We start from the raw sequence: 130,201 nt of genomic DNA on the forward strand, positions 1-130,201 counted from the left end.
TCTGAAAAATATATTTAATGCTGGAGAAAGAGAAGACAATATGAGTTGTGGCTCAACTTCCATGGCTTGAAAAGGGGTTGACAGGGACTTCCTCTGAAGGAGCAAATGGAGAAAATCAGTCTCCAGGTGGAAGTTCAGTGAGCGAAGCCATCTTGTAGAAACTTCAGGGGCTTGCACTAGAGCTGCTTCTATTGGCAAGCTCACTGAATATGGGACAGAGGTCATTTCCAGATCATCCATTTTAGGAAAGAGGGAGCTTTTCAATGACAAGGACCACACTGGCTATTCAGTTTGCTCACAACCTCAGAGACAGCTAATGTGAAGGGCTGAAGGTCAACTTAAAGTCAAATGATAGAAGTCAAATGATAGAGTTTTTCCATATGAAAGCAAATGATGCCCACACTTAAGACCTGCACATGATTTGATTCTAACTTGGCTTCAATAGATCCATGAGGAGCTCAAAACCTTAACCTAATAATTTCAGAATGCCTTTTTTAAAAGTAAAAAGCCTATTTATTTATTTTTGCCATCTGTCTCTTTCAGTTATGTTTTTTTATTATTGTTCAGTAGTTGTGCAAAGGAGATACCATCCAACAAATCAGTTTATAAGTACAATGCATCTTGGTCAACATCACTTCTTTCATCATTTTCCCTCATGCCTTCCAACCCAACTCCTCCTCTCTATTTTCCTACTTTCGCAGAATATGTGTTGAATTTTGTGACTGTATTCCCCCTTCCTGCTCCCATTGATAAGAAAAATCTCAGTTCCAGGCTAGCTTGAGAAAAAAATGTTTGTAAGACTCCTTCTCAATTGAAAAAAAAAGAGGCATGGGTGGATAAATAGAATATACTCCAGGCTGATCAAGGAAAAAAAATGAGACCCTATGTCAAAAATAACCAGTACAAAAAGTTGTGGCTCAAGTGGTAGAGTGTCTGCCCAACAAGGATGAAACTCCGAGTTCAAACTTCAGTACTTACAAATAAACTAAAAGCAAACCCCAATGGCCCCATCTTTTTTTAGGCATCTGTGTCCTATGATTTGTACTACACATATTTCTCAAAGAACACTGGGACATTTAGAGGTAGCTGGAACTTCAGAATCTTCCTGAATATGGTACTCTAGGAAATATGGCTAAACTATCAACACGTTGCCCTAATAGTCAGTCTTTATTTTCTGTAGTCTTTGTTTTTCACCATCCTGTCACATTGTAACATGGTAAGATCTTCAGAAGGTCACTGAAAAACTCTAGGTGGGCTCCTGAGTATGACATGGATATGGGTTACTGCTGTGTTCATGGAGATTGCTGGAAATGCAGTAGAGCATCAGAGGCTGGCCTGGGCATGGGCCTAGGAGAGGAAGGACAGCTGGGTGAGTACAGGAAGCAGAACAGTGGTGAAAAGTAGATGACGTCAAAATTTTAGATATAGGGAACTTGAAATAGAGAAGAACAATGGCAAAGAGAAAAATTCAATTTGGTATTGTTATGTTAACTTGCTAGTTTCAGCAAGAAACTCATTTGCACACAGCTTTCAAAACAGCTGGAAATCTGCTCAAACAGAGGAGGAGACCCCTGGGATGAGAAGTGTACTTGGAGGCCATCTACCAGGTAGGTGTGAGATCCCCAGGTGGGTGAGGCTGTGGAGGAGAGAGCTGGGTTGGAGAGAGTGGACACAGTGCCCTCACGGAGTCATAAAGGAGTCCCACAGGTGAAGGATAGGTGGAGGACAGTAATCGGCAAATGAAACTGGAAACTTTCTTACAAGATACATGGTCACAGCAGCATATAAAATGGAAAACTCAAGTTACATCTTCAGTTGGACACAGAGTGATTAAAAGGGCAAAATCGGTAGAGGAGAGAGTTCTAGCCAATCGCTCACTGGATTTGGCCACCTTGGAGGTCATTGGTTATCATAGAATGGAAGACTTAAATCTTTCCCTATTTCCCTTTCAGACAAGCTTCTCCCACCTTAACTATTTCCAAACTAATTCAATGACTCATTCCACCCACCACACCAGGCAAGTTCTGGTCCTTATCCTCTGTGCCACGGCTTAGCAAGAAGCATGCCCCTCTGTTCTGTCACACAAGCTGAGAAGCTAACAGTTGCCCTCACCACTTCTCCTTTTCTCTCATGTCACTTTTATCAGAAAGTCCTGATTATTTCTTACGTACCTTTTTTCTAGTTCTGCTGTCACCACCTTAGTGCAAGATACTTTCATTTATTCTAAGGCAATAACTTTCTTAGTGATTTTGTGATTTTGCTGTTTCAAACACTGCCCTCAAGTTCTCTGTTGCTTTTCCAATTGACTTAATGAGATCTGGAGTCCATTCGCTTGAACCTGGATGAATTTGGTATTGCATTGGCTAAAGAAGTACCATATATTACTCGGGCTTGAACTCTAGGCCGGAGAGTTGTCTCTTCGCTTTTCTACCTACCCAAGGCTGACACTCTTATCACTTGAGCCACAGGTTCACTTTTGGCTCCTTGGTGGCTAGATGGAGATAAGAATCTCTTGAATTTTTCTTCCCAAGTTGGCTTTGACACATGATTCTCAGATGTCAGTCTCCTACATTGATAGGATTACAGTTATAAACTCCTGGCACTCAGCTAGAGGAACATTGTTGTTTGTTCTTACTTTTCTAGGAATAGGGGGATTGAAGACTGGAACATGCTTGTCCTTAAGGGGGAAGAGTCTAATGGAGAAAGTAGAGATGCAATGGTAGGTGGTATAAGATTCTGAGATGAGAGAAGGGTAGGTTGGAAGAAATATTATTCATTAATCTGAGAAGAAAAGAGAGAATAAGCAAAGACAAGCAGATAATGAGTTGAAAACTGCAATGATGTGTGTATTTTTGTTATCTCAGTAGAAAAGGATACATCATATGAGTAGGGGTGTGACTGGGGGCTCAAGTAGAGTGGCAGAAAAGTGATGTTGGATTGGGGCAGGGATTTGATAGGCAGAGCATTGGGGGAGGAAGAGAATTGAGACTCAGGCTGGTTAGGAAGGCAGGAGAGGCAATCAAGACTACCTTTGTGATCAGGACTGACTAAAAGAGAGACTGCAGTGTCCAGAAGAGAGAAGTACAAGCAGGGAAGCATGCTGAAGAGCAGCTGAGGGCTTATGGGGGGTTCAGGGAAACTAACCCCAAGCTTAGGGAAGGATCAACCTACCTTTCTGCTTTAGTTCTGCACAGGGGATCTGCCACACAGAGTCTAGGATACCAAGTGCCTGTGCCAGCTGACACTGGTTCCAGGAGCAAGAGGACTAAGCCTACCAATTAACCAGTGTGAGTGAGTGAGGGATCCTCAGGTTTGATGAACAGAAAAAGTTTACCTTCAAAGCTTTCTTGAAAATAATGTTACAGCTTGAAAGTCAGAAACCTCCTTAGCTCATGCTTTGGGTATGTATCTAACAGGCCTCTTATCTCCCTGGAAATTAAATGCATATAGAGTTAGGGAGAGTTACAAAGCAAAGGTTTGTGGAATCTTCCTCCTTACAGATAGTCCCAGATGACTCTGATGAATGGGGTCTCAGAATTTCATAACTGCTCTAGCAACCCATTCCATTCATACCTCTCTTATCTAGAAATTGGGCAAGAAGACCAATGTGTACCCTACAGCTATTCATACTAGAATGTGAATATGACAAGATTCTGTTTAGACTGTAGTGTTGTGTCACATTTCAGTGGGGACACCACCTGAACACAAAGGAATGCTAGACATTTTGGGGACTGCCAGTATGTCTTTCAAGATCCTCTCAAATCACGTCTCATGAGAAAGAAAGGCATTTGAGAAACAACCAATGTCCTATATGTTAGGGATAAGTATTTCTCCCTCTCTTTCTGTGTCTATACTGGGGCTTGAATTCAGGGCCTCGATGCTAACCATTAGCTCATTTGCTCAAGGCTGTCTCTCTACCATTTGAAACACAACTCAACTTACAGCTTAAAATATTTTTTTAGTTTTTAAATTTTTATTGTAAAAATGCTGTACAGAGGGATTACAGTTACATGAGTAAGGTAATGAATACATTTCTTATTGAGCATTGTTACCCCCACCTTTATTTTTTTCCTACTATCTCTTCCCTTCCTCCCCACTCCAAACCTTGAAGTTGTAAAGTTCATTTCCAACATAGTGTCTTGTGAGTATCATTGTCACAATGGGTCATCTTGTGTCCTTGTTTATCCAATTTATCCAAATTGGATAAATGTGTAACAGGATGCAGGGCACCAAAATAAAATACAGTGTCAACAAGGGATATATCATAGGGGGAAGAACATACAAAAGAAACAAAAATTCACATAGTATATTAAAAAATAACAACAAAGAAAGACCTCTTGTGTCCATATCTTGAGGTTCATTTTGTTTGGCATCATCTTATATGGTCATATGTGTATACCTTTTGAGCTTTTCTGCTCATCTGATAAGATTATCCTAGACATATACTAATCATTGCAAATAAGGGAAGGCATGGGACCTATATTTCTTTGGGTCTGACTTACTTCACTTAATAAGATTTTTTCCCAAGTCTTTCCATTTCCTAAAAAATGGGGTGGTGTTATTCTTTCAGATGGAAGCATAGAATTCCGTTGTGTGAACCATTCATCTACTGAGGGGCATTTGGGTTAGTTCCATATCTTAACTATGGTGAATAATGCTGTGATAAACATAGCTATGCTGGTAGCTTTAGTATGGCCTTGTTTGTGATCATTTAGGTAAATGCACAAAAGTGGGATTGCTGGATCATAGGGAAGTTCTATGTGGAGTCTTTTGAAGAACTTCCAAACTGCTTTCCAGAGTGGCTGAACAAGTTTACACTCCCACCAACAATGCAGTAAGGTTCCCTTCTGTCCACATCCCCTCTAGCATCTGTTGTTATTAGAGTTCTTGATTATAGCCATTCTAACTGGTGTGAGGTGGATAGGGAAGTTCTATGTGGAGTCTTTTGAAGAACTTCCAAACTGCTTTCCAGAGTGGCTGAACAAGTTTACACTCCCACCAACAATGCAGTAAGGTTCCCTTCTGTCCACATCCCCTCTAGCATCTGTTGTTATTAGAGTTCTTGATTATAGCCATTCTAACTGGTGTGAGGTGGAATCTCAATGTTGCTTTTATTTGCATTTCTTTTATGGCTAGGGAGGTTGAGCATTTCTTCATGTGTCTATTGGCCATCCTTCTTTCCTCTTCAGAGAAGTCTTTAGCCCACCTATGAATGGAGTGGTTGTTACTTTGAGGATTTGTTTTTGGGAGATTAATTTTTTGAGTTCTAAGTATGTTTTACATTTGAGACCCTTGTCCGTTGTATGTTTAGTGAGATTTCTATTGATCTTGCTAGCTATGTCCTTTGCCATGCAGAAGCTCTACAGTTTCATGCAATCCCATTTGTCCAACCTTTATTTGATTTGTTGTTATTTGGGTCTTTATTAAGAAAATTTTGGCCTGTGCTAAGGAGCCCTAGAGTTTCTTTTATTTCTTCCTGTAATGTTTTCAGGGTGTCTGCTTTGACTCTGAGGTCTTTGATCCATTTGGAGTTGATTCTGGTGCAGGGTGATATATAAGGATCTAACTTTAGTTTTCTACAGGTGTTTAACAAATTTTGCCAGCACCATTTACTGAAGAGGCTGTCTTTCTTCCATTCTAGTTTTTGGCTCCCTTATCGAAGATTAGGTGGCTATAGGTCTGTGGGTTCATATATGTGTCTTCAGTTCTATTTCAGTTTCATGGACTTTTCTGTCTGGGCTGGCTTTAAACCTCAATCCTCAGAGTAGCGAGGATTACAAGCGGAGCCACCAGTGTCTGTCTTTGAAATATTTTCTTGAACACCAAGAGTTTATATTGGTTAATGCTTCCCTATTACTCCCACTACTTAAAATACCAACTATATTTGTTTAGAATTCTTTGAACATTCTCGTCAGTGATCTAGGAACCACTTCTTATGACTCTTTAAGTCTGTAATTTTAAAAGGTGCTTTCTAAAGGATCTCATTAATTTCTCTCACCTGCTCCATGAGTACTATCGTTGTTTTTATTTGCAGATCTAGGTTCAGAAATTTTGGTTTGCTATAGTGAATGGTAGAGTCAAGGTCATGAATTCAAGTTGTCTCGCTTTAGTATTAAATCTTTCAGTTACTTCCTACTTTCTTTGGATTTCATCACTCAACTTATGAAGCCTTCTTCACACCAGCCTTCATCTGTCTGGTGTGTAGGCTGCTACTTCTTAACCATAAGGCATTTTCTGCTTCTTAGAAGATCATAGTTTCAAAATTTGTAACTATGTAGCTAAATCTGTAACAGGTATGTGCATTCATGGTGAGAATGAACATTTTGTCTTCATCAGAAAGATAGCGCACTCGGGGGTTGTGCCAGCAAGTTTCATCAGCTTTAAAAAGAATGAGACAGAAACTAGAAGGAATAGTGGGTAGAGAGGGAACCCTTAAGACAAGCCTGAAAGGAAGAGAAGAAAAAAATGCACCAAGCGAGCATTAGGAGAGGAGAAAGGAAGGGAGAATGAGGTAAGATGATTCTTAGATAGCAAGTATAGTTTGGAAGCCCCAGAACTATAATGGCTTCATTACTTCTTAAGAGAGAGTAGTTACCAAGGATGTGTTATATGGGAAGTGGATGTTGTCACCATGACAAAGAAGTGACACCCTTGCATGACACCATCAGAAAGCTGGCTCCTGTCTATGGATGGCGTGAGCTTCTTTTGTAGGATACATTGTCACAGTAGATCCTGTTGCTGAAACCTATTGAGCATATACTCAGCAGAACAGGTATGCAAACTCCCCACATCTACTGCAAACACTCCTTAGTAGGACCAGTAGGGACTGAGTGAAAGGAACAAAGGGATCAGGGGTAGTACAGCTTCACTGTAAATACTGGTGAATTTGTTCATCTCTGTATCTAAGTGGTAAGAACTGGGCACTGAGCCAAACCTTCTGTCCACAGTAGCTCTGTCGGATGACTTTTTCCTTTCTGCAATATTTTTGTGATCTTGAAGTAGTTGTACAAGGGTGTTGCCATTCATGGAAGCAGTTTATGAATGATCCAGTGCGTCTTGATCAATGTCACTCCTTTCAATATACTCGCCCCTCCCAACCTACCCCTTCCTTTACTTATCTTAATTTTAGGTTATGTATTGAACCTTTGCCATTTCACAAAGACGTTTGTGTACGTAATGCATCTTGATCTGTGTCCTCACTGCAACATCTTCACCCCACTTCGAAACACCCCTTCCCTCGTCTTTCTCAATCCTGTGGTGTATATAATGAATTCTTGCCTGCATCTTCCTCTTTACCCCCTTCCTTCTTCAACCCCTCTCCCTGTGGCCCCAACCTTCCCCTCTTCTAAGTACCCATATTTTATCAGATGACTTTGACGTGCTCCTTCTGGGAGCACTGAGGAGCAGTTTTAGGGGCAACCCTTTACCATGTATGGCTATGTTTTCATTTTAAAATCAATAGTCAATCTGTCAAAGCTAGAAATCCAATTTTCTGAACATCAGATTAAAGATAATGGTATGTGGCCCGAATGCAGAGGCTGACACATGCTACCCCAGAGTAAAGATTGGGAGGCCCTGAAGTTTTAACATAGTTCAGGAGAAAAGGTGAGTGAGACCTCCTCTCGACTAAGGATTGAATGATAGGGTCTGAAAAGATTCTTCTGTTACATAATGGCTGTTCCTAAGGTTTGTCGAATGGGGAATGAGAAGTCATGAAGAAACAGAAGAGAAAATAGAAGATTCAGAAACAGTGTTAGTTAGGAAATAGTGTTAGTTAGGAAGTGGCACAGTGGCTCAAATGGTAGAGCGTTAGCCTTGAGCAATGGCCCAGGCCTAGAGTTCAAGCCCCATGACTGACCAAAAAAAAAAAAAAAAAAAAAAGAATCCACAGAAATAGTTTTAATTGTCCATCAGCGATTGGCTTAACCTTTCTCTTGACCTAGCACAGGTAACTGGGGAGGAGGATGTGTACATTTCCTGGGCAAACCACATGACATATAGTTTGTCTCAATCAGCATCTCTCAGTCACTGTACCTATGTGATGACTTTCCCATTACTCAGGGCTGAATAAAAAGGAGACTGAGAAATAGAGTGGTTTTTAACACCATGTCAGCTCATTGGTCTCTGGTGTAAGAGATACGAAATAACAAGTGCTCTGGGAGGGGAGATGATGGATCTACTTTATGTAGTTTCTCACAATGCTGGCTCTTTCTACCTGTTGTCCTGCTATTGGGTTGGGGTGGGATGATGTTCATCCTCACTTTGGTTGAAGCCAGCTTGCCAGCTTCCTCCCAGAGGAGAATTTACACTGTTTCTGCCAGGCTTGCAATAGAATTACTGGTTGTGTGTAGTATAGAAGTTAGCCACGAACCTGGCATTTCTTTTATAGGCAGTATACAAGTTTCTATAGAAATATTCAAACTTTTATTCTATTTTAAGTTAGGAAAATGGTTTAGTATTGGAGACAGCAAAACACTGCATCACACAATAATATACATTCCAAAAGTGTTTGACTGTTTCAAGTACATGGTTATGTCCACAATGAGGACAAAAGAATCAGAAAAAAAGCAACTTTGATCTAAACAGCAAAAACACAAACCCCCAAAGTTTAACTAATATGTTTAAAGAAACTGATTACTTCTAAATCTAATTAGCTTATTGTGTAACTGCACAATACAGAATAAAAAGTGAAACTTACTGCTGTATTTTAAGACAAAATTCTTTTTTATATGTTTTTATTGTAAAACTACTGTACAGAGGGGTTAGAGTTACATGAGTAAGATAATGAGTACATTTCCTATTGAGCATTGTTACCTCCTTCTTTGCTTTCCCCTACCATCCCTTTCCTCCCCACCTCTCCAAATCCTCCACACATAGTGTCTTGTACATCTCATTGTTACAATGGGTCAACCTGTATCCTTATTTCAGCATTTTGTTATTTCCCTTCCCCTTCCCAAAATAGGAAAATATATATACAAGATTCAGGGCACCAACATCAAATACAATGAAAACAGGGTTTATACCATGGTGGAGGAACATACAAGAGAAACAAAAAAAAACACATAGTCCATTTTAAATACAATAAAAACAATAGCAAAACAGAAAAAAAAGCACTTGTGACCCTATCTTGAGGCTCATTTAGCAACATCTTATATGGTCACTTGTACATAGCTTTTGACCTTTTCTGCTTGTCCTAGACATATACTAGTTATTGCAAATAAGGTAAACTATGGGAACTATGTTTTTAAGAAAAAATTCTAATGCTAGATATAAACAAAGGAAAAAAAAGAAATCAAACCAAGTTTTAATTCTCAAAATAACTTTCTTTCAATTAACCAGAAATTAAAATTGAAATCAGTTATTGTTAGGTGGCCCACAAGTGGTAAGCAATGGAAATCTACATTTTTTTAAATCTGTAGTATAAAAGGTTCCACTGATAAAAAAATGCATAAGTACAATCAGTTGCAGAAATAAGAAAGGCTGCATTTTTTTTTGCTCAAATTCTATTAAACAACAAAATCCAAATGAATCAATAAAACAGAAAATTCTCAAATCATCTTACAGTTTCCACTAGGTTAATTAACTTTGGCTTTTCTCAGACAATATTTAAAGACTGCTTTGTAGTTTTTTTGTAATTCTAAACAAAATGATATTATTAACCTACAAACAACAATTTTCACAGTATAAAAACACAAATACAGTTTTTGTATGACATTATTCAGAAAGTTACTGAAACTGCAGTTTTTTTGTGAAATTTGTGGCATTTAATGTTTTAATTAAGTTTTTTATTCTAAAAATACCGTATAAAGGGTTTACAATTACATGAGCAAGGTAATGAATACATTTCTTATCAAGCATTGTTGTCTCCTCCATTGTTTCCCCTTACCATCCCTTCTTCCCCCAGCGGTCCCCCCTGCCCCCCCCACCTCCCTGCAATGCCAAAGTTGTAAAGTTCATTTTTCGACATAACATCTTGTATATCTCAATATTGCAATGGGTCCACCCGTATCCCTATTTAAACAATTTTTTTTTCCCTTCCCCTCCCCAAATTATACCAACATCAAATAGAGTGAAAGCAGGGGTTATACCATGGGCAAGGGACTTACAAAGCAACACAAAAATCACCTTATAAATACCTTAGGAACAATAGCAAGAAAGAAAAAAACAGTTGTGTCCTTATCTTGGGGCTCATTTCACCTAACATCAACTTGTCTGACCGTTTCTGCTTATTTCAGACATATACTAGTTATTGCAAATAAGGGAAACCATGGGACCTATGTTTCTTTGGGCCTGGCTTACTTCACTTAATATAATTTTTTTCCAAGTCTTTCCATTTCCTAACATATGGGGCAATGTCATTCTTTCTGATGGAGGCATAGAATTCCATTGTGTATATATACCACATTTTCTTGATCCATTCATCTACTGAGGGGCATCTGGGTTGGTTCTATATCTTAGCTATGGTAAATAATGCTGCAATAAATATCGTTGTGCTGGTAGCTTTAACATGGTCTTGTTTGTGATCATTTGGGTAAATTCTCAAAAGTGGGATTGCTGGGTCATAGGGGAACTCTATGTGGAGTATTTTGAGGAACTTCCATACTACTTTCCAAAGTGGTTGAATAAATTTACACTCCACCAACAGTGTAGTAAGGTTCCCTTCTGTCCACATCCCCTCCAGCATCTGTTGTTATTAGAGTTCTTGATTATAGCCATTCTAACTTGGATGAGGTGGTATCTCAGTGTTGTTTTGATTTGCATTTCTTTTATGGCTAGGGAGGTTGAGCATTTCTTCATGTGTCTATTGGCCATTCTTCTTTCCTCTTCAGAGAAGTTTCTCTTTAAGTCTTTAGCCCACTTATTTATTGGGCAGTTGTTTCTTTGGAGATTTGTTGTTGGAGGATTTAATTTTTTTAGTTCCAGGTATATTTTAGATATGAGACCCTTGTCTGTTGTATGGCTAGTGAAGATCTTCTCCCAATCCGTAGGCTTTCTATTGATCTTGCTAGCTATGCCCTTTGCCACGCATAAGCTCTGCAACTTCATGCAATCCCATTTGTCCAACCTTTCTTTGATTTGTTGTGTTTCTGGGTCTCTTTTAAGAAAATTTTGGCCTGGGCTGAGGAGGTGGCTCAATGGTAGAGTGCTTGCTTTGCATGCATGAGGCCCTGGGTTCGATTCCTCAGCACCACATAAGCAGAAAAAGCCAGAAGTGGCGCTGTGGCTCCAGTGGTAGAGTGCTAGCCTTGAGCTGAAGAGCTGAGGGACAGCGCCCAGGCCCAGAGCTCAAGCCCCATGACTGGCAAAAAAAAAAAAAAAAGAAAATTTTGGCCTGTGCCAAGGAGACCTAGGATTTCTCCTATTCCATCCTGTAATGTTTTCAGAGTGTCTGCTTTGACTTCGAGGTCTTTGATCCATTTGGAGTTGATTCTGGTGCAGGGTGATATATAAGGATCTAGCTTTAGTTTTCTACAAGTGATTAACCAATTTTGCCCCACCATTTACCGAAGAGGCTATTCTATTTTTTTAGCTTTTTTATTGAAGATTAGATGGCTATAGGTCTGTAGGTTCATTTCTGGGTTTTCAATTCTATTCTATTGGTCCTCAGATCTCTTCTTGTGCCATTACCAAGCTGTTTTGATTACTATGGCTTTGTAAAGTAGAGTTTGAAATTTGGTATTGATATTCCTCCAGCAGTGTTCTTTCTGTTAAGGATCATTTTTCCTATTCAGGGTCTTTTATTGTGCCATATGAATTTTTGGATTGCCTCTTCTATTTCATTGAAGAATGAGGTTGGAATATTGATAGGTATCACATTGAATTTGTAGGTAGCTTTGGGGAGTATTGCCATTTTTACGATGTTTATCCTTCCAATCTAGAAGCATGGGAGGTTTTTTCCACTTTCTAAGTTCTGTTTTGATTTCCTTTCTCAGGTTTTTAAAGTTTATTTTTTGTGGGGCTATTACAAATGGAGTTGCTTTCCTGATTTCAGTTGCGCTCTTCTCATTGTTGGCATACAGAAAAGCCATTGATTTTTTAGGGTTAATTTTATACCCTGCTACTTTGCCAAAGTTTTGAATCAGCTCAAGTAATTTGGGAGTGGAGTCCATGGGATTCTTTAAATACGAGATCATGTCATTTGCTTAGAGGGAGAGTTTTAGTTTGGATCCCCTTTATGTTTGCATTTTGTCTTATTGCTGTAGCTAGGCATTCTAATACTAAATTGAAGAGAAGTGGAGAGAGTAGACATCCTTGTCTCTTTCCTGAGTTAAGAAGGAATGGCTTTAATTTTTCACCATTAAGTATAATGCTGCCTGTAGGTTTGTCATATACAGTCTTTATTGTATTGAGCAATATTCCATGGCTTCTACAGTTTTTAGGATTTTATTTTTGTTTTCAAATTTACACTTAAGATAATAAAAACAGAAATAGTAAAATGATTCCAGATTAGCACAAGCCAAAGAACTATAACCCCTATGGTGAAAGAAAGAGGACCTTGTTATGACTTGGAGGACTGCCATTTTACCACAACTCTCTCCTGTAGTTTAAAAATGACTACTTCACCCTTGATTTTTTAAAAAAGCAGTTTCACTGTGTTTTGTCTTCTGGCACAGGCCCTTTGCACCCTTGAAGCCTTTTCTTTTTGATATTAAAGATACAAGGACAATTTGTCTCTGAGGAGGGCTATTTTTCTAACAATGAAACATGCAAAAACCAAACAAAATAATTAGAACAAAACCATTTCCACCCTATATATACTGTACTATCTTGGTTGCCTACAAAATTCAGATGCTGAAGTAGAAGTGCCCACCCTGAACCTGTCAGCTGTACTTAGGTTTTCTCTCAGGGAGATGCAGATGAGTTAAGAAGGGAGTTTGCTTCAGTGAAAAATATGAGAAAAGAGTTTTTGAGATCTATGTAATTGATAAATGGCTACATTCAATTGCTAATTTTGTGTTTCTGTGGATGTTATCTACATACTACCATCTAGTACGTATATAAGAGACACATGTGAGATCATTGTTGTTTGAGTGCTGCAGGAAGTACAAAATAGTCCTCAGTAGTCAACATGTGTGAGGATAGCACAAATCATTAGAATCATTAGAAGTACATTGCTATAGGAAAGAAACTTTTTATTTTTTCATCATTAGAGGCTAATCCTTTTCATCCCAAGGCTATCACATCCACACTTATTAAACCAAACAGGGTCTGGCTTACTTCACTTAATATAATTTTTTCCATTTCCCAACAAATGGGATGGTGCCATTCTTTCTGATGGAGGTATAGAATTCCATTGTGTGTGTGTGTGTGTGTGTGTGTGTGTGTGTGTGTGTGTGTGTGTGTGTGTGTGTGTGTGTGTGTATCACATTTTCTTGATCCATTAATCTACTGAGGGGCATTTGGGTTGGTTCCATATCTTAGCTATGGTAAATAATGCTGCAATGAACATAGTCATGCTGGTAGCTCTAGTATGGTCTTGTTTGTGATCATTTGGGTAAATTCTCAAAAGTGGGATTGCTGGGTCATAGGGGAACTCTATGTGGAGTCTTTTGAGGAACCTCTTACTGCTTTCCAAAGTGGCTGAACAGCTTTACACTCCCACCATCCCTGGTTTCCTTTATTTGCAATAATCTTACCATGTAAGCAGAAAAGGTCAAAAGCTATGTACATATGACCATATAAGATGATGTTAAGCAAAATGAACCCCAAGATATGGACCCAAGTTGTTTTTTCTTTGTTGCTGTTGTTTTTAATGTACTATGTGATTTTTTTTTGTTTCTTTTGTATGTTCTTCCCCCAATGGTATAACCCTTGTTGTCACTGTATTTGATTCCAGTGCCCTGCATCTTATATAATTTGGGGGAGGTGAAGGGAAATAACAAAAAACAAACAAACAAAATACCAAACATGGTGGGTGAGTAGGAAAAGAGATCTGAGACCAAGATGCCTCCAGGACCTGCTCTCAGGAAAGCCAGCGTTGCTGTTATGGCTGTAGATATCCCCGTAAGGTTTGTCAACTGTTCACACAAAATCAGAGTCATGTGACACTTTAAAAAGTGGCTAAGAATTTGGCCAGTAACTGTGGTGAAGAATCAAGCTCTATTTATATGGCCAGTCCCTACATATACTCAATTAAACTAGAAAACTCAAAAGACAAGGAAAGGACCAAGAAAGAGCTTCTCATTCCAGACACCATATGACACCATTTTATTCAGTTGTACTCTTTGGGGTCAGAATCCACATCCCAATGGCTGACTGAACATTTAGTAGTATTTAGTAAAAAAATAAAATTTCTCAAAAAGACTATTGCCTACTATAGAAGTCATTTACCTACAAGGTATATGAAAAATACCACTAAACAGAATATCAGAAAGCTACCTACTGCCCCACAGGGTTTGTCCAGTAAACTGTTTTTAATTTAAACTTGAGTAGAGCATAGAATATCAGGAATTCAAATTCCAGCAGCACACTAGGAAGTTAAAAAAAAAAAGATCAGAAATAAAAAAGTTGGATAGGGGGAAAAAAAAACTTAGAGTGTTTTCCTCTCTTCAAATTCATCTTTTGGAATTGTTTTGTTTTGTCCTTTCCTTTCTGAATTTCAATTAAAGGGCAAAACAGTAATAAACTTATAAGTGTGGGGAAAAATCCAAGTTAGTAAAACCCTAAATAAACCAAAGTATAGACAGTATAAAAAGTTACCAACATTCCAGATAGCTCTGGGTAGAAAGGGTTAAAGTTCACAACTTTCTCATTCCATGTATTATGAAGAAAATACATTGTGAGGTTGTCTTCACAGCATTGATGTGCGTGGTAAAAAAGTGAGACATGGACACTTATACAATGTCTTACCAAAAGCATCATAGAGAAGTAACAATAACAATTTCAGGCAACAAGACCACAGAATAGCAAGTTCACAAACTTTTAACCTTTTTAAAAAATATTAGGCATTTATACAAAATTCATAACAAAATATCCATGTTATCAAATTATTTCTCATAAGAAACACATTGAAGCGGTAGGAAGGAAGTACTTTGGAATTTGGCACTATATATTTTCACTTTTTTTCTTTGAAAGAAAGGAAAAAAATCACATTTTGATGAACACAAACACATCTAAATAGTACACAAAAAATGATATCAATGCTTCACAAGCCAACACAAAACTTATTCTGGAATAGGTTTTTGGTTTTTTTCCTCACATAAAATTATTTTTGAGTTGAGTGCCAGTGGCTCACGCCTGTAATCCTAGCTACTCAGGAGGCTGAGATCTGAGGATCATGGTTCAAAGCCAGCCCAGGCAGGAAAGGCTGTGAGACTCTTTTCTCCAATAAACCACTAGAAAACCGGAAGTGGTGCTATGGTTCAAGTGGTAGAGTGCTCTCCTTGAGCTGAAGAGCTGAGGGACAGCGCCCAGGCCCAGAGTTCAAGCCCCATGACTGACAAAAAATAATTATTTTTGAGCAATCAACTTTTTTTGCAATTCTTTATTGTTTTAAGTAAACCAATTCTAAGCTTGTCTTATCGACAAAGGCCATTAAGAACGTACATCTCATGAGGAAACCACAACTTAATTCACTTAGAATCACCAACATAACACAGGTTTCCTTTCTCTTATACACTGAAAGAGCATAAAGCAGTATAGGTAATTTTATGTGTATTAAATGATAGATTGTCTAACTGTGAGTCAGTTTAGCAAAAGGTGACACAAATAGGTAGCATTTACCCCCAAACAGGATAAATATTTTTCTTATGCTAATCTTATACTAATCTACAATAAGTGGTTCTCTCTCTATATGATATATATAACTTATATATATAAGATATATACATATCTTCTAATATAGTTGTAAGATATGTGTATCTTATATGTATATGTATATCTTATACATATCTTACAAGATATGTATGTATCTTATATATAAAATATGTATATCATATATATATATCTTAATGAGAAAGTGAACCACCTAAAATGGCCTTATTAAAAAACTTGCACTGCCTGAAGAATGTAAAAACTATTACAGCCCTCTAGAGACTTAAAATCAGTTTTTTTTTTCTCAAACTGTTTTTGGAAGTAGTCTGTTAGAAACCAATATGCGTCCCTGGACACATATTGCTATGGTTACCAGTGACCAGGAAGAATGCCAGAACTTTTATTCTTTTATTTAAACTTTTGATTCTTGCATGGTGTTAGTATTAGGTTTAATTACAGAGGCAGAACTTATCTTTGAGTTAGCAGAGTGTGGATTTTACACACTAGGATTGGAGTGGGCATGGAGAAGTGATTTCATCTTTAAATAAATGTTTCTTTAATATTTTGACATAAATAAATCTAGTTATATTTTCATATTAGCTATTCATTCTTCATTCTATTCTATCATTTTCTTATTTCTCCTATGGAGGAAGTTTGCATATTTACTAAGTTAACCAGTATGATCTATGCTCCAATAGTTAGTTGAAGATAATATCTTTAAAACTGTAAAGAAAACTAGCAGGTATGAAGGCTTTACTATTTGTGGACCTTGCTACCTTGTCACACTGTTATTTTATTCATACCAATCAAAATTTCTTGATATACCCTTTTAATTGGTGTGGATTATATAGAATTTAGGGGATTTCCCAAACGATTAGACTGTGTTCTCTTAGGTGGTCTTGTAATAGTGGTCCTGGAAGAGTAATGGATTAAATGAAAAGCCAATTGTATTGAATGAAGATCTCTGCTTATGTCTGAGTCTGCCTTTGAGTTTGTCATCAACCATCTACTATTTACAAGCTGATATTCTGATAGCTGTGTGGTATTGGACATATCCTACCCTATTGGCAGGTTTTGGGACTTGGGTGTGGATATTCTTTCAATTGTCCTTTGTTCAGAATTTCTAATTTTTCATTCTCTCAGTTAGGTGACTTTTGTCCTGAATTTTAGACCCATGCTGACTGATACCATCCACTCTACCAAGAAGCTTATCTGATGGTACTTTAGTTGACTTTTGAAAAATACAATATTGCCTTCTGGCAGACTTTTTGGAACAATGTTCAAAGTCGGCTTGTTTTTCATAATTGGGCGTTTGCATGGCGTGTGCTAGGAGCTGTACTGAGAGGCTTAGGCTCCCAGTGAATGGCACTAGGTTGAAGGGGTGTTGGGGATGGAGACCCAGGATTTCTTTGATTTCACCCCACAGCCAACTAGACAGCCCAGGGGAAAAAACTCATTAACTCAGAAGCTGAATATAAAAATATATCCCATTTTCACCAATTTGGTAGATTAAAAATATAGTGATTTTTAAAACAGAAGTTCATGAGTGTGTGTGTGTGTGTGTGTGTGTGTGTGTGTGTGTGTGTGTGTGTGTGTGTGTGTGTGTGTGTGTGTGTGTGTGTGTGTGTGTATGTTATGTGTATGTGCTAGTACTGGGGCTTGAACTCAGGACCTCACACTCTGGCTTGGTCTCTTTGCTGAAGGCTTCACTCTATCTTTTGAGCCACAGTTCCATTTCTGGCTTTTTGGTGGTTAGTTGGAGATAAGAATCTCAGGGACTTTTCTGCTCAAGTTGGCCTCGAACCTCCTCAAATCTCAGCCTCTTGAGTAGCTAGGATTAAGGTATAAGCCTCTAGCATTTGGCTTTTTTTTACATTTATTTATTAGTCATTTTTCCTTTTCTTTGGTAAATTATAGATTTATTGTTTAAGTCCTTTCTAAATTGACTGGAAAGTTATTCTAATATTGAGGAGATTACCCTCACATACCCTGCGCTTTCATATGTGTTCTAATTTGTCCAAGGATTTATTTGAAATATAGGGGGAAATAGTTACTCTTCTTCAGAGTCTTAGAATTGGGGAATAATTCTATAGCTAAGATTGTATTGGCATACAAATTTAAGAATATTTTGTGTTAACTCAGCTACAGAATAAATGCAGTGTGTGTGTGTGTGTGTGTGTGTGTGTGTGTGTGTGTGTGTGTGTGTGTGTGTGGTGGCATAGACCTGTTATCCCAGTGATGAGAGTAAACACAAATAGGAGTATCACAATCCTAGCTCTTCTGGGCATAAAGTAAAAATTTATCTCAAAAATAGCCAACAGAGATAATAAAAAAAAACCAAACATCAGTACAAAAAGTTACTGAGGTGGTTCAGATGGCAAAGTGCTTAGCTAGGATGTACAAGGTCCTGAGTTCCACTCACAGCATTGTAAATAAAGAAAAAAATCTGGGATGACCTTTTCTTTTCAGTATTTTTGACTTTTTTGGGGTGGGGGTCCAGTTGAGGTCCCTGGGCGCTGTCCCTCAGCTCTTCAGCTCAAGGCTAGCGCTCTACCACTTGAGCCACAGTGTCACTTCTGGCTTTTTTCTTTTTTCTTATATTGTGCTGAGGAATCAAACCCAGGGCCTCAGGCATGCAAGGCAAGCACTCTACCACTGAGCCACCTTTCCAGCCCCTCTTTTCAGTAATTTTAACAGCTTGATCCACTGTCCTTTCAGTTTTTTTTTTTTCTGATAAAAAATCTAATATTTCTGACTTGAGTTTTTGATGACACTGTTCAAAAGGAAATGTACTCGTTACCTGACATGTAACTGCAACCGCTCTGTGTATCACCTTTACAATAAAATCTGAAAAAGTTTTCTCCTTATGATTGTAAATTTTTCTTCATCAATATTGTCGGTCGTGGGGGCTGAACTCTGGATTTGGGCGCTGTCCCTCAGCTCTTCAGCTCAAGGCTAGTGCTCTACCACTGGAGCCACAGAACCACTTCTGGTTTTTTTCCACTTATGTGGTACTGAGGAATCGAATTCAGGGCCTCATGCATACGAGGTAAGCACTCTACCACTGAGCCACCTTCCCAGCCCCTATCACTATCACTATTTTTAATGCTTGAGTTCACCGAATTTTTTGACTTAGAGATTTTATCATCTCTACTCAAATTTGTAAGGGGTTGGTCTTTATTTCTTCAAATAACTTTTTTCTGTCCTTTATCTTATTCCTTTCTTTCCTTCAGAAACTTCAATTACAATATTTTAGATGACTTGCATTTCCTCACAACTTACTATGCTCTGGATTCTCTTGTCCTTTTGCTTTTTGTGTTTTACTTTGTGCTCATAGCTACATACATCTTCTAGGTAAATATAGATGTGTGGGTAGATAGATGATAGATAGACAGATGGATAGATAGAATCATCATTAGCCATACATCTATCCATGCAAGCATAAAGATGATCCCTGGGCATAAAGTAAAAACTTATCTCAAAAATAGCCATTCAGTTCCATTCAGTTTACAATTTTTAGAATTCACAGAGGTTCCAAATTGACCACATTCAGTGGGAATCATGTTTTAAATTTGAGGCTTTGACCTATTAGTTGGCCAGTGTCATGCTGTATGTACTTTTGCTGGGGAATGGTGGAAAGCACAGTTCTTAGTTACAAGATCGTGTGAACAAACAAAAATATAGTGAATGTGGTTGAGGAACTCTCATGTTCAGCAGGCTGGTTGTAATAAATGCAATTTTGATTTATTTCAATTAAAAGTAGGTATTCAAGACAACAGCCAATCCAAAGTTAAGGATCATCTGTAATATATACCCAAAATATTTTCTTAGACCTTGGCTTGCCTTGTTTATGGTATGTTTAGATGTAAAAAGATAGTTTACATTTTTCCATTGACTGCTACCTTTATCATTGTGTTTAGAAAGGCAATATTACCCCCATATCATTACAAAATATATCTAATTCCAGTAATTTTCCAGTCTATTGTTTTTATTTTTATATTTAAACCTCGAATCCATTTGGAATTTAACCTTTTCATTGATTTTCCATTTTATATTGTTTATAGTGTCAATAAGCTTAAACTTCTGTAATGCATAGATTAAATCTAAAATATTCTTAACACTGTTTATCTAAGTAGTATTTTCCTCCTAAACTTGATATACTAACTTTTAATCTTGTGATGCTTTTAGTAATGAAGGGGTATGGCTTCCAGATTTTTATTCTGCTCTGTTTTGTTGCCTGTCTCTTCTTATGAATGCTCCGTAGTGTTTTAATTCCTGAAACTTTATTCCACATCTGTAGACCTAAGTGAAAATATCCAGAAGGAGAGATCATCACTCCTGTATACTGTTATAGAAGGAGAGATCATCACTCCTCTAAACTTTTATAGTGTTTTTGAGTTTTGTGACTAGTCTCGAGTTTTCTTTGATCAACTTCCCAGAAAAGCAATTCAAATATTGGACAATATGCAGGCTCCACCTTATAGTCCTTGTGCTCATATCCCAACTGACTAGCAGTATGGATCAGAGTTTTCATTCACTTTCTATTAGCTCAATAATCTTGTCTAAGCTTTGTCATCTTGTCTATACCATGGATTACTAATAGTTCTCATGGGCATGTGACAAATTCATTTTTCCTTTTTGGTTGTTGCTAATGAGTGTCAAACTCAGGATGTTTCAGATGTGAGGCAACCTTGCTACCACTTGAACAATACACCAGCTCCAGTTTTGCTATATTTCTTATTCTCTGAATTAATTTTAGAATTATTTTTATCAAATTCCAAAGAAAATATTTAAAATGCATTATTTACTAGGATCATGATAGTACTTGTTCATTTATTTTTCTATCTCTAAGCAAATTATTTCTATTGCATGTACAATCTAATATTTGTACATGTTTCTATGTACATCATGCAACTAGCAAATACTATTAGAAATAGAAATGACAGGAAATACATGAGCATGTTAGAAGATCTCTGAGTATTAGGGTATGAGAGGTTTTTTGCTTGTCAGTCGTGGGGCTTGAACTCAGGGCCTGGGTACTGTCCCTGAGCTCTTCTGTTCAAGGCTAGTGCTCTACCGCTTTGAGCCACAGCGCCACTTCCAGTTTTCTGGTGGTTATTTGGAGATAAGAGTGTCATGGACTTTCTTGCTCACGCTGGCTTTGAACATCCTCAGACGTCTGCCTCCTGAGTAACTAGGATGCCAGATGCCAGCCATCAGCACCCAGCATAAATAATTGATTTTTAAATGACTGTCACTTGACTGTTCTAATACTTTGTTTTTCATGCATAAGGAATTATCTGTTAGATATTGTGTGAAACGTATTACACAAGTACATTGGCAAATAAACTGTTGTTTTTAAATAGATGTGTCATCAACTATGGAAAGCTGATTTCATGAGAATTGGACAGGATCTTGGAACAAAAGAATTTTAATTGGATGACTAAATTGGTTTCCTGAAAATGCCTGTTCTTTCTGTAACCATCTCTCTTCTCCACAATCCTCTTTCTTTCCTAACTTTAAATTTTCTTGGAATACTTCTAGGTTTCTAGGTTTTAGGAAGACAACCCCATGAAGAAACATATTCAACTTGTATTTGAATAGACATAAAGAATGGGAACATGGCTTGTGGATCAGCCTTGCTTCTCTTGCTATGACAAGATCAGAGGCAGTAAGTATGTTCAGGATACTAGAGAAAAAAAAGCTGCCCACAAAGGAAGCATACCCTACAGATCAGATATTCTTTTTGAGCTGTTACTGGGGTAAAAGGCCAACTGTTGGGGATTTCAGTGTCTAAAGGTGGTACATATAGCAGGAGGAATCTCATCCAAAGGGTTTTGGTGGAGAAGATAAGAGTTAGCCAACAGCTTGACCACAATTGCATGAGGGGCTTACAAGTGTGGAAACCCTCCTTGATTTCACTTTATTTCTTGCCCCTCAGGAACTGTGTGAAGTAGTAAATGTTCGTTGTGTAAGCTGCTGAAGCTCAGAGTCATTTGTTATGTTACAACAGAAAACTAATCATTGCTACTATACAAACCTGTAACTACTCTTCTTATATAGAGTTACAAGGATGTAGAAGATGGGGTACTTTCTAGGATGAAATGACCATGCTCCTACTCACTTTCCTTTGTATCATTGGGATCTCTTTAAAAAGCGCTGGGAATTTCAGCTTTATCCTTTTTCTGCAGGCCCCTGGCATCTGGGGTCAGGGAGCGCTTCTACTGGAGCTCTGAGCTTGCTACTTATCAGTGGGACTTCCGCTCTTAGAGATTGTTAAAAGAACTTCTTGTCTAATCTAATCAGATAACTTGTTTTTCCCTTCTACTTGTTTTTTTTGACATAGTCATCAGATCGTTATCCTCCATCAGAAGGAAGCACATTTATTTTGCATTGGAAAGCAACATTTTATCTTCGTGCCCTCAACATTGGCAGTCAGCTGGGAGTCAATGTGGTGTAGCACTAGTACATGAGAGACCTCATGGAAATAAGTCTCTATGGAGAGTGAGGGGTCATACAGGTGCTGATCTTCAGACAATGAGCAGACATATAGATGTGCCCTATGGTATTTGCTGGCTGAATACAGTAACCTGGGTTAGCAGCTATTTTCTTTCAAGGCTTGAAATATATCCTTCCATGCACTTCTTGCTTTAAGAGTTTTTTTTTGTGGAGAAATCTGCTGTTGTTCTGAGGGATTTGCCTTTCTATTTGACTTAGATCTTCTCTCCTGTAGCTATCAATATTCTTTTCTTGTCCTGTGTACTTAATATGTTAGCTATACTATGATGTGGACAGGTTCTTTTCAGTTTATGATTCTAAAAGTGGCACATATTTCTGGTCTTAATGATTTCACATTCTTCTCAGCAGTTATCCATCCTGTTGGAGGGAGGAGGCTGGGGAAAATCATGTTGTCTGTGAGACCTGAACTCGGCTCTCTCAGTCTCAACCAGTAACGGCTTCCACATAGACAGGATGTAGAGGCTAAGCACTCTACCAAAGATGTCTTGAAGGTCTATTTCTGCAACAATGCTCAGTCCCTAAGACCAGCCCTCATCGGAGAGGCTGAGGCCACTGGACTCTATGGCTGACACTGCCCAAGCACACCATTGCTTAAACTTCTCCACAGAGAATGTCAGACTCTCTCATGACTGTCTCTCATGTGGACATTAGGCTCCTCGAGTTATAATTTTCCTTGTTTTCAGTTCTCATATTAGTTGAGTATCAAGAAAAATAGGCCTCCCTCTTAAGAAGACACTTGGCTATCTATAGCAGTACAAGGTATGATGAGCAACAGGATGTCTTTCTTCTCGAATGTTTGCCTACCAAGCAGAAGTGTTCACTCTCACATCAAATCTTCATGTTGAGTTTGATATTTGTGGAAGGTATGGGTTGATCCTGAAGCTCACTTGTCACTGGACTGCTTGGCTTACCTGGTGGTTGTGGTTTTCAACTTCTTCCTGTCCTCTCTCCTGAGTCTCATGGACCTAGGGTTTGGAACTTTAGACTCTTTCCAATTGTCTTTGTTCCCTTTTCCTTTCACTGTGCTTTTTCCGCTGTCTAGTCACCTCTTTTGAGATTCCCAATGTGTTTCCTCTTTTTCTCTTTCAGAATTTAGTCCTTCCTAACTCTCCTTACTCATGGAGTCTAGCAGAGAAAGCCACTAATCCCTTATCTCCACCTGCTGCACCCTTGGATTCTTCAAGACTTTGGTTATCACAAAAGTTTTAGTTTAACCCCCATGTTGGCAGATTTATGAAATGCTACTTCTTCCCTTTTTGTTTCTATGGTCTTAAGTTCCTTGAGGTGAGGAATGAGTCTCATCCTCTGCACATCTCTAACAGAGTTGGGCACATAGCTGGGCATACAATATTGGGCATTTAGTTTCTTGCTCAGATGTATTTTTTTTCTAGTTCTCTAGAACTGGTACATAAATGATAGATGAGCTTGTAGCAAAGTATGCTTCATATAAAGACTGCCTGGTACAATTCTGGATTTTCATTGTTTATATTTTCATATATTATGTATCATATCCATCCAAAAATTAGGTAAGAAGGTGATTTGGCTCCAATAGTAGAACTGGATTCTTGATACAAATACAAAAGACAAGAAAATGAAGGCTAACCTTTACCCAAGACTTGATTATTACTTCACATAGATTATTACTTGACATATGGTACGTGTTATCAAGTGTTCCATCTTTTCAAATAAGGTTTGAAGGTTTCTTTATTTTCCACATAGTTGTGCTAAACAGAATATGTGATAATGCGAAAACCATTAATACTCATGACTACAAAGGACTCCTTACATAGTATTCAGGTAGTACTGAAAACAATATCCTTTGCACACAGACTGAGAGAAGTTAGAAAAGCCGCCCACACGCACCCAACTGGTAAGAGACAAACCAGATTGTAGCTAACGCTCATGCTCAGTTTTCTATATTGGAGGTCATTGGCAGATGGTACATTTTGATTATTCAAAAGCCACCAACACTTAGAAAAAACTTGCCTAGATTGCTACATTTGATTTACTTAGAATTCTAATATTTGTAACACATTTCCATAAATTCTATTATAGACCTTTAAAACAAGCTTTTGGAGGCATATAGAAAGAGTCCAGTTATAAGGGATTTATATTCTGGTTTTACTGTGTGCAGGCCACTCCTTGCATATGGCAATTCACTTCTCTGAGCCCCCTGTCAGTCTGAGGATTGAATGAGATTCCATAGGCCAAATCAGTGCACACAGAACCTAGCAGAAACTTAAGTACCTGATAGGTGGCAAAAGTACTTAAAGCTGGGCACTGGTAGCTCATGCCTGTAATCCTAAATACTCATCTGAGGATCCCTGTTCAAAGTCAGCTCAGGCACACAAATCTGAGAGATTTTATATCTAATCAATAAGTTTTAAGCCAGAAATGGCAATGTTGCTCAAGTGATAAAGCAGCAGTCTTGAACGAAAAGTCTAAGCAAAAATGTGAGGTTCTAAGTTAAAGTTCTAGTACTCTCTCTCTGTCTCCACTCTCTGTCTCTCTGTCTCTCTGTCTCTCTCTCTCTCACACACACACAAAGAATACTTAAACTCTCTCACAGCAGCACCAAAAGTAACTATAGAAATGTGTGATTGTGCTCTTAAAGACGAAAATGTGGAGACCTTACAGTTAGCTACCTACTCCCTAAAGGCATCAAGGAACCTGGACTGGTATCCAAGGAAGGTAATGTAATTAAGATGAAATATAGCCATCTATGGAGATGAGGTTAAATTTGGAGATGAGCCTCACCAAAGAGCTTCTGAATGCAGGAGAAAGAACATTGTGAAAATTGTAATAATATTTGTCAGTTTTAGCCTATCAGTTACTGAGTTCCTGTTTCTTAACTGATAAGGAAACAGAGAGGTTATTCAGAGAGTGTGGCTGTCATATTTTGCATAAGGTTATTAGAGCAATTGGCTTTTAGGGTTGATAAATTTGACTGGGTGGGAGTTGAAGAAGAAAGGTACCAAGTCCTACTGGCTGATGGTAAGTAGTTTTGGGGTTATTTTTCCAAAAGTATGTTGATTTCAAAGGGAATAAGATCTTCAAATATAAATTGAGGCTAAAAATAACAATTTCTCTCAGTTTTGCTTGAGAAAATAGTATTGTCAAGAAGAAAATCAAGATTGATTAAGATTACTTGAAGTCTTATTTGGTGTAGTATATTGGGAAAAAATCTCACCGATAGAAAAAAGATGGGAACCTTGGAGAAGATATCTAGAATGCTCAAATCCAGAAAAAAAGTCTTTCTGGAATCCACTGAAATCCCAAAGAAGCATCCATGCAGATGATGAAAAAGATGGGGAAATGTAATGAAGCTGTTGACCAGGAGAGAGAGGCCTGTGGAGTGGGAAGTGAGATGCAGACCATCAGTTAAGAATGAACTATAGGAATGTGTGAGAGGTAATTGAGTAGGTGTATAGTTGAGAGGATGTTCAAGAGTGCTGGAGATCCAGTCTGTTTGGATGATTATGGATTGAATCACTGAGTAAATCCTTCATCATTGGTGTGTGCTTTGACTGTTTAGGCCACAACTCTGTTATTTACCCCTCTAAAGACTGTCTAGGCTGGGCGCCGGTGGCTCATGCTAGCTATTCAGGAGGCTGAGATCTGAGGATCATGGTTCAAAGCCAGTCCAGGTAGGAAAGTTCATGAGAGTCTTATCTCTAAATACTACTCAGAAGACTAGAAGTGGTGCTGTGGCTCAAGTGGTAGAGTGCTCTCCTAGAGCTGAAGAGCTGAGGGACAGCGCCTAGGCCCAGAGTTCAGGCCCTATGACTGACAAAAAACAAAAAAAAGACTGTCTAGCTATTTGTATTGAACCAAGCATAACAGAGCTGTCCTCAAAGTCTTAGTCATTGAGGGTCGGTCCCTTTTTCCTCCAGGGATAAAGAATTGGGAAGTGCGTTTCTCTACAGCTGTAGCTGCTGATCCAGAGGCCAACCTGTTGATGTGCTCTAAGGTCTATCCTCAGCATTGTTATCCTATTTTGACTATTCCTTGATAGCATTTGAGACAAGACATTCTAGACTTCACGCAGATCTGCATTTAACCCCTGCTCTTCTACTTGACTCTAGCCTATCTAACTTTTTAAATTCTTTGTCTCTTTACTATTAAACCAACATATTGCTGGGTGCTAGTGACTTGTACTTGAAATTCTAGCTACTCAGGAGGCTGAGACCTCAGGATCTCAGTTTAAAGCCACCTTGGGCAAAAAGTCCATAAAATTCTCATCTCCAATTAACCAGCAAAAAGCTGGAAATGGAACTCTGGCTCAAGTGGTGGGGCGACAGCCTTCAGCAGAAAAGTGAAAGGGAGAGTGCTCAGGCTCTGAGTTCAAGACCTGGTATTAGCACAAAAAAAATAAAAAAACAACAAAAAACATGTTGATACTAGAAACAAAACTCAGTGGTTGGCTTAAGATTAAGTGAATATAAAGTACTTAGTGTTATACTGAACTAACGGTAAACAATGTCAGACATCATCATTGCTGTTATTTTGTCCCTGCCCTGTCCTTTGCCCAGGAGACAAGTTGCTTGGCTGATCATCTGAATACTATAAAACCCCTAGGAGAATGTGGGATGCTCTCTGTTCTTGAATAGGTTGTACATCTGAGAAGCATGATCCTTAACAACTTTCCTACCTGTAAGCCTCTGCATTTGGAGGTGTGGCCCATTGTTTATGTGAATCTGGAGTGTCTTTGCTTTTCTAATTAACTGATGAACTCTAGGAGAATTCTTAATGTATGTATTTCAAATATTTGTCCCATAATTATGAAAGTCTGTATTTCTCTGGTTACTCCTCAACTTTTCACATTTTTCTCTGGGAGTACAGAAGCAAATAACTGCAAAGAAGAGGACCTCAAAGGTTTTGAGAAGGCTTCAGTAGAGGTGATATTGAAATTGTGTGTGAGGGGGGGGAGGAAGGGAGAGAGAGGAAGAGAGAGAGAAAGAGAGAATATATGCAACAGGGCCTTAGTGCAGGATGGAAGGTAAAGCCCTCTAATCTCTTTGTTGGAACAAAATCAGCAACAACCAAGAATCTAAGAGCAAAGGAAAGAACTAGATCATAAATAGGGACTGAGTACTGGACACAGAATGAAGAATGAGGTCATGGTAGGTATATGGGAAAGTGTGGTGAGTCTCCAACTTGTTTGGGACACGTTTGTCTTTAGTCTACTTGTTATGACCTAGCATCACCAATAGTAATCATTCTCTAAAACTGGTATGTGCCAGACTTGGAGCACATATTTTTAATATACCATTCTTAGGATACTTTACAGAAGGTTGGGAAGAAACCAAGATTGGATTGGCTTACTAGTAGTGTATTCCATTATCATAAGTGATATGACTGAGCATGGGCACATGTGTTGTTGGGTTGAGTCTTCAGGTCTGGCTCTGTAACCAAATATGTCTGAGCCCCAGTTGGGAGGGGACAGTGTCCTGATAGAAACACACAGAATGACAATGATGTCCAAATATAATAAGCTGTGCATTCTCTCAACTTATTTCTTTTCTTGAGCAAGGCTATGATAGATTCTGGGTTGTAGCATTTGCAAAGGATTTTCCTTCCTTCCTTCCTCCCTTCCTCCCTTCCTCCCTTCCTTCCTTCCTTCCTTCCTTCCTTCCTTCCTTCCTTCCTTCCTTCTTTCCGTTTTCTCTCTTTCCCTCTTTCTCTCTTTCCCTCTTTCTTTCTTTCTTTCTTTCTTTCTTTCTTTCTTTCTTTCTTTCTTTCTTTCTTTCTTCCTTCCTTCCTTCCTTCCTTCCTTCCTTCCTTCCTTCCTTCCTTTCTTTCTTTCTTTCTTTCTTTCTTTCTTTCTTTCTTTCTTTCTTTCTTTCTTTCTTTCTTTCTTTCTTTTCTTTCTCTCCCTCTCTTTCTTTCCTTCCTTCCTTCTTTCTTTTCTTCTTCCTTCTTTCTTTCCTTCCTTCTTTCTTCTCTTTCCTTCTTCCTTCCTTCCCCTCCCTCCCTCCCCCTCTCTTTCTTTCTTTCTTTCTTTCTTTCTTTCTTTCTTTCTTTCTTTCTTTCTTTCTTTCTTTCTTTCTTTCTTTTCTTTCTTTCCTCTACCACTAGCATCTGGAACTGTCAGTTGCTTTGTTTCTTTGTAAATCTCAGATCATCCCAGATGTAGATGCCAACAGTCACTTCAAAGATGCCACACAAATTATGCATTAAAAGAATTATCTCATAAATGATTCCACATGTAAATTGAATACTCGTTTAAAAATGTGTTCTACATTTAGTTTTCTAAAGGTTGTATTTTCTCACACAAGAGACTTTTTTTTTTGTTTTGTAGCCACACAAAAGACTTTTTTTGTTTTGTTTTTGTCAGTCATGGGGCTTGAACTCTAGGCCTGGGTGCTGTCCCTCAGTTCTTCAGCTCAAGGCGAGTGCTCTACCATTGGAGCCACAGTGCTCATTTTTCTGGTAGTTCGTTGGAGGTAAGACTCTCAGACTTTCTTGCCTGGGCTGGCTTTGAACCATGATCCTCAGATCTCAGCCTCCTGAGTAGCTAGGATTACAGGTGTGAGCCACCAGCGACAGGCCCTCAAGAGACTTTATACTAGGGTTGGCTCCTCCTTTACTAGAAGGAGTGTTTGGGGCAAATTATCAGTAATCATGGGCTTTTGATTTCTCTTGTCCTCATGTAGGTTTATTGACAAACAGATAGATGGTTTGTGTTTCCAATCTGTGATGTAAACCCATGGTCTATTTACCCACCTCTTTTTTTCTACTTCTATTTTTATAATGAAAATATTGTTTTGAAAAATAAATTTTATGGTCAAGGTGATATACAGAGGGGTTTCAATTATATAGGTAAGGTAATGAGTGTATTTCTTGTTGAACATTGTTACCCCTTGCAAGTTGTAAAATTCATTTCTAACATGTTGTCTTGGAAGTATCGCTGTTGCATATTCTTAAATTGGCATTCTTATAAGCAAAAGAATTTAATACAGGAAACATGTATGTGGAGAAAAAAATTAATCTTCAGGCCGTTACAATAGATTATTCTTTGCTTATTAGTCAAAATGTGTTCATTGAGGAACTACTGTGTTCCTTAGATCTGAGGAACAAACAGAAGATATACAAAATGCCTAAGTCAAGTGTTCTGCTTGTCAGATGGTTGCAAGCAACATAGAAAAAACACTGAGCTGGGTAAGGATGATCTGGAACCCATAGTTTGTTGACTGGGGAGAGGACAGCAGCCATCACTGAGAGGGTAGCAAGTTTTAAGGAGGTGAGACAGTGAGCCACACTGATGCCTGATGGAAGAAAAGTCAAAAGTGAAGAAACAGTGGATTCAAAAGCTCTAGGGCGAAAGCTGGGGACCTGTGGCTCATACCTAAATCCTAGTTACTGAGGATTGAAGTTCAAAGCCAGTGAGGCCTGGAAAGCCCTTGAGATCTTACATTTCTACTAAAAAAGCAAGAAGTGGGGCTGTGGCTACGTGGTAGAGCTCTAGCCTTGAGCAGAAGAAGCTCAGGGAGGAACCCAGGCCCTGAGTTCAAGACTCATGACTGACACACACAAAAAATAAAAGTTTAGGTGGCACAAACTTGAGTGGTCAAAGAATGGGAAGAGAAATGTCCATGTGTTATGGACTGAGTGTGGGAGGCATAGAACACATGAGTCACAGGGGTGAGGGACAGCAGACCAGACCTCTATGACAAGTAATTTGACCTTCACTGGGTCAGGTGGTTTAATACAGAAGTAGTTAATAACACTGATACTATTACAGTGCCATGATAGTCCTAACTAATCATTAAGAAAGGTTTAATGTAAGGGAACAAGAACTGTAGTGCACCTTTATCTTCCCGAATACACCCCAAGACTCCTGGTTGATGATTAAAACTGCCACTAAGTACTGAATCACACAAGTACTGTTTTTATTTTTGTGTATGAACTTATCAAAGATAAAGTTTAATTTATCAATTAGGCAGAGTTTAGTAGGTGATTAACAGCGATAACTAAAAATTAAACAATTATAATGCTGTACTGTAATAAAAGTTATAGGAACATAGTCTCTCTTGGGCTAAACAAGGGATGATTCATATCTAGAAAAAACAGTGCAAAGATTCAGTCATGATATTCAGACATTATACAATGTAAAACATATGAATTGTTTCTGGGATTTTCTATTCAATGTCTTTTTGTTTTTTAGAAAACAGGTCTGGAGACAGAGCTTAGTGTAAGAGTGTTTGTCTTACAAGCGCAAGGACTTTAGTTCAAGCCCCAGTACTTCTAAATGAATGAATGAATGAATGATATTTTTAGTCAGTAGTGAAACCTGGGAAAGAAAACTGCCTGATAAAGGGGTTAAGGAAAACAGTAGTGTGTTAATCAATGTTTCTAAAGTGGATTCAAATTACTTAATAATATTTACTAAACAACTATTCTAAGACAAAATTGTTTAAAATAAGCAAACATGATGAGTAAACTCAGCACGCTCTGCCTTCTTATTCACCATACACTAAAAGGTCTCCAGGATTGTCAAGGAATAGGATTTATTCCAACTGTCATCTCTACGGGGCCAAATTCTTTTGTGTATGTGCTGGTCCTGGGACTTGAACTCACAGCCTGGGCACTGTCCCTGAGCTTTTTTGCTCAAGGCTAGCATTCTACCACTTGAAATACAGCTCCACTCTAGGGTTTTCTTGATTATTAATGGGAGATAAGAGTCATGGATTTTCCTTCCTGGACTGGCTTTGAGCCTGGATCCTCAGATCTCAGCCTCCTATGTAACTAGGATTATAGAAATGAGCTACTGGCACCAGGACCAATTAAAATCTCTAGGAGGGACTGTTCTGTAGAATATATTTTGAAAACAGAAATAGTCACAAATATATTTCAGTTGTTTGCTGAGTACCAACATGTAGCTTAGGGTCAATTCTTTCTATGAATGAATACACAGACTTTGATGGACAATTATTTTTCTTCTTTGAGGTTAAGTAAGTGATTACATAAATTTCACAAAATTCACAGTATTGTGGGATAGTGATACTTAGTTAAAGTCACAGACACATTTTAGCCTTCATGAGGTGCATTGTCATTATCATGGTCTATAAAGTTTATGGTTTCTACAAACTTTGACACTACAGATACTTTTTCCAAATTGGGTGATTGATTGATGGGCCAATTTTTAAAAATGTGAATATCGTCAATGAGCATAATACTTAAAAGACAGTTCAAAAGGAAATAAAGATCTGCTAAAAGTAGCCTCTATATTTAAATACACTTGACAAGAGACTGATAAGAATATATGTGGCATGGATTTATGATTTTCAAATATTTATTAACCACTTTCTATGTAAAAGCCCAAATACTTACAAATCTTTTGGCTTTTATTTTGTGTCTTTGTTTTTGTTTAGTTTATTTTAAAAAAAATTTTATTCATTCTATCTATTCAACTATCAAATCTATCATCTATTATTTTTTGTCCAATCTCACTGAATAGCCCAAGCTGACCTGAGAGTTACTGTCCTCCCTCCTCAGCATCCTGAGTGCTGGAATTAGACATGTTCTACCATACTTGGCTCTTTTTTCTTTCCTTTCCTCCTTTCCTTTTGAGAGAACTTTTCTAGAGGACGCGAGTATGGCGCAGTGGCCAAGCACAGGATTTGCACATCTGAGGCCCTAGATGCAATTCCCAACACCACAAAACAAAACAAAAAAGCAAACATCTTTTTCTTTTAAGTCCTTCAAAACAAAACCAAATTTTTTTTACAAGACATCAGTGGGTTGTCCTGCGTCATTGTCTTTTGCCTCATGAAGAAAAATATTGCCTACATCAAGATGCAGGCATTTCTTGAGTCAGAAATTTCTTCATGCCTGCATCAAGATACATAATTTTCCTCTGATGAAAAACCGCTGTGGTTTCCCTCCAGATGGGCAAAAGTTAAAGTGCTCTAGACTCACAGGATCTGGCCTCTAGGGCTTTCTGACTTCAGCTCAGCATCTCCACCATCATTTCTCCTCAGTAGCATGACACGTCTCAGCATTGCGGAATCCCACAGGGTCCGTCCCTCCCCCCTGGGGTCTGCTTCTGCTACTTCTCATTGGCTGATTGGTCCCCTGTTGTGTATCTGGACTGAAGTTATCCTCCTCCACTTGGCCTTGTTCTGTCCCTTTCTTCCTTTTTCTGTTTAAACGTTTTACCCTCTAGAATCTTTTCATAAATATTTTATCCTTATTTCTTTATTGTCTTCTCCTGTAAGGACATGAATGCTATGAGGGCAGGTGCTTTGCTTCTGTTTGATGCATTTCTGTAATCACATGGTCTGAAACCCTGGTTGGTTGGCTTCTAAGAGGCCTTCCCTGGATTCTGGGTTCAACATTTTGCTCTCAACAGCCCAGTTGGAGCCAGGTTCCTGTGGCTCATGCCTGTAATCCTAGTTACTCTGGAGGCTGAGTATCCCTGAGGATCCCAGTTCAAAGCCAGCCTGGGCATAAAAGTCCCCATGAGACTGAGACTCTTATCTCCAATTAGCCACTGAAAAACTGGAAGTGGAGCTGTGGCTCAAAATGGTAGCACACTCACCTTGAGCAAAAGAGCTCAGGACCAGCGCCCAGGCCCTGAATTCAGGACCCACAACGGACAAAAAAAAAAAAAGTCTAGCTGATGCAGAGTTGTGTTTGACTCCGTTGATGTTTAACATGCAAGTATTTACTTTTCAATGAATTACTAGGTCCATTTGATCCTCTAAATAACCTTCATTTTTCTCTCTGAGTAATGAAACTACAGGTTTATACCTGGTACTTTTGCAGTGATTGGCGTTTATTTTCCCTACTCACGAGCATCTTACAACTTTCAGTTGGACTCATTTTAGCTACAAGTGTATGGAGGCAATGAATTTTTGTGTGTAAGTGCCAGTCCTGGGTCTTGAGCTCAGGGCCTGGGTGCTATCCCTGAGCATATTTGATCATTAGCTTCTCTATCATTAGAACCACAATTCCACTTCTGGCTTTTTTGGTGCTTAATGAGATAAGAGTCTTATGGACTTTCCTGTCTGGGCTAGCTTTGAACTTTGATCCTGAGAACTCAGCCTCCTGAGGAGCTAGGATTACAGCCTTCAGCCATTGGCTCCAGACTGAGACAATGGTTCATTTCAGTTTAGGGTTTATAACTGGAGACATGACACTACATAGTCCCAAGAATTGCACAAAATAGCCACCCTCCTTATGATGTTTCTGACTCATGCAATGTTCTATTACTCTCTTAACAGAATAACTATTTGATGTAACTATACTTCAAGTGACAAACATGAATTGACTGGGAGGAGCAGAATGTTGTAGTAGAAGCACTAAGTAGATCTGGATGGCCCTGGATGGCCAAATCTATCTGTCAAATCAATCAGATTATTGAGGAATCATGTGTCTGCTTTCCTTTGTATCTTCCAAAGAAATTACAGATAGCTTACAAATTATCTGGTTCACAGAAATGTCAGTAATGAGAACAAATAAGTATCTCTAGTTTTCAATGACAAAAATGAAGACTAGAAAGGAAGTTAAATTGTTCTTAGATGATCAAAGTAAAAAATTATCTTCTGTGATTTCCAAAGTTACAAACACAGTCTGAAGTCAAAGAACTCAAATCTGATTAGTGTTGTCATTAATACATGTTATATTAATGGTAACAAAGCAACTCATATGATGTTGAGGGCTGCTAAATCTGGAATATACTAGCCAAGCTAGAAGTTAAAAAGAGTTCATGACACAGTCTTGATACAGATTCCAAATGGCAGGGAATTCAGATAGGCTTTCTATATTGAAATTTTGAGGCAAAATTCACTTTTCATAGGAGGTCTGTCAGTTCTTTAAGCCTTTAGGTGATTGGATGAGACTCATGTATGCCATGGAGACAGGGTAGTCTTTTTTTTTTTATCAGTGCCTTTGTGATGTCTCTATTACATACTTCAAACATTATCTTAGTCCTCACCAAAGAAACTAGAACTAAGTCCAACTCCTTGCTCCTAATTTTAAGTAGCAAAATTGAAATAAATGTAGAGGAAAGTTTACCTAAAACTGTTGAGAAGAAAAAGAAAACACCGTAAACAAAATTACTCATAGGACAACTTAATCTTGGAATTTTTTTTTAAGAATCTAAAATGTCTCATTTATTATAAGAAGCTTGACAAGCAAATATTGGCAAGACCTCCAGTAGACACGTCACATAGTGTGACAGATTCCTGAAATGTGTTTGGGTCTCTTGACTTTAATGACATGATCTGTTTATTGTATGGGAGAATATGGGTTTCTAGTCTTTTTTTCCCTAGAAGTACTGGGTTTGAACTTAGAGACTTGCACTTGGTAGGTAGGTGCTGTACTACCTAACCACACCTGAAAACCTTTTTGCTTTCAAGTTTTTCAAATACACTCTTACATTTTCCCCTCCATGGCTGGCTTGGACAGCAACACTCCAATGTATCCTTCCCACATAGCTCAGATGACAGGTATGCACCAGCATGAAGGCTTTTGATTGGTTGAAAAGGGATCTTTTTGTCCAGATCAGCCTTGGATCTCAATACTCCTGATCACAGTCTGAGTAGCAAGGATTACAGGTATGTAACCACCATGTCTGGTTAACTTTCTGTTTTTAAATTTTACTTTGGTTTTGAGAAGTAACTGATGTCAATTGAAGTATTTACTTTAAATGCTCACTTGAATGAGATTTGACAAGTATATTACCATGGAATCAATATCCCAAACAGGACTGAACACACCTCTTTTTCTCAGAATATATCCCTCTCCATTCATGTATATGAAATCCAACAGTATATAAATAATTATATATATATATATATATATATATATATATATATATATATATATATGAATGTATTTTTTCTGTGTCTGGATTCTTTGGCCTGACATAAAGTTTGGAGAGGAGAGGTTATTTTTTATTTTTAAATTAACAATTACAGAACATGCTGTTTTTAGTTTCATTATGTGATTCCTCTCTTTTAAAAAAAATTCTGAGCAGTTTACATTTCCTTTTTTACTCCATTTTCCTGTTGATAGACTTTTGGTTTCTTTATTTGGTGGGGGGGGATTCTTTTCAACATTATTTTTTTGTGTTTTTGGACATGTGATTTAACTCACTTGAGTAAATACTAGGAGCGGAATTATTGCATCATAGTAGAGATGTTCTTTAACTTTCTGTCTCATTTTAGCTTATTAAAATATAATCCGTACCAAAATATGCACATTTTAAGCATAATGTTCAACAACTTTTGCCAATGTACAGCTTATGAAACCATCATGTCTATGAGGATATCATCTTGTATTAATTTTTCTCTGATGTTCCTTATAGATAATTGTCCCATCTCATCTTTCATCTTGTTAATTCATAGCTTTATGAATTTGAAATATTCCATAGATGAGATAATACAGAACCCATTTTTTAGAACTTGACTTCTTTCATTCTCTGTGACATTTCTCATATGAATTCATATTATGTGAATCTTTTCATTTTGCGGATAATAAAGTCTTTTTCTTTTATTGGTGATAATAGAATTCAGGACCTTGTAATTTCTAGGCTGGCACTTTGCCACATGACCCATATCTCCAACCCTTTTGGCTTTAGTTATTTTTGGGATAGATCCTCATATTTTCCCGGAGCTAGACTGGGCAATAATTCTCTTATTTAGGTTTTCTATGTAGCTAGGATGAAGGTACACACCATCACTCCACTTCCAACTATTGGTTGAGATGAGTCTTACTAACTTTTCTCTTGGCATGGTCTTAAATCATGATCTTCTTGATCTCAACTTCAAGAGTAGGTGGGCCTATAGGCTTGACCATGACCAGCTAGTTCTTTCTTTTAGAAATTCCTGAGTAATATTGCGCTGTATAAAGGAAGAATATTTATCGATGTGCATATTGGTAAACTTTGGTATCATTTTCAATATGCAGTCATTCTAAAGGAAGCTGCAACAAACTGGTGCGCATGTTTTTTTGTGTGCACAGTTTCTATTTCTTTTATAATAATCCTTAGGAGAAGAATTTCTAAGTCATATGGTAAATGTTTTATCAGAACCTGGCAAATTGTTTCTGATCAATGTATTATATTACAATACTCCCAGTAGCCCAGTATAAATGTTCTAGTTACTACATCCTTGGTAGTGACAGTACCAATTATTTACATTTTCCTTAATGATTGATAACTTAAAATCTTTTCCACATGCTTCCGACTGATATGTCTTTTTTTCTGAAGGCTCAGTTCATGTTTTTTCTTATTAAAAATATTCAAAACAAATATTTGATCATATGAATGACAATATATAACCTTATCTGAATGATTCATGTTTCAGTAGTAATAGCACAGTTTTAAGAAGACTATAATATGACCTAACATCTATATGAGTAATTTAGCAATTACAGATTTGTGAATTGTATTTCTTTAAAACTCAGTTAGCCTATTGAAATTATGCTGTCTCTTGAAAAGTAGAAGTTCTTAATTTTTATGACATTCAAATTATTCATCTTTCACGATTGGTGATTTTTGTATCTGATTTAAAAATATTTTTCCTGCTCTAAGTTATGAAGACATTCTTATGTGTCATATGATCAATTTTGATTTTGTTTTTTGTTTGATGTGAGGTAGAGATTCTTTTATTTTTAATTTAATTTTACTATTATTAAGGTGTTGTGCAGAGGGGCTACCATTTAATAAGTCAGGTGACCAGTACATTTCTTTTTTTTAATTTGAAAATACTGTACAGATGGGTTACAATTACATGGGCAAGATAATGAGTACATTTCTTATCAAGCATTGTTGCCTCCTCCTTGTTTCCCCTTCCCATCCCTTCCCATCATCCCCCTACTCCCGAATCCTCCCCACCTCCCGCACCAAAGTTGTAAAGTTCGTTTTCAACACAACGACTTGTACATCTCATTGTTGCAATGGGTCCACCTGTATCCCTATTTAAACGATTTGTTTTTTTCCTTTCCCTTCCACAAATTATACTGACATCAAATACAGTGAAAGCAGGGGTTATACCGTGGGGGAGGGACATACAAAGCAACAAAGAAATAATCTTATAAATGTGTTAGAAATAATCCCATGAAAGAAAAAAAAAACATTTGAATGCATATCGTAGGATTCATTTCCCTAACATCAACTTATCTTACCTTTTCTGCTTGACTCAGACATATACTAGATATTGCAAATAAGGGAAACCATGGGACCTATGTTTCTTTGGACCTGGCTTACTTCACTTAATATAATTTTTTCCAAGCCTTTCCATTTCCTAACAAATGGGGCAATGCCATTCTTTCTGATGGAGGCATAGAATTCCATTGTGTATGTATACCACATTTTCTTGATCCATTCATCTACTGAGGGGCATCTGGGTTCGTTCCATATCTTAGCTATAGTAAATAATGCTGCAATAAACATAGTCTTGCTGGTAGCTTTAGTGTGCTCCTGTTTGTGAACATTTGGGTAAATGTCCAAAAGTGGGATTGCTGGGTCATAGGGGAGCTCTATGTGGAGTCTTTTGAGGAACCTCCATACTGCTTTCCAAAGTGGTTGAACAAGTTTACACTCCCACCAACAATGCAGTAAGGTTCCCTTCTGTCCACATCCCCTCCAGCATCTGTTGTTATTAGAGTTCTTGATTTTAGCCATTCTAACTGGGGTGAGGTGGTATCTCAGTGTTGTTTTGATTCACATTTCTTTTATGGCTAGGGAGGTTGAGCATTTCTTCATGTGTCTATTGGCCATCCTTCTTTCCTCTTCAGAGAAGTTTCTCTTTAAGTTTTTAGTCCACTTATTTATTGGGCAGTTGTTTCTTTGAAGATTTGTTGTTGGGGGATTTAATTTTTTGAGTGCCAGGTATATTGTAGATATGAGACACTTGTCTGATGTATGGCTAGTGAAGATCTTCTCCCAGTCCGTGGGCTTTCTATTGATCTTGCTAGCTATGTCCTTTGCCATGCAGAAGCTCTGCAATTTCATGCAATCCCATTTGTCCAACCTTTCTTTGATTTGTTGTGTTACTGGGTCTTTATTAAGAAAATTTCAGACTCTGCCAAGGAGACCTAAGGCTTCTCCTATTCCATCCTGTAATGTTTTCAGAGTGTCTGCTTTGACTCCGAGGTCTTTGATCCATTTGGAGTTGATTCTGGTGCAGGGTGATATATAAGGATCTAGCTTTAGTTTTCTACAAGTGATTAACCAATTTTGCCAGCACCATTTACTGAAAAGGCTGTCTTTCTTTCATTCTATGATTTTAGCTCCCTTATCAAAGATTAGATGGCTATAGATCTGTAGGTTCATTTCTGGGTTTTCAATTCTGTTCCATTGGTCCTGAGGTATGTTCTTGTGCCAGTACCAAGCTGTTTTGATTACTATGGCTTTGTAAAGTAGAGTTTGAAATTTGGTATTGATATTCTTCCAGCACTGTTCTTCCTGTTGAGGATCGTTTTTGCTATTCGGGGTCTTTTATTGTTCCATATGAATTTTTGGATTGCCTCTTCTATTTCCTTCAAGAATAAGGTTGGAATATTGATAGGCATTGCATTGAATTTGTAGATAGCCTTGGGAAGTATTGCCATTTTCACACTATTGATCTTTCCAATCGGGAGCATGGGAGTTTTTTTTGCCACTTTCTAAGTTCTGTTTTTGATTTCCTTTTTCAAGTTCTTAAAGTTTTTATCATAGAGGTCCTTCACTTCTTTGGTTAAGTTAATTCCTAGGTATTTTATTTTTTGTGGGGCTATTACAAATTGAATTGCTGTCCTAATTTCAGCCACACTTTTCTCATTGTTGGCATACAGAAAATCCATTGATTTTTGAGGGTTAATTTTATAACCTGCTACTTTGCCAAAGTTTTTAGATCACCTTGAGTAATTTGGGAGTGGAGTCTGTGGGATTCTTTAAATATAAGATCATGTCATCTCCAAAAAGGGAGAGTTTTACTTCTTCTTTCCCTATTTGGATCCCATTTGTGTTTGCATCTTGTCTTATTGCTGTAGCTAGGCATTCTAATACTAGATTGAAGAGAAGTGGAGAGAGTGGACATCCTTGTCTCATTCCTGAGTTAAGAGGAAATGGCTTTAGTTTTTCACCATTAAGTATAATGCTGGTTATATGTTTGTCATATACAGCCTTTATTGTATTGAGGAATGTTCCATGGATTTCTAATTTTTCTAGAACCTTCATCATAAAGGGGTGTTGGATCTTATCAAATGATTTTTCTACATCTATTGAGACAACCATGTGGTTCTTATCCTTGCTCCTACTGATGTGATGAATTATATTAATTGATTTGCAGATATTGTACCAGCTTTGCATTCCTGAAATGAATCCTATTAGATCGTGATGTATGATTTTTTGGATGAATTGTTGAAGTCGATTGGCCAAAATTTTGTTGAGAAGTTTTGCATCAATGTTCATCAAAGAAATGGGTCTATAGTTCTCTTTCTTTGATGAGTCCCTGCCTGGTTTTGGGATAAAGATTATGATGGTTTCATAGAATGAGTTTGATAGTGAACTTTCTCTTTCAATTGAAGAGTTGGAGGAGTATTTGTGTGAGCTCTGCTTTGAAGGCCTTGTAAAATTCCGCTGTTAAACCATCTGGTCTTGGACTACTCTTAGCTGGGAGGTCTCTTATTGCTGTTTCTATTTCAATGCTTGATATGGGCCTGTTAAGATGGTTTAACTCATCTTGGTTTAGTTTTGGCATGTCAATATTTGCTAGGAAAAGGTCCATTTCTGTCAAGTTCTCAAACTTATTAGCACAAAGTTTTGAGAAGTATTAACTTATAATGTTCTGAATCTCGGTTGTTTCCGTGGCAATGTTTCCATTCTCATCTCTGAGTTTGTTTATTTGGGTGTGTTCTCTTCTTTTTCAGATAAGATTTGTTAAGGGTCTGTCAATTTTGTTAATTTTTTTCGAAGAACCAACTCTTTGTTTTGTTGTTTCTTTCTATGGTTTTTTTGGATTCTAATTCATTTAATTCTGACTTAATTTTAATTATTTATTTTATCTACTGGATTGGGGTTTATCTTGCTGCTCTTTTTCAAGGAGGCTCAGATGTCTCATTAAATTGTTGGTTTCAGATCTCTCCAATCTGTTGATGCAGGAACTCAGAGCTATAAACTTGCCTCTGAGTACTGCCTTTGCTGTGTCCCAGAGGATCTGGTAATTTGTGCGTTCATTTTTGTTGAATATCATGAACATTTGAATTTCTTTTCTAATCTCTTCCATGACCCACTCGTGATTCAGCAGTGTGTTGTTCAGCCTCCATGTGTTACAGGACTTTATTTGGTGACTTTTGGTGTTGAGTTCTAATTTTATTCCCTTGTGGTCTGAGAGAATGCAAGGTATAACTTCAGTGTTTTTGAATTTGGCCAAGTTTGCTTTGTGGCCTAAAATGTGGTCTATTTTAGAAAATGTTCCATGTGCTGCTGAGAAAAACGTGTATTCTGATGTTGCTGGGTGAAATATTTGGTAGATGTCTATTAAATCTAGTTGATCTATGCAGTTGTTTAAATATGCGGTTTCTCTGTTGAGTTTTTGTCGAGTTGATCTATCTAGTGGGGAAAGTGGTGTGTTAAAGTCCCCAATAATTAATGTCTTTGGATCTATGTGGGATTTGAGGGAAATACATTTCTTTTTTGGACAATGTTACTCCTTCCTTTGCTTACCCCCAGTTTCCCCCTCTGATCTCTGCTCACAAGTTACATGGTTGATTTTCCACATAGAGTTATTACTGATACATATAGTCTTCGGAAACTCATATAGGCCCCTTTAGCAAGGATCAGTTTACTGAACACGGTTAGATCTTTATGCTAACACCACACTGTTACTTTAAGTTGTAGGCATAATTTCTCCAACTTTGTTCTGGTTCTCTTAGACAGTGTTTTAGATATTCTGTGGTTTAATTTTACATTTGAATTTTACAATCACCATAGAAACATTCTGCTGCTGAAATCCTCTAGACAAAAGAAGATATACCTAAACCAATGTGAAAGGCATGCCTATCACAGAAAGAGAGTAGGAAATGATTATGTGAGACTTCATATCATGAGCATTTAACCTCAAAGTCTCAGTTATGCCTTGGTCTTTTCACATTTACAAACATGTGAAAATACTGACCATTTCTCACATACCCAACACTCTCATTTTTCTCTGTCAATCCTCAATCCACAGAGATTTCCTTCTGGATTTCCTGGTGTTTATTCTCTTCTTTGTGGAATTGCCTACAACTTTCCATGCAATTTTCAAGGGCAACTTACATAAGAAAAAAAAGAAATGACTTTTCAAAAGAGAGGTTTAAAAATCATAGCAGTATCTGGGTATCAAAGTGGCAACTATAATCTTGGCACTTAGGAGGCCAAGGAAGGAGGAATATGGGTTCGAAACCAGACTGGGTTGTATAGTGAGACACTGTTTCCCAACAAACCAACCAACCAACCAACCAACAAACAAACAAACATGCTGGTTGCTGGTGGTTCATGCCCATAATCTGAGCTGACACAAAGGTGGATGTCTGAAGCCATCCTGGGCAGAAATCTGTGAGACTCCATCTCCAGAATAAGCAGGAAAAATCTGTGGTAGAGCCTTGGCTACAGTGTTATTGTGCCAGGCTAGCAAGCTTGACGCCCTGAGATCAAGCCCTCTTACTAGTCAAAACAAACAGCATAATAGCAATGCTTTGTTCTTGTTTGGCCTTAAACATGTACCAGTTGCTTCTGAATTTTGGCAGAGGTAGGAAGAAGGAGAGAAGGAAGAATCAGGATCTGGAGCAGTTCTGATTGAGTGGTCCTAGAGTGTAGCATAGAATCCAGGAGAGAGCACTTTACCTATGAGCCAGGCTACCAAACACCACATGTTCTATTACTGATGGATGTAGGTACTACATACACTTTTGTTAAGAAAAGAGAAGGATCACAACTTTAGTTCTGTCCTTTGCTTGTCTTGTGAGAATAACTAGCCCATGAAAAATGCAACTAAGTTTACTGTGAGGATGGCAGGCATGGTGTAATCCCAGCAATGTGGGAGGCAAAAATCGGATTTCATTTAAAAGCTAGCCTAGGCAAAGAAAGCGAGCAAGACTTCATCACAACTGACATTTCAAGTGTGATAAGGCACACCTATAATTCTAACTCTGGAGGAGCAATGTGTAAGAGGGTCACGGTTGGGGGCTGGGCAGGGGAAGTGAAGGATGTGAAAAATAATTGAAAAAAATCTGAATATCTGAAAAAAGTTTATCTGAAAAACAAATACATAAAGTCCAATAAGAGTGGCTCAACTGAGAGAGTATCTATGTAATAAGTACAAGATCCTTGCATTCAAATTCCATGCTGCCAAAGAAGAAAGAAATGTTTAATGTCACCAAACATCCTTGGCTTCTGAGATGGGTTAATGGTAAGAACAGGACAAAAGTGGCCAGTTTAGAAATATTAACACATTCACAGCTTCCTTCTGACAATGTCAAGCCAAATGAACAAGCTTTGCATAATATCCTCTATGACACAGTGTATTTAAATACTACAGACCAAAGCAGATGGTAAGGAAATGGTTAGTCAATTTAATTTACTTTTTAGTGGAAATGTCAGAGGAGTAGATTAGAAATTAAACTCCCCTAATCAGGGGAGTAGGGCCAAATTAGGTTAGATTTTATTAGATAACATTTTTATTATTTTTGTAAGCTTTATATTGTGAAAATACTGTACAGAGGAAGGGTAACAGTTACATGAGCAAGGTAATGAATACATTTCTTATCAAGCATTGTTGCCTCCTCCTTTGTTTTTACCCTATCATCCCTTCCTTCCCATCTCCTCAACTACACTCCCCCGCCTCACCTAAATTGTAATGTTCATTTTTCAAGTGTCTTGTACATCTCATTGTTACAATGGGTCCACCTGTAACCCTATTCAAACATTTGTTTTTTTTCTTCCCCTCCCCAAATTATACCGATAGTGAAAACAGGGTTATACCGTGGGGGAGGAACATACAACAAAAAAATCACATGATACCTTATAAATATGTTAGAAACAATAGCAAGAAAGAAAAAAATCTACTTGTGTCCCTATCTTGGGGTTCATTTCACTTAACAGCATCTTATCTGGTCATATGTATATAGCTTTTGACCTTGTCCTAGACATATACTAGTTATTGTAAATAAGGGAAACCATGGGCGCTATGTTCTTTGGGCCTGGCTTACTTCACTTAATACAATTTTGTTTTGCTAAGGGAACTGTTAGAGTCTGAAAAGAGGGTGTTCTCCAGAGAAATGGGGAGAGCTTGTCACACATGTCCCAGTGCTGACTTAGCAGCTCCCTGGGCAAATGAGAGATGTCAAAAATGGCCCCAGATACAATGGGAGGGCAGGATAGGAAGGAGACTGGGAGGGAAGATGCTGTAGGAAATTAGCTAGAAAAGTGGGCCAAGAAATCCTTATGGGCAGCACCCCACTTCTGGTTTTTCATAGCTGACAGCAGTTGATCTGTGATTAATTGTGGTTGGCGCCAATCTGGGCTCAGATTCTGACTCGGACATTCAGCTTTAGCAGCTTACATAATTTCTGTGGCTCAGTGTCATTATCTATACAGTGGGGTTAATGATATCAGTGTCTTATCATTGTGTGATATTGAGAGTGAAGAAGTGATAGAAAGGAGACATTTAAAACTGTATAGGCTGGAGAGGAAGTTCTCAGCAGTTATTGTCCTATTATTGTGCTGCTTTGGAGCTGGTTCTTGCATCTTTCCTGCCCATGGTCATTTAGGATTAATTTGAGTTTATGCATAATAAACTCATAAGATCAATTTTACCATTCACTTTTGTTTTAATGGTGTCCAAAACCTGGGGTTCTAGTTTTCTTTGTCTCTCCTTTGGTGAGAAAATTTTTTCTCTTTCTCTTTCTCCCTTTCTCTCTCTCTCTCTCTTTTCTTTCTTCCCTTCTCTCTTCTTTCTGTTTCTTTTTCACTTTTTCTCTCTTTCTCTTTCATTCTCTCCTTCTCTGTCTGTCTCTGACTCTCTTCTCTCTCTCTCTCTCTCTCTCTCTCTCTCTCTCTCTCTCTCTCTCTCTCTCTCTCTCTCTCTCTCTCTCTCTCTCTCTCTCTCTCTCTCTCTCTCTCTCTCTCTCTCTCTCTCTGTGTGTGTGTGTGTGTGTGTGCTGGTCCTGGGGTTTGAACTCAGGGCCTGGGTGCTATATCTGAAGTATTTTGCTCAAGGCTAGTGCTCTTCTTCTTTATCCACAGCTCCCATTTCTGGCTGTTGGGATGCTTAATTGGAGAAAAGAGTCTGAGAACTTTCTTTCCTGGGCTGGCTTCCAACTCCATCCTTGAATCTCAGCCTCCTTAGTAACTAGGATTACAAGTGTAAGCTGCTGGCACTTGCCTGGAAATTTCTTATTCATAGTCTCCCTCTACTTGTCTGAAGTCATCAGTAGCAATGGTTCATGTCTATAATCATAGCTACTTGGGAGGCTGGCATCTTAGCATTACAATTCAAAGCTGACCCATTCAGGGAAGTCCATGAGACTTGTCTCCAATTAATCATCAAAAATCCAGAAGTGGAGTGTTAACCACTAGATAGTATGTTGGAAATGTACTATACAATTTGTGGGTGGGGATAGGAGGGAAAAAACTGGAAGAGAGGGAGGGAAAGGGTAACATTGTTCAAAAAGAAATACACTCTTTATCTGGCTTATGTAACTGTAATCCCTCTGTACATCATCTTAACAATAACATTAAAAATGCAAATAAATTACACAGAAAACTTCAAGCCAGAAAAAGGAAAAAAAGGCTGATAATCTTAGTGGGATTAAGATCAGGAACTGGCTCTTGGTTTGGTATGAGTAGGCATCACATTCTGCACTACAGACAGAACATTTCCAAGAACTCTTGGTGTCCTGATAACTTCTCCTTCACTTCCTGCATCTTTGTTGAAATTAGCCACACCAAAGAGGCCTTCTTGAGTTCTGTCAGCGAAAAGAGAAGTTGGAGATCATCTGGCAGGATAACCGAAAGGTCCCATGATATCAAGATCATTTGGAGCCAGCAGTGTTCAAATATCAAGGAGCGAGACATCAAGTATTGTTTATTATTCAGTTTGAGTAGAAAAGACAAAAACAGAGGGAAATGATTTAAGTTGTTCCTCTGAAAGGGGTTAGACAATGTCTTACATTTAAATATTTATGTAGCAAGCTCAAGAATTTCTACTACATGATACATGAGTATTTTTTTAATAAGTCATGGATCCCACGTGGGTAGGGTGGCGAATTGGAAGATGACATTGGAGATTTAAAACAGAAGAGGGAGTGTATTTTCCAGTTCCAGTTCCAAGGACCGGCAACAAAGGCAAGAACTATTTTTGGTTCAGTCATTGATTCCAGCCTTATTTTCTCTGTCTTTCCTTGTGGGTAAGCAATCAGTAATTATCTTAGGGTTGGAATAAGAGAAGTATCAGTGACTCATATTTAAGATACATGCTTTCTTGAAGATAGTTATGTATTTGTATTTCTATGTTGGTTTGATCCCTCTTCTATTGGTTTTGGAACAAAGGTTTAGTAAAAGAGTCTTTTATTGAAAAGGAAAAAAAAGATGTAATTATTTACAGACATTCATGAATTCTTAACCTTTGGTGACTCTAGGGATGAAGCTCTGGCAGGGACAGTTTTGATGTGAGGAAAAGTCTCAGAGAAATATTTGGCTAATGCTTTGATTCTCATTTTTTCTTTGCTTCATGGTTTGGTGATTTTTTTTCCTTTGTAGTTTGGTAATGATTTATTTTCATGCATGTTGAAGTGTAAGCTAACATACGTGTGCATGCTGTCTTCAGCCTGTGGTTGTTGCCTTTTCTGGAGTCTGAAATTTTAGGTTTTAAAATTTCAGAAATGAAAGTGCATCTCTCTCTTTCTCTCTCTCTCTCGTACTATTAGTACTTGGGCTTGAACCCAGGGCCTGCGCACTGTATATTAGCTATTTTGTTTAAGGCTAGCACTTTACCACTTGAGCCACAGTGGCTTTGCAGTGGTTAATTGGAAAAAAATGTCTTGAAGTTTTTCCTTCTTAGGCTAGCTTTGATCAGTGGTCCTCAGATTTCAAATCTTCTGAGTAGGTAGGGTTATAGACATGAGCCATCAATTCCTACCCAGATTTTTCATCTTAAGTTAGCTTCTTTGAGAATACAAGACTGGTAACACATAATTGTGAAACAGTGTTTTGTTGTGAGGACTGTATCCCATCTCCAGTCTCAAGTAGGAATAAGGCAGTAGTACATGTCTCAAATCTGCTGCTGTGTATATATGTACATAATAATTAAGTGTTGATTGATTCTCCTGGGTGATCTTGAGTAAGTAAAAAATCACGGCCAAATAAATATTTTGCTTGTGATTTTGTTTGATTTATTTTTCAGGAGAGACACTAACACCATTTCCAGTTTTACGTCTTAGGCAGCAACGTCAGCCTCAGAGAGGAGATCTTCCCTATCAGCGTCAACGGTTCGTTTGACATCTCAGCAACCACTTGCCAACGCTTGTTCTTGATCCATAAAGTATGGGACTTGGGATCTTGACAATTCTAGCGATTCTCGTATGTTTCACCACAGCGGATAAGAATAGTAAGTATTACTTTTCAATTTAAATTCATGAAGTAATTCCTAGAACATTTGCTTTGTTTTCAACTCTTAGCTTCCAGTTAGAAACTGCCAAGTTCCCAAATTGAAACTCTCTGGATTGCCATCTGGATTTTTTTTAACTGAAAGTTTATTGTTTTGTCCTTCATAACAAATCTATTGGAAGGAACTCTCCACAAAAAATGCATATGATAACTTTAAATTTATAATGCATTACAACTTTATATTTACATATTCAAACATATCAAATACATTCTGTGGTCTGTACGTAGGAAATAATAGAGGTGTTTATTGAGTGACAACAAGTTGTTCAGCTAGACTTAGCTACTTTCCCCTTGGAGTAGAATAGGGATTTAGAGTTAAATTAATTTAGTAATCTGTGTACTCTGTGGAACAACTCATAAAATATGTTAATTGTTTATCCTTTCTCAAAGTATCATGATATATTACTCATTTAAAATTTTATTCCTAGGGGGCTGGGAAGGTGGCTCAGTGGTAGAGCGCTTGCCTTGCATGCCTGAGGCCCTGGGTTCAATTCCTCAGCACCACATAAGCAAAAAGAAAAAAGCCAGAAGTGGCGCTGTGGCTCAAGTGGTAGAGCGCTAGCCTTGAGCTGAAGAGCTAAGGGACAGCGCCCAGGCCCAGAGTTCAGGTCCCACAACTGGACCCCCCCCCCAAAAAAATATTCCTAGATGAAAATATCAAAAAGCATACGACTCATGATCTTTCCATATGATAATTTCAGGATTGTATTTGTATTTTGTACTTGCAGGTAAGCTATTCTGGGGTCTGGAAAATGAGGCTTTAATTGTGAAGTGTCCAAAAGATAGAGATTTCCCTGACCCTGTAGACTGGTATTACTTAAAAACAAATGAAAGTATTCCCACACAGAAAAGAAATCGTGTCTTTGCTTCAGAAGATCGTCTTAAGTTTCTGCCTGCCAAAGTGGATGATTCTGGCATTTATTCTTGCACTATCCGAAGGTATTTTTACCATACTCTTCAAACAAACTATCTTCAAAATCAATAACATAGGCATCTGACCATTGAGTTCTATGGTGGGGAAAATTGGGTTAGATCCAAAACCTTAGTGGTAGGCTACAGCAGCTTCTGTGCACAAAACACTTAGCCTGTATAGACATTCTGACCTAATTTGATTTCCTGCCTTTATTTAATACTCATAAAGCATCAGATAAACTACATAGAAAGGGAAACTGGGTATCATTTAGTGCAGAGGTTCTGAGGCCAGGCAGTTTAAAATTCATGGTCTGATTGTCACTAGTTCTAGCAAGTTATTTCTGTACCTTTCAGTTTCTTCATCTGTCTAATACATACCATAACACAATCCATCTCAAAACATTGCTGTAAGAGGTTATAGGCATGTATACACAAACATCACAATGAAAGTGTGGTATATGCAAGGGAAAATTCCAATAGTGTAATTCATTTGAGCAACTAGCTTATAGTCTAACAAAATAGTTACCAGGACTCTGGAAGTTAAGGGTCCAGAGGTGGGGTTGGGAGTGAGATCATGGAGAAGGGAGTAGATGAATGAAGAGAAAGGGTGGGTGACTACAACCATAGTATTTAATGTGCACATGTGGAAAAAGAACTAGGAAAATTGAGGGGATGGCTGGGATTAGAGAAGATGGGAAAGAATGAAGAAAGGGGTGACACTGATCAAGATACATTATATTCATGACCTGACATCTTGAATTGAAATCCCTTCTTACAACTAAAGATAACAGTATTTTTTTAAGAATGCTATGAGAAGAAAATGAAGGGACCCATGACAAATTCTTATCTCCATGAAAAGTACTAGTAAGCATTTAATAAACACTGGTAATCTTTTAGAATTAGAAGCAAGCTTTAGAACAGACATAGTGAATGAAGAATAAGGGTTATGTTTTATCTCAAGGGTAACAAAAATGTATTTGTATCCTGAGATTTTTGAAGAGGCTACAATGCTTGATAAGAAATGTACTCATTATCTTGCCCATGTAATTGTAACCCCTCTGTACAGTGTTTTCACAATAAAAAAAAGAAAAAAAAGAAAAAAAACACCATAAGTTTTCTTGAAAAGAAAAAAAGCAATATAAGTAACTCTTTAATTACCTGCCTTATTTTAATAGTCCTACCTTCAATAAGACTGGCTATGTGAATGTCACCATATATAAAAAGCAACCAGACTGCAACATTCCGGATCACTTGATGTACACAACGGTTTCTGGCTCAGAAAAATATGCCAGAATACACTGTCCTACAATTGACATGTACAATTGGACAGTGCCTATTGAGTGGTTTAAGGTAAGTGGAAATTTGGAAAGAAATAGATAACATTTGTAAAATTGAAAAGTGAAAAATGACTGATGTGGGAATGTAATTTTTTATTTCAGAATTGTAAAGCTCTCCAAGGATCAAGGTACAAGACACACATGTCATCTTTGGTCATTGACAATGCACAACGTGAGGATGAAGGTGATTATACATGTAAATTTGTACACTCTGAGAATGGAGTCAATTATAGTGTGACAGCAACCAGATTATTCACAGTTAAAGGTAAGCCCCTGACCTTTACACAAGAGTGGATTTAAGCAAAGAGGAAGAAGAAATTATTGAGTTTTTATGGCCAAGTTTCCTTCACTCTATTCCCCTCCATCAACTCCCTCCTGATTCCTTCTCCATATTCTGTAGTATTACAGGAATTCCCTGATACATCAAGACCTAAAAACATCCAGGAAGAGATCATATTACTTATTGAAAAGTCATACTCATTTCTTTTGTAACATAAGTATCCAGTGATAAAAGAACCTGAATCCTAATGTCATTTACTTAAAAAAAAAACATAACAGTCTAACCAGAGGTGAGGGATTTGGTTTTAGGATCACTTAGTAATGAACATCCAGGAAGCTAGTCATTTATACAAATGATGCAGTGTTTGTATATCCACACCTATCCTCATTTCTACCTACACCTGTACTCATTCCCAGATGACTTATCATACCTAAAACAATGTAAATTCTCTATAGGTAGTTGTTATACTAAATTGTTTGGGAAACAATGCCAAGAAAAAAAGTCGATGCATATTTATCACATAAGCAATCTTTTCTTAACATTTTTGGTCTACATTTGATTGGATCTGTAACTTTGGGGTCCACAGATACAGAAGGTTTAGTGTGATAAGGGAAACTGTTGGATGCAGATATAGTGGATTCGTTTTCAGTCCTGAAATGATTTTGATATCCTTAATGATGTCAAATACTTATTTCAAATTCTTTCCAAATGTATTTTATGTCTTACAAAAGCCCATTTGGGGGAAGACTTCACCTTCATACCTTATCAGAAACAATTTTTCACACAGTCTCCTTAGCACAGATTGATGCATAAGTGCAGATCAAGTAGAAACTTTCTAAGTGGAGATTTTCTTAGGGTCAAAGCAATACTGGAGACAAGTTTTTGTCCTAAAGTATTCAATTGTTCCAGTTATAAAATAAGCATTACCAAAACATATTTCTCTTCATCCCTCTCACTATTAAGCATCAACCCCTGTAATAGTTCTTAATCACACTACCCCAATAAAAATTACATCAATTAATTTAATGGGTTAATGCGACATTTGTGTTAATGATATAGAAAAGGATTAAAAAGTCAGAGAGCATCATGGTATTACCAGCAAATGTATTACATTAATTTTTTATTTGTGCATATTACTAAATATTATTGTCAAAATTTTGAGAATTATTGTTAGTATATGAAAATATGATTTGGTTGATCACATCATACTCTCTTAATGCTTATATTCTCCTTTATTGTTTTTAATTTAAAGTTAATCAAGGATCTTCTAAGTTTCCAGTAATCAAGGCTCCTCGGCACAATGAAACCAAGGAAGTGGGAATTGGTAAGGAAATGCTTTTTTACTTGGTTCTTCCTCCTGACCCCTGGTCTAGATTCCCCTAGGATGGGGGACCTGGAGGCCTATGGCAAATGGCAGAGTGGGAACACCTGGTTCAAGTACTTGCTAACATTAGGAACTCATCAGAACCACATACAGTCCTTACATTTGCATTGCACTTCGGAATTCAAGGTGCCCTGTGTATACAGCTCACTTTATTGTTATGTCCATCCTCTGGGTAGATGTGTCCACTTTGCTTTGGAGGAAACTTAAGCTCAGAGATGTTCAAGGGCATGCCCGAGTCATGGATATCCAAAGTCATGGATAAGAGAGAGGGGGCTAAAATGAACAAAATGACAGACTTTCTGGCTCTTTCTATTTCTGTCTTTCCGGGTTGCCATTGGAAGCAGGATGTAGTGAGAAGGGCTTCTTCTGTGAAACAAGCTTCCTCATGCTCTTCTTGTGCCTCTGTCCTGGTCCATCTGTAGCCATTCATGCTTCCATACCAACCTCATGTCACATGGTATCACTCTGATGGCAGTGTTTTTCATACCCTGCCCTACTTCTGCCCATGTTGTTTTTCCTCCTCCTCTTTCAAGACTGCACTCAAATAGCACTACTGCCATGTGATTTCTCTCTATCCACCCTTCTCTGCCAGAGCATCACATCCAAGACTCCTTAGTCATCTCAAGTCCAGAACACTATTTTGATGTGTAGAGTGACAGCCATGATCCCTGCAACTTTTTCCTCTCTCCAATGATACATCATTAGCCTTTCTTTGTGCCCCAATCCTCTCTTTATACCATTGTCACCTCCCAGAGGTTCCTCAAACTGTAATATGATGCCCAATTCTTATCAAAGCTCCTCATCAGAACCTAGGATTGGGTAAGGGATAACCCAATGAATGCAAATATGTGGTCAACAAGCAACTCTTCTGATGCTTTTAATTCTACAAGGAAGAAGTCTCAAGTTCAAGGAGTTGGGATGGAGTGCTGGAGAGTACTCTTTTTGAATACTTAGAAGTTTGAGGTGATCACTAAATGGTAGCTGATGGAAAGAGAAAGACAATTCAGTGGGAGGAGAAAGTCATTGAAGGGACCAGTGAAGATTTTCCCTGAAATGAGGGGTAGGTGGGTGGGTGGGGAAAGCTGTGATTCTAACTTAACAGAAATGAAATTGGGGAGGAGGAGACATAGAGTAGACAAAAAGCATGCACCAGATAGATGGAGTGCTACAGGTAAGAAAGGAAAACAGAAAGAATTGCACAACTCCGAAGGCATTCCCTGAACTTTTCTCACACTCAGTGGCGATTAACTGCCACTTGTTGATGAATTTCTTTAACTCTTCATTTAGGAAAGCCAATAAATGTGACCTGCACTGCTTGCTTCGGGAAAGGCAAGCAGACTGTGGCTCTTGTCCTGTGGCAGATCAACCGACGCAAAGTTCAGAGCTTGGGTGAAGCAAGAATTCAAGAGGAGGAAGGGCAAAATGAAAGGTAATTTTATGTGGAAGTTAAACCATTTCTGTCCCTTCCGTCACTTTGCACATGCCAAGAAAACAGTCAAAGTAACACGCTTACTTTCTCAGTTCTAGCAATGACCTAACTTGTCTAAACAAGTTTTTGAAGATAACTAAAGTGAGGGAAGAGGATTTGTCCCGGGAGTATGACTGTGTGGCCTGGAATCTGCATGGCATGAAAAGGCACACCATAAAATTGCAAAGGAAAAAGCCAAGTAAGGAGTGTGTCTGAGACTTTGTTGTGTCACCTGGAAGCTGACCTTTGTTTCTTAGAAGAAAATGGGTTGTGGTTTGGTTCTGGAAAGATTCGTCATCAGGAAGAAAATGGCCTGTGTCATAAAATGTACTTTTCCTCTTCAAGATGGTGTTTGAAATCTGGTCTTTTCAGAATATTATTCTTTGTTAGGAAGCTTCTTGACTCTCTCCCTCTTTTTTCTTCTTTCCCTCTGTTTCCTCCTCCTTCCTTCCATCTCTTCCTCCTCTTCCTCCCCTTCTTCCTCCTTCTCTCTTGTCACCTCTTTCTCCTCTCCCTGCTTCTCCTCCTCTTCTCTTGCCAGCTCCTTCTCCTCTTCTTTTGCCATCTCCTCTTCATCCTTCATCTGCTTCCTCTGTCAATCCTTCTAGTTGCAGGTATCAAGGGAATTTGCGGTCTACATAGGTTTCAAAATATTAATAAACCCATCCAGAAGTTCTTTTGCTTTTTCTTGCTACTAGATCCCAGCAATGCTAACCAATGTTAGAGATGAGCTGCTTACCAGAAGGGCAACTTGACCCTTTGTCCCACCTCCTGATAGGTACGTTTGTGATATTGACACAGGAAAGGGCTTCAGCAGCATTTCCTTCCCAGGCACTTGTCAGTCTCCTTGCCTGGTCTTTGTATTTCCAGGTGATCATATGTTTGTTACATGATGCATTCCGTAAAATAAAAGAGAGAAGAGAAAAAATATAGTCATTTGCACTTACTACTCCTTTGTGGTAGTGTAATTACATATGTAGAAAGTATTTAGTTTTTTTTTGTGTGTGTGTGTTGTTTTGTTTTTTTGGGGTACGGTCGTGGGGCCTGAATTCGGGGCCTGGGCGCTGTCCCTCAGCTCTTCAGCTCAAGGCTAGTGCTCTACCACTTGAGCCACAGCGCCACTTCTGGCTTTTTTCTTTTTGCTTATGTGGTGCTGAGGAATCAAACCCAGAGCCTCATGCATGCAAGGCAAGCACTCTACCACTGAGCCACCTTCCCAGCCTCAAAAGTATTTAGTTTTTATCAACTAGCCAGAAGGACTCTGAGCTTATACTCCTGTGTCAAGTACAGATAAACACCCTAAGACACTGTAGAAGAGAAAGATGAGAGCAGAGGAAATAGATCACCAGTTTCAGAAGATCCTAGATAGTCTTTCTACTGGAGATGGTGCTTGGAATTTTTCTTGTTTATATTTGACCTTAACTCTCTGACCTGTACAGAGGTATGACTCATTTTAATGCTAGTACTGTTATATCCTGTAGGGCATTAGACTTTTCTTTTCTGGTGATGATGTTGTTGCTCTAGGATGGGTGTAGACTACAGGAATACATTGTGGGTAATAGTGGGCATATTGATTTTAGAGAAAATGGAAGTCACACACTGGATGGAATCCACACTCACATGACCTGTGTGTCTTCATCCTTTCCCTGGATGTTGGTTATCATTGATGAATGTTCTATACTTATCTGTGTCCTTGAATTATGTTCACGAGGAGTGATTTTGTACTTTCTAGTCTATTTGTATTTCACCTACTTTTGTTCATGTGAATATTATTGTACTCTGTTTTCACAATTGTATATGTTAAACAAAATTTGTCTGTTACTTCTCAATTTGTCACAATGAATTTCTTTATTTCTAAAATTGCTGCATTTGTTGAATTTAAATAATGAACTTTGATACGTTTGTCTCTAATCATTAAACATTCTCAAATAAACATTTTTGCTTATGATAGTAATAATAATGCAGACATGCATTTATTTCTATGTCCAAGTTCAGCCTAATTATTATACAGTGAAGTCTCTCATTAATTTTCTCAAGACTCACAATATGGAGAATGTTACTGTCTTGTAATTTCATAGATGATAAAACAAAGACAAGCAGTGGTACATCCTGTCAAATACTGCAGTCATAAAGCTAGAATTCAAATGCCTAAAATCACTTACACATTCATTGAATCATTCACATGTAGGTGGACATTGAACTTCAACTGTCTTGAATAAATGTCTTTCCTCTGGCTGAAATCATTCAGCCACCTGCAGAGTTTCAACAGTCCCTTTGAGAAGTACATTTTCTGTATGCATTTGGCTGGACTTTCGATAATTTCCCTGGAAAATGTCAACTAGAAAGTTCAGTCATTTCATTCAGCTCTTTCTCTCACCTTTGGATCACTTTTGCCCTGATTATTCTTGACTTCATAATGTCAGGTCCTCAGAGAGCTGCTGAATTATGTCAAAACAGGAGATTGTAAATACAGACCAGTGATATCAAAGCTGAGAACTCTAAACCTGGAAACAAGATTAAGATTAAAAAGAATCATAGAATTAATTCTTTTTTTTTATTGTGAAAATACTGTATGGAGGGGTTACAATTACATGGGAGAGGTAATGAGTACATGTCTTATCAAGCATTGTTGCCTGCTCCTTTGTTTCCCCTTCCCATCCCTTCCCATCTCCTCTCCCTCCCCCTTCCCCACCCCCCACCCTGTTTTTCTTGTCTGTCATGGAGTTTGAACTCAGGATCTGGGCACTATCTCAGCTCTTTTGCTCAAGACTAGCTCTCTATCACTTTGAGCCACAATGCCACTACTGATTTTCTGGTGATTATTTGGAGATAAGAGACTCGTGGACTTTCTTGGCTTGGCTTATTTTGAACCACAATTCTCAGCTCTTAGCTTCCTGAGTAGCTAGGATGACAAGGCATTTGCTTTTAATGCACCAGCACCTGGCAGGATCAACTCTTATTTGAGTTCTCCTCACATTCATCTTTAAGCAGCACAATTTCTTTCTCTTTCTTTCTTTCTTTCTTTCTTTCTTTCTTTCTTTCTTTCTTTCTTTCTTTCTTTCTTTCTTTCTTTCTTTCTTTCTTTCTTTCTTTCTTTCTTTCTTTCTTTCTTTCTTCCTTTCTTCCTTCCCACTAGGGCTTTGAGCTCAGGGCCTTAGCTTTTTCACTCAAGGCTGGTGCTCTACCACTTAAGCCACAGCTCCACTTTTAGATCTTTTCTGGTTAATTGGAGATAAAAAGTTCCATTGGCCTTCTTTTCCTGCTGGTTTTGAGCCATGAGCTTCAAATCTCAGTCTCCTCCTGAATAGTTTTAGGATTACACATGAGTGCTTGGTTTAACAGCACCATTTTTAAGATAATCTAGCTAATAGGTCAGAAATGGATGTAAATGTGGAACAATAACCAAGATTCTGATGCTCAACTTGTCCATATCTGTTATAAGTCCGTGAGGATGAAAGTCATGGTACATATGCATTTTGTGAAGCGAAGAATACCAGGATGAAGTTCAGTGGCTGTGGACCCATAAACACACTGTAGCTGGTGGTGGGCAAAGGATCCTGCAGAAAAGGAAAGCCACACACTGCTGGAATTTGTCACCCAGCATGACATTATGTCATCATCTCTGGCCTGTGCATTGGTTATCACTAATGAATGTTCTCTACTTACCTATGTTCTAGGATTGTGTTCATCTTACCTGGTATATGGAGGAGTGATTTTGTATATTCTAGTCTATCGGTATTTTATTTGTTTTGTTCACCATCAGGAAATCTAGGTAGGACCTAGATTTTAGCAATTTGACTTCTTCATCTAATGTGCTCAGAGACTTCTACGCTTTTTTGCTTCTTTGCTGCCATACCATCAGCCTCTGATGCAGAAACTAACCTGAATCTACAGATTCATTTTCCTTACGACTCCCCACACACACTAGGCTTGTCCATTCCTTCCTCCTTGTTTTGTAAGTTCATATTCTCCTCATAATGTGCTCCCAAAACACCTCTTTCTACTCAGAAACCTGTGATCTGTTTCCAGAGCAATCTTCTGTTACCATCAAATGAATCTTACATGAAAGACACATTCTTAATGCCCCATTCGAAGTTCTTCAGTTTCTGTGACATTCGGCATAGGTAAAATTCTTTACCAATCATTTCAAGTCTGATCAAACCTAGTCCTCATCCCCTTTGTCATCACATTTTTTTTTTTTTACTAATTCCTCAAATGAGTTAATCCAGTTCCTCAGAAAACACATTCACTTCTACTCATGGCATCCTTTCTGGGAAGTGTGGTGTTATTTTCTTCTCTCCATCCCCCCGAATTCTGCATGTTCTTTAGGGACCTCTTTCCTTTTCTTTCCTTTCCCATCCATCATGGAGAAAGTGCTCTTTAGAAATGCCTACACTAGCTGAAATCTTGCTTCTCTACCCCACCTTGGCTAAGTTTGCATTTGCTTTGCCTTTGAGTGTCTTTTGTAATGCCCAACTTGGTGCCTTGCACAGTGTTGGGAGCTCAATAAATATCAGTTTACTGACTTTTTATTTTCAATTTCTTGGTTTCAATCCTGGGGTTTGAACTCTGGGCCTGGGCACTCTCCTTGAGCTTTTTTTTTTCTTAAAGCTACCACTCTACCACTTGAGCCACAGCTCCACTTCCAACTAGTGGTGGTTAATTGTGATAAGAGTTTCATGAACGTTTCTGCTCAGGCTGGCTTTGCATTGCAATCTTCAGCTTTCTGAGTAGCTAGGGTTATAGGTATGAGTCACGGGCACCTGGCTCAGTTGACTGACTTTTTTTAAAGTGGCCATGAAAATTTCAGATGAGCATCTTGGGTGTGAAACTCTTGTATTCCCCAGGGAGACAAACATGTATGCATTTCTTTTGCCTTGTTATGGTTACAATAATGATTGTTTTTTGTCTTTTCCCTGTCTTTTGATAGTTAATCATCAGAGCATGTACTACATAGTTGCAGGATGTAGTATATTGTTAATGCTTATTAATGTCTTGGTGATAGTCCTGAAAGTGTTCTGGATTGATGTTGTTCTGCTCTGGAGAGACATAGTTAGCCCTTATAAAACTAATAATGGTAAGTAGCAAGTTTCAAGATTTTCCTCAAAAGCAAAAGCATCATAATGGCTATTGGTGATTGGTTATTAATCATAATAGTTATGCTGCCTAATACAGTTTCCATTTTCCATGCTGACATTATCAGTAATTTTTTTAGTCTAATAAGGGTCCATTTTCTACCTTGCTTTATTTCTTCTTTTGGTTCTGAGATTCATCTCAACTGTTCAAACATCCTTTCCAATAGGATTCTAGCTCCTACTAAATCACCAATAACAAAATCTATCCTAAATTAGGGAAAGGTGAAATATTTTGGAAAATGTGTATTGGTAAACGTTTATGGGATAAAAGACATCAACAAAATTGTTCCTCTTTTCTTGCAAACTTGATCTGTAAGGGTACAGGTGCACATAAGGTATGCACATGAAAGAAGATATCCTGTCTGCCAAAAAGTCCTAGTCTTTATTTGGAAGGAAACAAACGTTAGATTTTTCTTCTACAGTCCACTCAATTCGCATCTGTTTGATTTGTGGGAAACTGAGACTGTCTCCTTGTAGTTTTCCATCTCCTTCTATAGAAGGCAGATGCAATCTGAAGTCTGAAAATATTACATGAAAAATCCCATAAATCAGAAAAACATAAAGTTTAAATTGCACTCCACTGTGAATAGTGTGATGAAAATGCATACTGTCTTTCTCTGCCCCCTCCAGAACATGAATCTTTTATGCAGTGTGTTGACACTCTATATGCTATCTGCCCATTAATCAAGAGCTGGCTTAGTTATTAGATAGACTGGTGTAATATCACAGTGCCTATCTTTAAGTTACACTTACCTTATTTCCAAATTGTCCTAAATTATAGAAGTGACACCAGCAACTGTGCTACAGTATATTATAATTGTTCTACTCTATCATTAGTTATTATTGTTAATCAATAATGTGTGTGAACAAAACACTAAACTTAGATACTTACATATAAGAAAAAGCAAAGTATACTTATTTCATCACTCTCCAGGCTTTCAGGTATCCACTGATGGTCTTGGAATATATTCCCTGTAGATAAGTAAGGATTATGGTATGGGGATAAGAAGGAAACCACTATCCATGACTATGCATGCTTAATAATAAATCAATAATCATGTTTGACCATATGGCTTGAACTGCACTGGACAAGCTTTTGTCTCTTTTGTGTAATTCAGGTTGAGACAGTAATGAGAAAGAGAATTTGGAGAATGAGATTCTTATTTCCTGACCATGTTCTGTAGCAGTGGATTGCGATAATCTCCTGATTCTATACTGATTAGAGAATAATATACATTCACTCACCTCCACACAACTTGGTCAGGAAGGCCTATCAGGAATCAAATGAGCCAGATGCTGGTGGTTTATACCTATAATTCTAGTTACTCAGGAGGCTGTGATCTGAGCATGGAGGTTCAAAACCAGTTCAGACGAAATTTCTCATTTCCTATTAACATACAAGAAAGTGGAAGTGGAACTGTGGCTCAAGTAGTAGTGGTAGAACACCACCCTTGTGAGAATGAGAATGTGAGGCTCTGAGTTCCAGCCCCAGTACACACACACACACACACACACACACACACACACACACACACACACACACACACACACACACACACACACACACACACACACACACACACACACACACACACACACAGAGGAACTGAGAATTGTTGGAGCCCAGTAATGAAGTCATGCTTTTTGTTTTTACTTTCAGATGGAAAGCTCTATGATGCTTATGTTATCTATCCACGGAACTACAGAAGCAGTTCAGAGGGGGCCAGTTCTGTGGAATACTTTGTTTACCAGATTCTGCCTGATGTGCTTGAAAATAAATGTGGATACAACTTATGCATTTATGGGAGAGACCTGCTACCTGGAGAAGGTGAGGCTATTAGCACACATTACAGAGAGAAATTCACAAGCACGAAAAGGCTCAGAGCTAGGTGACCTTATCCCAGAATTGGACAGGAATTTTATTAATCTTTTTAGCTGTTTAGACCAGACCTCCTAAATCACACCAAGGGATGTTTATTCTTTATTCTTCTCTTTCCATCATGTCCTAATGATGAGATCTTCACAGTATAGTCAGTGATGTGGCACAGTGGTATCACAGTTAAGAGTGGCAGGATGGAGTCAGCTAATATTGTACCTACGACATTTCCTCTGCTCTTGGATCCTCTTTTATTTTAAATACATTTTTCAATTATAAAAATCCTGTACGAGGGGTAAAGTTACATGAGCAAGGTAATGAGTACATTTAGTATCAAGCATTATTGCCTCTTGGATCCTATTAAATATCTAGATTTGTAAAAGAACTGAAAATTTGAAGAATTTGATTCGGATATTCAGAGGAACTAGCTAAGTGTTTCAGAGAGCTCAGAGACTTTTCCTTATCTTGGTAAAACATTTGCAAACTCATATTCTCATCAGGACAAGTAAAGCTGTGACTTCTGTTTCTTACTATTTTTATTAATTTTTTATAATGAGCATAAGAAATCTAGTTCAATGATAATGATCCTGAGAGGTTAAAAGAGATGAACAAAAATATATTATGATAAAATTAATGAAAAGCAAGTAGAATGTGTTAACTTTAGACAAATGATGTAAAATTAAAAAAAATTAGAGATACAGAGAGATATTGCTTAGTGATTAAAAAACCTCAATCATCCAGTATATTCTTATTCAATTTCACGTACAACTTTATTACAATCCCAGCAATTTTAGCAATAATTTTCTCTTCCATATATATATATATATATATATATATATATATATATATGCATCAAATACTCATCCCTTGTCAACTCTTCTATGATTTCTCAGACAGTGGGAAGGGTTTGGAAAGGTGAATGGAGCCAAGGGCATCACGGGCATATGCCTAATGAAGTCAATGTTTAACATCTTAAACTGATAGTTATAGTTAAAGAGAGAGATTTAAGTGTCTACACATTGGAAGGCATTTGCACAGGTGGAATAGGCCACTTCTGGAATACCAGAATAATTCTAACAGCGTAAAAACATCTCCAAAGACCCCCAAAATATACAGTTGAGATGATGCAATCCAGTCCTTCCCAGAAGGCCCCGCCCACTTCCCCCGATTTTCCCACTGGCTACTCTGGCAGGTGGCATGTCATGGAAGATGGTCATGAATCTGCTTTTCACGTCACAAGTCTGCTTAAGGTCCTGTGGGGACTGCAATCATCAGTGGTTTCACACTTGGTCATATCTGAGCGTAATCTCTTCATATTTTATTTCTTCATATTCCATCAAATTTATTCTAGCTATTCTTGCCCCTTGTAGTGCTGCTCTGTAGGGCTCAGGCTTGGGTTTCTTTCACCAGGCAAAAACACAATCATTCAGAAAGCGTTCCTACTTTCGCTCCTTCAGTGCATATCCTCTGACTTTTCTTCTACCCAGACAGAATAAAAGCTACAGGAACAATACCAAAAGCAACTCTTTCCTTACAGAAAGTTCATGATTGTCTGGTGCGGTATGTTTATTCTCATGTTAGCTATCTTCCATACTCCCTGAAAAATCCACTCTTAGGATGGTTTGACTAACTCCCTTCTTCAGCTGACACTATTTCACATTGACTTTCTTATTTCACACCACATGAGCCACAGCTCTGTAAGATCTTGAGTTGTTCGGTTTGAGGTTTTGCTTGTTAATATTCTTTTTCTCCTTGCCTGAGAACTAGGTGTTTTATGTGTCTGTCTAAGCCCATCCATTGAATCTCCATGGTGTTGAAGCTCTGTAAACACCAACTAGAAAAGGAGATCTGACCTTAGAATTTTTTCTCACCTGGATCAAATCTTCTGCTACAAGAGAGTTTATTGGGGTTTTTTGAAATTTATACTCTCTCATGTGGATCTAAAATGTTAAGGCCTTTTAAAACATGTAACCAAATATCCTTCCAAGTAATAACCGAAGGAGAAAATTTTAATGGATCTAAATTCTAAATCTCTCATGAAGTCATAGAGTAGTTATCTTCATACCCATTTAGCTGGAAGGATTGAAGTGGATATTCTAGTTAGGACTGATCTACCTAGGGCTGATATTCTCATGGTGTAGGAACAATAAGCCAGGAGTCAGTGGCTTATGGCTGTAATCCTAACTACTCACAAAGCTAAGATTGGAGGATCTCAGTTTGAAGCTTGCCTGGGCAGGAAAGTCTGTGATATTCCTATTTCCGGTTAACTAGCAAAAAGCCCAGAGTAGCTTCAAATTAATTTCTACTTTCTGAATCAGTTACTTGAACAGTGTCAGAATCTCACACCAGAGTATAACAATAAGAATTTTTTTTTTTTTGGTTGGTCGTGGGGCCTGAATTCTGGGCCTGGGCACTGTCCCTCAGCTCTTCAGCTCAAGGCTAGCACTCTACCACTTGAGCCACAGTGCCACTTCCAGCTTTTTTCTTTTTGCTTATGTGATGCTGAGGAATCGAACCCAGGACCTCATGCATGCAAGGCAAGCGCTCTACCACTGAGCCACCTTCTCAGCCCAACAATGAGAATTTTTTTAATGCCCAGAATATTTATTTGTTTGTTTGTTGGTTGGTTGGTTGGTTGTGGGGCTTGAACTCTGGGCCTGGGCGCTATCTCTCAGCTCTTCAGTTCAAGGCAAGTGCTATACCACTTGAGCCACAGTGCCACTTACGGTTTTGTGAGTGGTTTATTGGAGATAAGAGTCTCACGGACTTTCCTGCCCAGGCTGGCTTTGAACTGTGATCCTCCGAGCTCAGCCTCCTGAGTAGCTAGGATTACAGGAGTGAGCCACTGATGCCTGGCTTAATGCCCAGAACATTTATGATCCAAACATTAGGCCTAATAAATGATAGGAAATCTCAAACTATTTCTTATATAACTAGATGTAGCGACTACAGTGGAAACCAACATACGGAGAAGCAGGCGGCACATGTTCATCATGACCCCTCATGTCTCACACAGCAAGGAGTTTGCCTATGAGCAGGAGATTGCCTTGCACAGTGCCCTCATCCAGAATGACTCCAAAGTGATTCTTATTGAAATGGAGGCCCTGGGAGAACCAGATGCTCTGCAGACTGGGGGTCTTCAAGAGTCCCTCAAGCGCCTTGTGGAAGTTCAGGGTACCATAAAGTGGAGGGAAGACTACATGGCCAACAAACAGTCCCTGAATTCTAAATTCTGGAAGCATGTGAGGTACCAAATGCCAATGCCAAGCAAAGTCCACAGAAAGACTTTTGGTGTGACTGCCTTGAACGACCACGGTCATTAGTCCTTGCTTGGACATGTGAACGCAGCAGAACTTGAAGAACTGACTTCTCAAAGCTGGAATGCTGCACCATAGCAGGAGACAGTGAAGGCCTTAGGTTCTATCTAATAACTTGCACTTTACTGGCTATCAAAGGCCCAGAAGTGTTCAGCTCCACTTGCCCTTATATCTGCCTCCCTTTGCTTGTTTTATTCCACCTAGCATTTTTAAAAATATTTTTATTGTAAAGATACTGTATAGAGGGGTTACAGTTACATGTGTAAGGTGATGAATACATTTCTTATGGAACATTGTTATCCCCTCCTTTGTTTTTCCCCTACCATCCCTTCCCTCCCCACCTCCCCACCTCTTCCTGCCCTCACCTGAAGTTGTAAAGTTCATTTTTAACAGTGTCTTGTACATCTCATTGTTATAATGGATCAACCTGTATTCCTGTTTCAGCATTTTGTTATTTCCCTTCCCATCTCCAAGTTAGAAAAATGTATATACAAGGGCACCAGAGTCAAATACAGTGAAAACAGGTTATACCATGGGAGATAAACATACAAAAGAAATTTTTAAAAAATGATATAGTATGTTAAAAACAACAGAGACAAAGAAAAAACTTCTTGTGTCCCTATCTTGGGGTTCATTTCACTTAACATCATCTTATATGGTCATATATACATAGCTTTAGAGCTTTTCAGCTCATCGGATAAGATTATCCTATACATATATTAGTTGTTGCAAATAAGGGAAATCATGGGACCTATGTTTCTTGTGGCTTATTTCACTTAATTTTTTCCAAGTCTTCCCATTTTGTAACAAGTTGGGCAGTGTCATTCTTTCTGATGGAGGCAACGAATTCCATTGTGTATATCTCTATCTATCTATCTATCTATCTATCTATCTATCTATCTATCTATCTATCTATCTATCTATCTATCTATCTATCCATCTAGTCTGTCTGTCTGTCTATCTATCGAATCTATCTATCTATCTATCCATCTAGTCTGTCTGTCTGTCTGTCTGTCTGTCTGTCTGTCTATATCACATTTTCTACTGAAGGGCATCTGGGTTGGTTCCATATCTTAGCTATCCACCTAGCATTTTTTAGTATGCTTTTTATTTAATTCTATGTCTTATTTTCTTTCTTCTCATTTATTAGCAATAATCTTCATTGAGATCAAGCTAAAAGTTTTAAAGTTTGATATATCAAAGAACATTCTGTTTTCCATCAACAGAACACTAATAGTAAATCATGTTCCCCATAAGGCAGAATTTATTATATTTTATTTGATAGTTGCTCAGTTTTATTATCTAAGTATTCCCAATTTTATTGGAATGTTTTTACCAAATATCCATTAAAGCCAATGACTCTTTTCAGTTTTAAAATTTCTTTCACATCTCTCCTCTCCTCTCCTTTTCTTTCTTCTCCCCTCCTCTCCTCTCCCCTTTTTTCTTTCTCTTTACCTCTTTCTTTAGCTACTGTAGTTGAAGTTAGGCCCTCAATTTCCTTTTTTTAAAATACTGGTTACTTTTGAGATAGGGTCTTTCTTCCTGCCCAGGCAGCATCTGGACTGTAACCCACATATTTCATAGATGGAATGACAAGCATGTACTGCCCTACGTCCATACACAGCCTCTTTCTGTTGAGATGTAAGATATACTCTTAGGGACGTCCCTCACTGGATTGGCCTAGAGCTATGATTCTCCCAATCTCAGCCTCATATGAAACCAGAAAAACATATGTGTACCACTGTGTCCAACTATATGTTGAAAAGGGGCCACACAAGTGGTATGACTCAGGGTATACTGCAATATTGTTGTCCTCAGCCTCCTAAGTAGCTAGGATTGCCTGGTTCATCTTTCCTTCCTTCCTTCCTTCCTTCCTTCCTTCCTTCCTTCCTTCCTTCCTTCCTTCCTTTCTTCCTTTCTTTCTTTCTTTCTTTCTTTCTTTCTTTCTTTCTTTCTTTCTTTCTTCCTTTCTTTCTTTCTTTCTTTCTCTTTATCTCTCTCTTTCTCTCTCTTTCTTTCTTCTTTCTTTCTTTCTTTCTTTCTTTCTTTCTTTCTTTCTTTCTTTCTTTCTTTCTTTCTTTCTTTCTTTCTTTCTTTCTTTCTTTCTTTCTTTCTTTCTTTCTTTCTTTCTTTCTTTCTTTCTTTCTCTGTAGCACAGGTATTCCTGAAACTTGTGATCCTACTTCCTCAGCACCCTGAGTGCTAGAATTACAAGCATGCACCATCTTGGGGTGGGGGGAGATCGGTTGTCGGGCTTGAACTCTAGGCCTTGGCACTGTCCATCAGCTCTTCAGCTCAAGTCTAGCATTATACCACTTGTGCCACAGAGACACTTTAGACTTTTCTGCTTATGTGGTGCTGAGGAATCGAACCCAGGGCCTCATGCATGTGAGGTAAGCATTCTACCACCTCTACCACTTAGCTACTTTCCTTCCCAGTCCTCTCCTCTTCATATATATATATATATATATATATATATATATATATATATATATATATATTTTTTTTTTTTTTGCCAGTCTTGCAGCTTTGAACTCAGGGCCTGGGCCCTGTCCTTGAGCTTCTTTTGCTCAAAGCTAGCACTCTACCACTTGAGCTATAACACCACTTCCAGCTTTTCCTGTTTATGTGGTACTCTACCACTAAGCCACATTCCCAGCCCATCCTCTTCATATATTTTTTAATCTCTTTAGAAATGTTATTTTCTCATTATAAAAGTAATAGAAACATTGTAGAAGGATAGGAAGAATAAAGGAATACAATAATGAAATAAATCCCATGTCTATCATTTTAAGATTATTTTTGTTAAATTGTCTTCTACTTAAATGAAAAAAATTGTTGTTGGTGGTTTTTTTTTTTTTGTACAGATACTGGGGCTTAAACTCAGGGCCTTGCACTCTTACTTAACTTTTTGCTTAAGGCTGGCATACTACACCTCTACTTCTGGCTCTTTTCTGGTTAATTGGAGGTAAGAGTCTCTCTAATTTGTTTGCTTTGGCTGGCTTCTGGATCCTCAGATGTCAGTGTCCTGAGTAGCTAGGGTTACATCCATGAGCCACCAGCACTAGAATTTACACATGCCATTCATAAAGCTCAACAGCTGAAATCATGTCTTATAGAGTTTTGCTTTTTTCCATTTAACATCACAAAGAAAACATTTGACCAGACATCAACTTTTTTTTTTTTAATTTAACATTTTAAAATCTTCTCAAGGTTGTGCTATTGTGGCTTCAACTGAATGCTTGTAACTACAAATAATTCTGTGCGGACCGTATCAATATGCCTTCATGTTCCAATTCTTAACAAAGTGTCACCATGCATGAGAGAATTCAAATGGTGTCATTACTAAGAAAACAAACTCAGCTAAACAAAATGAATACCAGCAAGCTGATACTTGAGATGTGAGAAGGTGATGTGAAGGAGAGGGGAGTGGATGAACAAAGACAAGAAGGTGAAGAAGCAGTCATGATATTCAGTACATGCCCGATTAAAATAGGAAAATTGAGGAGTTGGGTTGGAAGGGAAGGGGAGAATGATGAAAATGGTGATGTCAATCAAAATTCCTTGTACTTACATACTGATTTGAATGGTAATCCCTTTTTCCTTGTACTTATATACTGATTTGAATGGTAATCCCTTTTTTTAACTACTTAAAGTTAATAAAAATACAAGTTAAAAAACATTTTTTAAAACTTTGAGATTTTATGTTACACTGCTGTGAAATTTGTAGGGCTTTTGAACAAACTGTTTTGGCAAAATGGAGTCATCTGAACATTTGGGGACCCTCTGGCCTGTGCCCTATTGAACACAAACCTCTTTGGGGCCATGGGAACCCCTTGGGGAATCTAGTGCTTAGAAAGTACCCACCTAGGACTGTTGCTGGTATCTTAAAGTTTACTTCTTAATAAATTGCATAATCCCATATTTAACTGGCAAAAAGAACAATGGACTCTTGACCAGAACTATAATCTTGAACTCTTAGAACTGACAGTCATTCATGACTTCTAGAATCTTGGGTAATAAGAAATCATGTTTCTAGAAGGTTGTCCAAACAATCTATAGATAGCCATCTTTCTAATAATCCTCTATTCTTTGTTGTTGTTGTTGGTGGTTATAGGGCTTAAACTGAAGGCCTGGGTGCTACCCCTGAGCTCTTTTGCTCAAAGCTAGCCCTCTACCACTTTGAGCAACAGCAGCATTTCAGTTTTCTGTTTGTTAATTGGTGATATGAGTCTTATGGATTTTCCTGTGACAGTTGGCTTTGAATTCTAATGCTCAGATCGCAGCTTCCTGAATAGCTAGGGTTACAAGCATGAGCCACCAGTACCTGCCTCCATGTATTCTTTGTTTATATTTTTTAGTTATCTTTAAGTAGTTGTACTCAGGGGCTTCAATTAGCCATATCAGTTTCTGAGTATAATGCATTATGATCAATGTCAGTGTTTTCATTGCTCTCCCTACCCTAAGGAACCCTGTATTCTTAATCTGTATCCTTGGCTGTATTTCCAGTTACCATACAGGATACCTTTTACAATTGAGTTCAAAGAATAAAAATTTCATCTGAAGCCGATCTAAAATCCAAAGTTAGCTGACATTTTATAATTTGTATTTTCTAAGTCTGGCTACCTTATTCTGGTAGATTTTTGGTGGTATCACCTTTTTTTTATTTGAATATTGAAGTTGGCTAATAGAAAGGATGCTGTATATCCAATTGACTTGTATCACAGAATTTATATCAGCAAGTCATTCCATTTTTGATCTGACAGCTGTGTGATCATGAGTAAGTTCCTGCTCATCTTTATAAAGCTTAGTTTCCTTAGGTAATATGAAAATAATAATATGAAACATACTGTATTTCTGTGCTAATCATGAAGGAGGAGCAAGGGGTGGAGAGGGAGGAAAAGCAGGAAGCAGGAGAAGGAGACAGAGAAGAAAGAAGAGAAGAAGAAAGCAGAGGAAAAGAATGAGGGAAGGAGGAAGAAGAGGAAGCAAAGAATGAGGGGATGAGGAGGAGGAGGAAGGGGAGGAAGAGGAGGAGGAGAAGAAGAAGAGGAGGAGGAAGAGGAGAAGAGGAGGAAAAATAGAGGAGAAGGAGGAGGAAGTTGAAATTATTGTTGAAATTGTTATTGTGGTTTTGGTAGTAGCAGTGATAGAGTAGAAGTATTTGGACCACAGAAATAATTCAATATATGGCAACAGTTGTAACTATAAAACCACTATATTTCTTCTAATACTGATTGTATTCTGTGACTTTTCTCAATGAAAACCTCTAAAAGAGTAAGAAATGTAATCACTACCTTACTTAGTTAACTATAACCCCTCTGTACATCACTTTGACAATAAAATAAAAAAATAATTAAAAATAAATAATTAAAAATAAACGGAAGTATCTCACACACACAAAAAGACACCTTCTCTTTCCAGTTTCATTATTGGGAATAGATATGCCTTTTCCCTACTCACTGAAGAAATTGTTTTCTTTTTTAAAATTTATGGACATAGGAAATTGCTTTTGTTTCCCTTTGTACAGTAGCTATTTGAAAGCATAGAGCTAACTATGAGATCTTTCTGCAGCAAGTAAACAGGGTGTCACAACAAGGAATTAACCGGTGATAATTTTTTCTTGGCTCCCTAGCACCTTTGTTTTCTGTGTTTCGGTGTGCCACTGTCTGCATTGTAAGCCCCTTTGCAATAGTTGACAAACATTTCCCTGTTAAGAAGTGTACTGAGTGCCCAAAGACTGAAGATGGGCTATGACGCTGAGTCCAGTCACCTATGTGTGTCTGTGCTCTGCCTGGGGGTGTTGGGAGACCTCCTTTGGAAACTTGGAGGGAGAGAAGCACTGGAGAGACCCCCCCGCTGGATGAGCTTGGCGGAAACTCTGCAGTGTTGTGCTCTTTTTCTCCTACTCTTTTCCTAACTTTACACACCATTTTCTGTCACCTCAACTCTCTTGGGTTCAGTTTGTACAAATGGAAAATGGGAGAATGAAGATGACCCCGAGGGTTTTCTTAGCTCCCAGAGGGTCATGATTTCAAGCTGCTCATGCCTAAGAAGGTCCCTGAACGGCCTGATATTTGGATCCTCCTGACAATATCACTCTAATTTCACTGCATGAAGAGAGTTAGAGAGCCACAAGGTAAGGACAACAAAACAAATTCAGCCAAAACCATTATGGTGGAAATGCCTACGAATTATAAAAACAAATAAACAAAAAACAACAAAGAATTCTTTTAAATGAGTCAGATTTGCACACAATCAAACATGTCTCTTTTTTTTTCTTCTTTTTTTTTTTTTTCTTTTGGTTGTGGGGCTTGAACTCTGGGCTTGGGCGCTGTCCCGCAGCTCTTCAGCTCAAGGCGAACGCTCTACTGCTTGAACCATAGCTCCACTTCCAGTTTTCAGGTGGATTATTGGAGGAAAGAGTCTCACGGACTTTCCTGCCCCAGCTGGCTTTGAACCGTCATCCTCAGCTCTCAGCCTCCTGCGTAGCTAGGATTACAGGTGTGAGCCACTGGCACCCGGCCAAACATGTATCTTAAATCTTTAGTTCAGTGTTCAGTTTGATATCTGAACCCTTGTGTGTACTTATCACCACCAGATACGACAGAAATGTCTTTGCCATATCACCCAGCTCTATCATTCCCTTCCCTTTCCCACAGGCACACAGTGTTGTAAATCTGCTTCCATACATTTGTCCTGTCAGATCTTGTTATTCATATCAATGAACTTAGATGGTATTGTATCTGGCCACTTCTACGCAGTGGAATATTTTTCATTCCTCTATGTTTGCACTAGTGAGTAGTTACTTTCTGTGCATTGCTGAGCAGTATTCCAGTGTGCCTATTTCACATTTAATTACTGTTCTGATGAGGCAAATCCAGGTTGTTTCCCATTTGTGGGTTGCTATGACTATGGCTCCCATGAATGATTTTGTGGACACATCTTTATTTCTTTTGGTCAATACCTAGATGTAATCACAGGTAAGGGTTATGTTTTGAAATCTGAGAAATTGAAAGACTTGTTTTGCAAACAAATAATGCAATTAATTCCCATCAGTTATGGATGAAAGATGTATTGCTCTTCTGTCTCACTTGTGATTTGTATTTATTATGTTTTCTTTGTAATGGAATTATTTTAATGGTTGTTAAATGACTCTCATGGTAGTCTTAATTTGCATTTCTCTGACAATGAATGCTGGCGAGCTTTTTTCTTGCCCACAAGCATATCTGTTCCCTTTAAGGTAAGAGCTTTTGTCCTTGTGTTTTGGAAGATGGAGCGTCTCTCAGAAAGGTTCATATGTTCAAGGGTTGGTCTTCAGATGGGGGCACTTGTGAGCTAATTGGCTAGTGTAGGTGTTAACCTAATTGAATAATTAATTCACTGGTGACTTCATTGTTAGTATTATGAGGACCTTTGGTCCTCAGCTCCAGACCTGAGCCCCTCCCATCCTTGGAGTTCCTGCCCATACATCTGGTTGCTCCCTCTCTCTGCCCAGATCCACCTGGATTCCCATCCACTTCACTTCTGGACTCCTAGACCCCTCCTGCTACCTGGATGGTGACAGAGGCCATATGTTCCCTCCCATGGGCTCCCTCTCGGGGGAGATACGCCTCCTTCAATAAACCTTATAATAATCTTTCTCCTGTGCCTGCCTGCCTCTGTGTGGTCCCCTGGGATGGATGTGTGGGACCCTTCATTCATAACAAAGGGAGGAAGTATGTCTTTGGGGACATGCATGTGAAGGATACATTTTGACCCCTACCACTTCCTCTTTGTCCCTCTGTGCACCAGATCTCATGAGTGAGACACTCTGTTCTCTATTCTCTCTGCTATGATGCTTGTGCTCACCACAGGCCCACAGAGTTGGGGCCAAGCCAATATAGACTGAAACTGTTGAGTCCAAACAAGTCTTTCCCCTTCTAAGTTGATTTCTCTCTCAGGTATTTTGTCATGGTGGATGAAAGATAACACAGACAACTCCATATCAACATACTGTTGTTATGTAGAAATTATTTATATATTGTTGATACAAATTCTTTTCTGAGAATCCTTTCAGGCTTACCTATGTATTTTTAAATGATATTACTGATTAGTAGACATTGCTAATTATTTTGTTTGTTTGCTTTTTGCCAGTCATGGTGCCTGAACTTTGGGCCTGGACATTGTCCCTCAGCTCTTCAGCGCCAGGCTAGTGCTCTACTACTTGACCTACAGCACCACTTCCAGGTTTTTCTGCTTATGTGGTGCTGAGGAATGGAACTCAGGGCCTCATGCATGCAAGGCAAGCACTCTTCCACTGAGCCACCTCCCCAGCCTGACATTGCTAATTTTGTTGACATTCAATTTATTCATTTGTCTTACTTAGTGATTTTCATGTCCTATCTAAGATTCTTTTTTCATGTCCCAGAAGGGAAGGTAAGTAGTCTCCTATGTGCTTGAACTATTTATAGTTCTAGCTTTTTTGTTTAAGCTTATGATACATTGTGAATGTATTTGTATATAGAGTTAGATAAAGGAAAAAGCTGTTTGCTTCCCCCCTCCCCCTCCTCATTCCCAGCAATTCCAACAACATTTATAGACATTTCTACTCATTGAATTAAATGTTTTGTTCAAAAATCAAGTGATTATAAATGTTTAGATCTACTAGCCTTTTTTCTGGTTTTTATTTACATCCTCCCATAAATATCACTCTCTCATGACTGTTATTGCCTTATTGCAAACCATCATATCAGTCTGTTTGCCAACTTTGTTCTTTCTCAAGATTGTTTTCACGAGGAAATTTCATATAAATTTTGCATTCTTTTGAAAACCCAGAAATGAACCTACAGACCTATAGCCATCTAATCTTCGATAAGGAAGCTAAAACAATAGAATGGAAGAAAGACAGCCTCTTCAGTAAATGGTGCTGGCAAAATTGGTTAACTACATGTAGAAAACTAAAGCTAGATCCTTATATATCACCCTGCACCAGAATCAACTCCAAATGGATCAAAGACCTTGAACTCAAAGCAGACACTCTGAAAACATTACAGGATGGAATAGGAGAAACCCTAGGTCTCCTTGGCTCAGGTCGAAATTTTCTGAATAGAGACCCGGAAGCACAACAAATCAAAGAAAGGTTGGACAAATGGGATTGCATAAGATTGTAGAGCTTCTGCAGGGCAAATGACATAGCTAGCAAGATCAATAGAAAGCCCACCGATTGGGAGAAGATCTTTACTAGCCATACAACGGACAAGGGTCTCATATCTAAAATATACTTGGAACTCAAAAAATTAAACCACCCAACAACAAATCCTCAAAGAAACAACTGCCCAATAAATAAGTGGGCTAAAGACTTAAAGAGAAGCTTCTCTGAAGAAGAAAGAAGGATGGCCAATAGACACATGAAGAAATGTTCAACATCCCTAGCCATAAAAGAAATGCAAATCAAAACAACATTGAGATATCACCTCACTCCAGTTAGAACAGCAAAAATCAAGAACTCTAATAACAACAGATGCTGGAGGGGATGTGGACAGAAAGGAACCTTACTTCATTGTTGGTGGGAATGTAAACTTGTTCAACCACTTTGGAAAGCAGTATGGAGGTTCCTCAAAAGACTTCACATAGATCTCCCCTATGATCCAGCAATCCCACTTTTGGGCATTTACCCAAATGTTTACAAACAAGACCACACTAAAGCTACCAGCACAACTATGTTTATTGCAGCATTATTTACCATAGCTAAGATATGGAACCAACCCAGATGCCCCTCAGTAGATGAATGGATCAAGAAAATGTGGTATATATACACAATGGAATTCTATGCCTCCATCAGAAAGAATGACATTTCCCCATTTGTTAGGAAATGGAAAGGTTTGGAAAAAATTATATTAAGTGAAGTAAGCCAGGCCCAAAGAAGCATAGGTCCCATGGTTTCCCTTATTTGCAATATCTAGTATAGGTATGAGTCAAGCGGAAAAGGCCAGATAATGTGATGTTAGGAAAATGAACCCTTAAATATGTATTTTAATGTTTTCGTTTCTTTCATGCATGTGTTTCTAATGCATTTATAAGATTATTTCTTTGTTGCTTTGTATGTCCCTCCCCCACAGTGTAACCCCCGCTTTCACTATATTTGATGTCAGTATAACATGTGGAGGAGATGGGGACAAACAAGTCGTTTAAGGATTCAGGTGGACCTGTTGCAACAATGAGAAGTACAAAATGTCATGTCAAAACCAGCTTTACAATTTCGGTGTGGGGGGGGGAGGGGGGTATAATTGGGTGGGGGGAGGGGGGTAAAATTGGGTGGGGGGAGGGGGGAGGCGGGGAAGTGAAGTGAAGGGTAAACAAAGGAGGAGGATGCAATGCTTGGTAAGAAATGTATGCATTATCCTGCCCATGTAATTGTAGCCCCTCTGTACAGTATGTTCTCAAATAAAATAAAATACAATTTAAAAAAAATTTTGCATTCTGAAGGGTGTTCTTTTTCCTTCTTTATTAAAGGTGAATTCTTTTGGTAAGAACCCTTCCACTGTCAGCAAAGGGCGGCCCTCTTCATTTTTCTTTGAGAATAGTACTACCACTACAACAATCTAGAAACACATCTACTTTGCCCCCAACCTTCCATTTTCTTTTTTTTTTTTCTTTTTCTTTATGTGGTGCTGAGGAATCGAACCGGGGGCCTCATCCATGCAAGGCAAGCACTCTACCACTGAGCCACCTTCCCATCCCCCTCCTTTTTTTTTTTTTTTTTTTTTTTTTGAGGGTGAAACAATTTAAAGTCTCAGTTGCACAACCCAGCTGCCCTCTCACTATTCCTTTCTAATTCCCAGCTGCCAAGCAAGGTGGACCCTCCAGGGCTGACTTGAGAAAAGGAGGTAATGACCCCCTCACTCCCCGTGGGGGTCCTTCCTCTCCCCAGCGCTTCCCCTAAAATGCCAGGGGAAAGAAAACCGGGGTGGGGGATGGGGAACATTCCCACCTCCGCGGACCCTGCAGGGTGGCTTGTCCATCCCTCTGGGGGATTTGGGGACCTGACCCGCGCTGGGCAGACATCAATGGGGTTCAGGCTGTCATTCTCCACTGCCAGGGGGCGCAAACCCAAGATTTCCTGCTGCACCCAGCAGCCCCACCTTCCAGCCACTGTGGGAAACTTAGCTACAGGAACTGGTACCCCCCGCTGACCATGAGGGAAACCGCCCCTAAGCAGAAAACATTTTACTGTTCAGAGAGCTCTGCACCCAAGCACCCCCATCCTAGAACAACACCCCAGTTCCCACGATCGCTGGACTTCTGGCCCTGGAGATTCTACTCTCTGCGTAGCGCCCCACCGGAGGCCTTCACTAGCCAGGGGGCTGCGGGAAGCCTTTTTCTGTCCTTTGAAAGTCCATGCCTCCCGTACCCCTTTCTCCTCCCTTGCTCTTCTGCCCCCATTTCCTTCACCTTCACTGCACTTCTGCCACGCCTAGCAGCCACACCCCTTCTTTCATCTGGTTTCAGTTTTCCCCAGGCCAGAGTTCACTGCCACCTGCACTCTGAATGTTTCTAGCAGCCTGGACCTAGGGTGACAGTGGGACCACCGCCCTGGCCCCAGCCTGGGACGCTCCTTTGAAGGTAAGGACAGAAGCCAACCCGATGGTGGCCTTTCCCACGGAGGGGGGTGGGGAGACAAAGAGAAGAGAGACAGAAGAGAGGAAGAGGAGGGAAAGGGAGAAAGAACATAGGAACAATCCAAGACAACCTCCTCCCAAGACGACCTCCTCACCCTCCCCAACAGAGGTGTCAAACATTTCCAGTTCTTTTCCAGAAACGTGAGAGGAACTAAAGTTAGGTGCTAAGGACAGTTGTCCTTTATCAAGTGCTTACCTTGTATCTGACATTGTAAAAAGTGTCTTTTAAATGTCTTCTATTCATTTAATCCTCCCTGAGAACAAATGAAATGGGCAGTATCATCCTACTTAATTAAAAGCACTGTAACCCCCTCTGTATATCCACTCTTGTTTAGGGAAGGGAAGGGGAATAACAAAATGCTGAAACAAGGACACAGGATGACCCTTTGCAGCAATGATACTCACAAGACACTATATTGGAAATGGACTTTACAACTTGGTGGAGAGAGGGGAGGAGGAGTGGGGGAGGTGGGAGAGGGAAGGGATGGTAGGAGAAAAACAAAGGAGAGGGTAACAATGCTCAAGAGGAAATATACTCATTACCTTACTTGTGCAACTCTAACCCCTCTGTACAGCATCTTTACCATAAAATAAAATAAAAAATAGATTTTAAAATAGGGGCAAAAGCACTGGGACCAAAGCACAGAGAAGTTCTGTAATTGATTCAAGGATATCCAGCTCTTACAGAACTAGGTCTTACATTCTCACCTAAAATTCCTGGATTCCAGAATCTTTGCCTTTGATCTGGTGTTAGAATGAACAACAGGATGCATCTTGATTCCAAAACAATTAGTGCCTAGACAATCCCAATCAGAAGTAGGGATCAGAAATCATTATTCATTTCACCTCCTTGTTCCCTTCTCCAACACATCCTGTACCATACATGGTGCTAAGATATGGCATCATCTCTCAGCCTTAGAGTGCAATTGGATGGGCCCTGGGGGGTAACTGTCTATAGCCAGGTCTCTGTAGGGTCTGGGAATGCCCATCCCACAGCACAAATAGTATACTGAGATTGAAATCAGCTGGAAAGGCCTGTAGAGGCTTTTCTGGGGAGTGTAGTATTGGGTAATAGTACTTAGCAAGGTTTGTTTACAAGGACTGTAGGATCCTGGGAGCAGGGAGAAGTGAGAGAAGAGTTCTTGTGGCAGGATGGCACATGCAGAGGCAGATTGGGGTAAAACACAAGGCGAAGTGATATGTACAAATACATGGGTGATAATGACAATGAGGTGACATTACTGTTCCTGGCATTACAGATGGAAAACCAGATTCTACACAGACTCTTCATCTTAAAGGAGAAGTGCACGCGTGTAATCCAAGTTCATTTACTCTCTTTGCATTTCCTTCTTTTGTTTTTAAATGGTCACGCAGAGGAGTACAACACTGGATGTTGTAAGGAAGGACCCAAATGTACAAAAACCATGCTACTAAGCTGGAGAGAAGGGCATTGATTTGTTTTCTCAAGAAAGTTTATCCTAGCAGATGATTCTCCCCTATATGAACGAGCTAAGAAGTGGGAATCAGCTCAGGGAAACCAACTGGTACCTAGGCTTGTGTGCCCCATTGAATCTTAAGTTCCTCATTAGAAAGTTTTGAAGTGGCCTGACATTCATCTGGACACTTGGAAAGGACTTGGGCAATATTGCTTTTCGGGACAGAAACTTGACTTTCTTGACTTTCTCTCTTTGTTACTAGGGTGTATGAGTTCTGTAAGAAAAACTTTTTTCCATTTAAAGGAAATTTCATACTAGGTAGATATTCTGACCTTGACCTATGTCTCTAGTCCTTTTACTTTTCAGTTGCTCGTCAGGTAAATCTCTCATTTTTATTCAAACAGGGCTTGTAGCTAGGATGACAGACATGTCCTCTCATGCTCAGTTTGCTGGTTGAGATGGAGTTCACTAAATTATTACCACTGTTGGTCTTGAACCTTGATCCTGCTAATTAATTTCCACCTCGTATTTGTGATTACAGGTGTGAGCCACTGTGCCCAGCTTTGTCACTGTTCGTTATAGGTGGCATATACACATACATACACATACATGTATCTATACTTATTGTGTCTTGAATATTAAAAACATGAATATCTGCATAGTTAATATAATTATTAGTTAAATTATGTTAAAAGAGATGCGTTTAAATCTGTCAGAGCTTTGTGCTTTCTAGGGAGGCTGTCTACCATCAGAGCCACAACCTCCTAGTCCTTTTGATTTTAGTTTGTTTGTACTAATTTTACTTGGGCCAGCTGACTTATCAGATGAGGTCTCACTAACTTTTTGTTCCAGCTGGCCTCCAACAGTGACCTTCCTAGCTCTGCCTCCAAAGGTGTGTGGCTCCACCCCTGGTCCCTAAATTCCTTTTCTATCTGCACACTAAGTTCTGAAGATGGGTGACTCCCTGTCTTGGCTGCACATTAAAATCAATGGGAAGATTGATTTATTTTTGACATTACTAGGATTTGATCTCAGCCCTTGCTAAGCAAGTACCCATCTCCAGTCAGTGGGTAGTTTTGAGCAGATAGAGTGATTGCCAAATTAGACTGCTTTATTTATTTATTTTACAAGCTCTGGGTAAGAACTATCATCCTGGGTATTATGCTTTTTGTTAAGACATACTTGCAAAATTTATATAATAGAAGACCCTGCAGTGCCAATACATCGGATGATGACTCCAAAGTGTGTATGTATATATATATATATATATATATGTATATATATACTATATATATATACTATATATACATATATATAGTAAATTGGATGCATTAATTAATTCAGCAAATGACAAACAAGCTAGCATACACAAAGTGAACATATGGCAGGTAATGATTGCCTTACAAAGAAAAGCAGGTGTTTGTATGTGGGCAAGTGTGATATGCTAGATTTTTCACAGGGTGCTTAGGGCAGACAAGTAGTGAGTTACAATCTGAGATGAACAAATTTGAAAAAAAAGATAAAACTATTTAATTAGTAAAGACTTAATTAGAAATAATTTGGTAATTAATTAAATTAGTAAAGAAAAATTACTAGATATTTAGGAAAGATAAGTCAAACTCGAACATGACAGTCAAACAAAGCAGTCAATTTTTATATTTTTAAGTTAAATGTAAAAAAAAAAAGAAACAAGGCCAAAAAATGAAGAAAAGGTTAATATTTATTTCACTGTTGAGAGAAAAGGAATGTTCTATACTTCCAAGTAATGGGAAAAAAAATTACAATGTAAGGGAATGATTTGTTTGATTGTACCAACATAATGTCCCCCTGTATTAACTAACCAAAAGAGAAGTTAAAAACCAAACAAGTTATAAAAAACAACTACAAGTTTGAAAACTGGGCAAATGGTATTGAAAAATGATTAATAAACATGGAAATCAGATGAGCACTAATGTGTAATTAGTATTTGCTCATCTAATGCTATGTTTTTGTATCTCCACTATCTAGTTAGCTTTAAACCATGAGGGTGCTTTTCAGGTGTGGTGGAAACTGTCTTCCCCTGCTAGGTGAGAACAGGAAGTGCGGCAACAGCTCTGGAATGAGGTTCGGCAGTAAGTGTTTACCATGTTTAATATGTGCTCTGCTCATCCACTGCCCTGTCCAGTGGTAACACCAAGAATTATTAAACAATATGAACAAATAATAATAGCTAACAGTTAGCTAGCTACCCAGCTATTTTTGCTGCCTCTAATGACTGAATTCAAATCCTTGCACTTACTAGACAAATTCTGCCATTTAAGCCATGCCCCTGGCCCATTAGTTTTAGTTTTAGTTTTTCAGGTAGGTTCCCAGACTTTTACCTTGGACATAATAGGATTATAAGTGTCACCATTCCTGTTTTTGTGTGTGTGTGTGTGTGCCCTAAGTAGGGTTTGAACTCAGGGCTCTGTAGCTTTCCCTTGGCTTCTTTGTGTAAGGCTAAGTGCTCTACCACTTGAGCCATAGTTCAACTTGTAGCTTTTTGGTGGTTCATTGGAGATAAGAGTTTCATGGCCTTTCCTACCTGGGCCAGCTTTGAAATTAAAAACCATAGATCTCAAACTCCACAGGAGCTGGGATTATAAGCTTGAGCCATTACTGGCTTCTAGGGCATGTTGATTTTTGTCTTAGATAGGTTTGTGCTAACTTTTCTCTCCAAGCTGTTCTTGAACCTTGATTCTCTCATCTCCACTTTCTTATTCCTTATGGGAGTAAGCCACCATACCTGATTCAATAAATAATTTAAATGGTTCTACACATAGTTTTCAACAACCTGAAATCTTTCTATCAGCTCTAGAGAGAGGATGGTTACTCCCTTAAATGGTTAACAAAATTGAGGCACAAAGATAGTGTAAATGTCTTGCCCAAGATTGTTCAGGAAAAAATGGAGATTCACATCCAGCTAGACAGGTATCCCTGAAAACTGATCCTACTGCCCTGCAGTAGGATTGTCTTGGGTTTATTTTATTATATAGTCTATTTTGAAAATGGTATTGTATGTTAATGAAGAAATACTAGGTGCCAATCAAAATGGTATTAAAAAAAGAAAAGTGTGGTACAAGAAAATTATCCTTATATATAGTGTGACTGAAAGACCTGAACTTAAAACTTTGTTTGAATATATAAAGAAAAAATACTGAATTCATGCTAAAATATGTTCAGATTTTCTTCTTTTGGTCCATATCCATGTCATCCATCTCTTAATTGTACCATACACCCTAGTAAGTACATTAAAAATTTAGTGTATATATACCATTGGACACAGAGTTATTTTTACACACTAGGCTTTTTGTATGTTTTATGTTGAAACACACAACTTACTATATTGCTAGATAATCTCAAACTCCTATGTGGACTCTGAAAATGTAAAAGCTGCTATCTACTTGGAGTGATTTACAAGGGCCTGCCAGCCTAGAGGAGAAAAGTAGCATGAAGGAAACAATACTTCTTAAGGTTAAATGAATAGACAGAGTTAATAATGAAATATGTGTGAGTGGGAGGTGGGAAGTTTGAAGACATAGAAGCTTCTGATATGAGCACTTGGTACTTTCCATGCATAATTATTCCTTTATCTTTATCAATATTATCTCTTGGAAACTCCACAAGACATTTAGTGATGGCTTTTACGGGGTTGGAATAAATGGTTTATGGCTTCATTACTCAACCTTTTCCAGGATCTAAGAATGAATGGCTATTTATTTTTGTTTTTAGCATGTGAGGCAAGTATCAGTTGGTAGGAGGAGAACTGCTCTGGGTCGAGAGATTGTTCCTAGATGTCTTTGCAAATATAGAATGTTCTTATCATGCAATAATTCTCGAAGAAGCCTTTTCATCTTTTACCTTATCATGGTATCTGAGACATCAGTAACTAGACTGAGGTTGCACAGATCCTCAGAGCTGTCAAACTCTAAGGTCAGTTGGGGCTGTCCCTAAAACCAAGCTCTTGATGTCCACTGAGTTTACTCTGCCAAAATTCAGAGGCCCTAGGATGGATACAGTGAGATTTGGGAGAAGTAAGAGATATGGGAATACTTATGAAATAGTTGGATGGAATGAATGGCCTCCCCAGGAGAAGAGCCTTCCCCCATTCTGCTCTCTAAATCTTTTAAATGTGAAGTTGACGGCTAGATTGTCCCAAGGTCAAAGCTGAAGGCATACCTAGGTCACACAGGGTCCAGGTCAGTGTAAAGGAGAATCCTGAGTGTAGAGGCCTGACACTTATGTTTCTCATGTCCTTGAATCAATACATGTGGGTAAGTGAGTGCAGAAACATGTCCTTTTCTTCAGTAATACGTATTAAGAAGAGCTTACTGTGTTTTAACTGTTGTGCCAGATGTTAGAGATGAGCAAAGTTCTTAGCCTTATGAAACTTGGGTTCCATAGGAAGGAAGACTTTCAAAAATTCAACAAAAAATGAAGACTTAATTGTAAATCATTATGAACAGTTGGGGGTAGTATAAATACTAAATGTCCCCCAAAGGACCATGTGTTAGAAGACTTAGAAGATAGTCACAGTAGTGGTATTGGGGGATAGTACAACCTTCAAGAAGTAGGGTCTTTGCAGCACCCAACCTGTGAATCCAAGCCCCATGACTGGCAAAAAAAAAAAAGAAAAAAAAGAAAAACGAAAAACGTAGGGAGGTATTTAGATCATTGGGGGGATAGCTTTGAAGGGATAGTGGGACTGTAGCCCTTTTTACTTTCTTTGGCAACACTCAAGGGATGAGTAATTTTGCATTGCCCCATATTCCTGCTCTGTGCCTCACCATAGGCCCAAAAGAAACAATGTTAACTAGCTGTGGACAGAAGCTTCTAGAACTGTGAGCCAAAGTAAACTCTGACTCTTTGTCAGTTGATTATTTGAGGTACTTTTTATAGTGACAAAGAGGTCACTGATATATCCTGGTGTGTGTCCCCATCCCCATACTTCTATGTAGCAGAACTTCTGTACGTATCTTGATATAGCATAGATTGTTTATCCCTAGAGTAGTAGTAGATTTTGTTACCTTTTTTTTTTTGTTTGTTTTGTTTTGGTGCTGGTCCTGGGGCTTGAATTCAGGACCTAGGTACTATCCTAAGCCTTTTTGCTCAAACCTATGCTCTTCCATATGAACCATAGCTCCATTTCTAGCGCTTTTTTGGCAGCTTATTGGAGATATGAGTCTCACAAACTTTCCCTTCTGGGTAGCATTGAATGACAATCCTCAGCTCTCAGATTCCTGAGTAGATAGGATTACAAGCGTGAGCCGGTACCTGGCTGGTTTTCTGACTTTTAACTTTTACCATGGAGGTTAGATTTGATAGGTCAAGACTAAAAGACATTAGGCTCTGTTGTATTAGAAACTGCGTTGTTAAATATTTCTTCTAGGAGGCAAATTCATTGCCTTGAAATTGTCAATACTATGTGACTGAAAGTTGGGACAATTAGTGACTCTTTTAAAAGATGAGAATCTTCTGGATGATATCTTAAAGTTGTGTTCTAGAAAATGTTTTCCCACATTTCCTTCCTGAGATAGGATGTTTCTGTGTGAAGGCTTTAGCCTAACATGTCTCATTCTGTTTTCCAGAGAAAGCATTTGAAGACGAACCACAGCCATGCTTTGCAGAAAATTATTCTTGACACTTTTGATTCTTAGAATTAAAAACAATGCAGGTGAGTATTATGATTTGTCACGAGCATTTCATTAGTATCAGGGGTGTAGTGTTTTATGTGGAGGTGGTTACCTAAGATACTGAATTTAGAATTTAGTGATATAAAAAGCAGAGCAACAATTTGATATCCATGGCATACAGAATGAACAAAATCTTAGGAAGGGAATGCAATAAAGAAAATACAAATGATAATGCTGAAATAGAAAATATTTACTTCTCCAAATTTATGTAGATACAGGGTATAAAATTTGGTGTTTTGAAATAAATTATATTTGACAAGAAAATTACCTTCATTTAGCCAGGTGCCAGTGGTTCATACCTGTAATCTTAGCTACTCAGGAGGCTGAGACTTGAGGATCATGATTCAAAACTAGCTGGGGCAGGAAAGTCTGTGAGACTCTTATCTCCAATAAACCACCAGAAAACTGAAAGTGGCACTGTGGCTGAAGCGGTAGAGCGTTCGCCTTGAGTTGAAGAGCTAAGGGATAGCGCCCAAGCCCAGAGTTCAAGCCCCAGGACCAACCAAAAAAAAAAAAAAGAAAAAAAGAAAGTTAGCTTCATGCTATTTGTAACTGAGGTGGAAACAACTATCTTTGTTTTTGGTTTTTAGTAAGGTTTAAACATTCATTCTCTTATAAGGAAAACAAAATTTGTGTCATATTTTCAGTAGTTTAAGGAAAAGAAATAGAAAGTATGGCTCTTAAAACAGCAATTCCTACAAAATTAACAAGGGTGAGGGAAAGGGTGGCTTGTAAGGGATAAGTGTGAATGTTGAAAGGAGTGACACTGATCATGATGCTTTGTATTCATAAACTGCTTCATTAGATGGCAACTCCTTTGTACACTTATTCAAAGATAACAAATATATATGTATGTATATATATATGTGTGTGTGTATATATATATATATATATATATATTATATACACATATATATAGTTGGCTGTGGGGCTTGAACTCTGGGTCTGGGCACTGTCTCTCAGCTCTTCAGCTCAAGGCTTATGCTCTACTACTTGAGCCACAGTGCCACTTTCAGTTTTCTGGTGGTTTATTGGAAATAAGAGTCTCACGGACTTTCCTGCCCAGGCTGGCTTTGAACCGAGATCCTTAGATCTCAGCCTCTTGAGTAGCTAGGCTTACAGGCATGAGCCACCAGTGCCCAGCTAACAAAAATATTTTGAAACATTATAAACAACACACACATGTGGCTGGAGGTATGTCTCAGGTGGCATAGCACTTGTCTAGTAAGTAAGAGGGCCTGAGTTCCAAGCTTCAGAACAAGCAATAAAAACTAATTAATTCAAAAAAAGCATTGGGACTAATTAGAAAGAATACACAGAAAGAGGCTGCTTAGAGGTAGACTTTCAGAAGGTCTCAAAGCAGGAATTGTTTGGAGATTTTTGTTTCCCATTGATCAGAATTCAGAAGCCCCATTCTTTGAAGAATTCTGTTGTTGAATAGCAAGGTTTTCTTAGACCCTGAAGGAGGAAGTAGGAACATAATGTATGATTTTCTTTGGTTTGTTATCTAAGAGAGTAAACACTGGGGCCCATAGCACTTACATTGGGAAGTTCTGCTGAAGATACAGCAGAATTAAGCTATTCATACTATCAAATAATACACATCCAGTTTTGAGGTATGGTTACTTCAATGGATCATGTATTCTTCCAAGAGTACTACTCAGTAGTACCCAAATATTAAAAAAATAAAGCAGATCTTCTTTTCTTGATGTGAAGTGATTTGTCAGAAATGTCTGAGCTAGGTGTGGAAAGATGTATCTTATGGGTCCCATGTTTCCTGGATATACACCTAATACCTTGCTTCTTCTTACCGTAGAAATAAGTTTCAGGCACAAAACTAGGGGTACAGGTTTTGTGTAAGTTTTGCTAAGTTCTAGCTCTCTGTTCTTTCAGACACTTGGAGAGCATTATTCTCTGTGGGATTGACCCAATTTAGCTAAAGTTAGATAACAACAGCCTATATTTGTCCTAACTCAAGACAACTTGAAACACTGACTTTATTCTGAAGGAATGTAGTTTCTTGTATGACTGGGTTTTTTCTTAATTTTTACTTTATTTTATTGTGAAGGTGCTGTACAGAGGACTTACAGTTACATAAGTAAGGAAATTTATCCATGCCTATGTTTTTCTCCCATTATTCCTTCCCTCCACCACTATTGCCCTTGACCCTAAAATTGTAAAGTTCATTTCCAACATGATGTCTTGTGAGTATCATCCTTTGTCCTTGTTTCACCATTTTGGCATTCCCCTTCCCTTCTCCAAACCGATAAACATATATACAAGATACAGTGTACCACAACCAAAGACAGTGATTGTCAGAGATAAACCAAAGGAAAAAGAAAATGAAATAAAATAAGAACTCAATATAATACATTGATGACAACAAGGTCAACAACCAAAAAAAAAGACTTGCTGTTTCCATGTCTTTGAGTTCATTTCAATTAGCATCATTTTATATGGTCATATGTACATAGCTATTGAGCTATTGTGATCCTCTGCTAGGACTGTCCTAGACATATACTAATTATTACAAATGAGGGAAACCATGGAGTCTGTGTTTCTTTGGATCTGGCTTACTTCACTTACTATGATTACACCTCACCTCAGTTAGAATGACCATTATCAAGAAAACAAATAATAACAGATACTGGCAGGCTTGTGGCCAAAAGAGAACACTACAACACTGTTGGTGGGAATGTAAGCTGGTTCAACCACTCTGGAAAGCAGTATGGAGATTCCTCTAAAGATTAAACATAGAGATCCCCTATGCCCCAGCAGTCCCACTCCTGGACATTTATCCAAATGATCACAAGCAAGGCCACACTAAAGCTACCAGCACAACCATGTTTATTGCAGTATTATTTACCATAGCTAAGATGTGGAACCAACCCAGATGCCCCTCAGTAGATAATGGATCAAAAAATGTGGTATATATACACAATGGAATTCTATTCTTCCATCAGAAAGAATGACACTGCCCCATTCATAAGGAAATGGAATGACTGGGTTTTTATACTTTACTCATGGAAGAATGTGAATGTCTGTTCTGACAGTTTGAACTCCACATAATTTGAACTCTACTCATGTCTATAACCAACGATCATTACTAACAAGTATTGGGTTAATCAAGTCAAATATGTAATGTTAAATACACATAAAGTTAGATGCCTAAAGCCATTAGCTTTCAACTGCTCACTCTCACCCTATTCCTCATTAGACTCTTCCAATGTCAAATTGTCACCCAAGAGAAATGAGTGGGTATATTCACCAAGGTTAGATTAAAGGTTTGATCCTAAAACCATGAGCTTTCAATTGCTCACCACCCACCCTTGTAGAGTACATATTTCACACTAGGTTCTTCAGATGATAAATTATAACTATCTCCAAATAGAAATGTGTGGGTATATTCACCAAAGCACAAAGCACACATGAAATCCTTCTTCCATATAACTTATGTAAACTAATACAAAAACAACACTCACAAGCACATATGTTTGTACAAGTTTTTTCAAAGTTCGTCAAAGTTTAGAAACCTAGAAAAAAGTCCAAATTTCCAATAGATCATTCTTCAAGCATCCATGTACCCGATATATCTATTTTATAGAACAAACAGGAGCACAATTAGATATTGAATAGTAAGGAGACATGTCCCATTCCTGCTACATGTAGAAACATGTCTATTAAAGACGTAAGTATAGTGCTGGTGTAAAAACAGTCAGATATGTTTTATGTTGTATAATTTTGTTGCTTCATTAATTGCACTTCTCTAAAACAGGAAAATAAATGAATTGTGAATGACAATTATAATCAATGTTCACATATACACATGTATTAGCTCTCTGTGTGGCAGCATTGAACAGCAAATTGGAGATTATGTGACAACCACAAACATCATGTTTATGTTCCTTAACTCTTGCCCTTTGAAGTGGATTTGACATCTATGGCTTCAGAGCTTTCTTCAGACTTGAGAGTGCATTTATTTCTTCCTCAGGCTGTAGTTAGTAATGTGAATTTTAAACCAGATGACTGCTTTGAGAAATAAACCTCAAGAAAGACAGGGAACTTTGCCTTGTGCTCAGAGAAATTCAGTTCTCTACATGCCACTAAAGGGTACCCCACCAATAGAGTATGAGAAAGGTCCTTTAAGGCCAGCCTTCAACTAGGGAAAAAATGTACCAGGTGTGGAATGGTGACTAGATCAATTTCCAAATCCAGAGCAATTAGGCTAATTAAGAGGGAGGAGAAAAGAAAAAAAAAACAGGAGCAAGATCGGAAGTGACAGGTACCTGGATTTGGACTGATACCGAATCAATCAATTCTTGATGATTCATTGGTAACCTACAGCAGATTCTTAGATTATGGGGTGCCCTTAGCTTTCCGCAGGCAACATATTAGGTAAGCTGGTTGGGCACAAGGTAAGTCAGATTTCTGAACAAGCAAAGAAAGAGTTCCATGGCTTTTTGTCTTCTTTTCCATGGAGACTTCTTAGCCGGGGAAATTTGGAGGTAGGTGTGACAACAAGTGTGATGTATCTGATATTCCTTATAAAGAAATTGTTATTTTTCATAATTTCTATTAAAAGACAGTAGTCTATATAATATGTCTTTGGGATTTTTTCTTGTTTAGAGGAAGATTATCAGATATCAAAATTTGTGGGCTTGAACTCAGGGATTTTTGCTTTCACTTGGCTAACAGCTGGTGCTCTACCACTTGAGCCATACCTCCAGTCTGATTTTCTGCTGGTCAATTAGAGATGGAGTCTTGCAGACTTTTCTGCCTAGGCTGGCTTTGAACCAATGTCCTTTCAATCTGAGCCTCCTGAGTAGCTAGGATTACAGGTGAGAGTACAGAACTCTGCCTAAGACAGTCTTATCTCTCCTAGTGTTGGAAGCCTGACCATGGATGTTCAAATAAAAGAATTTCTTGCAGTGTGCTGCTGAGATTTCTCAGGGATTTCTCGTTCTCCTAGATTTTTTCACTGATGCATTAACTGGGAAAAATATTTTTATAACTTTTTCCTTTTTCTTCTTGCTAAAATTTAGTAGAATCTTGCCATTTTCAAAACAACATTAGCGCAGTAGAAGAGGAACCTTTTTATCTGAAATACTGCTTGTCTTCATCTGCTCATGGGAATGAAGCAGCCACCATAAAATGGTCCAAATTCAACGAGTCACTTGGATGGGTAGAACTGAACCCCAGACCTTCTCCCAGAATTACTTTGCATGATTATTCTTTGGAGTTTTGGCCTGTGGAGTTAAAGGATCAAGGACGCTACCTTTTCCAAATGGGGTGAGTATACCTTTGGGTTTTGGTATATTTCCTCACATACAAATACATAGTAATCTGAAGGTTGGATAATTTATGTATTTTTCCATATGTATATTTCATTATGAAAAAATAATCTCCTTATCTATTTTCTTCATGATCTTACTGAAAGTCATCTATCTCTCTAAGATTTGTTCTTAAAGGATCTCTGCTAATGAAATGTGAATGAAAATCAGTTTTAAAATCCAGCATCTTCTGAAGTCTAAATGTCTGGGTTGCATGAATTCAGTGGGTGAAACTTCAAGTGATATGGATGTGGAGAGAAGGATGGCCAGGGTTATTTTCCCACTTGGCAGCCTCAGGCTGTGGAGAAGGGGCAGGGTTGACATATAAAGCACTCAAGTCTAGTTTTCAGGGACCATTGGGAACCAGGTACCAGTGCTGGCTGAGGATGGGCTTGGAACCAGGCACAATGGATAGCTCTGGATTAGTGAGAGGGGCGGTGAGTGTTCAAGAACTGGTGTTCCAGCCCTAGAGATGTATGCCAGGAGAGTCATAATCAAGAATAATACTTTCTGTGAAATGAGAACAACCAGTTGAATGTGTCAACCACTATAGTAAACTTGGATCTCTGTATAAGAATGGATATTGATCTATCTTCAATCGGTCTGTGTTTACAAAGGTTCATGTACATGCTTTATATACAATGCATGGATTTGTATAAAAATTTGAGACTGACCTGTTAGAAACTAGCCCAGGGTTAGTTTGGGTGGTATCATTGTGTTGCCACATGTAGCAAGTTTCTTCTAGAAATCTCACCTTCACTGTAGTGAGTCCTGATCATTATCAACCTTGCCTTTGAGGAGAGAGTGAGAGATATCACAGTGAAACCTCCATATCACACCTGTGGGGTGTTTTTATACATAGAAACTCCCAAGAATCAAAAATTGTGAAGCTCCTTTTTCAGAACCAATATGCTCTTTGTGACCTTTAAAGAGCGATAGAGAAGTTTGTCCCAGCTAGGTCTTTTCATAGCAAGTTACTGAGGAAGGACGCCAGTCAAAAGAACAACAAATATCACCCCCTTCACAATGCTGATTGGTTAAACAAAGACATGACTTAAAAACACCAAGTTGTATGGACAGGGATGAAAGAAGACATTGTGGCAAAGAGGCAGTACCTATGATCATTTCTTGGAGAAGAAAGAGACACTTCCATTGTTTTGATATGAAGGTTGGAGAATAGAGCTTGTTACTGGAAACAAAAGTGAGGCCATCAGAATGAGGCAGGGGGACAGAGAGGCATAAAAAATATAGGTAATAGATAGAGGGGGCCAGGAAAGCAATGGGTGCAGCCTGACCTTGATGACAAATTCTGAAGGCTGTTGGAGATGATGACTGATAGGAGAGCAAAGGAATGGGAGGCGTGGCTTGGACATTGGCTTTATCAGTGAGCCTGGGAGCAGGCTGTTTGGTCACTTAGCAGCATGGAAGATACAGAGATCATCCAATAGCAAGAGATTAGCAAGCAGCATCTAACATTTGCTACAGATATGCGTATGTACATGCATGTGTGTGTGTGTGTGTGTGTGTGTGTGAGAGAGAGAGAGAGAGAGAGAGAGAGAGAGAGAGAGAGCGGGAGAGAGAGCGGGAGAGAGAGAGAAGAAGGGAGGGAAAGAGAGAGAGATGACTCAGGCGTGTAAGCCTTTGTAGTTTGCTGTGAAAATTGTTAATGCTTAGAACCTTTGCCTGGTACTATAAGATTGAAACTGTAGTCCTTTAATATTTTTAGGAATTATTGCTAGTAATCAAATGCCCCTGGGGACTGATCATTTATTCCTGTAGTAAAACCCATATTGTCCTATTACATTTTTACAAAGAAATCAACTAAGAAAGAAAGGGATATAGAAGCATTTTGATGACAGAGATAATGGAAAGAAGGTAGCAAGAACACAGGCAGAAGATTAATTATTAGACCTCTGGCTGATGAACAGCAAGTTTGGCTTTGCAAGTATCCTCAGATGAGAGTCAGTTAGAGCAGTGTGTGTGTGTGTGTGTGTGTGTGTGTGTGTGTGTGTGTGTGTGTGTGTGTGTGTGTGTGTGTGTGTGTGTGTGTGTGTGTGTGTTGGTGCTGGATATCAAACCCAGGGTCCTGCACATACTAAGCAAGCATTTCTACACTGAACTACCACCCCAGGCTTTAAAACTTGCTGTTTAAAGGGACCCTCATAACAGATTGGAATTGGTGGCCACAGGTAGGAGGGAATGACGTCTATGAATGTGGAAGGGGCTAGGGTGTCATAGCTTTGGGCCACTTGGTTTCAGCTTCACACCAGCCACCAGCTATTTGATAGCACTATCCTGTTTAGCTTGTTTCTACATTCACAGGGAAGTGTCTCATGTAAGGTGGGGATTCTACCTGTCAGCATTTGCTGAGTGTTAGGACCTATGGATCAAGAGCTTTGCAATTTGACAAGTTGAGAATATGCATACAGCCTATTTCTTGTAACCCTCTCCTGAAATGGCTCTCTCCAGTTCAGGAGCCTAGGAAAAGTTTACAAACACACTTAAGAGGAAGATGCTCTTTCAAGATCTAGATATCTCATGTAAGTAGTCTGTGCTTTCTCTAGCCTTAACTAGTCTTACAAAAATTCAGGCCCCAGACTCTATGGACTCTGTCCAAAGAACACTTGCTCCTTGGAAGTCAAACTGTGGTGCATTTATATCCTGACTCTATCCCACAACAGGTGTGTGATCCTGGTCAAATTGTAGAATCTCTCAGGGATACAACTTTCTCATGTGTGCATGTATGTGTATACATGTATATGTATATGTGTGTATGTAAGAGATCTCCCTTACATGTATCTAGTAAAACATCTGGAATAATCTTTTCTTTTGTCTAGCAGTTGCATGCTTAAAAGGTAGATGGGAGAGCCCAAAGTGGGCACACATCTACTAAGCAATATGTATCAGTTGTAGTTTAGGTATGGATCTCTGTACCATATGAACAGTATAAGCAAACATCCAATTGTGATCATTTTTCTCTTTCATAGCAAATATTACTCCTCTAAAAAGTATTACTATTTTCTCTACCCTTTGATTACTCATTTATCATCAGAAGGATTATCAACTGCAAAATCCCTTCACACTTACTTTTGTCCAGCCAAGTATACAATACAATTGTGCTAGGAGCTGTGTCAGACTTCAGTTCATTGGGCTAAGTTAGAAAGGTGGTGGGATTGATGCCTTGAGACATGAGTACAGGCATACCCATTCAGAGGACAGTGTCAGGAAGGCTTGTATACCTTGTGAAATCAGGGATACTTTCTTGTCTTGGTCTTAGAATCATCAAAGACATGATCTATGACTTGCAAAATGTGTGCATGCATGTGTTCATGCCTATGTTTGTGTGCCTATGCATGTGAATACATGTGTTAGACAGCTCAGATTTTATCTTTGACTTCATGACAGGTGTTAAATTTCCTCATACTCTAAAAAGAGGAGTCAGAGCAGGGTTGTGACTGAAGATTGATTAACTAAAGAAGTCAATCATGAATCAGTCTCTAAGTAGAAATTGGGAAGCAGCTGGGCATAGTAGCTGATACCTGTAATCCTAATTACTCAGGAGGCTGAGATCTGAGGATCATAGTTCAAAGCTAGCCTGAGTAGAAAAGTCTGTAAGATTCTTATCTCCAATTAGCTACCAAAAAAAAGAGCCAGAATTGGGGCTGTGTCTCAAATGGTAGAGCATTAGTCTTCAGCAGAGAAGCTGAAGGTAAGTGCTTAGCTCCTGAGTTCAAATATTGGTACCTGTGTCCAAGAGTGCACACGTGCACACATACACACACTACAGTTAGAAAAATATTCTTTTGACTTAGTTTCTATCAGGAAAATGGGAGAGAGGTGCAAAGTTTCGGTAGTAATTACAAAATACATCTACATTTTTGCTTTATAGAAATTCTACTCAGGAATGGGAATTAAAGGTCACCAAAAGAAACAAACACAGCTGTTTTAGTGAAAAACAGGTGACCAGCAAAAGCGTGACAGTTAAAAAATCTTTCCAGATTAACTGTTCTAAAAATTACTATGAAAAGTGGATCAAACGAACATCATTATATAAGGTAACCTTCTTTTAAATGTTTCAACTTAAGACTTGATAGCAATCAGTGTCATTCCTTTATCTTCCATACTCAGGAAGCTAAGATCTGAGGATCATAGCTCAAAGCCTGCCCAGGAAGAAAAGTCTGTGAGTCTCTTATCTCCAATTAACCATTAAAAAAGCCAAAAGTGCAGCAGAAAGTAGAGACAGCCTTGAGCAAAAAACTTAAAGGACAGTGCCCAGGCCCTGAGTTCAAGCCCTCATACTGGCATATACACATTCAATAAAACCACCTGATAGAAAAGGTGAAATTACAAAGTAAAAATCTAAACCAAAGTGGTTGTGGAGTTGTGAATGATATTTATATTATTCATTTTTTACCTCGAACTGTATAGAATGAACTCATATATACAGGGAAAATATATGCTGTCAAGTTTTTAATTTTAAGAATATATGACAAAAGAAAATAACAAATCTGAAACTAGCACTGTCCAAAATTAGTTCATTTTGGGTTTGTATGTAAACATCTGCACTTAAAAGTTGTTTATTTTGGTTGCTGCCTTTCTTTATCCACTAAAAATTAAATGTGATTATTCTTCTACATTATTAAACATTTTCTTTATTTGATGTACTCGGGATTGAATCCAAGATCTCAACGTTTATTATAGAAAGCAGTCTACCACTTAAGTTTTTCCCCCCAGACCCTTTCTTCATTTGGTTTATGACATAGGGTCTCACTAACTGGTCTCAAACTCATGGTCCTTCTATATCTGCCTCCCAAATAGCTTTTTCTTTCTTTCTTTCTTTATATTTTTTATTATAAAAATAAGTGTACAGAGGGGTTACAGTTACATGAGTAAGATAATGAGTACATTTCCTATGTAGCATTGTTAACCTCCTCCTTTGTTTTTCCTCTACCATCCCTTCCCTCCCAACCTCCCCATATCCTCCCTTCCCCCTCCCAAGTTGTAAAGTTTGTTTTCAACATAGTGTCTGTACATCTCATTGTTACAATGGTTCAACCTCTATGCTTGTTACAGCATTTTGTTATTTCCCTTCCCCTCCCCAAATTAGAAAAATGTATATACAAGATGCAGGGCACCAACATCAAATACAATGAAAACAGGGACTTGAACTCGTGGCTTGTGTTGTATCCCTGAGTTTCTTTTTACTCAAGGCTCTTTCACTTAATCCACAGATCTACTTCTGGCTTGTTTTGTTTTGTTTTGTTTTTGGTAATTTATTGGAAATAAGAATCTTATGGGTTTTCCTGCCCCGGCTGGCTTTGAACTGAGATCTTCAGATCTCAGCCTCCTGAGTAGCTAAGATTATAGATGTGAGCTACCAGTGCCCGGCCACCCCTGGTTCTTTAAACATTTTTACACACGGGATTTTATTTTGTATGGCCTGGTTTTATCTAACTGGTTATTAGACTCTTGTGACACATTTCATATTTTTCACTGTTATTTAAACGCTGGTCGTGGGGCCTGAACTCTAGGCCTGGGTGCTGTCCCTCAGCTCTTCAGCTCAAAGCTAGCACTCTACCAGTTGAGACACAGCCCACTTCCGGCCTTTTCTGCTTATATGGTGCTGAGGAATTGAATGCAGAGCCTCATAGATGCAAAGCATGCACTCTCAGCCCCATAAATATTTTCTTAAGTCTTTGGATGCTTATGTGACTTTCCTTTAGCCAAGTCTCTTAATGCATAATTACTGGATCAAAGGCTAATCAAGTTTTCATTTTTGATCTGCATTGTCAAACTAGTCTCCAGGGACCTATGCTAGAGTTAACACCTCCAAAACTGTTATAAGAATCCTTCTTGCTAGACACCAGTGATTCACACCTATGATTCTATATACTTAGTAGACTAAGATCTAGGGGATCAAAGTTTAAAGCCATTTTGAGGCAGTAAAGTCTAAAAGAATCTATCTCTGAAATAACCAGCAAAAAGCCAGGATAGAGGCATGGCTCAAGAGGTAAAGTACCAGCTGCAAAAGCAAGCCAAGCAGCCAAGTCCCTGGGTTTAAGCCAAAAAAAAAAACAAAAAACAAAAAACAAAAAAAACGAGATCCAAAGCAAGAAAAGAAAAAAAAAAGAATTTCTCTTTCTCATAATTTCCCAAGACTTGGAAATGATCCTTTTTTAGAATGTTAAAAATCTGACTTGGAAAATTCCTGAGCTCTTAATGTTTTTTCTTCTCATTATAGCCTAAATAAGTTGACTTTTAAATGTATTTATAGCATTTTACTATTAAGTCTTTTGTAAATTACCAGGGTATTTTCTCTGTTTTCCTCAGTTGATGTACCTTTTCCTTGTAGGAGAATAAGAGCTCTTTTAAATAACACTTTGGAAATGATATATCCATGCTTGTGGTGTGTATGTGTGTGTGTGTGTGTGTGTGTGTGTGTGTGTGTGTGTGTGTGTGTGTGTATAGTGTATGTATAAAAATGTATGGTATGTCAGGGGCTGGGAAGGTGGCTCAGTGGTAGAGCACTTGACTTGCATGCCTGAGGCCCTGGGTTCAATTCCTCAGCACCACATAAGCAAAAGAAAAAAGCCAGAAGTGGCGCTGTGGCTCAAGTGGTAGAGCGCTAGCTTTGAGCTGAAGAGCTGAAGGACAGCACCCAGGCCCAGAGTTCAGGCCCCACGACTGGACCAAAAAAAAAAGTATGGTATGATCATGTATGTATGGTATGGTCCTGGGCATGCACGACACAGTATCATTTATGTGCAAGAATGAACCTGACAAATGACTCCATCATGAAAACCTTGAAGCGCCAGGAGAGTGGGTGGCTTGCACAGAAGAACCTAGTAAACTTGAAGTAACTAACAATGATGTCTTTGACATTTTTCTGCTTGAACTACTTGAACACTGTTTAACTTGTGACTTTTCTCATTTGAAATGTTGTGTCAACATGTGAATCAGTCCTGAGTTGACTTACCTCATTTCCTGTCAGAGGTTCACATGCTACAGTACAGGTAATTTGTGAGGTTCGGTATACTGGGTTTTAGGAGGTCTCCATACACAGATGCCTAAATTTAGAGGATGGGTGTCTTGAGGACATTTGTAGCTAAACAATTGATCGCAAAGCTAAGTATGCTCAGCTTGTGGATTGAACAGGTCTGAAAGCACTAGGTCCTCTTCATTTAGTAAAGGGACATGTCATGTGGTAAGGGCAGGCACCCAGCTGCCATTTAGCTATCATTCTGGATTACCTAGACTGATGGCTGAATGATGATGATGATTGATTACAGGAATACATATTGAAATTGAGAGAAACAGAGACAGAGACAGAGACAGAGAGACAGAGGGAAAGAGACAGAGAGAGGCCAAGATATGTATAGAGAGACAGAGATTGAGGATACTTATGGATTTGAATATTCTCCATATATACCTGGTTCATCTTCTGCCTTCTGGTTCAAGACATCAAAGAATGGGGAGATGTTAGTTGCTACTAGCACATCTCTGATTGTGTTCCTATCCTTGTTACCTGTCTCTAGAATGGACACTAGTGAGTGTGCTGAATTAGACTGAAAGTGTTAGGAGAATAACATTGTGTTGTGAATAAACTTTTGACCCTAAGATGCTGTTGTTGCTTCTCCTTTCTTCCTCCCCTTTTCTTTTTCCTCCTTCTTCTTTCTCCTCCTCCTCCTTTCCCTCTTTCCTTCTTCCTTCCTCTCTGTCTCTGTCTCTTTCCCTCCATCTTTCTGTGGTGTGTGTGTGTGTGTGTGTGTGTGTGTGTGTGTGTGTGTGTGTGTGTGTGTGTGTATAAGATTCCAAGAACATGGCAGCTGTGACAGGGTCCATCTCTCCTATCTTCCAGAATATATTTACAATGACACGGATCATAACTTCCTGGCATGGCAGGTCATTGTTCACTTACCAGCAATGCCAGCTTCCTGGGATAGTTACTTACGAATTGCTATTTCTCCTTCCCTACAAGTGTGGATGTCTTTGGGGCAATATTAAAACTATTTTATTTTTTTAATAGAACTGTGAAAAGATAGAGGAAAGCAGCAAAAAACTATTGATGGTGAAGAATGCCAAGTTTGAGGACCAAGGGTACTACTCCTGTGTGTTTTCCCTTCTTCATAATGGAAAACTATACAACCTCACTAGCACTTTCAATATTACTGTACTTGGAGGTGAGAAAAATGTTATAATTCAGAAAAAACAGACCTTTATTAGTAAAATGGAATCTTTACTTTCTTATAAATCCTAGGAACTGAGGGGTCATTTTGTTAAGCTAGTGACCACATTTTTAATGTAAATATAAGATTCAAAATCTTTATCTTGGCTCCCATCTACCTGGCTGATGGAACATTTTCCTTGGTAGCAAATTAAACTTCATATGTGTGAATGTCACATAGAAGTTGAGTAAATAACTGAGCCTTCTCTTGCTAAACATTAACAGATGTTTATTATGGTCTCAACTATTTCTTGAGGATATTTATGTTTAATAATCAACTTAATATTGGGAAGTAAAGGAAGAAAGGAAATATTGACCAAAGTGAGTAAGATACTTTCCTCAAGGAATTTATTATAGTCTAGAGACAATGAGGACATAGAAGTGCTATCATATGAAACAAAGTCAGCTGTGAAACTGTAAGGATATGCCTGGGTACTGGAGGAATGGCAGGTGTAGAAGGCTCCATCCAAGCTGGGTTTTGGATGGAAGGCATCATTGGAAGGGCAGGCCTTGTGAATGGTATAGTGGCCATGCGAGGGAGTAAGGGTGTCTGTGGGAAGGAAGCATTATACAGAGCCTGATTTGCTTTGTACCCAGATGAAGCATCTACAATGAAAAAAACAAAAGCATGGCTTTTATTGTGACAAGGATATTAGAGGTAATTGAATCTAACTTCATCTCACATGGTAACCTTAATATGGCACAGCCAAGAACTAAACACTAGACTTGCAGTCAGGAAAGTAGGGCATACAGCATGGAAATATAGGAAAGGGAGTGATTGGCATTCTGGTTTGGATGGAGCAGATTGGAGTACTTAGAACAATAGTTTAAGCCTCACTTGGCATTGATAGCTCCTGTCTATAACCCTAGCTACTCAGGAGGCTGAGTTTTGAGGAAGTCAGGTCAGGCAGGATGTGAGACTCTTATCTCCAATAAATTAATCAGAAAATATCTCCAATAAATTAATCAGAAAAAGCCAGAAGTGGTGCTATGGATCAAGTGATAGAACACTTAGATTTGAGCACAAAGATACTCAGGAACAGTATGCCCAGGCCCACAGTTCAAGCCCCAGGATTGGCAAAAACAAAACAAAATCCCCTCACTGTTGTTTGCCTGGCACCTGTGGCTCATGCCTGTAGTCCTACTACTCATGAGGCTGAGAATTGAGGATTGTAGTTTGAAGCCAGCCTGGGCAGGAAAGATTGTGAGTTCTTATTTCCAATTAACCACCAAAAAACTGAAAGTGGAGCTGTCATTCAAGTGGTAGATTGTTAGCTTTGAGCATAAAAACTCAGGGAAAGCTCCCAGGCTCTGTGTTCAAGTCCCATGATCAGCACAAAAAAACAACAAAAAAGAAACAACAATCCCCCTCCCCAACAAAAACCTGCTATCAACTCATTGTTTTACTTTGGGGATTTTTCATTTCAGTGTGTTTGGATCATAGCTCACCTTGGATCATTGCAATTACAGAAAGTAAAACCATAAAGGGAACTCCTGGGTTAGACTCTTTTAGATGAGATAAGTGTATTATAACAGATTCTTCAAAAGACAATGTTAATATGTTTTTTTTTCTTTTCTTTTTACTTTTAGATCACACTAAAAGAATTCCAGTTTACTTGGGACCAAAGTTTAACCGTGTTGAAGTTGAACTGGGTATATTTCAATGATTTCTTTGCATTTATAAACAGACATAATTGATTTTCAAAAAGTCACGGTCAATCAAATGAGCAAATCAGCTCAAGGAGTTTGTCCAGGCCCTGAATTCAAGCCCCAGGACTGGCAACAAAAAAAGAAGAAAAAACAAAGGCAGTAGGTCTGCTTCTGGTTTGAAGACCATGGAGTCAGCCACCCTGTGTCACTTTTCTCTAATTGCCTCTCTGACAATTTTCTAATCACTCTCCAATTGTCTTACTATCGTGTGTGTGTGTGTGTGTGTGCGCGCGCGCGCGTGCGCGCGCGTGCGTGTGCACGTGCATGCATGTGCAGATTGTAGAGCTTGAACTCAGGCCTAAACTTTCTTGCTCAAAGCTGGTACTCTACCACTTGAACCACTACCCTACTCCGAGTTTTTTGCTGCTTAATTGGAGACAAGAGTCTCACAGACGTTCCTTCTGAGGCTGGCTTCGAATCTTGATCCACAGATCTGTTTTGTGAGTAAGCTAGGATTATTTCTAAACATGGAGCGATGAGCCAAACTTGTTTCGTAGTTTGAATAGTTGATGAATTGATTCAGCTTTGCCATTGGATCAAATTGACGATACATTTAGGATTTGTCCAGACAGTTCTAATGAATCAACATGTCCATTTTAGTGATTTCTTTCACCAAGGAAAGCAAAAAAGGAAACGAATATATTTGCATATAAATACGCGAAACCAGGCATGATGCTTAGTATAAGACTGAAATATATTATTGAAGCAAATTCTCCAACCAACTCAAAGGGGTGTTGTCTACACTATGCATTAAAGGCCACCTACAATAACTTGAGCAGCACCAAGTCTCTCAGTGAGCTCAGAACTGAGCTGTGGTTGCTAGAGCCAGTGCACCTTGCATCTCTGGTAGCAGGCAGGGAGGAAGAAGGCTGCAGTCCTGTCTGATACAGGCTTTTTCCTTTAGAGACACTTGATTTCCTCAGGACAGTGAGACTGCAGGAAATGTCACATAGCCATTGCAGCCTCTCATACTGCCCAAGCCCTTAGCAACACTCCTTCAAGCTGTGTGTACGACCAAACTTTTAGTAAGATCTCTTTTCTGTGAGACTCCTGCCAGCCCAACACAAGGAATAAAATGGTTGCCCATCTTCACTTACTCAAGAAGGTATCTTTCCTGACTTCAATTACTATTTGAAGATGTTGTTCTCTTCTAGTATATATTAATCATAGAAAATCATATATATATTACATACATGCATATATATTATATATGTTGATTATATTCCCTGCCCCGGTTACCTAAACAACCCCTCTTTGGACTCTACTCTTATTTTAACAATTTCTTTTTATTTTCTCAGTATCTTGATGCATTAAATTTTAAGGCATTTAGAAATAATAATTGAAGGATTTGATTTTCTACAATTTTCTATTACAGTATTGATATGATACTAAAAAGAATGTCTACTGGCTTACTTCAGTACTTTATTTCTTTTCCATCCCTCCCTTCCTTCCTTCCTTCCTTCTTTGCTTCCTTCCTTCCTTCCTTCCCTCCTTCCTTCCTTCCTTCCTTCCTTCCTTTCCTTCTTTCTTTTCTCTCTCTTTCTCCCTTTCTTTCTTTCCCTTTCCTTTTCCTTCCCTTATCTTCCTTTTTCTTTTTTGTGCCAGACCCAGGGCTTGAACTCAGGGCCTAGGTGCTACCCCTGAGCTTTTGTGCTCAACACTAGCACTGTACCACTTGAGCTGCTGCTCTATTTCTGGAGCTTGTGGTATTTAATTGGAGATAAAAGTGTTATGGACTTTGCTGCCCAAGCTGGCTTTGAACCATGAGAACTGTGATCCTCAGATCTCAGCCTCCTGAGTAGCTAAGATTATAGGCATAAGTCACTGGTACCTGGATACATTCTTTTTTTTTTTTTTTTTGGATCGGTCATGGGGCTTGAACTCTGGCCTTGGGCACTGTCCCTCAGCTCTTCATCTCAAGGCTAGTGCTCTACCACCTGAGCCACAGTGCCACTTCTGGTTTTCTGAGTAGCTTATTGGAGATAAGAGTCTCACAGACTTTCCTGCCCGGGCTGCCTTTTATTAAAATTTTTTAATTAGTTAATTTTTTTATCCTCTCCCTGCCCCCCCAGTACTGCCCCCCCCCAGGCTGGCTTTTGAACCGTGATCCTCAGATCTCAGCCTTCTGAGTAGCTAGGATTACGGGAGTGAGCCACCTGCACCCAATTTGTTTTTGATAACTGATTTGCGTGTAAATATTTAAAGAGAAATCAACTCATAATTTGATGATGTCATTGCTACTAAATTCTATTGTTTTTCTTTATCTTAAAATCAAAGCATATTATCTACATTTCTAGACTGTAGTACTATGTTTTATAATAGGTTAACAACATCCAGTAATTATATTAATCTGAAACCTCTGAGAAATCTGAGTTTCTAAAATCAAGGTTGGTTGTCAACTTTTCCCTAGGAGAAAGTATAGAACTCAACTGCTCTGCGTTGGCAAATCAAAATGATGCCGTTTATTGGAATTTCCAGAAAGAGAATGAGACACATGTTAATGTACATGAAAAGGAAGGAAAGGAAATCTGGTATGTACATGTGGCATATAATAGATACTATGATATATATATATATGTGTATATATATATAAAACAATCATCATAGACATCTAATGCAAAAGATGCTGGGATTCTGAGTGGCTGATAGATACAGTGTCTTGGGTTAGTTTATATGATAATTTACTTACTTTGCTGTTATAAGAGGCATATATCCTAGGTTGATGAGTTATACATATATTTTATTGTCAAGATCTAAGCAAAAGAAGGTTGATAAGAAAGTCAAGGAACATTTTTAGCATCACCCTATAAAAGCAGCTTTTAATCAGTCAGAATCTGGGAGTGGAAATTTATCTAACTTCCTTTTAATGCACATTCTTGTAATTAATATCACTTAGTTGTACAAGGGTTTTTTTTTTTGGCATATCCATCCATATATGCATACAATATACTTGGACTAAACTCACACTTCTCTGTCACTTGCCCTCAACTCATACCTAGCTACTACTGCTTTTTTTTTCCTCTTCCACTTGGTCTTCGTCCTGCTCCTCCTCCTTTTCCTCCTCTTCTATCTTTTTCTGTGATGATACCAGGGCTTGAACTTAGGGCCTCACGCTCTTGTTTGGCTTTGTTGCTCAAGGATCGTGGTTGGTCACTTGAACCATACATTCACTTTTGACTTTTTGATGGTTAATTGGAAATAAGAATCTCATTGATTTTCTGCTGGGATGGTTTTGAACTGTGATCTTCAGATGTTAACCTCCTGAGTAGTTAGGAATACAGGTGTGAACCACCAGTTTCTGGCTTTCTTTTCTTTTCAAAGTAGGCAGTTTCAGGCATTTTATTTCAGTACTGAAAGCTGCCTAATACTCCAGCTACAGTTAGTGGAGACCACACTCTGGGGAAATCTTCAAGTCATTAGGAAGGAAGACATAGGAAAAAGTCACTGAGAGAATATTGTTTTATATTTTCAACTTAGCACGTAGTGGGGTGGAATCAGGAGAAGTGTTTCAGTCAGTTTTGTTGCCTCTGAGGGAGATGGGTGTTCACAGCGTTTCACAATTTTAAAGTGCCTTCATGAAGGGAAGATGGAATATAGCCAATGTAGTGCCTACCTTTGGATATTTTAGTCATGATTTCTCCTCTTCTGGGTACATTTGATAGTCATGAATAAAGTCTAGTGTTGAATCATTTTCTTCTATTACAGGATCTCAGAAGGCAAAGAATACGTTTCAAAAATATTGAAAATCGAGAAAGTTAATGAAAAAAATATAGGTTTCTTATATAACTGCACAGTAGGCGATACAGTAAGCATGGACACCCAGAGTTTCATCTTGGTGAGGAAAGGTATGAAAGTTTTATGCTTGGAAATTTGTGGAAACCTGGTAAGTAGCTACTAATCCAACCCTCAGAAATATCTACTTCCTACTCTTCGTAGAAGTTCCAAGCTCCTCTCCCGAGAGGGGACAAGGCTCATCTTGTGACCCAGGACAATACACTGCCCAATGAAATCCTCTGTGTCACAACTGCAAGTTCATAATGAAAAGACAACTGTTTAGGCATTTGCTCTGATAGTTATATTCCAAACCTGAGCATAGACCAAATGGGGAGAACAAGGGAGCAAACAAAGTGGGGGCACAGATGCTAGTGGGCTAGAGTCATGGAGGAGCCGGAGTGTCTCCTTTTCATCCATCCCTCCATACCCAGAACAGCTGGACAAATAATGTCTGCAGATCAGTGCAGGATGAGCCGAGTGGATGGTGACATCATTGCTGCCTCCAGCGTACCTCAGCAGGACACTGAGGGTCCTTGGATGTGGTCATTCACTCAGCCGAGATGAACTGAGGCCTCCTTCTATGAGTTAGCCCCCAGGCTTGACAAATAGGCAGATGATGACCTGATCCATAGAGCTGTTAATGTTTCCTACTTGATCGAATGCTCCAGGCTGATTCATCTTCATTCTCTACCAACTCAACACAACTCAGGGCCTTGGCCCACTGGCTGTCCAGAAGTGGTTGTGCCTGGAGCCAAAAAGCTTCACTTTATCTTTGTCATCATCCACTCACTGTTCTGTTTCATTTACTCATTCCAGGATCAGCCACCAACTCCCCAGACAATTAGAGATAGGTTAAATTCTGAGTGACAGAGACAGATGTAGAGATAAATTCATTGAACAGAGACAGACAGACAAGAGAGACAGAAACACATAGAGACAGAAACAGGAAAACAGACACATAGGGCCCTGGAGAGAAAGAGAGAGCACTAGAGAGAAAGAAAATCACAGGAGACACAGAGAGGCAAAGAGACAAACACAAAGAGAGAGAGATAACACTGAGTGAGATACAGCATCTCTCTCTCTCTCTCTCTCTCTCTCTCTCTCTCTCTCTCTCTCTCTCTCTCTCTCTCTCTCCCCCGCCCCGTATCACATGTGCACACGTGCACACACACACCTCTGTGCCTTGGGTCTTATGAGAATCAGAAGGAAGGCGACACCCAAGTGTATACTTGCATCTCAGTGAGCTCACCTGTGTGAAAGTTATCACTCACACATTCAGTAACAGGAACTAATATTTATTGCACATTGTGTGTGTGTGTGTGTGTGTGTGTGTGTGTGTGTGTGCGCGCGCACGCGTGCCATTCCTGGGCCATAAACTCAGGTCCTGGGTGCAGTCCCTGTATTTTTGTGTTCAAGGCTAACACTCTACCACTTTGAGCACAGCTCCATTTTTGACTTTTTGGTGATTAGTTGGAGATAAAAATCACAGAATCTTGTTTCTGGGCTGGCTTCAAATTGTGATCCTCAGATCTCAATCTCCTGAGTAGCTATGATTACAGGTATGAGCTTGTTACACAATGTTCTGGCAAGTTCTGTGTGACATTATTCTTACAACTTCATGCCATCTTTACAAGTGAAGAAACACACCTATAGTCCCAGACAGGATAAAAACAGATGAAACCCTCAGCTATGGCATGAATTAGTGTCTTTTCTTCTATAAGAATTGCCACAGATGTGGCTTACCTCTTCATGAGTCCTTATACTAGGGTCCATGCACTTATGTGGGAGAGGATTTCAGAGCTGTTATTTGTGGTTGACTTGTTACCTCGTTTGCATTCTCTGGAGGCTGCCTGCCACCATTTACCACCCCCACCCCTCAGTGAGTGAATCCCTTGTCTCTGTCCCAAAAGCTTCTGACTGAATTCACAACTGAATTCACACTGTAGGCTGGGGAATGGGATCTCCTAGCCCCTACCTTTGGAGGAGTACGTGTGTCCAGGATTGGATATATGGCTAGTAGATCATGGTTAACTAAACTTTTTAAAATGCAAGAACCTCAGGGCTTAGCTTTATTAAGCTTACTATTTAAGGGAATGATCATCCTAAAATTTGTTGATGTCGTTATTGTTGGTTGTGGGGCTTGAACTCTGGGCCTGGGTACTGTCCCTCAGCTCTTCAGCTCAAGGCTAATGTTCTACCACTTAAGCCACAGTTTACTGGTGGTTTGTTGGAGATAAGAGTCTCATTGACTTCAATGCCTGGGCTGGCTTTGAACTGCAATCCTCAGATCTCAGCCTCCTGAGTAGCTAGGATTACAGGTGTGAGCCACCAGCACCTGGCCATCCTAAAATTTTTATAACAAGAGTTTTAAGCATGTTTATATTCTTTGACCTAGAAATCCCTCCACCATTAGAATTGACTGTAAGAAACAAACATGATAAATATGTGTATCTATGGTCACAGAAGCATTTTAAGTACTTATGAGAGATTGTAGTCAATCTAAATATTGAAGTAATGTGATTATGATTTCAGTGTCCTAAGGAAGTATTCCTGGTATATGTGAGGAGATAATGTGAGGAAATAATGAATGATTAACATATGATCTTAACTAAATAAGAACTTTAAAAAAGAAAACCATGCCCATCACAAAACAGTTATTTTATATGGTAAATTTAACTTTATTCATTATACTTCATTTAACTATCTCAGGTTTATTTGTGACAAAACCAAATTGAATATATCTAAGGAATGTGATTCTTTTCTTAAAGGGCACATTTTTTTTCATATTTGGGGTGAAATCCTGAATGCTAATGTGTCAGGAACTGTGTTAACCACTATGTGTAATATTGTATTCAATTTTCTCTAAAACTGAAGTTAAATGAAGCAAGATGTTCATTTATTACTTTCTTTTAATCGATGAAGACACTATGATTTGAAAGCCTCTATGAATTTTCCCTATGATACAAACTAATTGATAGATCCAGGTTGCAAAATCAGGTCATCTCAATTTAGTAATCTCTTGCTCTCTCTTAAAACCTTGTCTTGCATTTTCTCAGTCTATGAGCTGAGAGTTAAGTTCTGCATGGTTCACCTAAATATATTACTAAAATATTACATCCAAGATACAGACAGAATGTGACCCCATGTTTTCTGTTCAGTTCTCTGAATATCCTTAGACATGTATTTATTTTTTGCAAATTAGAGTTGGAAGATTAGTAAGGGCAGGTATGTGAGTGATGGCTGGGATGTGGAAGTACTTAGTTAGATCTTATTTTAATTTTTTTTTTTTGTCAGTTGTGGGGCCTGAACTCTGGGCCTGGACATGGTCCCTTAGCTCTTCAGCTCAAGGTTAGCGCTCTACCACTTGAGCCACAGTGCCACTTCTGGCTTTTTCTGCTTATGTGGTGCTGAAGAATTGAACTCAGGGCCTCATGCATGCAAGACAAGCACTCTACCACTGAGCTACCTTCCCAGCCCGCACTTGGTTAGATCTGTGGATTACTCACAGAAGTAAAACTGACAATCAAAGTGGGAGTCACTGATAGTACTTTTTTCTTTTCTTTCATTTTTTAATAGGAACAACTGATATCCCAAACCATGTCTTCACAAGAGGAATGATCATATCAATTTTGATCTCAGTGGCAGTAGTGTGCCTAGTGATTTTGTGTGTCATTTTTAGAGTCGACTTGGTTCTGTTCTATAGACATTTAGTGGGAAGAAATGAAACCTTAACAGGTAACAGATATCACAATGGTGGAACTTCTTATTTAATGCCGGCTGTCTTTACTATGCTCAATAAATAAATAGTAATCTTCATCTTATTTTTGGTATATTGTTGGCTGAATCTACGGGATAGGTTTCCCATGGTAAGAAAATGACTCCAATATGTATGTAACTCCAAAGGTTAATATTGTTGTGTGATCCTTTCCCTTGTGTTGCTAAAACTTTTTCCTTTGTTTTACGTATGTTCAGTTTGTTTTCCTAAATGTCCTGTCTGATCTTTGAGCTTAGGAACTTTACATTGGATGTGTTCTTGCACATATCACTTCCATAACTGATATAGTATATACACTCAATAAAGTTCATGTGCATTGAATTGTCTTGCTCATTATTTTCACCTGGAAAAAGAAGAAGCTGTGCATTGCACAAGACGGAGCCATGAACTAGAAGCCACATGATATAGGTCTGAGTCTCCTATACCTGCCAATCTTTATTTAACACTATGTCTTTCTGCAGACTCAGTTTCTCTAAATTTGAAAGAGACTAAAAGTCCTCAAGTTTGAAGTAAGCATGGAACTTAATCTAATTCACTGCACTTGCTTTTGTCGATGTATTTCTGTGTTTGTGTAGGGAAAAAACATTACTTAGTTTAAAGTTTCTGAGAAATCATACCATAGGACATTCCCTCCCAGGCTGGTCCCATGTCTGTGATGCCTACTCTGTTCCAACCCCAAAATAATATATAGATATAGATAGATAGATAGATAGATAGATAGATAGATAGATAGATAGATAGATAGATAGATAGATAGATAGATAGATAGATCATATTGGGGTTGGAACAGAGTTTTGAAATTCAATGCCTCCATCAGAAAGAATGACACCACCTCATTTGTTAGGAAATGTAAAGACTTGGAAAAAATTATATTAAGTGAAGTAAGCCAGGCCCAAAGAAACATAGGTCCCATGATTTCCCTTATTTGCAATAACTAGTATAAGTCGAGGACAAGGAGAAAATGTCAAAAGCTATGTACATATGACCATATAAGACGATGTTAAGTGAAATGAACCCCAAGATAGGGACACAACTTGTTTTTTCTTTCTTGCCATTGTTGTTAATGTATCTAAAATATACGATGTGATTTTTTTGTTTCTCTTATATGTTCTTTCCCCATGGTATAACCCCTGTTTTCACTGTATTTGATGTCGGTGCCATGCATCTTGTTTATACATTTTCCTAATTTGGGGAGGGGCAGGGAAATAACAAAATGCTGAAACAAGGATACAGGATGACCCACTGTAACAATGAGATGTACAAGACACTATGTAGAAAACGAACTTTACAACTTGGGCAGGGGTGGGGGGTAGGGGAGGGAGGAGGCAGGAGTTGTGGAGGTGGGGAGGGGAGGGATGGTAGGGGAAAAATAAAGGAGGAGGTAACAATGCTGGATAGGAAATGTACTCATTACCTTACTTATGTAACTGTAACCCCTCTGTACATTATTTTTACAATAAAAACATAAACAAAGGGTCATGCAATAGACATTAAAAGATAGGCCACTTAGACTTGAAGGTAGACTCTGAACAGATGTAGTGCATAAAAAGGGCAGAAAGGGAGTTATAAGAATGAAAGTTTTATAGCAGTTAAACATTGGCATAATAGTTAAGTGCATATTTGTATTGGTTTGTGAAGGAGTGAAAATGAAATTGACTGATCAATCAAACAAAGTGCTGATTAACAGATGCTCATTCACCATCTGCATAATTTTAGAAACTTTGGCCTAATTTACTCCTTGTTATCCTAAATATCCATTCAAAAAATGATAGTTTACTTTATTTTATTCCAAGCAGAAAAAAAGTTCTCCTTAACTTTTGAACTTGTTTTCTTGAGTTTATGGTCAGTTTTCTAAGCTATTAAACATTTCATTGTCTGAGTTTAAAATAAATTGTAAACTAAATTGACCATTTTAGATTATGAGAAGAGAATTTCTTGAAATAAAGAGTTTGAAAACTATTTTAATAATTAAAAATAGATTTTTTCATATGTAAGAACATAGTAAGAGTAGTACAAATCTATATTTGACTAAATTGTCTCCCCAGTTTTATCCAGTTACATCCTGATTATAAAAAAAGTAAGTTGGGTGCTAGTAGTTTATCCCTGTAATCCTAGCTACTTAGGAGGCTGAGATCTGAGGATCACAGTTTGAAGCCACCTGGGCAGAAAAGGCTGAGATTCTTATCACTAACTAGTCAACAACAAGCTGGAAGTGGAGCTGTGGCTCAGGTGGTAGAATACTAGCCTTGAGAGAAAAAGCCAAGTGGGAACATGTGACCCTGAGTTCAATCCCAACTATTGGCACCAGAAAAAACAGCAGCAAAATATTTTCTTTCATCTTGATGTTTGGTTTTCTCACTGGTATCAGGAGAACACTAACTAAATACCTGTTCCTACCTACTAAAAACCTATATTTTACTGTAACCAAAGAGAATCATCCAATGGAATTATATAATAACTAAATGAATACATTTTCCTACATTTCCACCCCCTGCCCCCATACTAGGTTGAGCTCACACATGCTAGGTAAGTGCTTTATCACTTGAGCCACAACCCAACCCCTTTTCCTACCTGTAAAACCCATGTAATTCTGCCATCTTCATCAAAATTTCCTGTCTTTCATATACATTCAATTCTGAAAGCAATTTCTTATATCATTAAATCAATAGGTTCTGACCTGAACTGATGAGGCAGAATACTGCAGGTAAAATTGAGCAAGCTTTTCCTAGAAAAAAGGCATCATTTCATGAGTCCAAATGCTGTTGAGGAAATTGGGCTAGGGCATTGGGCACAAATGAAGTGATTCTCAAAGGATGTTGATCCAGTATGATTTTACTTTAATATATTTTAGTCATGTCTAGATCTAACCTTTGTTCTAGTAGTAAATTTATTCAGCTTTTTCTGTTTAAATTTAAATTTCTTTTATTGTAAAGGTGATGTTAAGAGGGGTTATAGTTACAGAGGTAATGCGTACATTTCTTGTCAAACAGTGTTAAGCTCTCCTTTATTTTCTCCCACTTTCCCTCCTCCCTCCTCCCTTCCCCCCAAGTTGTAAAGTTCATTTCCAACATAGTGTTTTGAAAGGCCATTTGCCCACTTTCAAGGGGATTTACCTATTCTATTATCATGGGAAAGGCTATTCTGCTATCATTTTCCTTCTTTATCCATCTTAATTAGAGTAATTATGTTATTTAGGGCCAACTCAAAATTTTCCTCTTTCAGAAAACATGTCCACTGGGTCACTCTTCTTCTTCTGGACAAGTTACTTTCTTTATCTGCTTTGTCTGTGTTGTGCTGTTTTTGTTATTTTTTGTGTTCAGCTCATTTCACACATTGTTTTCTTTCTTTTCTCATCTAGAGTGAATGAAGCTAATGAGCAATGGCATAGTTTTCAGTTACCTAGTAAGAAGAATGGGCTTGATTATGTATGTTACATGCTCCCTCCTGAATTTGCTCCATTACCTATCTACATGCTGATCTGTCATCAGGAATTGGAAAGGAGAAGTTAGGACTGCTATGAAGCTTTCAGTGATCAGAATTGTTTTGACAGTTGATATCACAGAGTATCTTAGATATTGCAGTATGTGTTCTCCACCAATTAGTTTCTATAGTTTTACTTTCTTCTTTTGTCCTGTTTATAGACTCTGTTTGTTTTTACTTTTAATTTCCAAGGGGTCTTCAGAGGTTCAAGCTAGGATAGTTGAAAGAGTTAAATGAAAACGAGTGAGCCAAGATGAGATTTGCTTCTTATGTCTGGAATGAAATGTGGACACATTTGGACTCCTTGATCTTAGTATGTTTCCATAATTCTAGTGTCTTGATTAGGATTTTATATTTCTCTATTCCTCTACTGAATCAAAACAGTGTGAGTCTTAAAGTAGATGTTGAAAATGTTTACCTAACTGATGGCTTGGTTAGCATTTGAGTTTAGACAATGCTAAAAGTAAATATCAACTATTCTATATTCATTATTTATATCTTTCACTCAAAGTTTTACTTGGACTTTTACTTTACTTACTTTACCTGGACTTTTACTCTTGGACTTTTATTTACATGTAATTAAGAGTTAATGTTGTCTTCTAGATGGAAAGACATATGATGCTTTTGTGTCGTACCTGAAAGAGTGTCACTCTGAGAGTGGAGAAGAGTATACTTTTGCTGTGGAGACCTTGCCCAAGGTGTTGGAGAAACATTTTGGATATAAGTTATGCATATTTGAAAGGGATGTGGTGCCTGGAGGAGGTAAGAAAGGAAATGCTAGACAGAAAAATAGTATAGCCATTTTAAAAAATGAGTTGGTTAACTTGTTCGTTTTGCTTAAAATATAAACAAATGAATAAAGTCGTTTAAACCAGAAATAACCACAGAAGTCAACATCTGGTTAGTAGTTAACCAGGTCAAGATCTGATTTACTCACATTATTCGAACCCACGCCTCCAGGGGAGACTGCGACCTGAACACAGCGCCTTAGACCGCTTGGCCATCCTTCACATTATTCAATAGAAAGAAACAACTAAAATTTGCAAATCCAGCAGTCTTTTCTCTTAGACTTAATATTGCATCATGGTGTTCTGAAGCCATGAGAGAAAGTATTGGACATCTCATTTTCAGAGCCAAGTACAGAGCTGGCATTTACCTGGAGGTAAATCAAGAAATGACCCGCAACAAAAATTACTTGACCCTTAGGTTTCGTTCCTTACATAATACGCTTATGTTTGGACTTGTTCTTTATGGTTTGATTACAATTACAATAAAAATTACAATAAAAATAAGAGGAAATTATTGGTACTCCTGACAGAATCATGATTACAGAATTCAATAATTTTTACTATTATATGCACATACACTGAAACAAATTGCAATTACAACCAAGGAAACTTGCTAATATTTTCACCTTTTCTCTAAAGTCTCCCATAGTCAGTCTTGCGAATCTGAGATGAAATAATTTTGGCCACTGTTGCTAACAAGACATAAAAATGTCATCACTGGAGTCATGCCTCATTCCTCCTTCAATTTTCATTGAAGGCCATCTCTGGGACAAGTTCTGAGTTGGCGTTGGAAGTAGGGAAGAAACAAAGTGTGAACAAATGCAGTAGTAGTACTCACTATGAAAATGAACTATACACTTTGTGGGTGGGGCAGGAGGGAGAAATTGGGAGAGAGCAAGGAAAGAGGTGAGATTATCTAAAAAGAAATGTACTCTTTACTGACTTATTTAATTGTATCCCCCCTACATCGCTTTTATAAAAACAATAAAAGATTAAGATGAAAAAAAAAGAAGTGCAAAGAAAAAAAAAAGAAAACAGGACAGAAAATAAGCTACAATTTCCCACCTGTATTACAAATGAGAAAGCAAAGATTGATAATTAGACAAAATATGTTAGTCAAGTAAAAAACAGTTTCCCAAGGGATAAAATGCCAATTGTGAAATGCCTAAAAGTACTTGTGTCTGACAGTTTCTACCTAGGAAACACATAATTTCAATGGCATGTATGCCTGGCTTTACATCAATTTTATTACATTTTATTATATTCTAGGAGTAATTTTAGAAATAGGTTTCTTTCAGGTGCTTAAGTAATAATAAAGAATACTTGAATATATAATTAAGTAATATCTTGAGAAGTGATAAACAATACTTGTGTATAAGGTAGTCAGGTTTGGTTGAACTCTAGATTCTAGAACAAGGCTTGGCAAACTTCAGCCTGTGGCTCACATCTGGCTGGCCCCCTTACTGAATCAGTGCCATGCATTTTTGCGTCCTTGTTGTCTGAGACAGCTTTGGAGTGCTGACAAAAGGGAATAGTTGGGACAAAGACAGTATGGCCTGAAAAGCCTGAAAAATTCACTCTATATTTGCAGTAAAAAGTTCATCAACCTCTGGTTTAAAATAATAGCTCGTGTAGAGTGAGGAAAATTTAATGGCTAATTTAATTTAGATTTTAGTGTTCTTTGGCTTCTTTGTGTTTTTTAATGTTTGAGTTTTGATTTTTGCATGTTCTCCGTGCATGAGGAAAGGAAAGATGGTAAGACCAGGAATATATATACCATCTGAATTCAGTTTATATATCTCATTTGTATCCATTTGGATTCAGGAATTGCTTAAGCCACTTACTAGCTGTGTAACTATGCAATTTAACCACTCTGGACTTGGGCTTTCTTGTCTGTAAAATAAGAGTGATAATACCTTCTACCTAGAGTCATTAAGATGATTTAGTATATATATGTATGTCTATAAATATATACACTGATAAATGCATATGTATTAATTGAAATGTGTATAAATGTGTATGCATACATTTATGTTCATATATATCCATTTTGTATCCATACATATATTGTACGACACAGGATATGTTACTTGGATGTTCATTATCTAAGTTACTAAGTTGCTTTTTATTAAGTACATAAAACAGAATAGCTGACTTCCTTCATGTAAAACTTATTACAGAAGCTAAAAGTTAAATAATGTAAAATAAGAGATCGTGAAAGAATTTTTATTCCATGTCCAAATTATCAGTTCACTTAATGACACTTCTTACATTTTCAGCTGTTGTGGATGAAATCCATTCACTGATAGAGAAAAGTCGGAGAATAATCATTGTGCTAAGTAAAAGTTACATGTCAAATGAAGTCATATATGAACTTAAGAGTGGACTCCACAAAGCACTGGTGGAAAGAAAGGTTAAAATAATCTTAATTCAGTTTTCCCCAGTGAGTGACTTTGTGTTTTTGCCTCAGTCCTTAAAGCTTTTGAAGTCACACAGAGTTCTGAAGTGGAAGGCTGATGAGCCTCTTTCTTACAACTCAAGGTTCTGGAAAAATCTTGTGTACTTGATGCCTGCAAAAGTCACCAAGCCAGGTCAAGAAGAATCAGAGGACTTGCCTGTTCTTTCTGTACCTTGATGCTCAGAAAAGGTCAATGTCAGAAAGAACGCTGGCTCATCTGGAGACTCAGTGTGGGAACCTGCATATAGCAAGAGCTGTTCTTTCAAACTGTGAAAATCCTACTTGAAGTGTGAAGATGAAATATCCTTAGGCCTTCAGGAGTAAGACTACACCTGCAGCTGCTCTCACCGGCTCCCAGAAGACTTTGGAATTCAAGGAAGTGGACCTCTTCTTCCTCTCCTTTCCGGAGCCACCTACAGAACTGTGCACCTACACACCAGTCCTGTGCTCAGGGAGAGGCTGGGCAAACAGACTTCTGCTTTATAATAAATGGCTAGGGTTTTCCATGCCAACAGTCAACTGGAGGATTTTAAAAAGGCATTTTCTAGGAGCTACTGGGTGGCCGGATCAATTAAAAGATACCTTGATTTCCCCTACAGGAGCTATACTTCTCTAACTGCAGCATGACATGTAGTAAGAAGAGGGATGGCCACTCTGTACATAGTAGGGCAGTGAAGTAGGCTTGGGCATTGGGGGTGAGGAGTAGGGGAGGGTTGCTACCTCAGAACTTGGGCTTCAGGATGCCTGGATTGATCCCAGCCACAGTGACTAGGCAACTGAACTATTATGCACAAGTGAGTTGAGCATACCTTGTTTATTCAGACTCAGGGACATGTGTGTGTGTGTGTGTGTGTGTGTGTGTGTGTGTGTGTGTGTGTGTGTGTGTGTGTGTGTGTGTGTGTGTGTGTGCCAAGCCTGGGCATTGAACTTAGAGTCTAAGTGTTGTCTCTGAGCTTTTTTGCTCGAGACTAGTGCTCTACTATTTGAAGCACACCTTCATTTCTGGATTTTTGGTAGTTAATTGGAGCTAAGACTCTTATAGACTTTCCTGTCCAGGTTGGCTTTGAACCATGATCCTCAGATCTCAGCCTCCTGAATAGGATTACATGTGTACCCCACTAGCATTCAGTATCATGGGGACTCTTAAAAGGGAATCCCAGCAAACATTTTCAAATTTTTCTTGAATAACGCACATTTTCATTCACTTTTAGTGGCCTAAAACATTTGTTGATTTTATCCAAACATTTATGTGCCGGATGGGTGCCAGATCAGATAAGCCATGGAGTGGAAACATTGCAAATGGTGGTTACTTCTCTGGTTGGAAGTGACACAAGCTATGACAGTTTCCATCTTGAGCCTTGTGAGCCACTCCAAGCTTTTGAGGGCTTCTTTACTTCTGTGACTTCTGGAGCTTTATATAACCTGGCGGGACCAAACTTCTATTTCCACATTTGTATAGTCAGAATTTATAATAGTTGTATGTATTTCCCAAGGGTACCAAACAGATAAATAGAAGTTCTTATAACCTATCACCCTGCAAATGTTGCTATTAATATTTTTATTATTACCATTACTAATTATTATTTAGCAGTGGAGCAAATGGAAGTCATAGAGCAGAAAAGTGAAGTAGAGATAGAGAGTGACAAGGTTTGAGTTGCAGGTGTTTGTAAACAGTAACATATAGGAGAAGCACTTGGATGGAGCAAAAGGTGTTTCTCTGTTAGCAGCTGTAATGATTAGCATTGGAGATGTCTCTGACTCCTTATCGAGAACCCAGTATTGTGGATCCCAAAGCAATGACATTCATGGAAATCACTGAGGGGTGCTCTCAGTGGTGCAGAGGAGCGAGGAGGATAATAAGGATATACCTCTCTGTTTGCAAGGTTGGTTAGAGTTTATGGATATATTGTGAATTTTCAGAAATAAGTAAATCAGAATCTGTAGTACAAGTTGCAAGATGTACTACATTTTTCAGAGTACCCCAAAAGAAGATTTTATATAAGAAAATGCTTTGTAATGCTTTTTACTTTGTGTTTCTATCAGCTAGCTAAAATAAAAATGTATGCTAACTGAATACTTTATATTTTGCAAGGGAAAATATATAGATCCAAACATATAATTAAGGTAAATTTCCATTGCTGTAATAGTCTCGAATACATGTAATGGCTTTGGTTTCTTTTTATACTTATGTTTTAAAAATATACATGCAACCTTTTGTGCTAAATATATTTCACATTAAATATATGATAACAACAGAGGTGTTCTTTCAAAATTTTCATTGAAATACTTTAATGGAACTTTGGTCTTGTGCCTTTGTTTTTGAAATATTTCTGACCTTTGTTTTGCACTAACTTTCAAGATTCCAGTTTAAGATTTTAAGATTCTGTTTTAATAAGATATAAGACATTTGAAATAGATTCCTATATCTCTCATTTTAGTGTATTTATTTATATTTTTGTGCCAGCCCAATAGTAAATGGTATCTGTGTGCTATGGGCAGAATATAGAAGCCTTATTGCCCCATCTAAATTTACTACACTGAGAGTGAGCAGAATTGCTTTATTCTTTGAGCCAATATCTATATCTATATAGGAGAATTCTCAAAATCTGTCTTTACATATGCCAGCCTGTATATATGTGTAAGTATATGTGTGTATATATGTATATATATATATGTATGTATATGTATGTCCTACATATGTGCTCAAATGGCTCATTGGCTGTCTACTACTGGACCATATCTTGGGCATGACTTTTTTTGGAAAAAAAGTTATTTTGGAAACAATCTCATGAACTTTTCTGGTTGGTATGGTCTCACACTTGATCAGACCTCAGAATCTGAGATGATAGGCATGAGTTAACCACTCTTGGCTTCCTTGTGGCATATCTTGTGGGTGTACATACACAATCAAAAAGCACTGTATTTCATTTATACAATTACTATGACCTGACATGTGCTTAAGGGGGCTGCACTTATTATTAGACTTTCACGTTGGGCATCTCTCAGTTTTCCAGGATGCTTCAGGGACATACTGAGATGATGGATGGGCATTCTGGGGACACAGGTTGGACTTCAGAGTGATAAGAAGCCAAGTCTAGGTTAATTTGCCAGGTATATTTCCCAATTCACACAGGCCATCTGGGCTGCCAATAGGACTGGTATCTTACAATAGACAGGAAGTATGGAGTACAATCAGGGAGCTCTATCTCCAGGTTCACAATCAAACTTACTGCAAAGTAAATTGACCAATAGCTCTATAATGTAGAATTACTGAGATGGGAAAAAAATCTATTGTTTCTGTGAACCTCAGACTACCATGGGCAACACCTTGGAATAGCAGTCTTAGCAGGAGGCTAAAGTAGGTACTACTTTCTAAACACCTGTTGATATAGTAAGGAAAGGCTGTCTTCCTACCCAAACCATTTGTTTTGGGTGCTCTTTAAGTGACTATTATTACAATGAGAAGGAAAAGGTACAACTGGTGAATAGAAGTCAAAAAGGCAGTGCTAAACTAGGTGCTGCTGGCTCATGCCTGTAAGCCTGGCTACTGAGGAGACTGAGATCTGAGGCTCACAAGTCCAAGCCAGTATGGGCAGGAAGGTCCACTAGACTCTTATCTCCAATTAAGCACTAAAAAATCAGAAGTGGTGCTATGGCTCAAAGTGGTAGAGCACTAACCTTGAGCATAAAAAAATCTCAGAGACAGGATTCAGGCCCAGAGTTCAAGCCCCAGTACCATCACACATATACAAAAAAGCCATTAAGTCAGAGTGCGTTGAATTAAAATATTTCTCTAAAAACAACATTGTTTTCTGATTTCTTGTACATGGAGTTGATTAACAACTAGCTGGCTCACAGGTAAACTTCAAAAGAAATAGAAAAAACATTTCATTTCAATGCTGAGTTTAAAAAAAAAGAAGAAATAGACAAAGATCACAAATACCGGGTTCTGGGTTCTCTACCTCTTACTGTCAGATCAATAAAATCTCTATACATGACCAAAGAGCAGCTACTCTCTAGTGAAAGTAAATTAGAATTATTTTCTAAAATCACTTCTGAAAATGAATAGATGAATGCCTTTCTTACAAATGTGCATGGCACATGAGTTAACTTTAAAATCTACAGAAGGTTCGGTCACATTTTATGTTGACATTCAGTGATGATTTGCAGTATATATATATATATATATATATATATATATATATATGTATATATATATATATATATATATGATGTGAGAAGATGAATGGAATGGTTATGAAAATGTGAGCTGTGACCTATTGCACATGTTTTTAAAAATGAAAATCCATCTTTAAATACTTACAGCTCATATTGCCTAATAGCCATGACTCTTGCATTTCCATTATTTGGTAGACAATTTTTTTTTACAGTGAAAGCAGGGGTTATACTGTGGGGGAAGGACACACAAAGCAACTAAGAAATAATCTTATAAATGCATTAGAAACAAATGCATGAAAAAAAACATTTAAATACATATCTTAGGGTTCATTTTCCTAACATCACCTTATCTGACCTTTTCTGCTTGACTCATACATATACTAGATATTGCAAATAAGGGAAACCATGGGATCTATGTTTCTTTGAGCTTGACTTACTTCACTTAATATAATTTTTTCCAAGTCTTTCCATTTCCTCACAAATGGGGCAATGTCATTTTTTCTGATGGAAGCATAGAATCCATTGTGTATATATACCACATTTTCTTGATCCATTCATCTACTGAGGGGCATCTGGGTTGGTTCCATATCTTAGCTATAGTAAATAATGCTGCAATAAACATAGTTGTGCTGGTAGCTTTAGTGTGGTCTTGTTTGTAAACATTTGGGTAAATGCCAAAAGTGGGACTGCTAGGTCATAGGGGAGATCTATGTGTAGTCTTTTGAGAAACCTCCATACTACTTTCCAAAGTGGTTGAACAAGTTTACACTCCCACCAACAATGCAGTAAGGTTCCCTTCTGTCCACATCCCCTCCAGCATCTGTTGTTATTAGAGTTCTTGATTTTAGCCATTCTAACTGGGGTGAGGTGGTATCTTAATGTTGTTTTGATTTGCATTTCTTTTATGGCTAGGGAGGTTGAGCATTTCTTCATGTGTCTATTGGCCATCCTTCTTTCCTCTTCAGAGAAGTTTCTCTTTAAGTCTTTAGCCCACTTATTTATTGGGCAGTTGTTTCTTAGAGGATTTGTTGTTGGGGGATTTAATTTTTTGAGTTCCAAGTATATTGTAGATATGAGACCCTTGTCCGTTGTATGGCTAGTGAAGATCTTCTCCCAATCCGTAGACTTTCTATTGATCTTGCTAGCTATGTCCTTTGCCATTCAGAAGCTCTGCAACTTCATGCAATCCCATTTGTCCAACCTTTCTTTGATTTGTTGTGTTTCCAGGTCTCTATTCAGAAAATTTTGGCCTGAGCCAAGGAGACCTAGGGTTTCCCCTATTCCATCCTGTAATGTTTTCAGAGTGTCTGCTTTGACTCCGAGGTCTTTGATCCATTTGGAGTTGATCCTGGTTCAGGGTGATATATAAGGATCTAGCTTTAGTTTTCTACAAGTAGTTAACCAATTTTGCCAGCACCATTTACTGAAGAGGCTGTCTTTCTTCCATTCTATGTTTTTAGCTCCCTTATTGAAGATTAGATGGCTATAGGTCTGTAGGTTCATTTCTGGGTTTTCAATTCTATTCCATTGGTCCTGAGGTCTGTTCTTGTGCCAGTACCAAGCTGTTTTGATTACTATGGCTTTATGGTAGAGTTTGAAATTTGGTATTGATATTTCTCCAGCAGTGTTCTTTCTGTTGAGGAGCGTTTTTGCTATTCGGGGTCTTTTATTGTTCCATATGAATTTTTGGATTGCCTCTTCTATTTCCTTGAAGAATGAGGTTGGAATTTTGGTAGGTATCTCATTGAATTTGTAGATAGCCTTGGGAAGTATTGCCATTTTCATGATGTTAATCTTTCCAATCAAGGAGCATGGGAGTTTTTGCCACTTTCTAAGATCTGTTTTGATTTCCTTTTTCAAGTTTTTGAAGTTTTTATCATAGAGGTCCTTCACTTCTTTGGTTAAGTTAATTCCTAGATATTTTATTTTTTGTGGGGCTATTACAAATGGAGTTGCTTTCCTAATTTCAGCCACACTTTTCTCTTTGTTGGCATACAGAAAAGCCATTGATTTTTGGGGGTTAACTTTATACCCTGCTACTTTGCCAAAGTTTTGAATCAGCTTGAGTAATTTGGGAGTCTATGGGATTCTTTAAATACAAGATCATGTCATCTGCAAAGAGGGAAAGTTTTATTTCTTCTTTTCCTATTTGGATCCCATTTGTGTCTGCATCTTGTCTTATTGCTGTGGCTAGGCATTCTAATACTAGATTGAAGAGAAGTAGAGAGAGTGGACATCCTTGTCTCATTCCTGAGTTAAGAGGAAATGGCTTTAGTTTTTCACCATTAAGTATAATGCTGGCTGTAGGTTTTAGACAAATATTTTTGAAAAGATTAAAATTACTGGCTTGAAATCTAACAAATGATCTTGGTAATCAAATTGACAAAAAACAAGGAGTATCGTTAAAGTTATATTTTTTTCTGGTATGAGTTGTGAACTAGTTATTGGCTTTTTAAATTATTTATTTTGATGTTCTATGTTCAAATTGTGACATTCAGAAAAAGAAATTATAATAAAGAAGTAGTTCACTTTTACATTAAGTGAGGAGACAAAAGCAATCGCCTATTTTATCTTTACTTTGTAAAATATTGGCTACGAAACATTGGACATATGGAGAGTTGAAGGAAACAGAACAAATACCCAAATACCTACCACCTAGATTCCAAATCGTGATTTTTCCTATTTGTCCCTCACTGTATGCTTTTGCATTTTAATTTGCTAATGCCATTTGTTTAAAGTTATGACATTACTATGAAATATTTTAACATGTGACATAGTGAAATAAGCATCAGTTGACACAATCAAAATATAATTGCCAGCATTTAACAAAATTAACAGTGCATAACACTCATATTGACCATTTGGGGACATCATCAAGTTGATGCCTGAGTCTTGAACCATCACTGTTGTGTCTTGTATCTTTTCCATTGTATGTTGCTATGGTTTTCTGGTATGAGAGGCAGTTCCAGATATAAATTGTGCTTTTCTTTGGTGAATTGCAATGGGGCCATGGTTCTTTCAAGAGGGAAATTGTATTCAGATGCCAATACCTGAGACTTCGTTTTGCTCACTTCTAATAAATTCATAGATGATGTTATGTGATTCAATGCATATTCTACAAAATTAAGAAAAGTGAAGGAAGGGGTGTGGTTTGGAGTGATGATGAGAATGATTAAGGGGGTGATATTGATCAAGTTTCATTGTATTTATATACTACTTTATTGAATGACAACTTCTTTGTATAATTAATGATAAAACTAAATTTAAAAGAAAGAGTAAGAAAGGACATACATATAAAAATGAATCATGAAATGACATGAAAAGTTCAATTTAACTGTATAGTTGAATTAGTACAATTAATTCAAATTGTATTATCACCCCCTTTTTTTTTTTGGTCGGTCATGGGGCTTGAACTCTGGGCTTGGATGCTAGTCCTGCACTTTTTAGCTCAAGGCAAGCACTCTACCCCATTGAGCCACAGCACCACTCCAGTTTTCTAGTGGTTTATTGGAGATAAGAGTCTCACGGACTTTCCTGCCCAGGCTGGCTTTGAACCATGATCCTCAGATCTCAGCCTCCTGAGTAGCTTGGATTACAGTCATGAGCCACCGACGTCCCGCTTTGTTATAGGTTTTATATTGACATAATTAGCATTACACACTTGGTTCTCAATAACATTAATATAATTATTAATTTTATTCCCACTAAGTATACAGAAAGCTTCAGGATAATTATAATACTAATACACATCCCACTATGTTTACTCAAAACAGTTGAAGCTACTGGCACTGTTTCATTCCTTTTGATATATTTCATTAAATTCTAAAGTCAAGCAGTTGTGTTTTAAAATCTATTCAATCAACAGCACATGGAACATTTTCCAAAATAGACCACATTTTAGGCCACAAAGCAAACTTGGCCAAATTCAGAAACATTGAAGTTATACCTGGCATTCTCTCAGACCACGAGGGAATAAAATTAGAACTCAACACCAAAAGCCACCAAAGAAAATCCTGTAACACATGGAGGCTGAACAACACACTGCTGAATCATGAGTGGGTCATGGAAGAGATTAGAAAGGAAATTCAAATGTTCATGATATTCAACAAAAATGAACACACAAATTACCAGCTCCTCTGGGACACAGCAAAAGCAGTACTCAGGGGCAAGTTTATAGCTCTGAGTTCCTACATCAACAAATTGGAGAGACCTCAAACTAGCAATTTAATGAGACATCTGAACCTCCTTGAAAAAGAGCAGCAAGATAATCCCCAATCCAGTAGATAAAAATAAATAATTAAAATTAAATCAGAATTAAATGAATTAGAATCCAAAAAAACCATAGAAAGAAGCAACAAAACAAAGAGTTGGTTCTTCGAAAAAATTAACAAAATTGACAGGCCCTTAGCAAATCTTATCAGAAAAAGAATAAAACACACCCAAATAAATAAACTCAGAGATGAGAATGGAAATATCACCACAGAAACAACCAAGATTCAGAACATTGTAAGGGAATACTTCTCAAAACTTTATGCTACTAAGTTTGAGAACTTGGGAGAAATGGACCTTTTCCTAGCAAATATTGACATGCCGAAACTAAACCAAGATGAGTTAAACCATCTTAACAGGCCCATATCAAGCATTGAAATAGAAACAGCAATAAGAGACCTCCCATCTAAGAAAAGCCCAGGACTGGAAGGCTTTACAGCCTACTTAGGAGGCTAAAATCTGAAGATCATGATTTGAAGCCAGCTGGAGAGGAAAATCCGTAAGACTCTTATTTCCAGTTAACCACCGAAAAGCCAGAAGTGGAGGTGTTGCTCAAGTGGTAGAGTTCCAACCTTGAGTAGAAAAAAAACTAAGGAAGAGTGTAAGGTTCTGAGTTCAAGCCTCAGTACCAACACACACACACACACACACACACACACACACACACACACACACACACACAGAGTGATGTTTGTATATCCTTTACTTTTAATATAAATAAATATTCATAAATATGTACATCCTCTCATCTCACAGATAGAGGTAAGCATTTTATACCATTTTCACCATGATATTTTTACTTGAGATTATATTTTAATAATGATTACATAATGAAGCTATTTTGCATGCTTTCATACAGATACTTGTTACACCATTGTGTGGATGTAGTGTGGCTTATTCTACCAGTCCCAACAGATTTCCTGTTTTTGTTCTTGCAAATTATGTTGCAAAACATAGTCATATGCATACATATTTTTACAGTTTTGCTACAACATTTTTTGGATAGATGCCTAGACACACAGTTAATTGCAGGGTTGGTAGTAATGCAGACATGATTTTGCTCTATGCTGCCTAATTCTTCCTCACATGGGCTGTACCATCTGACAGTCCCATAAGAAATCCCTTATTTTTTCTTTCTTTTGTAGAAACGTTGATCTCTTTCATTGCTTATTTGAAAGGTCTTTGCTTATGAGAGATATTAAGATTTTGTGACATAAATTGCAAATATTTTACCCATTATACTTTGTTTCTGACACTTTCTTATTTTAAGATTATACAGGAATTAACCCCTTATTCCAATAGTTCTATAGTTCTGCTTTAATTTTAAACCAGATGTCCATTTGGAACTTACTCTGGTTTGCTATGTGAAGAATGGATCCATTCTGTCACTTTCCATTTGGCTCTCCAGTTAGTACAAAGCTCCTTTGTAAAACGGTTATCTGAGCACCAGGTAGGGGCCTACTGTTTCATTTTTATTACTTTCCACATCCAGTTAGATCTGAATCACACTATCCAATCTTTCAGTCCTCTATTCATGAAATAATCCCAGAGGGTTTATATATTTGAAATATGTTTAACTATCTTATACTAGGCACTGGTGGCTCAGCCAGTTGGTTCATGCTTGTAATCCTAGTTACCCAGAAACTGAGATCTGAGGATCATGGTTCAAAGCCAGCCTGGATAGGAAAGACCACAAGACTCTTATCTCCAATTAACCATCAAACCCCCAAAAAGTTAGAGCTGTGGCTCAAGTGGGAGAGCACTAGCCTTGAGCACAAAAGTTTAGGGACAGTGGTGAGGTTCTGAATTCAAGCCCTGGGACCGGCATTCATACACAAAGATCTCAAATACTCTTGAAATCCTACGTAGGCTCACAAATAATGAATATGTAGACATTTTTTGGCTTAATTCTGTCTAGTTGCTGAGTCTTCTTCCATGTTCCCACCTTTACCACATGTGAACACTTCCCTTGCCTTTGCCCAGAGTGAGTTCAATCTTCCTACATCTTTTGTTATCCTCTAGTTTTATGCAGACAGGGCTCTAAAGCTTTGATGTGCTGGCATATCCGTTTTGTCTTTATTAGAATACCAGACTCAAAGTAGACTGACATCTTGACGTAATAAGGATACTTTCTAGACAAAATTCTTTATGACTAGTGTAGTCTTAGTGCGTTCTAAGTTGTTTGCATTGCAGTCAAGTTCTTCATTTCATATAGTATTCAGGGACTTCCTTTTGCTACATGGGCACAAAAATTTTTAATTATTTTGGCTTTAAATCTATTTCCCTCTATCAATAAATGAGGTGGGAGAGATTTTTCTGTAATTATAAAACTAATCACTAAAACACTTTTTGGTTTGATCTTAAACATTACATTGTGGGGGTTAATTTTACACAAAGAAAAAGAAGAAGAAAAAACTCTGCTGTTGAGAAATTGAGTTTTGTGCTAATATTCTGAGCAGGAAATTCCTGTAAAGGAAGCAGGCTTACTCACCTCTTCAACTAACCCCAACCACAAACCTTTTCTTGTCAAGGAGGCTGGTTAGAAAAGAATTTCTCATACTTGACTTCAGGGCTTTTCCTGCCACTGTTGGAGGTAGTTAATTCAATTTTCTCTCTATGACAATGCAATTCACAATGCTAAGGGTTATTTGCAAGATTTCAAAGGTTTTCTTTTTTTCTCCAGGTATACCTCATTATTTTCAAATCCTGTGAGTTACATGGATCTTGGATTTTCTCCAATACTCTTCCTGGATAGGAAGAAATTAGTAGAAATCTTTGAAAATGGATATTTGTTTATGTTTTCCTCCTGATACAAATGCCAGCACTTGCTGACATAAAGACATGGTTTCCTTCCTCCTTTTTTTTTTTTAAATTTCTTAACAACAGGAAATAAAGGTAAGTAAAATAGGACTTTTCAAACAAAAAAATCTAAATTTTCTAACCCCAAAATATGTTAAAGAAAAGAGGCTAAATCATTTTCAAAATGAGTTGCTAATGCAGACTTTCCATGAAATTGTTTAGAATAAAATATTTGTAGTTGTATCTCTACATGTATGGAATCTTCCTCTTTTTATTGTTGTTGTTTGTTGTTTTTTTGTTTTTTTTTTTTGGTGTGGGTCCTGAAGCTTGAACTCAGAGCCTGTGCACTGTCTCTGAGTTTTTCACTCAAGGTAGGTATTGTTCTACTTGATCAATAGCTGCACTTTCATCTTTTTGTGGTTGCATGGAGATAAGTTTCATAGACTTTCCTGCCTGACCTGGCTTCACATCATGATCTCCTCCTAAGTAGCTAGGATTACTGACACTCAGCAGAATCCTCACTTTTTATAAAAGCTACTGGTTATTAGTTAAACCCTTCTACAGTGCTTTGAACATGTTATTGGGAGGGTTCAAAGTAGAAGGATTATAGTGGTATTGTAATCCTAACTACTCAGAAGGCTAACACCTGAGGATCCAGGTTTGAAGTCAGCCTAAGCAGGAAAAATAAATCAAGAAAATAGGAGTATAGTGCAAGTGGTACAGTGCCAGCTTGAGTGAAAGAGTTAAGCTCTCTTGGATGAGGCTGAGTTCAAACTTCTGTATTGGACAAAAATCAAACAGATAAACAAACAAAAGTAACTAGATGGAGTCAAGATGTTTGGCAAACTTGAGTGACCATCTTGACTTGATCTTAGGATCTTTGAAGATCTTTCATTTTCTGCTATGTTTAGACAAAAGGATATAAAGCTACCACAGTCTATTTTATGTTTATGATATTAGTTGACTTAATGCTGTTCTTTTTGTACATGAAGGGGATTTCATTGCTTTTTTTGTCGGTACTGGGGATGGAATTCATGGCCTGGCACTTTTGATTAGCATTTTTGCTCAAGGCTGGCATTCTACCACTTGAGCTATACTTCCCATTCTGGCTTTTTGCTGGTTAATTGGAGATAAGAGCCTTACAGTTTTGTCTGCTTGAACTGGCTTTGAATTGTGATACTTACATCTTGGCATCCTGAGTAGCTAGGAGTAGAAGTTAGCCAAAAGTGACTCAACATGTTTTTTAAGAATGTGCCCTTAAGAATGAGAATTCTCTTCCTGTGGCTCTGAACTTGCTTTCCAAAACTTTTTTCCATCAAAAGTTTTGGTCATAGAAAATTCTAGCTCATTTTCCTCCTAAAGATGTTAAAAAGTGTGTCTTTGAGTAACTGCAGGTGAAGTCTTTATCCTCTGACATGTAGGTTTCTCAAAGGGTATTTCTGGAAAATACTTTCAGAATCAGTCCTGATGATTGCCCACCTCATCCTATTGCAATGTCTTTTGTGAAAGAGGCAGGTAGCAATGATGAAATCAGAAGCATCAGGGTTCTCTACATTGCATATGAATCCTTCAGGTAATGAGCAGGTATGTAAATCATTGTTAATAATGGGGACCACCTCTCAAGCAACGTGAACTTTGGTTGTCATTGGTAAAATGAGAACGATAACATATATTTTCCCCAGCATAAATAGTAAATGAGTCACATGTTTTTTTGTTACTTATCAACTCTTTTACTTCATAAGCAGAGTTTGCATCCTGGTTTGGTTTGAATTATCCAGTGCCCACTATGTAATAAACTCTGCACATCCTTAGGACGCCCTGAACATTTTGGTTATAATAGAATATAAGGTAGAACTTAGGCAGTAGATGACCTTAGAAAGATAGACCTTGATAAACAATCCATGTAACCTGGGCTATCCCATGTAACTATGATTTCCAAAATTGCCTTGTCCTTATGCTATTTTATAGCCTGGAATATTTCAACAGCTACTACAACTCATTGTTGGCCCTCTTTCTCAACCTCTTTTCCTTGTCCTTGAATAGAAGTTCTGAAAGTAGGGCTGGGAAGGTGGCTCAGTGGTAGAGTGCTTGCCTTGCATGCCTGAGGCCATGGGTTTGATTCCTCAGCACCACATAAGCAAAAAGAAAAAAGGCGGAAGTGGCGCTGTGGCTCAAGTGGTAGAGCGCTAGCCTTGAGCTGAAGAGCTGAGGGACAGTGCCCAGGCCCGAGTTCAGGCCCCACGTCTGGACTGCCCCCCCAACTCCCCCTCCCAAAAGAAGTTCCCAAAGTAATTTATGTTCACATTTGTTAATAATGTTAATTCCACTGTTCTACTTTACAATTTTAATTTCCTAAATTTTTCAAATAACTCTAATGATGCATGTATAACAAGTGTTTCAAGTGATTGCTGTCATCAGAATAATTTGCAAAACACTGTACCAAAAGCAAGCCATGGCCTACAAACCACCCCAGGTGGCCTGGGTTGAGAGGCCAGCTAGTATGTGAATCCCAGAGGGATTATATGGCATCCCAAGTTTGGGAATTCCTAAGTATTGGCTGTGTTGATAATCAATTTGGTACAGGCTTGGTATTCAGACATGAAATTGCAGCATGATAGCACCAGCATGATTTCAGCAGTCATTTAGTGATGTGTAGTTCACATTGTCAGGGAAGTTTTAAAAAATATTTACCAAATTTCTTGGTTAACCTCCAGAAATTCTCATGCTCCACCTTTAAAGTGTAGGAACTGCTGAGATGGTCCATACAATTTATTTAATAGATAAGAAAACTAAAGTCCATAAAAAGTGACTTATCTGGAGTTATACAGGTAGTGAACTGTCATTATAGACTGAGAAGAATTTATCTTAACTCCTCCTGAAACATTTCATTTATTCAGTCAATAGAATTAATTTCTATTTTGCATTAGGCATTGTCTTAAGGCCAGAATCTGAAACAGGATACTCTCTGTTAACGAGTTCCCAGTTCTTGTCTTCCCATGAAGACAGGGTAAAGGTTACCATTCAACTGCAATGGGAACAAATTCTACAGTGGTTACTGAACTCCTTAAAGAATTCAAGACTGACTGGGAAAGACAGTCTTCATTCCTGCTGGCACAGAGCTTATATTCAGGTTGAAGATGAAGTTTTAGAAGTGAAATATTTTCAGGCTGGGTATGGTAGTACATGCCTGCAATCTCAGTACTTACTCAGGAGTCTAAGGCTGGAGGATTGTGAGTTTGAGGCACACATATTATTTAGCAAGATCCTATCTCTGAAAACAAAACAAAACAAAACAGATTTTTAGACAAGGCTGTTTGCAGAAATAAAAGTAAGACAAAATGAGTAATCAGAGAGATGGTTTCTGGTTGGAGCCGCAGCCAGAAGGGAACGGAGAAAGCTCTAACATGCACTTGGACAACTACAGCCTGCCAGTAGAAGAAATCAGAGGGATGACCCAAGAGAGCCAAATCCTCCAGGGCTGTGAGCTTGGTGTTTTGAAATCACTTCTCAGTCTTATTGGCAGGGGGAGCCAGTGCATGTTCCTTCAGTCTCTGTCTGTAGGGGAGGATTTGGCTTTAAATCATTAAGACTGTTCTTCCAGGGGCACTGTGGGTGAGAGAAAGGAAGGAGACCTCAGCTTCAAATGTAGGTGTGGGGAGGTATGGCTCAGGTATGGCTCAAGTAGTAGAGTGCCCGCCAATGAGCAAAAGCATTGGATATTGAGTTCTATTTTCAGTCATGAACAAACAACAATAACAACAACAAAGCCTGGTGCCAGTGGCTCACATCAATAATCCTAGCTCCTCAGAAGACTGAGATCTGAGGATCAAGGTTCAAAGCCAGCCCAGGGAAGAAAGGCCGTGAGACTTTAATCTCTACTTAACTACTAAAAAAGCCAGAGGTAGAGCTGTGGCTCATGTGGTAGAGTATTAGTTAGCCTTGAAAAAAAAGCTCAGGCACAGTTCACAGGCCTAGTTCAAGCCCCAGGACTGGCATAATAATAATAATAATAATAATAATAATAATAATAATAATAATAATAATAATGATAATGATGATGATGATGATGATGATGATGATGATGATGATGTAGGTGCTCATTTTGCCTTGTTCCTTGACTATAGTTTTGGTAAAAGGATGGGAATAAAGAAGGCAATGACCCAGTCTCCATGAATGATGGCAGTCACACAAGTCCACCCCTTGAGAGAACAGATAGATTAGCAGCCAGGTGAAAACATTCTGTATCACTTAACTTTGTTACGTGGTATTAGAGGAAAACCTCCTTCACCCTGACATGGGAGAAGAGGCCTGGGTAGATTTTTCTTGTTGCATGTGGCTTTTGTTTAAGATGAGTCTGTCCATGGTACCAGAAGTCCATCTCTCTCAGCTTTTTGGAGAAATGACTTCATCTACTAGCTCTTCACTTTTACTCCAGTTGAACCTTGTACTCTGTTGCTTCACTGCTCTCTCCATGGAATCAGGTTCAAAGCCCTGCCATCTTCAACCAATGTGTAGAGAACCATCACATCCCTCCTGCACAGTGTAGCTGGTAGAAAGTATGGCTGTTCCCTACTTCCCACATTGCTGTCTCTCCCTCGACGTCTCACCAGAAGGTTGCCATCCTTTCATTCTAGCTCCTGATGCTGATTTCTTCATGGTCATATCAACTGGGTACTGTTTTAGTCCTTCTCATGTCCAGCTCTTCTGCTGGCTCTGGCATTCTCATCTAGTTTTTCCTCTAAATTGTGTCTGTCCTTACTGTCAGGGTTGTCTCTCTACTCTGCCCTTCTTCTTAGAGGGTTTTCCAATTTTATTTTCTACTGGGCCTGCTTTTGATAGACACTTATCACTTGGTTCTCCCTCAAGTTGCTGCCACCCATACTGAATCCCCCACTGTCTGACCCAGCTGCCCTGGGAATGTTCTCAGTGGATTCCTTGGACAGTTGAAGTTCATGGGTTCTATGAGAAGTTAAGTGATAAATATTACTCACTTTTGCTTGATTACAAGTGGTTAAAGTTCCCACAGTCACCCTATCAACATAGAAGACAAACTCACCATGGACATAGCCCTGTGCTGACTTTTGACTCTTCAAGGCAGCTACTTCCTCTTTTATATCTAAGAAGATTATCAGTGACAGATTTTTCATTCTTACTTCTCTAATGTTGATTATAAACTAGCACCATGGCAGACATTCTCAGATTTTATAGCTCGGTGTCTAGATTATCATACCTGTGAAGAAGATGGTATTTTTATTCAACCTGGGTCATGTCTCAAAGAAAATGTAAACTGAATCCTTTTCATTTTCTTTTCAAATTACTCATGGAAACATGTACATCAAATGGCAAAACAAAGAATTAGGAAACATGGTATTAGGGGAACATGCGGTATGGTACCTGGGTCCAAAGGCTGCTGTGAGCTTGAGGGGTTCTTTCTCCCTTGGATGTATGAGAACTGCCACACAGGAAAAAGGAAGAGAAAGACTCACATCAGTGAAAATGCCCACGCCAAGTGTGGGCATGTGAAAGCCTTCTTGGGTGGTTCCTGTCCTTTCAAAGCTTCCTGTATGACTTGCCTTTGGGTTACTGGTTATGATTTCTCCATTTCTAGTTTTAGAAATGAAAAAGACACCTAGGAAGGAGCTTCAAATCTCCATATACTCTCCTCTGGCCACGGAAGCCATGACAGAAACAAGAAACAAGGGAGAAAGACCCATGCTCTGTTTGAGCTGGATGTTTCTTTGGCTTACCACAGGAGCAAGAATTACAGGATTTGATCTTTCAGGTAGGGGATTTCACTTTTCATGTTAGCACTGTGAGTCTTGTGGTCAAAGTAGAGAGTGGCGAATCAGTACTGTGACCTATTAGAGCATAGGGTTTCCTTCCCATTGTCGAAAAGGGCATGGAGGAGAACTACTGGGTGGCACAACTTTCAGCTAATACGGAACACTGATGGGCACTCAGTTACCACATCTGGGAACTCAACTGGATCAGCTGAAGAGGAAGGGTTAACAACTAAGATATTGTTCCCTAGAAGTCCAAGCTTCTGTACTGGCTGTACACAAGCCACAGGGTGGGAACACAAACACCAAATTTAAAAAATAAAAGAAGGGAATTTACTACTTTGTTAGGTCAAGCATTATTTGTAAATATAAGTTAGAGTTTCAACTTCTAATGAATTTCTATGTTGTTTTGTTTATTATGATTTTTTTCAGTCTGTTCCACCCAAAAACTCCTTTGGAAATATTCTGCAAAGAGTGAAGAGTTTGTCTTATTTTGTGACTTAACACAGTTGCAAAAATCACATTTCTCCCACAGACATCAACAAAACCCAGAACAGCCATTTTGTAATGGTAGTTCTGATCCAGTAGATATCCAGTGGTATTTACAGTATCAGAATGGAGGGACATTGGAGAAGATTACTAACCAGTACTCTCACATCGCCATTCAGGACAAGAACATGCTTCGCATTTTGAACCCAGAGATGAATTATACTGGCTCATACATTTGCACAGCCAGGATGAGGTATGTCCCAAATGCATTCTTACGGGTAAACATTCCCCAAATCTTTCATTATCTAGATAAAATGTCTATGTTCACAGGATCTTGTTAATCTCCTAGGAGCCCCCAAGATGTGGCCTGTTGTGTCAAGATAATTGTAGAAGTTAAGGCTCAGATAATTAGACACTGCAAAGATACAGTACAACAAACGCAATACCTCATACTTGGTACCACTGACAACATTTCTTGTCCAAGTCTCAACTGTCAAAGTCAAGATGCACAAAGACCAGAGGTGACCTGGTACAGGGTAAGAATGAACTCTCTGAACTTGACTCAAGAGCACTGTTTTTATGTTAACATCTCAACAGGTATTTGGAATTGGGGCATTTAGAATCTGAGGTGTAAGAGCTACCCAGAGACCAGCACTGGGATTCTGTAAGAGACCTGACATTGTAAAACCACTTTGTCCCTAGGTAGAAAAAAGCCTGATAATCATACTAGTAGAATCTTCTTTTATGATCAATACCAGAAAAATGTCTAATATTCAAGTATATTGCAACTAAAATAAGATATAAGCTTACTGACCTGTGAGAGGCCAAATGACAGGTCAGATGATTTCACTGTCTTTTGAAAGCTATAATCATTGGTGAGGGGAAAGGAACACTTATCAGCAACTATTTAAGGGTTGTGGAAGAAGTAGAAGGGTGATAAACTTCTAAGTAGGAGGGCAGTTGGGAAAAAACAAGAATGATTCTGGATGACAGATGCCTTGCAGAGGTGAGGCGGCAGAGAGTGAGTTCAGTGCTAAGAACAGAAGGGAACAGAGTCAGGTTTCATAAGGATGTTGAGCTATGGACCATAAGTAAGTAAATTTCCACAGGAAAGACATTGTTCATCTCCACTGTGTTTTATAGCTTTTTCAACTGTAGTCAATATGTAAGCACAGTGAGATCATCTTGTCCAACAGAGTCCTATCCCAGCTGAATCTTGGAAAGGAGTCAAAGTTGCCTTCTATCACAATAACTGTTTGAAACACAACTACCATCGAAAAACATGTAAACATTTAAATTTGACTTTATTATATATATCTTAATATATATACTTATAATATAAAAGTATGATTGTGATTTGCTTCTGCTTAATGTTAAAAGAACAATAGTGAGTTATATTTATTCTGTGGTTTCATACACTCGAAGCCCAACAATGAAAGACTTCTAGAAGTACAGTTATGAAGATATGAATGAGAAGACATTTCCTCACTAGTCTTGAGATTCCATAAGTGGGCAGTATTCTTACATTCATTATAAAAATAAGTATACAGACAGGAACTTGTCATTTATGCCTATAATTCTAGCTACTCAGGAGGCTGACATCAGAGGATCTTGGTTTGAAGTCAGCCTTGGCAGGCAAATCTTAGAGACTCTTATCTCATTTAAGCAGCAAAAAGCCAAAAGTAAAGGTGTGGCTCAAGTGGTAGAGTGCCAGCCTTGAG

The 130,201-nt window shown here is 38.3% G+C and overlaps 3 protein-coding genes across 6 annotated transcripts in view; all 3 read left to right on the plus strand.

Annotated features, from left to right (window-relative positions):
- The first annotated feature begins 46,753 nt into the window (after window positions 1–46,753).
- Window positions 46,754–63,428, plus strand: Il1rl1 (interleukin 1 receptor like 1). The gene is made up of 10 exons (XM_069988428.1): window positions 46,754–46,850; window positions 47,638–47,848; window positions 48,997–49,171; window positions 49,261–49,423; window positions 50,691–50,762; window positions 52,110–52,251; window positions 52,344–52,489; window positions 57,221–57,367; window positions 59,086–59,253; window positions 62,239–63,428. The coding sequence occupies exons 1-10, from the start codon at window positions 46,787–46,789 to the stop codon at window positions 62,622–62,624; spliced, it is 1,674 nt and encodes a 557-aa protein (XP_069844529.1). The 5' UTR covers window positions 46,754–46,786; the 3' UTR covers window positions 62,625–63,428.
- Window positions 63,429–74,128: 10,700 nt separating this feature from the next.
- Il18r1 (interleukin 18 receptor 1) lies at window positions 74,129–113,066 on the plus strand. 4 transcript variants are annotated; one of them, XM_069988429.1, is made up of 11 exons: window positions 74,129–74,222; window positions 81,321–81,406; window positions 86,468–86,714; window positions 90,645–90,810; window positions 94,782–94,935; window positions 96,570–96,632; window positions 99,100–99,220; window positions 100,395–100,534; window positions 104,040–104,198; window positions 108,322–108,480; window positions 110,786–113,066. In XM_069988429.1, the coding sequence occupies exons 2-11, from the start codon at window positions 81,349–81,351 to the stop codon at window positions 111,139–111,141; spliced, it is 1,623 nt and encodes a 540-aa protein (XP_069844530.1). In that variant the 5' UTR covers window positions 74,129–74,222; window positions 81,321–81,348; the 3' UTR covers window positions 111,142–113,066. The 4 variants fall into 4 exon arrangements, with proteins under 4 accessions (XP_069844530.1, XP_069844531.1, XP_069844533.1 ...); XM_069988430.1 differs by having other exon boundaries at window positions 86,471–86,714; XM_069988432.1 differs by lacking the exon at window positions 74,129–74,222 and having other exon boundaries at window positions 81,391–81,406; window positions 86,564–86,714.
- A 14,775-nt stretch (window positions 113,067–127,841) lies between these two features.
- The window catches only part of Il18rap (interleukin 18 receptor accessory protein), a 24,721-nt gene continuing 22,361 nt past the window's right edge, over window positions 127,842–130,201 (plus strand). Inside the window, exons 1-3 of the mRNA XM_069988433.1 lie at window positions 127,842–127,993; window positions 128,424–128,733; window positions 128,830–129,016. Of these exons, the coding sequence (XP_069844534.1) occupies window positions 127,891–127,993; window positions 128,424–128,733; window positions 128,830–129,016 (600 nt within the window). The 5' untranslated portion in view covers window positions 127,842–127,890. The remainder of the gene's footprint in view (window positions 127,994–128,423; window positions 128,734–128,829; window positions 129,017–130,201) is intronic.

Source organism: Dipodomys merriami, unplaced genomic scaffold (assembly GCF_024711535.1).
Source record: "Dipodomys merriami isolate MVZ:Mamm:240054 unplaced genomic scaffold, mDipMer1.0.p SCAF_36, whole genome shotgun sequence".
In the NCBI taxonomy this organism is placed as follows: domain Eukaryota; kingdom Metazoa; phylum Chordata; class Mammalia; order Rodentia; family Heteromyidae; genus Dipodomys; species Dipodomys merriami.

What these genes read in the sequence shown, in the direction of transcription:
- Il1rl1 (XM_069988428.1), top strand. Translation starts at nt 46,787, where the DNA reads ATGGGACTTGGGATCTTGACAATTCTAGCGATTCTCGTATGTTTCACC. An exon ending in TGCCTATTGAGTGGTTTAAG is followed by an intron (nt 49,172 to 49,260) that starts GTAAGTGGAAAT and finishes TTTTTATTTCAG; the next exon opens with AATTGTAAAGCTCTCCAAGG. An exon ending in CAGATTATTCACAGTTAAAG is followed by an intron (nt 49,424 to 50,690) that starts GTAAGCCCCTGA and finishes TTTAATTTAAAG; the next exon opens with TTAATCAAGGATCTTCTAAG.
- Il18r1 (XM_069988429.1), top strand. Translation starts at nt 81,349, where the DNA reads ATGCTTTGCAGAAAATTATTCTTGACACTTTTGATTCTTAGAATTAAA. An exon ending in TTTCATCTTGGTGAGGAAAG is followed by an intron (nt 100,535 to 104,039) that starts GTATGAAAGTTT and finishes ATTTTTTAATAG; the next exon opens with GAACAACTGATATCCCAAAC. An exon ending in AAGAAATGAAACCTTAACAG is followed by an intron (nt 104,199 to 108,321) that starts GTAACAGATATC and finishes GTTGTCTTCTAG; the next exon opens with ATGGAAAGACATATGATGCT.